Here is a 144,179-nt window from a genome sequence, read left to right as displayed (position 1 = left end):
GACAGCAGTTTAGTGGAAACACATTGTCATGTTCCGATTTCAGATGAGAGGAAGGCCCCCTTGCATTCTAGCTGACCTCAGGCAAGTCTGGGAGGCTAGGGGCAGCTGGACCAACCTCTCACACACCCGAGCGTGATTTTGCTCATATTCTCGGGAAGAGAATTAAGACTCAAAACGGCATCAAGCACCAGGTAACTTTATTTACCTGAGAAAAAGTTTGCAAATGCAAGAGAAAAGAGAGAAAGAAAGGAAAGAGAGAGAAAAGAAAAGAGTTTCAGTTGCAATAGCTACCACCACGGAGCTGCGGCATCCCGACAGTCCAGTTCACTCGGTCGGGGAACGGTCCATCCGATGTTGATTCCGTTGATGTTGATTTCCGTCGATGTGTTGTTTCCTTGATGTTTGTTCCTCTTTTTCATGTTGGTTGTTTTTGTCCTTTTATTGTTCTTTTCATTGCATATTCATTGTATTCCAAGAGCTGGTTTGCCTAGCTGCACCCCTCACCTGGCGGTGATATGTGTGCCCGTTACTGTCTCTGGGCCCCTCTGTTTTTTTCTTCTGGCCTCGGGTTTGGGCTCATGCTGGGGGGTAGGGCTAGATTTCTCAGAATCAGCTCTGCATTCAGGTCCACAGGACAACAGGAGTTGGCTTGCAAGATAACGGGAATTGCCTTGCAAGATAACAGGAGCTGGCTTGCAAGATAACAGGAAGACTCTAGTAACTGAAGTTCCGTTTTTCGGGGGGTGGTTTGATGTTTCAACAGTGTTGAGACGAATTTTTGACACAGTCTTTTACACACATACATCAAAACTGTGAGGTGTCCTGATACTCTGCAAAACTGTTTTTCCGAATATCAATTACCTATAATTTGATGTTATAATCAGATTTTTTTTTTCCGAATTGTTTTTATCCAATCCTTCCAAAATTTGAATGTAGGTAGTCCTAGTAGACACCGTACATCACTGGATAGCATGGGATCTCAATCTTCCTGCAGGCATTTTATCATAGAATGGTTTGAGTTGAAAGGAACCTTAAAGAGCATCTAGTTCCAACCCCTCTGCACTGGGCAAGGACATGTTCCACTAGACCAGGTCACTCAAAGTCTCATCCAGCTGGGATACTTCCAGGGATGGGGCATCCACAACCTCTCTGGGCAGATGTTTGCTTCTGAGAAATGAGGTTTTAAAAAGTGGTAACTGAAAAGGAGAAATATTAAGGAATGCTCAAAAGTACTTTTTGTTTTTCCCCTTGGTTTTATTCTCTGGGTTTTTTTCCGTTTCAAAAGACAACTTAATGAGTGATCCAATCCAAATTTTGAAAATACATGGAAAATAAACACAAACAGTGCAAAGTATCATGGAAACATAAATAAAATATTTCTCAGGTTGTCTAATTCATCCTTCCCTGTCCTTTGCTGTGTGAGAAGTAGCAGCTCTCAAAGTCTTCTCCAATGTACACTGTTATATTCACAATGTTGCTGTGATACAATGCTCTGTATAGACAATGTTGTCTTTTTGATGATTCAAAAGTTAATTATAAAGTAATGTTTTTAGAAAATGTTCATGGCAGCTGGAAGACTTGCATATGAGTCAGATGTATTCTTGCATTTGACGTAGTTTTTCCCTCTCACAGACAACAGAAGGCGCTATTAATTGTGTAACTGCTTATTTACAGAACAGAAGAAAGTTAAAGTTTACCATAACTATGGCAAGTGTAGGAAATTGAACCAGCAGGATCATAATAATGTGGTTGATAAATGATGCAAGTGTTGATGCAAGCAATAAATGTTGATGCAAGTGAAGTCAAGTTTACATAGTGTCCTCTCGAACTATTACCATAGTTATACCATGGCTCAGGATATTGTTTAGCTCAGCTATTTGATATTAAATCTTAAATTTATTAAATTCTGTGACATCAGTAGAAGTGTTGACTAGATGCCAGTAAGTAAGTCATTACATCAAGAGTTGAGCAAAATGGGAAAAGTTTCATCTATCAGCCAAGTGAGTAGACTGAACATTTAATAAAATAGGAGAATACACTGCATTAAGCAGGCATTCAGTGCAATATTTGGAGGGTCATTCAAAAATTCGGGTTTTGAAAGCTAAAAAATAACTCATAGCAAATGTTGACTTGGAGGCCGTATCCATATACTGCTGTAAAACCAAAGCCAAGAGCGAAGTTTTATTTGTGACGGTAAGGTGAGTCTGATTTCCCATATGGCACCTGAAAATAGTAAGTAATTGCAAATTTACTTCCATTCCACCATCAGTGTCAATAGGAATTTTGAGAAAAGGAGATGGTAGAAAATATTAGTAGAGGAAAATTGCAATTAAAGCAAACTCTTTCTAACATTTCCTTGAAGCTGGGAAATGTTCTATTCAACTGTATTTTCAGAAAAAAAAACTTCTTCAGAGGACAGAGGAAAAAATGCACATTTTGCCAGTATTTTTCTCCCAATGTTTCCTAGAGAGAAAATAAAAGATTTTTAAAATCACACTCCACTGGGGTAAAATTGCCAGAGACAAAGGAATGTGGAGTGTAATTCCCTTGATGTCTTTTCTATGTTATCTCTTCTTGACTCTGTCCATTTCCCTGTAGAACTGTTCTAATCTTTTCTTAAATAGTGAATTAAGTTTCCACGGGAATTGGTATAGAAGCTGTCATGCTGAGGCTTTTTCGCAGACATACCTTTTCTAGAAGGTGTTAGTAGTAAATTTACTAGTTGAAGTTATTACTTACTACATCCATTCCTAACCTCCAGTAATTGTGTGTCACATGTTTATCCCCATTTCTACTTAGCTGGAAGAGAAATAAATGTTTTGCAACCTTAGTCTCAGAGTATGAGCTACCAACAAAAAGAAGGAAGTAGTATGAGTGGAAAATGGATGCTAATCTTAAAATTTCTATGCCAAACCATTTAAGGAAGGACATGTGAGAATGTTACACTCCAGCTAGCATCAGCAGATACCTTACACTATTGTATTTGTTTGAATAAAAAAGAACACCAACAACCCAAAGACTTGCTCAAGGTCACAGTGATGAAATTAGTGGTAGAGCTGAGATTAGTCTAATCAGAAATTGATACCTTAGGGTAAAATGATAGGATAATATATGAGCCTGTTTCCAGAAGGCACTTAGGATCAATCAGAAGTATGTGGGTTTTTGTGACATTTCCTTAAATAAAAACTTGACTGTTGAATAATTTAAATGGACATTCTGTAAATTAATGTTCTTTTTGTAGAAATAGTAGTTAGTGACTCTCCATTAGAAAGTCTGAGAGAGCAATAAATTAATAATTTCTGTTATTTTGTGCCAGTTGTACATCTGTGTAAATAACTGGCTCCTTTTGTAGGACCTGATGTGGGACAATAGACTGTAAGTTTATCATTGTTGTAGAAGGTAAGCAGAACGACCTGTTTAGAGGGATTCTGTCTGAAAATTGTTGTTATTCAGTCTGGACAGTAATGTTTTCCTCTTTTTTTTTTTCTTTTTTTTTTTTGTTTGTTTCCCTAAATCTTAATATGTTGTCAGAATTTCTAAAATAATTTTAGGTTGATCTGTTGACAGCATACATATCAAAAGGAAATGCATCCCCATGACCTCTATGCCATCACTTTAACACTCTCTTTCATGCACTTGCTGCTTGTCTCTGTGCTTTCTTAAGTTTTTGTCAAGGTGTGCTATAGAGTGTTTACTGGTGTCTCAGTCAAGGACGTGCCGTGGCTGCTTGTCAGATATCTCTTAATTGATAATCTGTGTATACGTTGCCAGAGTTATTTTAGAATGGCTTCCAGGGAGTGCAGACAACCCATCTCTGTGCTTAAGATAAAGGGAGTGATGTGTGTATTGGGCAGTTGGATGGTCATGTGGAAGGCTTTGTGTGCTCTGGTGAAATGCTGGCAGGTGGAATAGTAGCAGAACAAAATCCCATGGCTACTTCTGCAAAGCAACATCTCTGCTAGAGCATTGCTTCTTGGTTTGACAGTCTATGGTCAACAGCAAGTCAGGAATACAAAAGCAAATATGGAGAAAATTTCAGTCACCGATATAATCGTACTTTCTGACGTATTTGTGCAGTGGTCATCCTGGGATTGCTGTGACAAGATTGGAATGAGATTTCCTCTGGATGTGTTAACAGATAGAAACAGACTCAGAATTCTTGAAAAATTATTTATTCTTCCTAAAACAATAAGCCCCGTCACGTCTCTGCTTAATTTTGTCTTAAAACAATATAAATTTTCCATATAGACCATTTTCTTCTGCAGCGTGAGTAAAAATGAAGATAATCTTCTGTGTAGGTTCTCTTTTTAATGGAAAGTATACTGCAAAATAAATTTACACTGTAATTAATAGGAACACTAAAAGTTAGCTATGCTGATGGAATGATTAGAAATAGTGTCATAAAAGTTTAAGGGTAGGGAAACACTCAATGCATTGACACAGCTGTGACTCAAACCACATTTTTTATCTCTCCTTCTGCATCTGCTGCTGTAACAAATGCACTTGCCATGCAATCAACTTTTTTTTTTTTTTTTAAACTTTGAATTTTAGCATTGGCTGTTTTAGCACCGGTGTTGAGGCTTCTAGGTCAGGCGTATAGTGAAAGATTATGGAAACTTGTATTTCTACTCATGGACTTCAGGAACTTTTAAAAAACTGTCTCTCTTAAGACTCAGTAGTGGGAACTAAATATAAAAACACTCCTTCTCATTGCTTCTTCTGGGGATGCCACTTGCACCGTGGTAGCTTTTACCCAGTTAGGATTCCATATGTTCTCAGTTGTAGTGTCCTTACTGGGAGAGGATTGAAGTGCATGCAGAGGTATAAGAAGTGTTATTGGTTTTAAAGGCAAATGAACACCTGGTATTAGAAAGAGGAAGATGACTTCTGATTAAGATGACCAGAAGCAAAGAGTGGCATGATCAACTCAGTTGTAGAGAATTTAAGTAAGCAAAGATGCTAATGCTAGAATAGAATTATTTTTGTTCCAAAATGGAGTGATTACTTCAGGTTGTCAAACAGTTTATAGCAAATGAATTAATGCATACATATGGATGCAGAGTTAATTGTGCATTAACAGTAAGATTCTTCTATTTTAAAATGCATAATCCAATAAGCTGTAAGGTAGCATGAAATAAAACAGGCTATGATTGTCTACGTCAAAAACTGGTTATTTCTGAAAGGCATATAAAGCAGCTGGTAGACAGGATCATTGCCCTTCTGGCAATAAGGAAACAGACATCTTATAGCTTAGGAGACTTTCTAATGCTAGCAAAAGTACAAATACTCATGAAATGTGAAGATAAGGATCTGTACTCAGTTCTCCTCAGATCAGCACAGTCATGTATGCTAGAGTACAAGTTCTATTAAGAGTGGTCTTAATGCTCAAAGGCATGTTGTTTTCCCTTGTTCTCCAGTTTAGTATGTCACAGCAAGCCACAGCTTCCTATATGTCAGAAAAAGGGACAATGAGAAGCTGTTGGCCACTCTGAGAAGACTGGAGAAGGAAAATAGTGCAGTTTTAACTTTATAGCCAAAGTTGGAATAATGCTTCCTGTATAGGCAGGCCAGAGCTGGAGCAGAGAAAATCAGTCACTAAAATTTAGTGGTGCTTGGTTAAGAGTAGCTTTAGACCTATATCACCCAAAGAAAGGTGCGTCTCTCTTCATGCATAAGAGAAAAACACCAGCGTATTGAACTGAGGGATGGTGCATCTTTAGGTGAAGGACAATGACCTTTCACAATCCCAGAAAATTAATGAGGCTCGTTCCAGATCTAGAAGTTTCATGGCAAAGAAACCTGAATGGAAAATATGCAAGCTTCCAACTTACACTTGTGAGCATACACATCCAATTTAACCTAAAAAGGGGATTGGTCTGCTGTGTATATGGAGTTGCTGTTACAGTTTGCAAAGACTGTGTATGAATTAAGTAATGGAAACTCTTTTTTTTTTTTTCTAGAGCAATAGTAGTTCCAGAGAGGAGACTATCTGGAAAAACACAGGGAGGAAAAAAAAAGTTCAAAATAAAGTCCTTCGGGAATCTCATAAGTATTTTTATAAAACATTTCTGAACTAAGAAGTGGCATAACAGAGAAAATTCCAGGACAGGAGATGTCTCTGAGGTGTCATAAGAAGTTAGACCTGCTAAAGTAACTATCAGGGAAAGGTCTTTGTAGACAGTGTTTCTTTTTGCTCTAAATGGTTTGTTCTAACTGGTTATTATTGGTTTTATTTTTCTTTTCTGAGAAGGAAAATCTATTTTATATTCTTCTAGTGGTTGACTCTCAAAGGAGAAAATTACTTAATTTCACTCATGAGTGTTGAGTGAATGATACCCTATGTAGGGGTGAGAGAAGTGCAAATCTGTATCCTCAAATAGGAAAACCAGAAAGCTGAAAACCTTTTGAGATGTATTGAGGGAAAACAGGAAGATGTTCAGGTTAAGGCTAGGCTGTACTTCAGAAAAAAAAAAAGCAAATAAAAGAAAACAACAGCTAAAGACCGTTTCTTTATGACAAAAGGGTGTTTCTAGTTGACTATTGCAGGTAAAAGGGCTAAGTGATGAGTTCCCTTGGTGTTTTGCAGAATATAAAAGTTCTACTTGTAATTTGAGCAATGAAAGTAAGGAACACTCTGAACAATTAAGAGGATTAGAGATTTCTAGACGCTGCACTGGGAAACTTCTGATGAGAAAATATAGAGACTGGCCTGCGAGTAAACCCTGTTAGTGCTAGGAGGCAGTTGTGTAGAAAGATATGTTGAAATAAGTGTATTTTATCTCAAGAAGCCTGTGTATTGTCTTCTGAAAAGAGTTGCAGAAACACCTTCTCAAATAAATTTTTTTTGGAGTAAAAGTGCATGTGGAAATCTTGTACTTCTGAAGCAGCAGTCTGAACTAGTTCCTGGTTCTGTATTCAGCTTTCTTCTCCCAAGGACCCTCTTCATCTTTCTCTGCACAAAGCAAAGCCAACCCTATGGCGTTTGTAGGATCTGATGTGGGATAGTAAATTTACCATTCATGTAGAAGGTAAGCAGAACAAGCTATTTAGAGAGATTTTGACTGACATAAAGCAGTTGTTATTCAGTCTGGACAGTAATGTTTTCCTGTTTTTCCTTTATTTCCTTTTTTTTTTTTTCTAAAGCTCAATATGTTGTGAGAATCTCTAAAACCTTTTTGATGGACTTTCTGTTGCATCATGGTGATGTTCGATAGAGAATCTCTCTTGCTGTGAATTCCTTGAACTTACCTTGTCATCCCATCTCAATTATGTTTTGGACATAATACACACTATGGGATATACCTTGTTTTAGATGCTCCCCAGAGCTTTACAAATGAAAGGAATCCATTAATTGGGTGCAAAATTGTCTAAAAGGAACTTCACAAGCATCGTTTAATTTTTACAGAAGTCATTCTATGTGATGGTGAAAAATGAAAAATCCTTTGGCTTTGAAGCCATTGTTTGAGAATATCTCATCCTAAACTTCCTTCAAGGGATTTCTTTGTTCAGCCACTCCAAAATTCACTATTTGTTATAGGAGTTACTTAAGGTTAAAGTTGGTATGAGCATTTGAAGGATTTAAAAGCATAGCATCCTGTAGACGAAATAGAACAATAAAAAATTGCATGATTACTGAATCAATATTATACCATTTCCTGCATACTGAATTCCTTCATTTATGGTGAAAAATGCCTGTCTATTTACTTCTTATCTTCTGTAAATATCACGCCTATTTTTTTACCCCTCCTCTTTCCTCCTCCCTTTGTATCTCCTCCCCTGTGATAGAATTGATTGCATCAGTGGATATTATATAAATAAAAGTTTTCAGTGGAGTTTCCAGTTCACCCACCTTAGCCATCATGGGGCTAAGAATTGCCAGCTTTTTAATACTCTGGCTGGCTCTTTCCTGTGCAAATGAAATAAGAAAAGGTAAGCTCTAGAAATGAAATGATAGCAGATTTCTTCCTGGAAAGGGGGGAGAGAATGAAAATACCACTGCAGAGGTAGAAGGAGGCAGTGCATTTAAAAAATGCTTTAGAGTTTTAAGGTACTTTAAATTTCTTAAACTTTCAAATACTGAGGTTACGTGACTCAACCAATACAGGTGGATGCTACTCTCTTTGGAGACATTAGTACCTATATCTGCTGCATTAATATCTAGTTTGATGTGCTTGGAAAATATTTTCAGTGTTAGTCTTCTTTCTATATGTTGAGACTTTCCTAGATATGGCCAGTACTTGGCAGAAAGCAACTGTATGAGTTTGGGAGGTTCATTGTTACAGCAATGAAGAAAGTGGATGATTCTCCCTTCCGTTACTTTGGAATGATACTTTCTTCAGAAGTGAATGTAGTAACATTGGACAACACTCATTTTGTCATTCAGGACATTAATAATCCTTCTATAAAAGCTCTAATTTACTCTATTTGTTATCAACTTTGTTTGAAGTGTTGAAATGGAGCTCTCACACCAAAAAATATTTTTGGAGGAATAGGTGATTAATTTAATTATATTACCTGTGAAGTAATCAAGTTTGGGGTATTGGTCTTGATCTGCTGTGTCTTGAATTCAGCAGTGGGAAGAAGGCATTATCTTGCATTTTATATACCAGCTGTGAGCTCTGGGAGAATCTCTGTGTAGCCTTCCTTCTGGGAAGAAAAGCATGCTAACTTGGCTGGATGTATCTGGTATGGCTGATACCATCAAAGTACAGTAGCTTAGAGGTCCCCTTGGTAGTTTTGCTTCCTCAAATTAAGCACTGCAAGAAAATCTTGTGAAGATCTGTGGCATGTGTGCTCTTGGTACCTTGACAAACTTCCCAAGTGTGTTTGCTTTTGTGTTCACCCCTAATCTACAGTATCTTGACATTTAACAGATACTATGTCAATTTGTTGGTATAGATGGCTGAAAAGAGAACAAATATTATAAACTTCCTCTTTTGCGATAGCGAATTTTTTTTTTTCTCCTGCCATGGTTATTTTCTGACCTATCTTCTGAAGAATTTCTGTTCTGTAGGAACAGAAATTACTACTACTGTTAAGAAAAGAAGGCATTATTTAAAAACTCCTATTGTGCAGTAGTCCTTTCATAACATTTAACCCGTTTGCCTTCCAGAGTAGGAGTGGTACTTCCTTGGTTTCCTAACTCTGCTTCCTTTCTAGTGCATATTGTATCAGGGAAGCAAATAGCTCTTAGAAATATTTAATATCGCTGAAAATAATACTGTGATTCAGAATAAATTCATGTTTTTGTTAAAGCAGCTTCATGGCATTGAAGCACCAGCTTGTTAGTGGTCAGAGGGTTAAGTTTTCCCACCTCGTGCAGACAATTTCCTTCACCTCAGTGAGGATTATAAGATATACTCAGGTCTCAGCAATGTTTGTTAATGTCTTGTTTTCCATTAGAGATTCAAATTTCTTCTGTTTAATAGGCAGATACTTGATCAGACTTGAGGTCTGTGGAATCACTGTACCTGTAATTGCAAATGGTTTCTACTGTATAATACAACACTTACCTTTTCTTGATGCTGGCTAGTTCACTTCACTTTTTTCCATGCCTATTTCTTTTTCATCACTTAACAGGAAGGACAAGAAACCATGGCCACTTTGTCTGCAGCACTTGGGGAAAAAACCATTTCAAAACTTTTGATGGAGACATCTATCAATTCCCTGGCATTTGCGAGTATAATTTTGCTTCTGACTGCCGAGAGTCTTACAAGGAGTTCTCTGTCCACATTCAGCGTGCTCTGAACAGCAATAACCACCCTGAGATCCAGTATATTCTCATAACAATCAAGGACTTCGCGGTGCTCCTCAGACCAAAAGTGGCTGTGGTGGATGGGCGGGTGTAAGTTCCTTTAGTATAATAGTATTTCAGAGAAATGTGCTGGGAAGATAAAAGCAGGATTGATTCTTTACACAGATGTCTGTATACTATTAAGGTAACTGCTACAAGCATTTCCATAAGCAAAAAAAAGGCCCTTTGAAATCCAGCATAGAAATTGCTTTGGGAGGGGGCTTTCGTATTAAGCATCATTTCTACACTAGCATAAGGGATGATTTAAATGCAAGTCAGGAAGAAGTTTGAGTGAAATGTTCTTTTTCTGTTTGTGCAGGAAACAATGCAGCTCATGAGCCAGATCTTCCACTGACATAAAATGATGTAGTTCCATTTGTAGTTTCATTTTGGCATCAGCTTGAGTTTACCTTAGCAGATGGTCTAGTAAATCCTCAAAAATGAAGATTTATTTCTCTAGGGTCTTTTTCTCTCATTTTGTAGCAGAAAATAAGTGTTTTTTTTTTCTGATCTACGTAAATAATTCTTTAAGGTCCTATGGCCATTCTTCAAGGGATTATAACAGATATAATGCAGGTCAGAATTTACACTTACTCGTATGTGGCAATATATATTTTTTTCCCAGTGAGCTGTGGTATTTTTCTCCTCCTGTAGCGTGGTCACACAAGGAACTAGTCTGACACCATTACTGGTGCCAAGTAGTGTCTTAATCTAGCCTTTCCTCTCATCAGCCTATCCTTTCAGTGTGTTTCACTGAAACAAGTGAAGCAACTCATAGGTTAAGACATAGTTCTGCAGGTGGAAGGAACTGACCATTAGTATATCTTAGCGTAATTAAAAAAAAAAATAATTTCTATTGTCATTATAGGACTGTATTTTGTCCAGAACTCAGCTTTTGCTCTGAAGTTTGGAAGCCAGTGCAATGGAAATATGTTCAAAGATGGAAAATAGCATTCAGTTTTCCGGGGATCGTAGCAGAACGCATAACAAAATGACATGACATTATTAAAAATGTCTTCTTGCCCCTAATTGAAAAAGCTCTTTGTTGTATACTCAGGTCTTAAACTGAAATGAATGAAAAACAAGTTTAGAAATCCTTTAAAAATTGTTTTTCTTAAACCAAGCCTCTTTTTGTCTTAGATAGTGTTCATAAAACAATAGGTCCCTTCTGAATAGAAGGCTTGTAGAACAGGTTTTTGCTGCATGGAGAATTTAGTTTTTTGTAGAACTTAATTTCCCATATTGTTCTTTAAATGGCGTATGATCCATTGTCATGTAAAATAGCATTTCACACTACTGAAGTGAAAAGTGTAAAGTAGAAAAATGTACGAATATGCCTTTTGATATCTGATCCACTGATAGATTGAATGTCCTAGTATTAGGAAGAAAGATAAATATTCCATGCAGTGATAACTGAAAGGTGAAAAGCTGCACAATGTTTTATAATCCCTCTCCAAAAACATGATCCCTTAAGGCCTCATTGTCCAGTGGATGAACAATGCAGCCAAACGTAGAAATAATGGCTTCTTAGTTCCTGCCTAGAATTTAGGTGTGTAAGTCATTTGGCCACATTAAAAATAACCTGAGGTAAATATTTGGGAAAATCCCGGTGACAGGAAATTAGGAGATGAAATTCTCCCAGTCAAGAGACCAGTTAAGAGGGGATGTGCATAGACATACATGAATCCTGATAGGTGACAATTTGTAGAAAATGAACTGGTTATTTTGACTGGATTCCAGTTTACACTGCTTCTGTTAGAACAGACTCTAATTCTTTAGATTTTACAGGATGAAGTTGCTTGCCACAATCCCTTTATTGCTGAATGAAATCCAGCAGTGTGACTTGTTACATAGTGCACTGTAAGAAAGATGTGCAAGAACAGGAGAGAGATTTGGTGAACTGATTATCAGACAAAAACTTCTACACTCAGCCTTCTGTGAAATACCTTCTGTTACATTAACATGCCTTACTGTAACCATTGACAAGCTTGGTCCTGTCAAACAAAAACTAATGAACTAACTACTGAAACAAACTCCTGAATTCCCTTTAACGTGCTCCTTTTGTTTCAAACTTTTGCTGGCAGTGCCTGTAACTGCCTGTGCTTTTTGAAATCTGTCTTGAGGAGGAGGGTCCTTGCAAAGGAACATTCATTCTCTGAAATGGTTCTCAGACCTTTTGGTAAAGAAAAGCTTCCATTTATGTTGTTACTTCTTTCATTGGAGTAAATTTTTAGTGAGTGTTTGAATATCCTCTGTTAATACCACAATAGTGATGGCTTTTCCTTTGATTAAGTTGAAGACATCTGATATTTTGGCTTTTTTTCTTAAAGAACCCATACCCTTGGGGAAGGTTTGTGTCTGAAATTGCTTTACCTTTTAAAGGCAGTGAGTTATCACCTCAAGTGTCAGAGAGAGATAATTTTATTCCTCATTAAAACAAGGCTTCCTGTGCATCTAGAGGCTGGTTTCTCTGTTCATTAGAGTATTTGGCTTATTGCAGACGTTCATGTCACCCCTTATGTTTCTGTACTAACGCAAAGTGTCTGATTTTCTTCCTAGTGTGAAGACACCTTACTACAGCTCTGGTGTGCTCATTGAGAGCAATGACATTTACACCAAGGTTTATGCCAAATTAGGCCTAATTCTGATATGGAATCAGAAAGATGCACTGATGGTGTGTATGATCCAAGTCTTTTTTAATGGTGTTTCCTGAGTTTAACAGATTACTGTATAGTGAACAAAAGTAGAATCTCACAAACTGAACAGAGCTAGAGTGTTAGGCTGACTCATCCAACTGGCACTCATAGTACTTTATTTTAAAAACATAAGTTTCCTTTCTCTGCAATGTGATAGAGGGAGCAGTATGGCAAGAAGATGATCTTACTGGTCTCAAGAAAGTGAGAAGGAGCTTTCTGAGAAATAGCTAATGGTTTTGCTATGGCAGCCCCACAATTCAATCTGCTTTTTCCTTCATTTGTCTTTTAAAGGACTGCCAGCAAAACTTAAATTCTATCCCAGTAGGGTGAAAAAAGGAGAAAAAAAGGTCCTGTGATTTTAAGAATGCTTTCCCTTTCATCTTTATCACCATAGTTGATAACTGTCATTGTTGAAATACAGAAGCTTCACTCACTTCTTTCTGTTTTCTGTGTTATTTTTTGGATCTAGCTGTGTGTTTATTAACTACATTACAAATTATTTTGCAGTAGCTACTTCTCTAAGAGTTTTGGGTTCACCATCATTTCTGTCATTTAGCAACTTCCCTTTTGAGTAAATGTATTTACTTTGGAATGTCTTCATGCTCCAGATTATTCTTTTTCTGGTTTTTTTTTTGTTGTTTTTCTTTTCATTACCTAGGTGGAGCTGGACAGCAAATTTAATAACCATACATGTGGTCTCTGTGGGGATTACAATGGAGTTCCAATCTACAATGAGTTTATTAAGGGAGGTGAGTCATCCTATGGTAGCATAGTGACAGTTTTCACAGAAGATAGACTCATAGAATCATAGAATGGTTAGGGTTGGAAGGGACCTTCAAAGGTCATCTAGTCCAACCCCCCTGCAAGAAGCAGGGACACCCCTGACTAGATCAGGTTTCTCAGAGCCTCATCCAACCTGGCCTTGAATGTTTCCAGGGATGGGGCATCCACCACCTCTTCCAGTGTTCTACAACCCTCAGTGTAAAAAACTTTTTCCTAATATCTAATCTAAATCTACCTCCCTCTATTTTAAAACCATTAGCCCTAGTCCTGTTGCAACAGGCCCTACTGAACAGCCTCTCCCCATCTTTCTTGTAGGCCCCCTTGAGGTACTGGAAGACCGCTATAAGGTCTCCCCGGAGCCTCCCCTTGTCCAGGCTGAACAGCCCCAACTCTCTCAGCCTGTCCTCATAGGAGAGGTGTTGCCGCCCTCTCATCATCTTCATGGCCCTCCTCTGGACCTTCTCCAACTGGTCCATGTCCTTCTTGTGTTGGGGGCTCCAGAACTGGACACAGTACTCCAGGTGGGGTCTCACCAGGGCAGAGTAAAGGGGGAGAATCACCTCCCTCGACCTGCTGGCCATGCTCCTCTTGATGCAGCCCAGGATGCGGTTGGCCTTCTGGGCCGCAAGGGTGCATTGCTGGCTCATGTTGAGCTTCTTGTCCACCAGCACTCCCAAGCATTGGCTCATAAGCATTGTGCTTAGGAGCATCACAGGAGAGCAAATTTCACCTGAGAAATTTCTGTCGTTGCCTCAAAATAAACATTATGCATTCCTGGTCTAAGCTTATTGTATTCCAGACTAATCATCTTGTTCTTTTCTTTACTGGCCTTCTATTCTTGTTACTACTTTAAATTATTAAGCGCACTTACACAGACATAATTCAGAGCAGAGACCTATGTCTGACAGACATATTTGATACCATAGTGACTGTTTTCCTTGATCAGTAGAGTCCTAGGAATCAGATGATCCTTGTTGTCAATTTTGGGGGCTCAACAAGTCCTCTTTGTAATTTTTTTTCTCATAGATGCAAGCTACAACTCAATTACATATGGGAATTTACAGAAGATCGGCAAACCCGGTGCCAGATGTGAAGATCCTGATGAAACTCAGGCTCTTCCAAGCTGTAATAGGCATGTGAGTATTCTCAGTGGTGAACTTCGCTTGCATGGGCACATGCACATCCTTGTACTGTGAGGAGTTAGTGTATGAGTAGCTGGGAAGACTTTGTCCCTTCCAGGGCAAATAGTTTCTTCTTCCTTTCTTGAATAGCTATTGCTGTTCAGAAGACCACAGTTTTTATGACAAGACAGGAAGTGTGTAGAAGCTCAGATGCTTATAAATCTCTTAAATATTATTACTCTTCCTCCTTAGCGTGATGAGTGTGAGAGATTGCTGACTTCCTCTGCGTTTGCTGATTGTCGGTTACGTCTTAATTTGGAAACATACATCCAAGCCTGCATGCAGGACAAGTGTGCATGTAATGGAAATGAAGATTCCTTCTGCCTCTGCAGCACCATCTCTGAGTATTCTCGCCAGTGTTCCCATGCGGGTGGCCGGCCGGGTGAATGGAGGACACAGCACTTTTGCCGTAAGCAGCTATATAAATTTTACAAATAAATAAATATTTTGTGGATGTAGCACATCAATGAAACATTTCAATTCGTTCCTTCTTTACGAAACTATAGGCATATATTATAAATTTCATACCAGTAGTGCAATAAACTACATACTATGTTCCTCCTTTCTTCTTCTGTTTCCTTTGTTATTAAGAAATCTTTTTCAGTTAGTAGAAATTCTATTCCCGTTAAAAAACTGTGAGGCCTGATGTTGCAGATGACTGGGATAATTTGCATTATTCAAAATGAAAAGAAAAAAGTACCAAAAGCAAGGAAAGTGGTTCAGAAACAGACAAATATGCTTTGCCAGATGGAGACTGGCTTGGGATACCACTGACTTGAGGGGAGTAGGGGATATGATCTGTAGTTTCTGAGGAATGATGGACTTTACATTCAAATAACTGGTGGTGTCTTTCTCATTCTTTCAGCCAAGACCTGTCCTGATACCATGATCTATAGAGAAAGCGGCTCACCCTGCATGGATACTTGCTCACACTTGGAGGTCAGCAGCCTTTGTGAGGAACACTACATCGATGGTTGTTTCTGCCCTGAAGGCAAGTGTTATTCTAGCTATTGCATATTGAACAGAATCAAGAGCCCTGGCAAAGGAGGTCATAACTGAAATTTAAAATGTAGTCAAATTTATCTTAAAAATTAGTACTGCTGCTCATTATTTTCCCTCCTAAGGTTTTTCAAAAAGGGGGTCATAATTGATTTTATAGTTAAAACATATTAACACAATGACAGGTAATAAATATACTTTTTACTTCTCAACAAATAGACTTCTGCTAATATATAAAAAATCATGCTTTTTACATTGACTAATTCTGAAACAATGGACATTGTTTGCTCAGAGAGTGATAATGAGGGACAATGAGTGAAATTATCAGACTTAGTGTCAACCTTAGGAAAGAAGATTACGATGATAGTCTACAGAGTATGCCAGAAGGACTGAAAATCTAAACATCTAAAAGTCTGAGATTGTTTTGTGTACTTATATTAAACTTTTCATCTATGTATAGTTATATAAATGAATAGACTTAGATTTTCAAAGCTGGATAAAAGTGTTTTCCATGTATCTTATATTACAAAAAGTAGAAACAGTGTTCTTCACTGTTTTGATAGTGTCAGCCTCTGCTTTCTGTGTCAAGTTGAAACCATGCCTCCCCTGAGAGTTGCTCCTTTGTGGAAATGACTTATTTCAGAAAGGGCTGGAATAGTTTACTGTTGTGCTTTACAGGAACTGTGTATGATGATGTTACTGAAAAAGGCTGCATACCTGTTAGCCAGTGCCACTGCAAACTCCATGGAAAGGAGTTTTCACCTGGAGAAAGCATTACCAATGAATGTGAAGAATGGTAAGGATTGTGGCTGTTTGTATATCTTTCTTTGAATAATTGTAAGTGAGTCTCCATTTTTCAGTCTTCCAGTTGGCCATAGGAAACTTCCTGAAAACATTCTGAACTTAACTTTTATGTTGCACATTTATACAGCCAATTTTCTGAAAAGTTTTCTTGTATCTATGGCATATGGCAGAGGAGAAATCTTAAGGAAGTGGTCAAAGATACAGTTTTAAAACACCTGGGTATAATATCTTCCTGTTTTCTAGGTATACAGATACTTTCATTGCTCTCAGCTCCTGTGATATCTACAGGCATTTTTAAAATTATTTTTCTGTTTGTAGCACCTGTGAATCAGGCAGATGGATGTGCAAAGATTTACCCTGTCCAGGCACGTGTCTAGTGGAAGGAGGTTCCCATATTACCACCTTTGATGGGAAGAAATACACCTTCCATGGAGACTGCTACTATGTGTTGGCCAAGGTACTGTGTATTGTAGGGTTTTTCTCTTGCCAAGAAAATACCAGTGTCCGTGCACTGATATGTAACAACTGTGAATTGTTTTTTCATTCCATTTTTATGGGATGAGGGAAGCAGAAATGCTAAAAACTGTACTGGAAAATTCAAGATGGGCTGTGATAGCCCTAGGGGGCAGTTGGGCACTTATCACAATGAGCCAGTGCTGAAATGATGGTCTTACTAGCTAAGTTCTATAGTAATTGTTATTGTAACTTATTACTTTAGTCTTTGTTTTGGAAATCATCTTGCAAGATTTTTGATTGGACTAATGGATATTTATTTCCCTGTGACTGTAGGGTACTGTAAATGACAGTCATGCTCTCCTGGCAGAGCTGGCTCCCTGTGGCTCCACAGACAGGCAGACCTGTTTGAAGACTGTTGTGCTGTTACTAGATAACAAAAAAAATGTAAGTGTTTTGTGGATTCTGCTAGATATGTTGAAAATTAGCATGTTTCCCTTACTGTGGAGCAGTAACTAATTCTTCTGAAGTTGCGATTGTGGATAGAGAAGACACCTCAGACAAGCTGAAAAATTGTGCCTCGAGCACTCAAAATAGGCCTAAACTAAACAAAAGATGAGATTCACGTAAGCTGATGTTTTTCCCTCTTCCCTTCTCTGCTCTGTGTTATGTGATTATTCTCACTGTATTCCAGGCTGGCTGGAATTAAGAGTACCATTCTTCCTCCCCTCACAGTATTTTACTTTATCAGATATAATTTTATAGATCTAATGGAGTCTTTCTCAGAAGAGATCCCATCTTTGAATGTTGATACAATCCAACCTTCTTAAATATTTATATTTTCATTCACTTTAGTATTCCATTTGGTTATGGGAATATCTAGACTATATTTATATATAATTTTACATAGTTGTGCACATCATTTTCCTCATGTGTTTCTGGTCTTCCATGTCCTTGCCAGCATAACTAGAACAAAAGCAAACCAAACCAAATCTGAAACCCATCGTTTTGTGTTTCTGTATGGGCAGACTAGAGTTTTATGAGGAAGTTTAACAAACTGCTTTCTTACCATGCCATAATCATACTAAACCATTACATTGAAGCTGTGGCATATGCTTTCATAGGGAATAGGAAATTGCTATAGTTACTGAAAGCCCAATATTCTCTTACTTGTTGAAACCAAAGTGCCCAATGTAAATGAGCTTTTCATTTCATTACTGCTACAAATTGTTGTAGACAGGTGTAAGTGAAACACCGAATAGCAAAACCAAACCTTACTTTTATGCTATAGGTCTGCTGCCACATTAAATTTTCAGACAGATTCTTCCTTTCGAAGATTTTAAGTTCTAGTCACAGTCTAAATGTGCAAAATGTATCCCCGCTTGATTTTCTTTTTATTAGTTCCTTTTCCTGTCAGTACATGGAAGCTCACTGAGTCTATTTGCTGTTATACAGGTGGTGGTTTTCAGATCAGATGGCAGTGTGTTATTGAATGAGATGGCAGTGAACGTGCCCCATGTGTCAGGTAAAGAACATAGCCTTGTGTGTCATGTGCAACACACCTGACTTGTCATGTGGGGGTGTATTTCTTCAGATGCAAAAGTGGAAGAGAGACGTATGAAATTTGTTCAGATTTTGGAAAAACTTGGGAATAAATGTGATTTAATAGTCCTCACTGAGAATTTCATGGACAAACTGATTGTGTATACAGTGGATGATTGAAAAAATTGTTCCTTCACTTTTTTCATACATCTTGAATATGCTTCAGCATGTGGCTTGGGAAAGAGGAATTGTCATGGCTTAATTTAAAGCAAATAACTTAACCTGCCTATAAAAAGGGGTATTTAGCACTTTCCAAGCCTGGCTACATGGTTTGGGCATGTTCTGGCTCTCAGTCATGGTGAAGCTAAGGCCTGTATACTCCATCCCACTTCCTCCCCATGCTTTTTTTTTTTCTCTTTCCTGTGGGAAGAAAGCCTGGCAGAAGGTAACTGCTGTATTTTCTGGTCAGGAAAGGCAGGAAAGAAGGGCAGGAAACCAGGGCAGGAAAGAAGGATGCACTTTGTAGCACCTTCTCATCTCAGCTCACTTGAGACATCAGCATCTTTTTACATAATCACTTGATTTAGACAGACACTTTCAGAGGCTGACTCAGATCACCTAATTTACAAGCCTAACTTCTGGTGGAAGGTCACAATCAGACAGCAGCTGTGAGCTCTGGGAGTAGCTTTTGAAATAAATGTAGAACGTCTCTTTATCACTCCTTTTTAAATATGTTCAGTACACTGTTTAGATATGTGTCAGTACACTGCCACAGCACGTGTTGCTTCTTATTTAGCGGCTTATCTGCAGATGGCAAGTTACTTGCAAGAAAGTAATTATTTATCTGAAACAACAAGTATTCACGGGATGATACATTCACGGGATGATACATTCATGAATGCTTGTGCAAAAGCAATTACAGTGTGTAGCTGAAAGTTTAGAGAAATTAAAGTGCTCTGGGCATTACATAGACTATCTAATAAGTAGAATAAATAGATAAATAGGGCATACAATAATCGATTTGCTGTAAGAAGTTGGTTAGCCAGTAGATGTTGGTTTTTTGGACTGTAGCAAAGCTTTTGATACTGTCTCTCACAGTGCTAGACAAGTCCATAATATGTTGGGTGAGCAATTAGCTGATGGGTCAGGCTCAAAGAGTAAATGGGACTGCATCAGGCTAGCGGCCAGTCACCAGTGGGTCTCCCCGGGGCTCAGTTTTAGGACCATTGTTCTTTAATGTTTTTATAAATGGTCTGGATGCAGGAGCTGAATGTACATTAAGTTTTACGATGACACTAAATTAGGCAGAGTTGTGGAGTCCCTCAAAGGTAGAGAGATCTGGATAGACTAGAGAGCTGGGCAATCACCAACCGTATGAAATTTAACAAGAACAAGTGCTGAATTTTGCACCTGGGACAGGGTAATCCTGGTTATACGTACAAACTGGGGGATGAGAGGCTGGAGAACAGCCCCATGGAAAGCAATCTGTGAGTCTGAGTTGACAGCAAGTTGAATATGAGTCAACAGTGTGCCCTGGCAGCCAAAAGGGCCATCCTTAGGCACCATGACCTAAGGTGCATCAAGCACAGCATAGCTAGCTGGTCGAGGGAGCTGGTTGTCCCACTCTGCCCTGCACTGGCATGGCCCCACTGCGAGTACTGTGTGCAGTTTTGGGCACCTGAATTTAAGAAGGACATCAAACTATTAGAGTGTGTCCAGAGAAGGGTGACCAACATCATGAAAGGTCTTGAGGGCAAGACATATGAGAAGCAGCTGAGGTCACTTATTTGTTCAGTTTAGAGAAGAGGAGGCTGAGGGGTAACCTCATCACAGTCTACAACTTCTTCAAGAGAAGCAGCAGAGAGGGAGGTACAGATCTCCTCTCTCTAGTGACCAGTGATAGAACATGAGGAAATGGAATGAAGCTGTGTCAGGGGAAGTTCAGACTGGACATTAGGAAAAAGTTCTTCACTGAAGGGGTGATAGGTCACTGGAACAGGGTGCCAAGGGAAGTGGTCGCAGCACAACCCTGTCAGAGTTTAAGGAGCATCTGGATGACGCTCTTAGTTATACAGTTTAGTTTTAGGTAGTTCCACGAGAAGCAAGGATTTGAACTTGATGATCCTTGCAGGTCCCTTCCAACTCAATATATTCTATGATTCTGTGATTCTAATTAGGAAGCCCAGTTCCTCCACTATGCTGATTTTGCATGTCAGTTCTGCTGAGTTTTCTATAACTGCTTGATTAACTTATGTATAAGCATCTAGCATTTTATTAGTAGTAGTATTTAGCTATTTATTGGCTTGTAGAGACATGCCAATTGCTTATTATATGCAACAGTGCTGGGATAACACTTTCTTAGAAAATCCTTTGCTCTTCAGATTGCTCAGCATTAATGAGTTAGCACTAAAGCTGTACTGCAGAAAATCTGAGTTTGGTTCTCATTCCAGGGATGAGTCATTATAGGTAATCAACTTGTTAAGTTAGTGGGGACCAGCATTGTGTCTAGTTGGCCAATGATTTTTAGAGGAAAAAAAAATGATTCATTTGATCCTGATCTCAAAGTTTTCATGGCAGGTGATACCTTAGAATCTAAGAAGTGTTTCTTTCAGCAGCCTATGTATGTGTTTACTGCACAATTCATGTTCTGTTTTTCAGCCAGCTTCTCAGTATTCAAGCCATCTTCCTACTACCTTGTTGTACAAACTTCTTTTGGGCTTCAGCTGCAGATCCAGTTGTTTCCAGTTATGCAACTCTTTGCAACTGTGGATCAATCAGTTAAAGGAAAACTTCAAGGCAAGTCTCTATTCAAATGGAAAGCAAAACCATGATGTTCCACAGCTGAAGAGTCATGTATTCTTTACATGGGTGATAATTCATGCAACTTACTGATTCAAGACGAGGAAACTCATGAAACCAAGCAGAAACCAAAACGTTGGAAGAGAATTGACTCAAGCAAACTAGAAATGTGTTTTTATTATTTCATTTTGAATGACCTATCACTCCAGTGCCAGTACATGAATGCTTCTTAGAATATTCCTTACTTTTGTATTTAGCTTAATTTTTAACTGTCCACAAAACCAAGGTTTTGGTGCATTTTGTGGTTTTAATAACATCAGAAAGCGTAAAAATTATAGGTTGTGGCAGTGATCTCCTGAAGCAGAGATATCTTAATGAAGACTATTCTTCTCAAGAAGTTACAATTTTAAAATGGGGCTCCTGAATCTTCAGTACTTTTAGTATGCATTAATATTGAAGTGGAATAATCAGCTATATGAACTGTTTCTAATGTTTATCATCAGTTGTCCTTTTCCCTTTGACCCTTTAGAATGAGAATGAGTACTAATTAGGTAGAATTTTTACCTTCTTTTTAAATAGGTCTTTGTGGAAACTTTAATGGAAAGGAAGGTGATGACTTTAAAACAACCAGTGGGCTGGTAGAAGCTACAGGATCTGCCTTTGCTAACACATGGAAAGCTCAATCCACCTGTACAGACCAGACAGAAAAGCTGGAAGATCCCTGCAGTCTCAGCATTGAAAGTGGTAAGCACACTAATAAGTTAGATGGTCAGCTTCTGCCACAATGAGCAGCAATTGCAGTGTATTACTGCAAAAGATGTGTAAGAGCTGTAGTGTGGCATTGCATTTTTTTTTAGAGGACTATCAAATTAATAATTAATTTCTGAAAGTACATATACATACAACCACTGATTTCCCATCAAACTGAAGTGAAAGTTTAGGGGGTAATTGTAGAAGAATCTTGAGCTGGAAGATAGGGAAGCAAGGTCAGTAATTTATATTATCTGCAAAGGCAGCTTGTATTTCCTAGTATTATTTATCCTTATGTTTAACTTAGCTTTATGGTCCCCAGATGGAAAGGGCTGTCAGGATTCCATGTAGACAATTTGCAGCAGTAAGATATGATTTTGGATTTTATGATTGTATGTCTACTGCTAGATAACTGAATCAGAGAATAGAAATATATGTACAGTGATTGCATGTAGTTTCTCCACTCCCCAAAGTGCACACAGTTCTCTCATTTGTATTGTTGTGTTGCATTTATGTGACAACAAAACTAGACACAGCACAAGGAAGATAAGTCAATGTAATTAATATAATTATATAATTCAATTTTTCTCCCTTTTGCAGCAAATTATGCTGAGCATTGGTGTTCTTTGCTGAAAAACTCAGAGGGTCCTTTTGCAAGATGTCACTTAGTCATTGATCCTTCAGAATACTATAAGGTATTGTAATCTTGCACTCTTTTTAGTACTGCTTTATTTCAGATGGATGACTGTAAGCATTTATCGTTATTCAAACCTTTGAGACATTATTGAGTGGCTTGACCATAAGAGCTGGTGAAGTTTTTACAGAGATTAACTGAGGCAGCATAGCATGCATCCAAAATATCTCCTATGATGAGATTCTTATGGAGTGCAGCTGAAGAAAAAGTTAAGTTTGTTCTTCTGGTTTCTTATGTTTTGTATTTAATGTACATTTTTATTGCATTGGATATTTGAACTGGAAAGAAGATTCAAGAGATGCAGGTGTGCACAGAAAGTTTAAGCCTATTAAGTCAGGGGAAAAAAAAAGTTTCCTGCATTTGTTGGAATGTAATACCAAATCCTTTCCATGGTGTCTTTTTCCTCTGTGTTCATCACCTGTTGAGTGGTAAGTGAGGCTTACCTGAGCATAAAAGAAGAAATTCCTAAGACTTTGCTCATACCTGGAACTCAGTCTGAGCTCAAATTTTGTGAAGATCTTCATAGGTCTGGTTAATAATTTGGCATTATGATTTTTAATATTTATGAGTCTCTGCATTTCTAAGTTGTAACTCAGAAAGAATGGTATCAAAGTCCTTTAAGAAAGGTGTTGTTAGGAGGCTGGTTAAAGGTTCAAGGCTTAGCTTATGTTAGGATAAGCATCCAAGCATTTTCATTGTGTATGAAATGAAGCAGCACTGTCAGTCTCTGGTCTTTGTCTATTCCTTCCATTGTTCTCTGATCATGGGAATTAATAAAAAAAAAATGTCAGAAAAAGGACAAAGGATATTTCATAGCAACTCGGTTGCAATTGCCCGTTGGTTTCCTGTGGGCTTAGTAACCCTTTCATTCTTTTTTTTTCAGAAATGTAAATATGATGCCTGTCTCTGTGAAGACAGTGAGGAATGCTTATGTGCTGCCTTGTCCTCTTACTCAAGAGCCTGTGCTTTCAAAGGAATCATACTGGGAGGCTGGAGAGAAAGTGTCTGCAGTAAGTAGTGGAATGTTAATCCCCGTGGAATTAATTAGCCAGGAGAAATAAGTGGGTTCTTTCTGAATTTGGTTGTCAGTGATCTCAATGTAAAAGAGACAATGCTTATAATGTTTAGTAATTCACGTTATATTCTTTAGCTGTCATTTGTTCATGACATATTTAATAGTAGAAAACAATATTTTTCACTGTTACCTTCTTTCCGCAGTTTAAATAATAATGCTGTTTATATCTTTGACTAATGGAATGCCACCAGCCATTATAGCTTTTGCATTCTTTTTGCTTATCGATGCCTTTTTTTCTCATTGTCCTTGCTTTTCATCCATAGTAAAGTATCATTGAGATTAGGAGTTTTATTGTTCTCTCTCTCTGATTATAAGTATGTGAAACAAATATAAGTATGAAAGTAGAAACTATTAGTAACAGTTAAAAAGAAATCTTCAACTGGTAACCAATGTTAGGCTAGCATTACTTGTGACTTATGATATTTTTGTACTTCAATAAAATCTAAGGGAGTATTTTTACCATTACATGCTATACAGCCAAAGAAACCAAAACAGAAATGTCAAGTTTAAATTGTTCATCCTACATCCCTGATTTATAATTTTATTTTCACTCCAGCCAGTGAAGTGTCTGCCTGCCCAGGAAATCAAATCTTCCTTTACAATCTTACAATGTGCCAGCAAACCTGTCGTTCCCTTGCTGATAGTGAAAATCATTGCTTGCAAGACTTTGCTCCTCTGGATGGCTGTGGCTGCCCAGATAATACATACTTGGATAACCAAGATACCTGTGTGCCCATCTCCAAGTGTCCATGTTATTACAAGGGATCATACCTGGAACCAGGGGAATATGCCACAAAAGATGGAGAACGTTGGTATGGTTTTTTTGTGGCTTCTTGTTTGTGGGAATGAAAACCCCTTTACAATTTGGTTTTTAGGTGTAAGATGCTTAGCTTTTTTTTGGTGCTTTAATGAGTATTTGTGATAGATTTCACACCATCTTCATGCTGAGCAAAGCATCATCCTGTTGCAATGTAATTTATTAAGAAATGAGAAATGCAGCTTTATTTGGAGGTGTGAGTACTAACCTTCATAGATAAACATTACTGTGAAGCTATGTTGTGGTTTAACCCTAGTCACCACACAGTTTCTCACTCTCCCTCCCCCAACGGGATGGGGGAGAAAATTGGGAAGGAAAGAAAAACCTCATGGGTTGAGATGACGGCAGTTTACCAGAATAGCAAAGGAAAATTACAATAATAACAAAACATTTTCTAAAACATTAGAAGTTATGCAGAACATAAATACTCTCGGATTTATATTAAAAAAAAATCCTTAGGTTTAAATTTAAGACACTGAGCTTTTTTTTTTTTTAATTTCTATTTACTTCACTTTTCTAGTGTTTGCCGAAATGCCAAGGTCCAATGTACTTCAGTGACAGTAAAACCAGAAAGTAAGTGACATTCTCTGAAGTAAAATAAAATGAAAACAGTAACCCAACTTCCAAACCCAAACCTACATTTTCCATTTGAATTCTTTACTAATTTGTTTTGCTTGTTTGTTTTTTCTCTTTCTGTGAAACAGTTATGCACATTCACTTTGTTTTGTCTTCACAAAACCTCTTTTTTTTCATAAGGATAGACATACCCTGAGATTTCTGTCTCAGTAACTGCCACCTTTCTCACGCATTTCTTTTGCCTTTTCTTGATGCGTCTAAACCAACAATGTACCTTTCAGATGCAACAGAATGTTCTCACAACAAGACCTACTTCAACTGCAGTGCGTCCCCAAAGTGGACTTCACAAACGCCTATACAACTTAGCTGTCATACTCCTCGAACTGAGCATGTATGTAATCAATTTTTCTCCATGTTGTGTTTCCTTTATTCTGTATTCTTTATACAACACAGTGCAACACAAAAAATGCAGTTATCATTAACAGTTTATGTCCCTTTGGTTTACTCTTCCTTTCTTTTCTCCCCAGTGATAGTACTCTTTTGCCAATTTTATGATTAGTCACCTTATGGTTTCCCTGTATTTTTTCTTTTTACTGTGTCTTCAGTAAAGTTGTACCTCTTGAGCGAAATATTATTTGGGTTCTTAGACAATCAAAAAAGATAAGAAAACCTTTAGAAACCTAGAAAGACAGACCTTATAAAACTAATCATTAGGCTGTTTGGTTATAAATGCAGTTTTTACCGAAGTGGAGGAAATGTGCAGTGCTTTTTCACACAGTAACAATTTCTCCTTATATTCTTTAGTTCCAGGCAGAGTGTGTCTCAGGCTGTGTGTGTCCTGAAGGTCTATTCGATGATGGGAAAGGGGGCTGTGTTGAGGAGAAGGACTGCCCATGCATTCATAACAACCAGTGGTATTATTCTGGACAGAAAATAACAGTGGACTGCAACACCTGGTAAGTTATAATTTCATATTCTCTTCTAGAATATTTTCTATGCAGTAAATTAATAGTCATGTCTAGGCTTATGTACTACAGTGGCTGAGACGACTGCAAGTATAAACCTTTGTTTTCAGGCATACTTTCCTATCTGAGGAAATACAGTTTTTCCTGAAAATATTAGGGTAATAGCTACCTCTATTTTCAGTAGACATCTCTTATTGGGAAATATAAACACTTTCAGATAAAAAAAAAAATGTAGTTGTCCGGAGTTAAAAATCATGTTACAGGCTTAAAAACAGGCTAAACTATTGAAGTTGAGACTTAGATGCTCTGTAACACTGAAGTTGGTATTGTGCACATTATCACGTTGTATCAGGTAGCTACTTGGTTTGTTCTGCAGTTTTCCGAACAGCACACTCTTGGTGAGATCTGAAAATTCAACTCCTCTGCTCTCTTCTAGTACCTGCCAAAAAGGGTTTTGGAGCTGCACTGAAGATATCTGCTTTGGGACTTGTATGATATATGGAAGTGGCCATTATATCACCTTTGATGGAAAATTCTATGACTTTGATGGGAATTGTGAATATGTGGCTACACAGGTAATGCTTATCAGGAGGGCTGAAATGGCATCCAATTGCCTCAAAGATCTACTTTCCTCTTTGGTTTTGCCATTCCTTATTGCCTGCCATCACTGTTCCTGAGGTGTTCACACATTCTGACAAAATAAATTCTGTATTTGCAGTGCAGGCAAGCTGTATGAGTGAGTTTTTTCTGATACAGTGGTCATAAATTGCATGTAACGAGACTGGTTTATTTTATAGCTAACGGCTCATTTTACATTGTGAAATAAACCAAAATTCAAAGTTTACAAAACAAAGATATTTATATTTAAAGATACATTCCTCATTTTGTTTTATTGTCCCACTTGTTTCCCAGGTTTGCCACACATGAGACTGCATTAACTGTTTATGTGTACGCAGAGATATATGTGTGCATCTTTAAAAACGTATGTTTGTAGGATTTCACATATGAAGCAGCAGTAACTATTTATACATTGTGGAGCTTTAAATTATTGTTATTATTATGAGATTGAACTAAAAATAAGTATTCTACTTAATTTTCTTATGCTTCTTTTTTTCCTTTTTCAATAGGATTTTTGTGGTGACAAAAATTCCAGTGGCTCGTTCAGTATCATCACAGAGAATGTCCCTTGTGGAACTACAGGAGTCACCTGCTCAAAGGCTATTAAAATGTTTCTAGGGGTGAGTAATGATACTCAGTGAGTATACATCAGTATTCAAGTATTTCAAAAAAAGCAATGTGGCTCCAAAACCACATCCCTAAAAGCAGCTAGAACAAATAAAGGTTAGAGGCCCTATCAAATTAATCTGTAAAGATGTAGATTCTTAGGTACTGAAACCTCTCTCAAACAAAGGTGCTACACCACTTTCTGTCATCTTGGAAAGTCATCCTAGACTTTCAGCTATTGGTTTCAGAATGAGCTGTAATATTAAGAGCGTCTAATACTTTATCTTGTCATAAAATTTCTCTTTTTATCTTTCAGAAAACTGAACTGAAATTGGAGAACAAAGATTATAAAGAAATTCAGCGAGATATTGGTGATGATGTGCATTATTGGAACAGGACAGTAGGCCTCTACCTCGTTATCGAGGCTAGCAATGGTGTGATGCTTATCTGGGATAAGAAGACTACTGTTTTCATCAAGCTGACCCCTGGTTACAAAGTTAGGACCTGTCTGTTTTTTTTCCGAAGTAGTAGTATGAATAGATAAATGAGATAAGGAAACAGAAATGTTCTTTTATCCTGACTCCGTGTTTAATTCCTATATCCTCTGCACATTGATGATTGGCTTGCATTACTACTATCACAGCTTGCAGAGGTGCTGTTGGATTTCCTTACAGTCCATCATAATGCGTTGCAGAGGATGCATACCATATGATTGCAATAAAGCTAAATGTCTAAGGCATTCTGAGTTGGTGAATATTAAAAGCTAAACATCAAAAGCAATTTAGGGGATGCAAACTGTCTGTTCATGCACTTGAAAACCTGCATGGAATCTCAGCCCCGAATTAAAACCAAACTCTCTATGCAATGTGTGGAGATGGTTGTGATTTCTGAAAATCAGCATGCTGAGAGTACTGAATTAATTGGGCTGAATGAGAAGGTGCAGGGTTGTATAAACAGGGGAATACTGTTGCTTGAGGGGTGCTGATGTACTTTAAATAGCCCTGCCAAAAATTCACTATTGTGGGGAAGTTGCTAAATTCTTTCTTTTGAGAAAAATGAGTCCCTGTCATGTTTTTTTTTCCCATGGATGAAGAAATGGTGCTCGTTATGTTAGAAGCCTTTAATAAAAACAGTTTTAAGCAGACTGAAATTCCCTCAGGCTTATATTAATAGCTGAGTTTTGATAAATTGAGAAGAATGGAAAATAAATTAATTTTTCTCAGCTGAAAGAGGCTTAACCACTCTTTAGGGTTATAGTCTGAATGAACGGCCACCACAGAGACATGGAAATACACTAGATATAATTGGTTTCAAGGAGAGAAGACATGACAGCTGAATAGTTTGCTGAGTACACAGACAAATAAAAGTTTACTTTTGGTACAAATAATTTGGAAGTAAAGATGAAACTACATCATTTACACAGAGTGTCTTTTTTAATGTCAATGTTCTGCTCTTACTTTACTAGAGTCTACTTCTTACTTCCTTAGCATATTTAAAAGATGTGGATATGTTAATTTTCTTTTCCAGGGCAAAGTGTGTGGTCTGTGTGGCAACTTTGATGACAAGTCTAACAATGACTTTACAACAAGGAGTGGGCTGCAGGAGACTAATGCTCTGAAGTTTGGGAATTCCTGGAAACAGTCTTTCATGTGTCCAGATGTCACACAAGAGATTAAGCCCTGTGATGTGAAACCACATCGGAAGTCCTGGGCAGAGAAAGAATGCAGCATCATCCAGAGTGAAGTCTTTAAAATTTGTCACTCCAAGGTTTGTGGAGGGCAGTAAGTGATGGGACAGCACAGTGCATTTCTGTTACTGCAGATCATCAGAAATGAATGAGGAGATCGTTAAAGAGTGATCTTCATTCAATTAAGTCTTCAGTACAGCTACAGCTGTCAAAATATTTCAGCTAGCCTTAGTCAAATTAGTTTGACTATCTGTGGCAGTGGGGCTGTGTCAGTAATCATACCAGCCCCAGCTGTACAAGCCTGTATTCTTCACCACAGTTTCTCTGCTACTGCTGTGCAAGCCAGCTTCATAAATCTAGCCTGAATAGGTTTGTGTGTGCTGTAGTTGCAATGAGGGTGGTGAAACACTGGAAGAGGTTGCTCAGGGAAGTGGTAGATGCCCCATCACTGGAAACTTTCAAGGTCAGGTTTGATGGAGTTGCTCTGAGCTCTGAGTTGAAGATGTCCCTGCTCATTGCAGGGGGATTTGACTAGATAACCTTTAAAGGTCCCTTCCAACCCAAACTATTCTATGATTCTGTTTCTTGTTGAGGGACTGTCAATACTTTAAGTTCTGAAAGGTCTTGCAATCATCAGACCCATCCTCTCACAGAAATGCATACTATACTTGAAAGGTGGGTATTGAAGACACCGCTGCTCCATGTAATGTACAACCCCGAGAAGGGATCTTCTTGGAAACCACTGACATTGCAGTTTAGACAGGCTTAGTTGCTAGTACTGTGCCTCCAAATTGTCATAGCGTACACTATGCCAGGCCTACAGCTTCCAGAGCACAGTGCACAGAGAATATTCCTCTCTATTTCTTGTCTCTTTCCTGGATTATGGTAATGTTCTTAACTCACAGTGGAAAAGTCACAAGTAATTAGTAATTTAATTAACTTAATATATGTGTCTATGTTGATTCCTTCAGCACCTAAAATTCAGTCTAAGTTTCTCCATTGGCAGTCCCAAGTAAAAAAGTGGAAATGTTTTGCTAACGTGTCATTGGATGAACTCCAAAAACTAGCAAGCATGAAGTTCTCTGCTTCATATTTGCTGTGAAGTTCAGCCTTTCTGATATTGCTCGCCTCTTGGTTGGAAAAGCTTGCTGGAAGATAAGACTTCATTAGCATCAATCCAACTTGTTTTTGAGAGCAATAAAATGGAAGTCTCTTAGAAAATGTGGACACTGCCAAGGACTTTTATTTTATTTTTTCAGTCATAACAAATTATGAAGCTTCTATATTACTTGAACTCTGTTATTATTATCCAAAATATATTAAGCTGATTCAAGCTTATAATGTTTGTTTGTGATTTAGCAATCCTTAGAAACAGTCTCATTGCTGCTCAGGTCAATTCTCGTATCTCAAGAGATGTCTCAAGCTTACCGGTTTGAAAACTAATTTGGAGATGAACTGGGACATAATTTCTTTCCCCAACAGGTGGACCCAATTCCTTTCTATGAAGCATGTGTTCATGATGCCTGCTCTTGTGACAGTGGTGGTGATTGTGAGTGCTTCTGTTCTGCAGTTGCTGCATATGCTCAAGAATGTACCAAGGCTCAGGCCTGTGTTTTCTGGAGAACTCCTGATATATGCCGTGAGTAACAGTTAAACACAACCATATCTTTCTTGCTACTGTCAGAAAGCCTATCAAACAAATCATCAGTACTTTCACTACAAGGTTGTGCTGGCTATGCAATGCAATTTATTTTTGCAGTGTATCAGGCAACAATCAGAACTAGTAAATCTGTATATTTCGGTTGTCTTTTATTCACTTTTTCTTTTTCTTTTTCTTTTCCTTTTCCTTTTCCTTTTTCCTTTCCGTTTTTCCTTTTTCCCTTTCCCTTTCCCTTTCCCTTTTTCCTTTTTCCTTTTATGCCTCTTCTTTTAAAAAAAAATGAAGGCTAGGCTTCAAATCATCCTTCCATTTTGCTAGATAATTGGTGAACAGCAATTCCTGTTATCTTTCTACTCTCTCTTTTTTTCAAAATATTCAGAATTTGGTTTTAGAAATGTACATAAAAGTACTCCTGTGTAGATGAACCTAATCAGTATTGAGTATCTTAAGCAGTGTCCATTAGTGGTGCTAATGCTCATACCAGTATGTAATAAAATCATGTAAAATAATATTTAAATTAATATTTCTGGTAAAAGTGCTCAAAACACAATTTTGAGATTCTAAGTTGCAGAAATGTAAAATTTTTTTATTTTAATAATTCCGTCTGATTTGGAATTAAGGCTAGTTGTCGTTTTTAAGTGTAAGAAGTCAGTGAAACAGAAGTTATAAGTTTCAGTCAATTCTGATATATACGTTTATAAAAGCTCCTTCCTCTGTCCATAGTCATCTAAGCTGAATTCTGTTTTAAGTTGTATCCGTAATGTCTCATACTCTTGATCTTGGCCTGCTGGAGCTGACATTCAGTCCATGTGATACAGCAATGCAGAACAACTTTGAATATATTGCAAGAGTTTTTAGGAGCTTGCTAGTAGCTAGGGAAGAAAAATACTCTCAGAAATGTACCATGAATTTTAAACTAAAATTCACACAAATTCTTTAATTTTTTTTTGCCTTTTTTTTCACCCTGTGGCTTGAGTGTTTAATAAGAAAATCTTGGACCCCAGATTTTTTACCCCAAATTTTGAGGTACCCTGTGTTCAAGTATAGAAGAAGAAAGTCCAGGTTTCATACCTCAAGATAAATTTTGCTGGCTTAACATGTAGATTCATTTAGCTTGTACCTTTAAAGACCTACTCAGGGCTGCATTCCGGCAACCATGTTTTTAATCAGCTTCTCTTTTTTTTCTTATCAGCGATATTTTGTGACTACTACAACCCTCCTAATGAGTGTGAATGGCACTACGAGCCTTGTGGCAGTAATATCACAACCTGCAGGATGATTAATAATGTCAGCACCAACTTTTCAGTACCATACCTGGAAGGTAATAAATTCCTTGCCATTTTTGTATTTTATTTCATATAACTTTGTCCAGGTATCATTTAATGAATATGGAACAGTCAGTCAGCTTGACAAGATGTTCCTAAATCTGTTATGTTGAATTTGTCTCTAGTCTTACATAAATGTTTCCTATAAAGTAATTTATTATTTATTAACATCAGTGTCTGATAGTTACATTGCTGTCAGTCATGAAACTAGGTCTCTGCTTGGGTAGTATCCCGAATCATGCAAGATTATTACACCATTTTTATTCTGCATCTCATCTTAAGGGCATTCCAAAAGAAGAAAAACCTACATGGCAAAGAAGCAAGTTACTGATAGTTGGGGTTTTTTAAGCGTATCATTCTTTATGCATCAGATCCATCTAGACTTGATTAATGTTCAGCATCCTCCTATCTTTACAATGGAAAATATGTTTGATGTCAGGCACACTGATGCTGCTGTATATTGGTTTCTTAATGAAGATCACAAAATATTGTCAGAGGGCTGCTGGGGGGCTACCTCTATTTTTACTATATTTAATTAGTAGTTATTGTTTAGGCTTTAAGACCAAGATATGAGTCTAAACCTGGTTATTCTGCATTCCATGGCACTTAGGGGATGCACAAGCAACTTAAATCCCATTGAACCCCGCAAAGTAGGTAGAGATATGATATTAGTAGGTGAAAGTCCTTGTGCTTGATAACTGAAAAGGAATTTCATGTTATGGGGACTGCAATGATCCAAGGATGTGAATAACTTCACAAATATCTTCTGTTATACCACGTGACAAAGTTGGAGAAAAAAGCCACGTTTTTGGTCAAAAAGTCTTTTTGGTCTGAATTGGAAGTAGTTATCTCCAGTTCAGGGACTCAAAAGAACTGCTCAGAGTTTGACTTTGCTATTTTAATCCTTGAAAAGCTGGTAATAAAAGAAAACAGAACAAAACCCAAAAACCTAACCAAAGTATTAAAAAAAAAAAAAAGTTAACTCTATGTTTTGAAATAGAGAGTCTTAGATTATTAGAAAGATTTAGAAAGTCTAAGCAGGCAGATTATTATATATCAAATTATCTTTCTAAATTATTTTTCTTTTATATCCTCAGTGGAAATATAGACCACACTTACTTTTGTTAGGAAATCTTTAGTAAAGTCTGGCAGTGTGAAGTGACTTTCAAGTATTAGTTAATTACATGCTCATTCAGTTTATAGGCTAGTTAGAACTCACAGTATAAAGAGGACTTTATGTAATTAAGAATTGGATTTTATGAGAGTTTATTTGGAATCAGGACACAATAATTTTTAAAGCTGTATTTACCTGAAAAATGCAATGAGAATTGACAGACAATTAATCCCTTGCAGATGGGGTTTGAGTTTTGACCAAGGGTATGGAAAAATGGAGATAAATTACCTGTTTAGGGTAGAGATACTTGGTGTATTAAAGGCACGTAAATAAGATCTAGTGTTCCAATAAATGTAGTAAAAAACCTGTTTGTTAATGAATCCACTTCCATATTCTTCACAAAAGTATTATTGATATAGTGATCACATTTCAATATCTGTAGAAAAATTGAGATGTTCCTTTGTCTTAAAATTACTAGCTGCAAATAGAAATTAATATAAATTAGGGATTTCTCCAAGATCTTGAACTAGGAAATAACAACTTCCCTAGTTTTCATGACTAAACTCTTATTTAATCCTCCTCAGTCCAGTATTATCAACAATAATTGTTTAAGTCTTTTGAAAATACTAATTGTCCAAAGATTAATTTAAATTTGAAATATTTATTTTTTTTCACTACGCTTGAGTCAGTGAGAATCGTTTACCTTCAGGAGGTATCCTATCATTGAGTTAACTCATTACACTTTTTCTTCATCCTATATACTGTTGTACTTGTCATCAACAGGTTGCTACCCCAGATGTCCTGAGGACAAGCCTGTTTATAATGAAGAGACAAAGGAATGTGTGCCTGAAGATCAATGTTGGTGTTACGTTAATGGAATTCCTATTCTCCCTGGGAGTGAAGTACCCACAGAAGAGAACTGTACTAAATGGTATCTAAAAAATGCAAGAACATTTGCAGTAATTCAGGAAAGAATTTTTGTTTGCTGAGCTCCTCATTTACTTTGCTGGGCTGCAAGCAAATAAGAACGCAACTTCACCTGAAGAGCTGGTATATTCTAGCATTAATCTATGTAGATCAGAGGAACAATGCCATTTATTCCAGTTGAGACTTAAGTTCAAAAAATACTGCACTTACAACATGTATAGACTCTAAAATTTTAATTCATAATTTTCCAAACCCAAACCAATCCAGATTTCAGGTTGATAGTGTCCTTATAGTAAGTGTATTAGCAAATTCATTAAATATACGCTTTGAAGTGTCATAAATGATATAATGGCGTAAAACCTGAGTGTGTCTCTAGAGCAAGAGAGAGGCTAGTCTGCCTTGCATTCTCACTTAAAGTTGGGATTTCAAAATCATTGTAATCTGAAATGATCTGTACTAACCCTGAAAGAGATAGTTGAGTCCTAACTGCTCATTTCTAGAGCCTTACTAATAATAGCACTGACATCTATGACTCCACATGGTGACCAGAGACAAAAACTCCCTAATCTAGCTATAAGTTCACTGCTCCAAAAAACAGTTGTTGTTATTGCACTATTGCAACTTGCACCACAAAGCGGACCATGACAGTTTTAAGATTTTGTACTTAAAAAGTGAATGGTGACTTAGTTTAAATGAGAAAATGATAGGCAATATTGGAAAATATTGCACACAGAAAAATATCCAGTAGTATCAGTGAAGATCAAGTGACAAATTTCTACATTTCTGTGCTCTTAGCTCTGCTAACAGGTGCCATAAGACATCTAAAACTTTTTAATTTTTGAACATTTTGCTTTTAGTGTATGTGGCCCCTCAGGATCCATAGAGTGTACACCAATCCCAGGTAAATAACGTTTAAGTTTTTCTACAAATAAAAAGAAAAAAATGCATAGAACTTCTGTATCTGTCTCTGAAAAAAAAAACCTTAGTACTGATTTGGAATAATTCTTTCCAGTGCAAGTTAAAGTTGTGGACAAAGAAAACTGTGCAGCACTTTTTGTTGAACCTTGCTGTTACTAATTCTTGTTCAACCTTTTTCTCATGTTCCTTTATTCTTTCTTCCCATGTCTCATATACAAACTAATGGATTTCACTACAAGAGTTTGCAGTCCCAGAACATGTAGTGTTACAGAAAGGTGTCAAATAGCAGATTGCAGTTGTTATTTCTCTCAGAATATTTTAAAACCTGGTTTGTAAGTCTGTTCTTCCAAGCGTTTTATACAGGGCTTTATTAGATATGTTTTAATGTTCATCTAACTGTAAACATAAATTAGTGCAATGTATTAGATCTAAGCTCCAGGTATAGCTCTGAAAGGAGGATGCCCGAGTCCTATAAATGGTTACTTGTCCATAAGTATTTTGCCTTTATCTCTTCCTTGGTAGTGGAAAAATTGCACAGTAAAGATTTTTCTTGCAGGATGTCCTTGTGTCATCAATGGAACGAGTTATGACGTGGGTCAAACAGTGGCACAAATACAGAATGGCAGCTTATGTATAATATACGTTTGTGCCGAAAATGGTTCTGTAGTTGTTGAACGTACTTATCCTTGTCCAACATCTACTTCACCTACAACTGCTTCAACCTCCTTTCCTACTAGTACTCTTACCACCACAGGTAAATCTTCAACAAAGATGCACATCTGAAAATTATTTTCTTTAAGGAAAATATTTTAAAGATAGAATGTACAAGTATATGGGCTTATAGTTGACATAGATAGAGCAATACTTATGAATAGTTTTATCGCACTACACGAAGAAGGATTTTTAACTCTTTGAGTTGAGTTACTTCTCATGGAGGAAATTGTAACTATAAATGTACAGGGTGCCTTCCTAATTCTGAAAAACATTTTGCATCTCAATATTCTGCTAGGACAGTAGAGATTTTCTCAGTAGTCTCAGAAAAAAAAATGTAATTAGGATTTTTAAACTACTGTTATTTTTTTTTCTAAAGCTTGCAGATAATGGAGTAATCTTTTTTTTTTTTCTATTTCAGTTACCACTACAAGCTCTTCAGTAATTACAAGTAAGTTTTAAATAGAAAACTAAGTTGTTAAAAAATGTCAAAGGAACATTTAAAAGAAGAGTAAATTAAAGACAACCACTACAGGAAAATATATTTAAACTAAAAATAAATAGTTTTTTTAAACTGCAAAAATGTGGTAAGTATAGACAGAAGAAAGACCTTTAAAGGCTTTAATTTGGTGATTTTATTTTGATGTGAAGCTTCCTGTTGAAAAACCTGGTAATACAGAACCAGGTTCTCTTGGAAAAATAACAAGTTGCAATACATTGCTCTAGTCCTTAATGGAATAGAATACAAAATTAACATTCTCAGAATGTTCTCTGTAAGCTCAGGTGCTGAATATCTGTCTTCTCTTGCAGCTCCGTGCTTTGAATTAATCTGTGATTGGACTGAGTGGTTTGATGTTAGCAATCCTGAAGAAGATGGTGGTGACTATGAAACCTATGATGCAATAAGAAACGAATATGGAAACAAAATATGTGAAGCTCCTGAAAAAATTGAATGCAGGGCTAAAGATAATCCCGGTGTGAGTTTAGAGGAACTTGGCCAGAAAGTAGAGTGTAATGTTACATATGGACTAATCTGTAAAAATGAGGAGCAAGATGCAACTATGTGGCAACTTTGCTATAATTATGAAATCAGAGTAAACTGTTGTGAGTGGCGTGAAATTCCCTGTGAGATTACAAGTACACCAAGTCCAACACCAACTGCAACTTCAACCACCACCAGCACAACAGTACCCATTACCACTACAACCAGGCAGCCAACAACAATTACCACCACGTCCTTACCCACCCCAACCACCACAAGCAAATCCACACCATCAGTCACCACCCCAGTAACTTCAACGTCTCCAGGTATTTAGCAAACCAATACTCTCTGCTCTTGCTTTGCTATGGGAGAAATAAAGGGCTGTTGGCTACTAAAGGCATGTGCTCTCCATAACAGATATTGAGCTGGCAGGAAGTCATACTTATGCTGGTTTGGAGCTTTATCCTTCTGCTGGAGAGAAGATTCCCAGAAGGAACTGTTGTTCGAGATTAGAGTAGGCCTTTAGAGTACCATCATTTTAGGCATTGTCTGAGTGAGACTGCAGAATTCCTTCCCTTTCTCCTCCTGCTTTCCCTCTATCAGTGGTAATGTTTATCAGTGGTTATAGATTTAGGAAGGAGGGACTACCCTGGCAGGCTTTTGGGAACAGTTTCACTCTGCAGGCTGCCGCTTGATGTGAGCTGTGGTCTTTGGCTGCTGAGATGCATTAGTGCTCTGTGAACCCCTTCCTCAGGCTAACATTGTGCAACAGGAAAATTACATGACAACCAGATAGGAACATATTCCTTCCTTCCCAGTCCACAGCTTCCTCACTCAGTTCTTACTCCATGGGATAGCGAGGTGTTCTAAGTAATATGGCAGAGACAGAAAGCCTCACAGAGCCTTATTCCTCCTCATGTCATACTCCTTGGTACACATTTTCAATTTAGTGAGAAGCACATTACAGCAACAAAACTAGTCTTTTTGCTAGGAAAGGATTGTCATGACGCTGTCTCTGCAGCAGAACTCGTCTGCTTTCTGGGGCCAGAAAGGAAAGCCTAGTAATATAGGTCTTTACTGTGGTAAGAGTGGGAAACCACTATAGATTTGTGGTGGCTGCCTAATCCGTAACTTCTGTTCAATGCATATTGTGTCTCAGTTATGCATCTTGCACCTTTCCCTGTTTTCTCTGTCCCTGATGTTTCTAACAGCCACAGCTTCGTCCACAATCAGTACAGTGTCCCCTTCACCCGTATGGACAACTGCTCCCACACCAACGCCATCAGAGTCTCCCAGCAGCACTACCACCACCGCGATGCCGCCCAGCAGCACCACCAGCAGCACCCCGGAGACAGTGACGACTGTTTCTGTCCCATCAACACCCACTCCAACTACTACAAGCACATCCAAGCCCACGCCAACATACACCACCACTCTACCAACTACAACCGGCGGACCTATAGGTATTTGTCTGGTGTGTGCTCTCGCGTGTTGCCTTGCTGTGGGAAGAATGCAGATATGTGAGCACATCAAGTTGTGCCTTCTGAATGGGATCAGGGGTGGGAGTAATTGTGTGTTCCCTGAAACGGCGTGTACCCAGCGCTAGGCCTTGGGCTGGCTGTTTCAGAACTGGGGAAGGTGCAGGGGCCCTGGGTAGAAGGTCTTGTGTTCCCTGACTCAACAGGGCTCCCCGAGGAGGGGAAAGGTTTCAGACTGTGGGTTACCCCTTTCTGTGGGCCAAGGGTGTGGGCAGCCAGGTTCTCCCAGCATTCCCATGAGCATTGTTCTCCAGCTGTCTGTGCGTTGCTGGGAAGCAAGCCGGTGTTCTGGCAGCGGTGTGTGTCCAGTGCCTGCTTCCTTTGTGGCCACAACCCTTTGGTTTCTCCCTGAGATAGTGAGGCGGTGTGAGTGACAAGAGAAGGTGAGAGAGTGGTGGGAGTCCCTGTTTAGCCCTGCTCCCCATCCTGTGTTCTGCTTACGTGAGTGGTTTTTGCACACGAGAAGCCCAACACAGCAACGTGCCCTAGCTATGAGGGGGAGACACACACGTCTCAGCAGTGCCTGTGTCCAGATTTGGTCCTAGTGTGCCTTGCAGGTCCAAGAAAGGGAGGCCTGCCCACCCAAGTGAGCTTTGTGTGGCCAAGGTTGGCTGTCTGGTGGAGCAGAGCCCAAGGGGCACCCCTGTGTGCAGTGGATGCCCAGAGCACCTCCCACAAGTGTGCTGGTGCCTCGGCTTGTTGTCTCTGTTTCTGCTGCTTTGAATTGTTCCTCTTGTTGTTGTTCCCCAGTCTGTAGCTGCGTCTGGACGGAGTGGATTGATGTGAGTTACCCAAATAGTTCGGACAGAAACAGTGGTGACTACGAAACCTTTGAGAATATTCAAAAGCACAACTCCTCCTGGGTCTGCGCAAAAGCTGAGAATATTTCATGCAGAGCAACACGCTTCCCTCACCTTCCCATTGAAGCTTTAGGGCAGACAGTGCACTGTAATGTTAGCACAGGGCTCATCTGTAACAACTGGGAACAGCACATAGGAGGACCGGCAATCATACCGGTCTGCCTCAATTACGAGATCAGTGTCTGCTGCGTCCCCAACATACCAGAATGTATTCCAAGTACCACGGTGAGCACCACGATAGTCGTGCCTTCGTCCACAATCAGTACAGTGTCCCCTTCACCCGTATGGACAACTGCTCCCACACCAACGCCATCAGAGTCTCCCAGCAGCACTACCACCACCGCGATGCCGCCCAGCAGCACCACCAGCAGCACCCCGGAGACAGTGACGACTGTTTCTGTCCCATCAACACCCACTCCAACTACTACAAGCACATCCAAGCCCACGCCAACATACACCACCACTCTACCAACTACAACCGGCGGACCTATAGGTATTTGTCTGGTGTGTGCTCTCGCGTGTTGCCTTGCTGTGGGAAGAATGCAGATATGTGAGCACATCAAGTTGTGCCTTCTGAATGGGATCAGGGGTGGGAGTAATTGTGTGTTCCCTGAAACGGCGTGTACCCAGCGCTAGGCCTTGGGCTGGCTGTTTCAGAACTGGGGAAGGTGCAGGGGCCCTGGGTAGAAGGTCTTGTGTTCCCTGACTCAACAGGGCTCCCCGAGGAGGGGAAAGGTTTCAGACTGTGGGTTACCCCTTTCTGTGGGCCAAGGGTGTGGGCAGCCAGGTTCTCCCAGCATTCCCATGAGCATTGTTCTCCAGCTGTCTGTGCGTTGCTGGGAAGCAAGCCGGTGTTCTGGCAGCGGTGTGTGTCCAGTGCCTGCTTCCTTTGTGGCCACAACCCTTTGGTTTCTCCCTGAGATAGTGAGGCGGTGTGAGTGACAAGAGAAGGTGAGAGAGTGGTGGGAGTCCCTGTTTAGCCCTGCTCCCCATCCTGTGTTCTGCTTACGTGAGTGGTTTTTGCACACGAGAAGCCCAACACAGCAACGTGCCCTAGCTATGAGGGGGAGACACACACGTCTCAGCAGTGCCTGTGTCCAGATTTGGTCCTAGTGTGCCTTGCAGGTCCAAGAAAGGGAGGCCTGCCCACCCAAGTGAGCTTTGTGTGGCCAAGGTTGGCTGTCTGGTGGAGCAGAGCCCAAGGGGCACCCCTGTGTGCAGTGGATGCCCAGAGCACCTCCCACAAGTGTGCTGGTGCCTCGGCTTGTTGTCTCTGTTTCTGCTGCTTTGAATTGTTCCTCTTGTTGTTGTTCCCCAGTCTGTAGCTGCGTCTGGACGGAGTGGATTGATGTGAGTTACCCAAATAGTTCGGACAGAAACAGTGGTGACTACGAAACCTTTGAGAATATTCAAAAGCACAACTCCTCCTGGGTCTGCGCAAAAGCTGAGAATATTTCATGCAGAGCAACGCACTTCCCTCACCTTCCCATTGAAGCTTTAGGGCAGACGGTGCACTGTAATGTTAGCACAGGGCTCATCTGTAACAACTGGGAACAGCACATAGGAGGACCGGCAATCATACCGGTCTGCCTCAATTACGAGATCAGTGTCTGCTGCGTCCCCAACATACCAGAATGTATTCCAAGTACCACGGTGAGCACCACGATAGTCGTGCCTTCGTCCACAATCAGTACAGTGTCCCCTTCACCCGTATGGACAACTGCTCCCACACCAACGCCATCAGAGTCTCCCAGCAGCACTACCACCACCGCGATGCCGCCCAGCAGCACCACCAGCAGCACCCCGGAGACAGTGACGACTGTTCCTGTCCCATCAACACCCACTCTAACTACAGCAAGCACTTCGCCATCACCAATAATCACCAAAACCCCACAGCCTCCGTCTTCAAATCCAATAGGTAGGTCTCTGGATATGTTTTCATTTGTTGCCTTGCTATGGAGAAATCAAGATTTATTGGCAGCAACGCATACAGTTCCTGAACTTGGAGTGCAGTTGATGTATATTTAAAAAAAAATCATAGCATAGTTTGTGTTGGAAGGGAGCTTTTTAAGGATCTTTTTGTCCAGCCCCCCTGCTATGGGCAAGGACATCTTCCACTACATCAGGTTGCTCAGAACCTCATTGAACCCGACTTTGAACACTTCCAATGTGGAGCATCCACAACTTCTCTGGGAAACCTGTTCCAGTGTCTCACCACTCATTTTAAATAATTTCTTCCTTACGTCAAATATAATCCTACCCTCTTTCAGTTTAAAAGTGTTGCCCCTTGTCCTGTAACTACAGGCCTTGGTAAAAAGTCTCTCCCTGTCTTTCTTATAAGCTCCCCTTGTATATTGAAAGGCTGCAATAAGGTCTCCCGAGAGCCTTCTCTTATCCTGCCTGAACAACCCCAACTCTCTCAGTTCTCTTCACGAGGGGAGATGTTCTAGCCCTCTGATCATTTTTGGGGCTTTCCTCTGTACCCGCTCAAATGTTTTCATGTCTGTCTTGTACTGGGTACCCTAGAGCTTGATGTTGTACTCTGGGTGGGCTTTCATGAGAATGGAGTAGAGTGGGTCCTATACTGAACTCTCCTTTTAGAGTTTAGGAGGAAGATTCCATAACATGTTTCTGGTTCTTGGCTCCATTCCTATGATTGTCGGGAACATTAGGTTTTTCATCCTGTTGCCTCTGCTTGGCTTAGACAAATACTGAACTGGCAGGAAGTCTTGCTTTTGCTGCTATTGGACCTCGTCCTTTGGCTGGGGAGAATATACTCAGTGAGACGCATGGTGTGCAGTCAGAGTGGGGCTTGGTTTTGTGGCACTGTCATTCAGGCACTGTTTGGGTGCAGCTGTGCACCTTTCTTATCTTGCATTGCCTCTGTGGCCACTGTTGTCACTCACCTGCAGTTCTGGCTGTAGGAAGGTTCAAAGGTTTTCCCCAGCAGGGTTTAAGGAAAGGTTTCAGACCACAGGTTGACGCTTTCTACAGACCAAGGCTTTGGGCAGTTGTGTTCTCCCAGCGTTTCCACGAGTGTAGTTCTCCAGCTGTCTGTGCATTGCTGGGAAGCAAGCTGACATTTCAGCAGCAATGTGAGACCACCCAAAGTCCCAGTGAATCTGCCTGTGTGACAGTACACTATCTGTTTCTGTATTTCCTTCTGAACATGAAGGAGGTTGCCTGTCCTTACCCAAATTTGAATTGATTTTAATTGAAGAACTGTCCTTGTGGACTTTCTGGGCGGAAGCAGTGTAAATTACATCCTCATATCCTCCAGCATTATGACTGCACTCTTATTATGTACGCAGTGCTTCTCTGTCTACCATGTGTCTCTTACGTCATGCTGTAAAATCACAAACAGTTCTGAGCCTGGCCTCTGAGTATCATGAACAATTGATAAAATGCTAATAAAAATGTTTTAAAGGAGCCTGCTTAGGGCTCATAATGAAAACTGGCTTGGCCAGTACGAGAAAAGTGAATTTGAGGTTTCTAACACGCCAAAACAGCTTGTGAGTAAGCAGTCTTAAAGACCTGAGAGTTCAGTATGGCAAACAGATCGTTTCAGCAACTGCTCAGTTTCAGTAGAATCAAATGACTCTGAGCATAATCAATGCTGGTATGAACATACCACATGAAGTAGGACAAGAAAGAGTGGTCCATCCATAGAATATAACTTGACAGCAATGGAAAATTAACCAGAAAATTCACTGATCAACTCAATGAATTCCCCTGGATTTAGGATTGCTGACATCTTCTCTGCAGTGCAAAATTTTAAACCTACAGACAGCTGCTCCATCTGACATTGATCATTGATAAAGTGTTTACAGCAAGATCTCCCATGCTAGATGTAGGAGATTTTTTTAATAATTTCTTCCTTATGAAAAAGACAGTAATAAAATAGATTCTGTTTATTCCTGTCTAAATACCATGCACTTAAGTTTGTTGAATTTAATTTGCTTATTAGAAAATGAAAAGAAGCAAATAACAACTGCAATTTGCCTACTTAAAATACTGTGTTTTCTCCCTGTCTTAAAGAGGGTACAACAGAAACAGGAACAATGCAAAGATGATTACTCTTTTTGTTTCACTACAGTTTCTCCTTCACCTACCCCACTGCCAACAACTAGAACGACAGAAATAGAAGGTACAGTGTCTACAATAGCCACCACTACTCAACAGGAAACTTCAATTGTATCAACAAGCCCCATGACTGTCACAACCTCTGAAGTCACTGAAACAGAATCAACCACCAGAACCACCACTTCGGGCCCCACACCCTCAAGAACCTCTCCCCACAGCACCACAAGAGTAACAGAAGCGCCTGGCCCCGAGACCACTCCCACCGTGCTTGGGAGCACTCCAACAGGATCACCTAGCACCACCATCAGCACCTCTGGAGTCAGTGAAATAGAATCAACCACCACAACCACCACAACCACCACAACCACCACAACCACCACTTCGGGCCCCACACCCTCAAGAACCTCTCCCCACAGCACCACAAGAGTAACGGAAGCGCCTGGCCCCGAGAGCACTCCCACCATGCATGGGAGCACTCCAACAGGATCACCTAGCACCACCATCAGCACCTCTGAAGTTGCTGAAACAGAATCAACCACCACAACCACCACAACCACCACTTCGGGCCCCACACCCTCAAGAACCTCTCCCCACAGCACCACAAGAGTAACGGAAGCGCCTGGCCCCGAGAGCACTCCCACCATGCATGGGAGCACTCCAACAGGATCACCTAGCACCACCATCAGCACCTCTGAAGTTGCTGAAACAGAATCAACCACCACAACCACCACAACCACCACTTCAGGCCCCACACCCTCAAGAACCTCTCCCCACAGCACCACAAGAGTAACGGAAGCGCCTGGCCCCGAGAGCACTCCCACCATGCATGGGAGCACTCCAACAGGATCACCTAGCACCACCATCAGCACCTCTGGAGTTACTGAAACAGAATCAACCACCACAACCACCACAACCACCACAACCACCACTTCAGGCCCCACACCCTCAAGAACCTCTCCCCACAGCACCACAAGAGTAACGGAAGCGCCTGGCCCTGAGAGCACTCCCACCGTGCATGGGAGCACTCCAACAGGATCACCTAGCACCACCATCAGCACCTCTGGAGTTACTGAAACAGAATCAACCACCACAACCACCACAACCACCACAGCCACCACTTCAGGCCCCACACCCTCAAGAACCTCTCCCCACAGCACCACAAGAGTAACGGAAGCGCCTGGCCCTGAGAGCACTCCCACCGTGCATGGGAGCACTCCAACAGGATCACCTAGCACCACCATCAGCACCTCTGGAGTTACTGAAACAGAATCAACCACCACAACCACCACAACCACCACTTCGGGCACCACACCCTCAAGAACCTCTCCCCACAGCACCACAAGAGTAACGGAAGCGCCTGGCCCCGAGAGCACTCCCACCGTGCATGGGAGCACTCCAACAGGATCACCTAGCACCACCATCAGCACCTCTGGAGTCGCTGAAACAGAATCAACCACCACAACCACCAGAACCACCACTTCGGGCACCACACCCTCAAGAACCTCTCCCCACAGCACCACAAGAGTAACGGAAGCGCCTGGCCCCGAGAGCACTCCCACCGTGCATGGGAGCACTCCAACAGGATCACCTAGCACCACCATCAGCACCTCTGGAGTCGCTGAAACAGAATCAACCACCACAACCACCACAACCACCACAACCACCACAACCACCACAACCACCACTTCGGGCACCACACCCTCAAGAACCTCTCCCCACAGCACCACAAGAGTAACGGAAGCGCCTGGCCCCGAGACCACTCCCACCATGCATGGGAGCACTCCAACAGGATCACCTAGCACCACCATCAGCACCTCTGGAGTTACTGAAACAGAATCAACCACCACAACCACCACAACCACCACTTCAGGCCCCACACCCTCAAGAACCTCTCCCCACAGCACCACAAGAGTAACGGAAGCGCCTGGCCCTGAGAGCACTCCCACCGTGCATGGGAGCACTCCAACAGGATCACCTAGCACCACCATCAGCACCTCTGGAGTTACTGAAACAGAATCAACCACCACAACCACCACAACCACCACTTCGGGCCCCACACCCTCAAGTACCTCTCCCCACAGCACCACAAGAGTAACGGAAGCGCCTGGCCCTGAGAGCACTCCCACCGTGCATGAGAGCACTCCACCAGGATCACCTAGCACCACGATCAGCACCTCTGGAGTCGCTGAAACAGAATCAACCACCACAACCACCACAACCACCACTTCGGGCCCCACACCCTCAAGAACCTCTCCCCACAGCACCACAAGAGTAACGGAAGCGCCTGGCCCCGAGAGCACTCCCACCGTGCATGGGAGCACTCCAACAGGATCACCTAGCACCACCATCAGCACCTCTGGAGTCGCTGAAACAGAATCAACCACCACAACCACCACAACCACCACAACCACCACAACCACCAGAACCACCACTTCGGGTCCCACACCCTCAAGAACCTCTCCCCACAGCACCACAAGAGTAACGGAAGCGCCTGGCCCCGAGACCACTCCCACCATGCATGGGAGCACTCCAACAGGATCACCTAGCACCACCATCAGCACCTCTGGAGTTACTGAAACAGAATCAACCACCACAACCACCACAACCACCACTTCAGGCCCCACACCCTCAAGAACCTCTCCCCACAGCACCACAAGAGTAACGGAAGCGCCTGGCCCTGAGAGCACTCCCACCGTGCATGGGAGCACTCCAACAGGATCACCTAGCACCACCATCAGCACCTCTGGAGTTACTGAAACAGAATCAACCACCACAACCACCACTTCGGGCCCCACACCCTCAAGTACCTCTCCCCACAGCACCACAAGAGTAACGGAAGCGCCTGGCCCTGAGAGCACTCCCACCGTGCATGAGAGCACTCCACCAGGATCACCTAGCACCACCATCAGCACCTCTGGAGTCGCTGAAACAGAATCAACCACCACAACCACCAGAACCACCACTTCGGGCCCCACACCCTCAAGAACCTCTCCCCACAGCACCACAAGAGTAACGGAAGCGCCTGGCCCTGAGACCACTCCCACTGTGCCTGTGAGCACTCCACCAGGTTCACCTACTAGCACTGTGAGCACCACCACCTCAGCAGCACCCTCCCCAGAGTCTACAGCCAGCACTACTACATCGCCACTGGTATCAACAAGCCCCGAGATAGTCACCACTTCTGGTACAACTGCAACAGAATCTTTTACCACCACTTCAGGAACAACCTCTAGGAATTTTACTACAGTCACTGCAACTACCATCACCACCACCTCTGAAATTGTTTCACCTGGCTCAACTAGTACTTTTGGACCAACTGCCACATCAAGTGCTGTCACCATTGCTGGAAGTTCTACGTACAGTTCAGTTACTCCACTCAGTACTTCAAGTTCAGCTACAAGTCTATCACCAACCTCTCCTGGAAGAAATTGTTCTATCTTACCTAATGAATCTTATGCAGTGAGTAGATTTCATGAGGTTTTTTTTTAGCATTCTGGTTTGGGTGCAGACTAGGCATATAATTTCAATGTTAATAACATATAGAGTAGATTTTAATCTGGGTAGAAAACGAAGTATCACTCCATTCTACTTATTTTCTTGGCTATCAACAAGATTTCCAGTGGTATTTGGTTTGATAGTTTATATACTGCTACTGGTTCTTGAAGGATAGTTTTCAAAATACTTTCTTCAAGGAGTTAGATCACAGCTTAGTGTTTACCTTTATTGTAGGACAGCTTTGATGAGGAGGTAACCAAGGGCTAAGTAGTGCTAAACTGTCTTTTCTGTTTCTGCTTTTGTATAGGTCCAGTGTGGGGAAAAGTTTGTGTGTTTACAGTGCAGCCCAATAAGAAACCACAGGGCTGATCTGGTTTGGATGTGGAATGGGTCATACTTGGTCCTAGTCTGGTTTCGTGAGAGGATTGTGAAACAGGCCACCATGTTGAAATGCTGGTGAAATTTGCCTCAGAGTTCTGAGTTTTTTTGAACCCTCCACCTCTGACACAGACAAACTGATGTCTTGTATATTTCTAAAGCCTCCTCACAGCTTAGGTGTCTACAAACTTGCTCAGAGATCTGCAGGGATAAAAATTGTACATGGCTGAAAAACTAGTGGAAGATAGAAAAAATGCATACAATCACAATGGATCACAATGCAAAAAATGTGCACAATCACCTTAAACATTACTCCCCAAATAGCTGATATTCACTGTAGCTTTACCTTTTAATCTGTTCTAGGCATTCATGGAAGGGGATTGATCATATATTGCTCACTGATATTGATCAATGTATTTCACTGTTAGAGAGGGAGTCTAGATGATGAGATTAGATAAGACATCTAATTTTTAGACAGCTGAAACTGAAAAACATAATTTCCAATTCGGGTTACTGGCTTGACTTTTGTAAGTAGTGCTTTTCACTTAGCAGCTGTCAGTAGTGCTAGCTTATCTTGCAGGCCTTGATGGCTCTGACTGCTGCACTTCCTTCCCATTTTCAGACTTCTGGTAGGTAAAAAATTGTCAATAAACATATGATTTTTTAAAACTCTGTAATTATTCAGGCATAACTGTTGTCAATCTGACTGCTTCGTAAGGTTTCTTTTTCTCTTCCCCCTCCCCCTCTCTTTCCAAACACAGCCAGGTGAGTGGTGGTGGATCTGTGAATGCATCAAGGCAATATGTATAGAAGATGATATAGTCCAGGTGGTTCCTGTAATCTGTAATCCACCTCCTAAACCTACATGTGCCAATGGGCTTTCTCCTGTACAAGTCATTGATGAGGATGGATGCTGTTGGCACTGGGAGTGTGATTGTAAGTATATATTTTGTTGAATATTTTATCTCTAAACTAGGAACAATACTCGTGTCTAGAGCAACAATATTTATCAGGGGACAAGTATCATGCAAACCTGTGACCCTCAGGCTTCCAGTGTTGGTCTATTTGGAGAGTTGAATTGATTCTTTTTAGCTAATCAGGGGCTCTTACTTAATTTGATTGCCATCATTTCTACATAACTGTTGTGTTAGTAGAATACATTGGTCTCCCAAGGCAGGATTTAAATGTCCAGATGCAGACATCTATAGGCTAGAAGCCTATACAAGTTACTTGTTCAGACTATCGGTAAAGGTATCTCTAGGGTGGAGTTAATCCTGTCCTCAGCTATCTACCAGAAATGTCAGATGAACTGTGCCCTGAAAGTGCCTGTTTTTCTCTGTTATAGATAAGTTGTAGATAATAAACTCATGCATTAACGTACACACTTTAATAAATTAAATGCTTAAAGTTTGATGAGATTAATCCCATATGTACAGATTTTGTTTGTTGTCTGATCTGATCCTGTATGTTACCATAAGAGGCTAACCTAGCTATATGTTTTTATAGGCTACTGCACTGGCTGGGGAGACCCGCATTACATGACTTTTGATGGACTGTACTACAGCTATCAAGGGAATTGTACATATGTGCTTGTAGAAGAGATTAATAAGAAAGTTGACAACTTTGGAGTCTACATTGATAACTACCATTGTGATACACGGGATGTAGTCTCCTGTCCTCGAACGCTCATTGTGAGACACGAGACTCAGGAAGTGCGCATAGCAACAGTCAAACCAAATACTCTACAAGTAGAGGTATTGAAGAAAGTAACCTTTGATTTCTTGATTAATATATTAATACAGCGTCAACCTGACAATTATATTCAGAATGTTAGGAGAAAAATTTAAAAGGCATTTTTGGTTTAGATTTAACACTAGTTTGGATTATAAAATAGGACTGCTTTGGAGGACTACTTTTAAAACTCTGAATATAGGGAAGAGTTTCTACGACTTCTTCCCTTTTTATCTCAAATATTTGCAGCGCCTTATCTCTTCTAAGTTCACAAACATGGACAAATTGCTAAGAGTTAAGGATATAAAAGAAATTAATCTATAATTAATATTAGTGTAACAAAGGAAAAGAATAAATGTTGAATGGGAGTATACAATGCACACTTAACATAACAATTAAAGTACTGGGCTTAAGTCTATTTAAAAAGTACCATTACTAGCTTTGAATGGTGTCACCTTATCAGAATAGGGGCTCTTATGTGTTTATTTCATTTATGAACATAAGCTTTGGGGCTTCAGAATTGGTTGAGAAGTGTTTGGTTTTAGGCTATTATGAGGGTTGTTTGCTTTATTTTTCTACATTACTGTGTGGGAATATTACAAGTTAGGTTGCACCGTATTGTTGAAAATTTGCAACATTTAGACATGAGGAAATATACTGTTGCTGATTAAGAGTAGTAGTCTTAGTTCCATAGGTGTATCATGGCTACTGTGTTTAAAGAAAACATACAGATTTTGCCTTATTTCTTTCATTTAATTTTCTTACAAGCATATTCCCTTTATGCAAGAAAGTTAAAACTTTGTGCACTAGGAATTTAGGAGAATTTTATATTGCACTTTCACATGTTGTCCTCAATACCATAGTCACTCTAATAAATCTATTGAATGTTAGAATTTAGCTGGTTTAAACTCTGAATTTTAGACAAGTTTATCAGTGGCTGATAGGCCATTTCTTTGGCTCAGAGAAGGCAAGTTCAGCTTTCCAGTTACATAAAAGGAAACACAGGGACACTCATGACAAACTAAAAGCACGTTATTTGCCTTTACATTCTATCTCAAATGCAAAGTAATGAACAATCAATTGTTTTCTAAAGTCAAACTAAATATATGTCTCTTTTGTTTTCTTTTATTTATTAGGTGACAGTGAACAGACAGGCAGTGGCTTTACCTTATAAAAAATTTGGCTTGAACATCTATGAGTCAGGCATAAATCGTGTAGTGGAAATTCCTGAACTAAAAATGAACGTGACCTACAATGGCTTGTCCTTTTCTATCAGAATGCCTCACAGCCTGTTTGGTAACAACACTCAGGGACAGTGTGGTAAGGCCTACTCTTATAATTTTTGTACTCTTAGAAAACCACAAACAGGTGAATTAGAGCCCTGCCACAAAGGTGGATGGAATTTGATAACAAATCTGTGAGTGAATTCTTTCTCCCCTTACCGATTTTAGGTACTTGCAATAACAACACGGCAGATGACTGCATGTTGCCAAATGGAAACATCGCAAAAAGCTGTGAAATCATGGCAGATCATTGGCAAGTTGTTGATCCTTCCAAACCACAGTGCTCTCCAGGCTTAGTTCCTACAAAAGTACCTAGCACAACTCCAATGCAACCTTGCAAAGAATCTTCCCTCTGCGAACTTCTTTGGGGAAGGTAGATATTCCTCTCGGGTTTATAAACCTTTGATCTTCTAATTTGAAGAAGTGGCAATTTCAGGGTTCATTTCTCAATAAAAAGTGTTTCTAACTATTTCTTCATTTCTTGTAGCTTTGTGGGTTGCTTCCATTTCTTACACTGTTTCTAGATGTCATTCTTTGCTGATAGTTTGCTTCCAACCCTCTGACTGCTTCATTAGCCTTTCTTCATGTTCTTACATTCTTTTGTGCTCTCTGCCTTCCACTGACCTATGCTCTTGCCTTTTCCCACACTCAACAGAAAATGGAGACCAACTGAAACGGGGTCTTCATTTTTAGAACATAGTGGCAGATTTAAAACAAAACAAAACAAAATCTCTTCTGAAAAGTAGTTCATGATTACACTCGGTAATATTCATGGAGCTCCTAGATAGAAAATATTGATGCCTGAGTGTTTTGTAGGTAAGGAGAGAATACTTTAAAATATGTTGGAAGTTTCCAATCTAGATAAGTGATCTTAGTGGAAATGTCTCCATAATAATCCTTGTTCACATCTCCTTAAGTGCCACTGTTGCCACATTATAGCATGTTAAGCATATGAAAGAATTCATGGATTATTCAGTTACTAATAATGATATACATTTCTGTTTCTAGTGTGTTTGAACCATGCCATAGCTTTGTCCGGCCTGAAAAGTACTATGCAGCCTGTGTATTTGATAGTTGTGTACTCCCCAACTTAGACCTGGAATGCTCAAGTCTGCAGATCTATGCTGCCACCTGTGCTGATCAAAGTGTATGCATTGACTGGAGAAGTCATACCAATGGTGTTTGCTGTAAGTATTTGGCCATTTATCTTGAACTGTTAGGGAAGATCATACGGTACTGTTTCAGCAATAATGTCTTAACAGTAAGTCATCTGGCTTTCTGAACAATGAAGACACCAATAAATAATGCCAGCTGCTTCCCTTAAGTAATTTTACAGGTAACATTTTTTAGAATGGAAATGATAGATGTGTATTTTTGCAGGCTCGTTTATTGACTGCGCCAGCAACATCTGTATCAGTAGATACTTTTTGTTGTACACAGGCAGTTTTGTGTTTTGCAAGCATCAGCAGATCATTCTGAATTTAGTGACATGTGCATTCATTTTCAGCTATAGTAAGAGGAGGATGGAAGGTAGGGATACACACCCCTTTGAGAACTTGTACGAAAGATACAGAAATTCAGAAAAATTTACTTTTGGCTTTATCTCTTTAATGTAAAATAGGTGCTATATCTCTATATCTAAATTGTATAAAATAATTCCACTCAGAGGCATGAGCCTGATATCTGTCTTTTTTCTCTTTGCTTCTCAAGATTGTCAAAGATACATAGGAAAATGAGTAGTCAGTGTTTAATTTCTTGGCATAAAGTCATGCAGCTTTTATATTATATTGTAACTGAGCTCTTCCTCCTTTTTATTTTCCTATTCCAGCTTATAAATGCCCCTCAGATAAAGAATACAGAGCATGCGGTCCTGTTAAAGAAATAACATGCAAATCAAGGTAAATAATTAATTCACTGTTAGTTATAGCTCATACAACTGTTTAGTCATGTCTAATGCATGGGTGGATAAGAGAAATCAGCTTTCTGTCATGTCTTAAATTGATTGTCAAATTTAGTACCACTGATCTCTTGATCCTAAATCTGGGTGACTGTACTGTTTATGTTGTTTGGCTATACCAAACGTGAACACTAGCAATGCCTAAATTGCAAATGTGCAGATCATTTGCCACTGTATCTTCAGTGAAAGGTTATTTGGCATAATCTTCCTCTGCATGCCAACAATAATGGTGTTTGTCTGAACATTTTGTCTCATACAGTCAACAAAATGAAACTTCAACTAAACAAATGGAAGGCTGTTTCTGTCCTAATGGAACAATGCTGTATGACTCTGGTGTGGATGTCTGTGTGAAAACCTGCGGTGAGTTTACTGCTTCACTTGGATGCATGTTTGTTTCTGCTTTGTTGTTTCCTTCTCATGTATGCAACATAGATCTGACTGTATGCAGTACTCATACAACATATAGTAGATATGTCTACTGTTATATGAGTGGTAATGGAAATTTATTCTGATGTTTTTGCAGGCTGTGTTGGAGTGGATAAGATACCAAGAGAGGTATGCTGCCATATGCTTTTGTATTTCAAGGAGAAGCTGAGGGTGGGGAGAAAGAGTGGTCTCTGCTGGTGCAGTCTTGTTTTGTGATCTTCTGACTTTTCATTCCTGTTTTTACTTTTGTTCTTTTAATCACTCTCTTTATTTTCTTTAATGACAGTTTGGGGAAAAGTTTACAGTAGACTGTCAGGATTGTATTTGCCTGGAGGGTGGAAGTGGCATTGTATGTAAGCCTCATGAATGTGCCAAACAAAATAAGCCTCATTGTGATGGAGAAGGCTTCCATGAGGTCAACGAAGTCAATTCTGAAGATTCCTGCTGCCCCATTGTCACCTGCAGTGAGTTTATACTTTTGTTTCTAGTCTTTCTATACCTTTTAGGAATAGAAAGGAAAAGAGAACTGAACTAGTTTAGCATTAGAGATCTGCAGTAGGGAGTCACAAAATAGTATCTTTCCTCTTGCTTTTTAAAATCAACTTGCCCAGTGTTAAGGAAAATTCATTTTAATATTGCAATCACTCAGCATAACTGAATTTACAATTATGAGACTCAACTGAATAGGTAGTTCTTGAGTTCAGGACCACATTTTATTCAAGTAAAATGCAGAGAGATTATGGAATTCTATGTGGGTTTTCACTTTGCAGCAGTTGCCTACAAGCTTGGAGAGAGTAACCGTTGTTCATTACTTCTCTGCAACGAATTGTGAAACTTTTAAAACTCTTGCTAATTATATAATAGAAACTTTTCCATAAACTAGTACAGTCCCCCAGTCCAGTGCCTGGATTCAGTAGGAAAAATGTATTCTCTTCCTGCAATTTGTTTTCTTGGAGAGGACCTAGACTGTTTCCTAGCAATGGAAAGTCTATCCCAAATGCTTTGATGGATGCCTATTTCTAGTAGCTATTATTTAGTGTATTTTCTGGCTTATTCTTTTTTTTTTTTCAGGATGCAATACAAGCTTATGCACAACTAAAGCCCCTAAGTGTACACTGGGATTTGAAGTTCAATCTCATATTCCCAGCGGTCAGTGCTGTCCTGTGTACCAGTGTGGTAAGTCTCTTGAAAATACATTACAATGATTAGAATCATATATTACATAATTTAGCATCAAACTTGGTAAGACTGTATGCAATAGCCCATTGAAAGAGGTAATAAACACAGTCAGATACTACAACTTGTTTACTATTAACAGTGGTTACTACTGCTATGGTTATGATGAACAACTGTGAAATCAGATTTAGCTCAGGTGGCTCAAGTTCTATTTTTCTGGTTGTAGGTAACATAAGAATAGCTACAGAATTAACTAGGACTGTGATTTCAGCTTAATCTAGCAAAATGTCCCTGTAAGCATCCCTAGTAGAAGATAGCTTTACAAAGTCTGCTTTGCTCTTAGTGACTGAAACACGTAACTATGTGTACCTGTTAAGTGGATGTTCTTGGCTATGAATTGGACTGCCTATATCGGGCCAAGTCTTCTTCCCTTTTTGCACATGCAGCATTTGTTCCTATACTTTATATATGTCATATCTGCTACCAGAAATGGAGAATAACCAGTGTATTTGACCATATACATTGTGATTCATTGTGGAAGAAAATGGTTTGACTAGAGCAGGATGAAGACCTTTTTTTTGTTTCCCCCCTTGTGTAACCACATAACTCCTTGCTTGTTAACAGTTCCCAAGAGGGTTTGTGTACATGAGAATGCAGAGTTCTTGGTAAGTTACTGTTTCAACAGTCTTCTGAAAATGCTTAAAATACCAGTTAGTATACTTCATCAGAAGTGCTATGAGGAGGTTTAGAAATTTTAGAAATTTTCCAATACTTATCAGGAGTTCATCAGTTTCACAAAGCCCAAATCTTTTCTGAAAAGGTTGCTGCGTATCAAAGAGCCTGAAGAGTTGTTTGTCTGTCAGTATCACAGAGAGATTTTGGTTTAGAGTTAAGTGTGTATGCATTTTAAAAAATCAGTCCACATTTACTGTCAACACATTATTGCAGTTTTAAGATTCTGCTTTCAAAAATGAAAAGATGTGTAAATAAGTATTATTCTAAACAGACTTAGATTCCTAATAAATTCTGTTGGGTCTAATAATTGTTTTATTGCAGATATTTGTATCACACCTGCCTTTTTAATATCTGAGTTTATCATTGCTATATAGGACTTCAGTAAAGACACATGTTAAATTAAAGTCAGTATTTAAAATGTTGTCTTAATAAATGACTAGCCAAATAGCTATCCAATAGTGTTTATGATTGTTTCCTTCTCCATTGCGTAGTTCACAGATTTTTTTGAAATTAAGAAATGTCTGTCACACATGTCATATCGCATTAATATATGAACCTTTTTTTCTTAAAATTTATAGCCTAATTCCTCAGTCTTTGTTGATAAGTGTCACAATTGTTTCTGCACTAACGAAGTTAATGTCAGCACTCAACTGAATATCATCTCATGTGAACATATTCCATGCAACCCATACTGTGAACCAGTAAGTGACAAACTTAAAGTAAACCCCCCTCCCCCAATACCTATGTACATGAAAAGCAGTTTGATCAATGAGTGGTATAAGGAAAGGACAAGAAGTAAAAATCCAGAGTCCAACTCCAGCATGGATCCCAACTGTCCTTGAGCAATCTATTGTGTGAAGCTTGACTGGTTAACTTACAGTATTCAGTTCACATTGGGAGGATTAGCCGGGAAATTTCTACAGAGCACTTAATGGAGTGGTATTTAATTATTAGGCATATTTATTATAGTGCTTTAATTTATTCAATCTGTATCCTGCTTTTATTACTTGTCCTCTTTTGCATTGGAATACAAAAAGGCACAAATCTAGAATGCGCTTCAAAGCATAATCAATTAATGGGTTTGTATGTTTTCATTTATTTCTCAAAAATGCATCTATCATAGTGCTTTCATTTTTAATTACTTTTATTATCTAGGGATATGAACGTCAACCAGTGAAAGGTGAATGTTGTGGAATATGTGTGCAGACTAAATGTGTTATACATACAGCAAAGAATTCCAACCTCATACTGAGTGTAAGTATGCTCTACATCTTACATCTCTATCAAATTTGTAAAGTTTCTCCTTTCACAGAGGGAACACCTTCTTGTCAGACATAAGGTTTAGTGTAAGTTTGCACCAAAAAGGTCAGAGACTCACCTAAAGCAAGGCCTATCTGCAATTTTTTGGCCTGGAGGAAGGACTCATTAGATAAAATTGTCTGGAAGGCTCTTCCTGGAATGACAAATCCAGTACCATTGCAAGGTTTTTTCTTGCGATGTATGGAAGCTTGGGCTGTTCTATATTATTTGATTTCTCTGTAACAAAAAACACTAGTAAAGCCTATGTATGAAACAATTTTATTGCCCCTGTAGGGTGAAAATTTAGGATCATTCTTAATTACTATATACCAGTTTAGCTTTCCGTAGGCAAAATCCATTGGCATAGATGATTTTGTTAATAACTCTAATGTACTCTGCATACTTCAGAGACATTTTTCATTTCCAAGGGAAATCTCATGTAAAAGTAAAGATACTCTCCACGTATGGCATACTGTAATACATGTAATAATCTATATCCAAAATGGCTGTTAACCTAAAAATAATTGTCTGGGAAACAAGAGGAAAGTTGTCGTCAGAGGAAAGGAAAATTTCTGTCTGGTCTCCCTTCAACTTTCCTTATTACATTTTGTATTTCACTTGCAGCCTGGAGAGTTTAAAAATGATCCTGACAACAATTGCACCATTTATAGCTGTGTAAAAGTCCGCAATCAGCTTGTTTCTTCCACATCTGAGATTACCTGCCCAGCATTCGATAAGGACAACTGCAAACCTGTAAGTAAATATGGAAAACTTACCCTCTACTCAATGCATAGATTACTTCAGCTTAGTTCAGCCACCTAACTAGCAAAAGTCAAATTAAGCTCTGATGACTTTTCACCAAAGTTTCTCAGTTGCAAGGGCAAATGTTTCTGCTGCATCCATGCACAGACCTATAGACTGTATAAAATAAGATATCTGGGTGAGAGTTCAAGGCTTATAACTGACAGCTGTAAACGCTGGTCAGCACTGAGATAAAAAGTCCTTGCTGACTGCTTTGTGCGGGGTCCTGTCTGAACAAGAACCATGTTTTCTTGAACATTACAGAAACACCAGCTGTTCAGCCAGTAGGCTGCCGGTAACACCATACATACTCCCCATTCAAATATAGAAGTCTGTGAGAAAACTTTTTTTTTAATTGTTTCTGAGGAAAAATTGCATGATGTTAACTGTAGAGTTCCTTCAAAGCAGTATCTTTATTTTCGCAATGCTTTGTAAATTGATAGATAACAAGTCTGGAGGAGACCATTATCTTTGTTTATTCAGATCAATGCTATGCAGTTTTTGCTTGTTATTTCCAGCCATCAGGGAATTGCTCTCCACAGTTACTGGCTTAAAAGGCTCTTTAATATTGGGAAATGAAATAATATTATTTTTCCTGTTTCTTTGTTCTTTTAGGGAACAGTTACATTGTTACCTAACGGTTGTTGCAAAACCTGTAAGTATGACAGTGTACCTGCATCAACAATACAGAGGATGAATTTTCTTCTTAAATCAATCCATTTTCCAGCCATAAAGGCTGATATGTTTGTAGTTAAATAGATACTTTTATATTTATGTTCGTTATTCCAAGCTTTCACTGTCCGATCTCCTTGGGAAAGTTTAAACTGGAGCAGAAAGATCATTTAAAACAATTCTTTGAGTGCACTAGTGAAGCCCAGAGAGTGCTGAACTGCAAGGAACTTGTGGAGTTATTTCACTGAAAATATTTTCTGATCTTTCTTTATAGGTGCACCTCTGGATAGTCCCACACCGTGCTCTGTCCATCAAAGAAAAGACTTTATCGTCCATAAGGGCTGCCGTTCTGTGGACAGAGTTGTCATGACTGAATGTCAAGGAACATGTGGAACCTTCTCTCTGTAAGTAAACTGATTGGACAATGAGATTTGAATTCTGCTGGCACTGAACTTGTTTATATAAAAGGAACAATAAATAGGTAGACTGCAGAATTATAGAAGACCTGAAACTCTCAGCTTCCCAAATCATGGGCACAAAATCACAAAATCTGTGACTGAAGAGTTGATTCGTCTTAATACAAAGCAGAAAAATGTATTAAATTGCCTTGTGATTGAGATAAATATTATAAGGTCTATTCATCCGTTAAGAGCTGGTTTGTCTGTCATTTGTATCAGATCACGTTGGCTAGAAATCCTCACAGAAGAACATGGATTATTTCCTGTAATGAGCCCAGAGAGCAGCCAGATCTGATGCTCATAAGCTGAAAAGCTGCTTCTCAATAATTAACATCTAAAATGAAATACATATAGATCTTTTAAAGGAAGATTCAAAATGCACAATTTTTATACAGTAAAGGAATTAGAAAATGAATGCTTTAGAAGTGGTGTTAGTAGAGTAGTTTCACTATACATTTTTCACTGAAATGAGAAAATCTGCAAGAAAGTGGCTGTAAGAGAGTGGCTAGTAGTACACCAGCTACTGAGCTATTAAAACACTGGGAAAACGTAATTCTGACTCCCCAAAGAAATGGTCATTTGCTACCTATCACCGAGTATGCCACAGGGCACCTTATGTGGGACAAAACTGATCTTTATCTCAGATTAAACCCCAATTGGCCAGTGGGTTTATTAGTATTTTGAAATACCTTATTATCTTAGAGTCTTGCTGTGGTTGCCTCTGCACACAAATACAAGAAAAAGATGGCTCTTGACACTGTTTATAGCCTGATATTGACACATTCTACAAGTTAGAAATGGTCCTTGGAAAGCTGATGAACACAAGGCTGCAAAAATACTTTGCTTTGAGATAGAAACAGAAAGAGCTGCTGCTTCCTCTTCCTACTAACACTGCCTGGTTTGGGATATGCACTTTGATTTGCGTGATGCAATTGTCATCCTTGTAGCCAATCGATTGATGTGATGCCCTTGTAGATGGCATCGTAGCCACTCATCTATGCAGTTTTCTTATTCATGTCAGGGCTTTGTCTGGCCTTAATCGTTGATCTGCTGTTTAACACTCATCAGCCCTGGGATGATGAGAGGAATCTAAGGAAGCTGAGCTCCTAGAACTCACTGGTGATTTTACTAGGACTTCGATACTAAATGTTTTACCAGAAAAAAAATCTCAGCAAATGCAATGAATTTTTAAAGCATATTGTTAAAACCACTGTTCTGACAGATGAGCTTAGCACTTACTTTCAGTAGACACAACTACGGCTCTTCTACCTACTATTCCAAACTCCTCTCATGAGTTCTGTACCTAATTTCACTCTTTCTTCTCTATGCTGGCTTCTGGCACAGAGTAATGTTGCCATTTTCCATGTTAACAGATACTCTGCTGAGGCCAATTCGATGGAGCACAGCTGTTCCTGCTGCAGGGAATCAAGCACTGCTGTGAGGGAAGTGGAACTGAAATGCCCCACTGGGCATTTAATTTCATATAAGTATATATATGTGAAAAGCTGCAGCTGTCAAGGCACTGAATGCAGCAGCTCACAATCCAGTGAGTTGCAGAGCACAGAAGAAAGCGACAATGTGAGCTCTCTCAACCGTATCAAGAGGGCCATCAGCTTAATATCAAAATGAAGTGGAAAAAACCTAGCAGCATTCAACTAAAAGGACTATGCGCCATTCTCATCTTCCTTGACTACTTTTGAACTTTGCTTTCCCCCGTTACTGTGTCCTATTTGTTCTCTGATTATTTTTAAAAGTGCTCTATTTATTTGTGCATAGTATAAGAACACAAATTTGTATTCTTTCAATTGTGCAGCCTTTTGTGTCCTTTTACAATCATCTTATTTTCTCTGAATGATTAAAAGCACATTTCAAAAACCATGAGTTTTGGACTGATTCACATGTTGTCTTGATAAGCCTGAGTTTTAAAAGAGAAGAAAAGTTCTTTTTCAAGTTATAGGAACTAATATTTCCTAAATTTTGAGGGTGTCTATTTCTGGCTCCTTAAAATCTGAAATATCAGAAGGTACTGTCTGGAGAACCCAACATGTAAGGTGGGGCAGAAGTTGATGCTGTCTGCCAGAACAAAGCCAAAGATGAATAATTCATTATGATGTGTTTCAGATGACTCAGAGGAACTTCTAGATAGCCAGCAGATCTCATTTTAGCAGGACTGTGTATGCTAGAACTGTCTCAGTTCATCACAGCTATGTATGTGCACCAAGAAAGTAGTCCTGCAGCTATGAGAATATGAAGTTAATTCACAGTGCTTGAGAGATGCATAGTTAGCTCTATAGTAAGAGTTCTCCAAATTCCAACAGTTGCAAAACTGATAAGCTAGTCTCTGAGCTAGTAATCCTAGGCTTCCTCTACAGGAAATGGAGAGAAATAGCCATTTTTGACATTCATTTGTCTCACAACAAAGGACATATCCAAAGGAGGTTAGCTGAATTGCATTCTAAAGCACCTGTTTGTCTGACCTTACTGTAAGGGGAGCTGAAGGAAGAGATGAGTTGAGAGATGGATATCTCTCTTGAATCATCTGAAGTACAATGAGGGTAATCCACACCTTCTGTCATGTGTGAAAAATGCTGTTGCTATTATTTTGTCTCTGTTGGCAGCACTAATTGTGCTTTATCCTTCTGAGAACTTAAAGTAACTGTTTGAGCCACAGCCAACCTGAATATAAGCATTTTGCTACCTAAAGAATCGGTGGCATGCTTTTGTGATACTACTAGCCCTGCCAAACGTGTTGCGGCTTAGAATGCAGATACTGGTAGGAATGCACAGAAAATGAAACTCCAGAAATTTTGCAGCTTTAGAATACCATGATTAGAGAGCTAATTTCTGTGGAGAGGGAGAGCTAGCTGATCTAAGAAGAAGGAAGTTTTGTCAGTGTACAAAGACAGCTCCAGAACTAATGAAGCCTGGTTTCTGCTTTAGTATGGATTTCTAAGGATTTCTATCTCTATGTTCGTTGTGAGATGTGACTGAGACTTTTCTGCTGGGGCATTTAAAAGGTTACTCTCCTCCGTGGATTCTTTGTTGTCTAACAATTTCTGTGCTGACACTACAGCCAGAAGTTTTCTTGACTTGTTTGCAAAAACATTTTTCTCAAAATCTGTTGACATTTAGCTGTCTTTGTGATCTTCGTTTTTGCAGTTAAATTTGGCTGAAGTCAGCAAATAGCTTCTGGAGACAAATAGATACAAAGTTTCCTATGAAAAAGACAGAAAATATTCCAAGTGAGTAGCAGCATTTTGCTACATACTGTATTTACACTGAAGACTAAAATCTCCCTGGCTTAATTTTTTTTGTTTGTTCCATAGCTTGCACGGGCTCTTTCCACCTTCTAGTGATGAACAAGCTACTTATAAATAAGGAAGTTAAAAGATCCTATGTAAGTCAGTAAGCCTGCATGTTTTGGCTTTGCCACTGCAGGGCAGTCTATGGCTAAGAATGTAAAATTACTTCAGACACAAAAAAGCAAGCTGGCTCCAAAAGGGAGTTTGTACTTCATCGAGTAGATGGTTTTACATCTGAGTAGAATGAGTGCTAGTATTTCCCCACAGACACTTCTGTGCTCTTAATAAGCACAAAAAAAAAAATATATTCTGACAGGAATTTACATGCATGCACAGGATGGTTTTCCTTACAGTGCTCTTGATTATAGCAGTCCCTTCAGATCTGGTGCTGGGTCAGTGCTGCCCATAAGCAGGCTCCCAAGCGGGCGCTGTCAGAGAGTTCTTATTTACAAGTGCTTGGCAGTTCCAGGTCAAACTGTACGTGCCAAACCTCCACACCTTTCTGCACTCTTAGTCACCTTAGAACTTTGCAGTTCAGTTTGCACATGTATTTCCATTGGAACTGCATGAAAAAAACTGAACAGATTAAACTTTTTTCCAGCAGAGAAATCCACAATAGTCTTTTGGAGAGAAAGGAAGGAAAGAAGCTCTAACTGTGTATCCCTAAAAAGAGAGAAGTAGTGACAGTGAGCAGCACTTTTGCTCCTTTCCACAACCCTCTTGGAAGTAAATGTAGACCTGTCCTACCTGATTGCATGGAGCCTTTTTATTTCTTAAGCACGAGCTGTTGGGTCTGCAGATCACAAGCAGAGATCAATTTGGAAAACAAAGAGGACAAACAGAATAAATCTCTCATAAGGCAATATCAGCCCTTTAGGGGCTCAGAGGAGATGGTGGAACATTCTGATCCCATTGTGTCCCAGGCAGGTCCTACTGCAAGGAGCACCAACAGCTTCATAAAAAGCATAGGTGCTGGAAGGGAATGGGCTTGACTCTCTCTGTTCTCCAAGAATGACTCTATTCTCCAGGAATTTCCTTGTCTTCTGGAGTCTAACAAAAAGGGCCCAGTAGCAAGAGCCCCAGCAGAGTTCAGCTGGGTGGCAGAGTGGCTAAAGTACTATCACATTTCCGTGCCTGAGTGCTGTGTTCATCTTCTCTTAGACTTTCTGTCTAGCCTCCTGTTCTCATTGATGGCAAAGAGTTTCTTTTCAGTTTGTTTCTTTTTCTTCATCTCCAGTTACTTAGCAGTTTTCATTTTAGTCACTCAGCCTTCTTGGGAGGCAAGTGGGACTTAGAATCATAGAATCATAGAATGGTCTGGGTTGGAAGGGACCTTCAAAGGTCATGTAGTCCAACCCCCCTGCAAGGAGCAGGGACATCCCCGACTAGATCAGGTTGCTCAGAGCCTCATGCAGCCTGGCCTTGAACGTTTCCAGGGATGGGGCCTCCACCACCTTTCTGGGCAACCTGTTCCAGTGTTCTATAACTTGCATCGTAAAAAATTTTTTCCTAATTTCCAATCTAAATCTACCCCCCTCTATTTTAAAACCATTACCTCTCGTCCTATTGCAACAGGCCCTACTAAACAGCCTTTCCCCATCTTTCTTGTAGGTCCCCTTGAGGTACTGGAAGACCGCTATCTGGTCTCCAGCCGGAGACAGAGCCACATAGCCTTTGAAGGCACCAAAGAGGAGCGTCCTAGCTCTTGCTCTCCAAGAGCTGCTTGGTTTGGCCTCACTTTTTCAGATTCTCCCTAAGCAAGGGATGAGCAGAGTTCCTCTAAGCATGGGGTTTGAACATGCCCCTGAGGCCCTCAAAGAAGTGCTTGAATCTGCTTGGATATTCTGGTGAACAAAAAAAAAAACAAACCAAAACAAAACAAATCATGGCCTTATTGCAGCTTTCCCTAAGGGAAGGAAGGGTAGATGCAGGCAGGCTGAAATTCCCAAGTGCAGGCTGGAGCTGGGATTTACCTGTAGCATAATTATTACCTTGGTTGGCAGAGGCTGTGATTTTGAGTCTTTGCCTCAGGTGCAGGCTCCTTTGAGGCAGCTGGAAACTCAAGCAAATCCTTCCCAGGCAGCTGCAATCTTACAGGCATAGAGCTAGCTGTAGGCGACCACTGCCAGATGCAGGAGCAAACCTGAGTGTGTTTGCTGCAGCACAGGGAGGGTACTGTTGCTTCACAAGTACAGAGCACTGCAGCAGAGGGCCTCCAGTGCGGCTCTTGACACACTTGCCCACTTTAATAAGCAAAAAACCAAAAAGCTCATTGTCCTAGTGCATTGTGGGCCATTTAGAGGGGATATACACAAGTATTCCCTTAGATGCACCCTGAGCCTTCCTTATGGTAGGTTACATGCTTCCCTAGAACCAAGATGATTGTGGCGTGCACCTTATCTGTGGAACTACATGGGTTTCATTCCCAGTTGTATTCTTCTCTAAGGTAGTTTGAAGCTTAGACAATTTCTTCCTAATTACCTGGAGATGCACTGGAAACTCAGTGTTGTTCAGATGACTCTACAGTAATACAGTGAGAACTTTCATCAGAGTTAAAAAGGAGTTCTCAGAAGATTTGCTGATAGAGTGAGCATAGTTCGTTTATGAACTGTTACTGGATAAGTTTTTTGAGAACACCAGGGGCAGGAAGGAAAATGTTTGTTAGTAATACGGAAAAATCACTGTTGCTATCTGAGGTGAGGCAGGTGGGATTCAGAAGAGGGGAAAAAAAGACAGATGCAAACCAAGAAGAACCCTTCCCAAAATAATACAAGGTAGGGATTTCTGATCTAATAACTACTTTTTTTTTAGTAATTTAACTATGTCTTATAACATCATTTTGTGCTGTAGGAGAAGAAGGGTAAGATAAAATTTTCAGTATATTTACTGTTGGACTGTACTTTGCTAAACCACACTTCACCGAACCAAGCACAGGCAACTCTGCACATAAACCCTAATGAAAGGACTTCAGCAATGGCAAAGCCTTAAGTAAATAATCATGCAGTTACTTGTGATACACTGTTTGAATGTGTGCTTGTTATACACTGTTTGAACTTGTGTAGCAAAGCAAACTCAGATAGTGGGAAAAGAGGCAGAAACAGACTTGCGAACTAAGTAAAGATCATAGGAAAGAAAATTCTTGTGAACTTTAGATCCCACAAGAACTGAAATATATGTAAATAACTGTAATATTCATATACAGTTTCTGAAATTTCATCTCCCAGCAGAAGCTTAGAGGGGTAGTGCTATTTTAAAACAGAACAAGTTCTTCAAGTTAAGCAGCCCTCTTCCTAGGCTAAATTTCCTAAATTAACTCAATTTTCTCATGCTGCCACGAAGAACTGTATTCTTAATTGACAGCCTCCCAGACTAACTTCCAACCAGGCTACGTAAGCTATACTCCCATCACTAATGTAGAAAATCCTGTAAGTCTTTTTTTCAGCATCACCCTTTTCAAATCTGATGTGTTCAAACTGGACTTCATTTAATGTTCCAGTTTTCCAGCATTCATATGCAAAATGCTTGAATTCCTTTCACAAACTTGTCTCTAAAACAGTGAAAAACACCGCTGTCATTTTTTCTTTACTCCAAGAATTTAAGGAAACTCACCGAACATAGTAGAACTCATAACGTATTTTTTATATTGCTTCAATGCAACAGCTTCCATATCAGAACATCTTTCTGTTGCAGAATGGTGGAAAGACAGAAAACACTTTGTATGGACTTTTACTATGCTTTTGGCTGACCTCCTTTCCATGTTTGACAAAGAAATGGGTTCTCCCAACTGCCATTGAACTTCCTTAGTTCTAGAATCATCCAGTAAAAAGCAATTACCCCTGCAAAGGGTACCTTCTAAGAAGTAGCTTGGAAATATGTTCCTGGTCATATTATGTGATATATTCAACAGGTGAAAACCTTCTCATTTGCTTTGAAGGCTAAACAGAAGGACTAATCCTGACAGGCTAATTCAGTTAGTCACACAAATGCTGATCATCACACATAGAAGAAGCTACTGCCTGACCATACCAAGGCTGTTAATCTCAGTCTGACCTAATGACAGGAGAAGCCTGACAGATTTCCAAATCATGCAAAGATTAGCATGTGGGCAGCAAGCTAGAAAAGAAACCTCAGACGCTAAGTGAAGAAACAGACATGCAACTACCCTGTTTGGCAGACATATAGTAAAGTATGGGAGAGCTGGAGTTGAGAAGAAGCACCTTTGCTTCATGCAGCTCTCTTTTAGGCAGTAACAAAAGGCAACAGGAACTGTGATCAAGGAACGTGGCTTTACACAGTGCCTGTGACCTGACACAGCAGTGAAATTTCAATAGTCCATTCCTTTGGACTAGTGTAGCCAAGCACTTCTTGCACTTTGTTTGCAGCATCTATGGGAGCTGTATGCTCATTCTTCTCCTTCTCAAAGACACAGGGAGCCTGAATTAAACACAGCACACTAAGGGAAGCTAGCTGTTGGGTGGATAATTCCAGCTTCCGCAACATGCTAAGCAGAGGCCTAGGGAAAGACGGTGGCCCCATTTGTCTTGTTTTTCCTCTCTTTGGGTAGTCATCTGAATTTAAAAGAAAATTAGTATTCAGCCATCTAGAAAACTGCTTTGGTTTTAGTGGCTACAGCATTCGAGGCAAGGAAAGCTCTGAAATTTGGATGACACAGAAAAGTTAGCTGCTTACTGTGAATATCATGGTTCATGTTGGAAACACACAATCTCACGAGTCTAGTAGAAATGCTCTGACAATTTTAGATGAGGTCCTTAATAGGGACATAATATAAACCAAATTTAGGAAAAAAAAAACAGGCCAAAGTTGCTTGGCTGCTCACCTCAAGCTGTTCTCTGTCCCATCTCTCTGCCTTTCTTTTGACTTGCAGTAACTTTCAGCTACTGGGTATGTAATTTCACATAATTTCAGAGTTATACAGACTTTGGTATTAAATATGCAGTGGCCTCTTCTGAATTGTCTTGGCATCCATGAAATAAGAAATTGCTTTTCAAAAAAAAGGGTGGAATCTGCTCTAGCCTGAAACCCATAAAGCTGTAATTCTTCAAGTAGAATGTTCATGTCTTTCCCCACATGAAGCCCAGGGTTCCCTTTGTTCTTCTACTCCATATTTTTCACCAGGAAGATTGTTTAAAGAAAAATCTTTCCAGCAGAAAAAAACTCAAGGGCCCAATCTCCTGACGAGAGGGCTTTCTATGCAGGGAGTCTTTCTTAGGTGAGGAAGTGCCAGTAGGTCAATGAGACCTGTGTGCACAAACACCAATCAGCCGTGTCATTACTCCTTGTATGTGGATTTTGAAAGACCTACATCTTCTTTAAAAAAAAAAAATAGAAAAGAGTATCTGAAGTGGTTCCTTGCAAACAGGAGTAACTAATGCCCTAATGAACTAATCAGTTCAGGAAAAATCAAGGAAGCCTATGGCAAGATGAGAGGTTAAGGGGCTTTGTGTTTGTTCTAGGGCAAAATGTAAGAAAACACCCAACTGTCTCCTATCAAAATTAAAAAACTGAAAGCATTCTTCATGTATTTTAATTGACAATTAATAACAGAGATCCATTCCCTGTTTTTCCTCTGCCTGTTACAGATCACCTCATACATACTGCCAGCCATTTCAAACTGTGTGGTGGATACAAATCAGACGGATCAAATAAAACTTTGACGTGGATTTCCTAAACTCTGTGGGATTATACCAATGATGAAAATACAATCCCTGTTGTTCTTGAATTCTTCTAGCAATTTAGGATGTGCAAAATAGTGTTGTAACCATCAGTTATGTAAAATATTTTGCCAAATTTACTTCCAGTGTTTTTATCATGTGGATTATCGGCACAAGAAGGCTTGACACCAAATCCAAATTAATCATCTTCCTAGCTAACATGGTGACAGCATTTCTCTAGAATTATTATCTAGGCAGTGCTTGTAAAACAGCATTTTATAGTAGATTCACATTTTAAGAAGCAGTAACAGCTTTGCCTGAAATAAACTGGAATGTTAGAGAATTTCCAGACTGAACCCCACCAATGCTTGGGCTGACCCAAGATGGTGTGTTACAAAAGTCTTGGTAGCCTTGACACTTTACAGTACATATGGGATCACCTTTTGACAGAAGGGTATGGTACAAGTGCAACTGCCAGGCTTCAGTATAGTCGCTGGCTATGAATGGTATTAATCTACCAGATGCCCCCATTTTGAGTGCCTCTTTACCAAGTTTGTATAAAAAAAAAAAGAGAGATGTGAGTCACTGGTGTATTACATTAGCTTCGTGACGATTTATCTCCAGTGAGTCAGTGGTGATAAAGAAGCTGAGTTAATATTTACCTATTGTATTTACGAAAATCACATACCCTTTAATGGCAAATGATCCATGAAATGGGCTGTAAAGGGGCCAAGAGGAATTGTTCTTCTTGCTAGTACAGCTGCAGCAGAGTGAAGGTCTCTTATGCTGCAGGGCCCAATAAAGGGAAGAGTTATTAATCCCAGTATGTCACTGCAGGGGTAATAGTTATAACTTGCGTGCCTGCAATAGCAATGACTCAATGGTAAGTGATCAACATGTTCACAAGCTCCCTGACAGTTTGAATTTCCTTCAGAAAAGTGACCATGTTTTTCTTCTGAAACCTCAGTGTTGTCACACTTGAATATAAAAAGTTCATTTGAATGCAAATATCCTTTCCCTGTCAGTAGCCTTGAAATCATTGCAGAGGACTGAAGCATCCAATGATTTCTAAGGAGTGTAGCCAGCACTCTTTGTGAAGAAGCCAAAAGCAGCAGCCCTAATTAGTCACTGACAGGAACTCTACTCCCCAAGAAATGGCAAAGGAATGGCAAAAATGACAGAGCAAAAAAAACAGAGGTAAGAAAATGGCTAGGTACAGAGCAAAAGGACTGGGTTTCCTCTTTCTCTGAGTAGGAAGAGATATGCTCTTGCTTTTGTCAGGGGAGGATCCCAGATGACTGAAATTACTTTCTCTGCTGAGTAGAGCATAAATGGGTGGTGGTTCAATGGATTATTTGTTTTATTCTGTCTGCTCCTTGGACACAGTTATAACATGCGCTGTTCATGTTCTTCCCAGGCCGCTAAGTGCTAAGTGGGGCTTGCAGGGGAAAGTCACGCCTTAGCTCATCCCTCCTGCCCACCCTGGCATGCCCCTGAACCGCCACCCCACACATAGAAGACAAGGTCTGGGAGTTACAGTGGTCAGCCTCACCATATCTTTGTCAACCTGAAGGGTATCTTTGGCAAGTAGTTCATAGCAGGTTCCTCCTGCTTTTGTACTGCCCACTGAGAATAAAGGGATTCTTTTTCTAGGGTCAGGACTCGTACTCCTAGAGTCCTGTTCCACTTTCTACTCTCATAGCAATATGAGTGAAGTAGGTGCCTCATTTGCCTAGGTGGCAATGGGAAAGGAAGAGGACCATGATTAAGAGAAAAAAAGGACTCTATCTCAGCAGAGTTCTGCATTTGGATTTTGATGCTACCTTTGATTTGGGAAAATTAATACATTTCATCTTTCCACCTTTATCCTCAACTAAGCTCTCTTTGTCAAAGTCTGTGGCCTACTGATCTATGTGCTTTTTCTCCTGGGCTCCGCAGCCCTTCCCCACACCTGCTGTTAACACTGTTCTGTGGCCTGAACAATAACTCAATTTGAAAGTTACCATTGGAATCTGCTAAATTTGAGTGTTTCTATTGCACCGTATTTGATTTCAGATCATCCTCATATCTACAATGTTATGTTCTTGTGGTTTGGTTTATCTACCAGATATTCCGGTGGTTTACTTTGTAACTCCTTGGGTGGAGATCAGCAGGGAAGATGCATTGAGATTAAAAGGAAAAACAGCAGAAACCTATTACTTCCATCACTGGTGCCGTAAAGTCTGTTGGTTCTGTATTCCAGCCAAAATGGCAACGCTTCAAGAACAGACTTTACCTTCCAGTAGTGCCCTGCCTCAAGTGTGAGTGACAATGGAATTAATGGGGCACGGACAGTGGGAAAGGGGTAACATGAACTCATGTTTCATGTACTGCACAATGCTCTCGCCTGCTAGCACAGGATTTTCTTGAGAGCAACAGCAGCAGCAAATCTGGCAGACATTTGCACCTGCAATTCTGGAAGCCACTTAGCAAGCAGCTCCTAACTGTGCAGGGGGAGCAGCTGAAAGAAGCAGTGGGCCAGCTTTAAGACGCTTAACTTTGTAAATGCCAGAAAGCTTTGTAAAGCAGTAAGCAAGACACAGTTCTCAAAGACCAGCTTACTCTGTCAACCAGATAAAAGGGCGTGCACATTCCCCAGTGAGTGCATGGACAGACTCGACCTGAGGACTTGCAACAAGGGTGAAACCTAAGTCAAACTGTATTTGTGCCTACCTACTACTGGCAATCATTCTGCTATTAGTGTATTCCCAAAGGGGCATGGAGCAGCTGAAAATGTGGAAAAGTCTGCTTCGCATGTTTGATTTGCTGGGACTAGGTGAGAGCCTTCCTCTGTATCAGAGGCAGTTCACCCACAGCAGGTGAAGCAGCGCTAGGTCAGCTTGTGCCAACAGGGCAAGTAAATCTCTAAAAGAGACCTTAAAATTACTGACATCAAACATCTATGACAGGATGTCTAAGAGTCATCCTACAGTGGAACGTAGATCAGCTCATGACTGAGCCAGCTGGATTGTTTATGGGTATGTGCTAGGGTATTAAAGCACTCCGGTAGAACCAAGAGACCCTTTTGTAGCAGCGTAATTTAGGAGGTGAAGGAATGAATTGTGGTCTACATTTAGTGGGACTTGGGAACTGCTTCCTTATGCTGCTTGGAGAAACCACCACCTCTGTGCACATGAAGAATTAGCTTCCCATGTCTGACTGATGCGATTAAATCCCATTTGTGTGATAGAGGTGAGAAGTTTGCACTTTGTGGACTAATGTCATTCCAGGTCTGTTGAAGCAGTAGATATTTTGGATACACTTCTTAAAGGACATTGCCTTCCTGCCAAAAGTTTTTGCTCTAAATAAACCATACATTACTCCTGACCGTACAATATTTTTTGCTGTAGTGTTAGAAGTCGCCATCAAGCTAGCAGAGACAACAAACACTTTTTCTTGAGCTAGGGGACTGTTCTAATGTGCAAGCCAGAGAAAAGCTCTGAAGGAGGGCAAAAATTGCTTATTACTAATCAGATGTTATGAGAAAGAAAAACTATTGCTGCCAAAGTAAAAGCAACACTGTAGGGGTGGGGAGTGGGAGGAAATAAGAAAAGGACAGCTTTCTGTCTCCATGTAAAGCATAAGAGAACTGGATAGTTGTCTTGTCTGAAAGAAAGGAACTTGCTGGGTGCTAAACATGAACCACTGAAACAAAACTGAATGAAGCTCCACCTTTCAGGGACCCTGCCATCAATGTTTTGTTCTCATGCCAAATTCCTGGACTATAAAAATCTGCCTATAAGCCAAGAAAAAAACACTTCCCTGGAAGGATTTTCAAGTTACTGCTTCACGGCAAGATGGAAATAAAGAAGGGGAAGTCATTTTGGATCTTCTATCTAATTTGGAGTTGTTGTAAGGGCAAAGAACCAGTTCAGATAGGTAAGAAAAAAATCTAATTCTCGGATTTTTTGCTCACATATTGCTCTACATAGTTGACAAATAGAATTGTCAAATGAAAATCTGTAACATATTCACCTAAGAGCTGTAGGCATGCCAGATACTGTTTAACACTGTACGTTTTCATCCTTAATGTCAACCATTTAAGTATTTTGATTGACTGGTATGAAATACTGCATTAGGGGTAATCACATTTTTTGTGGTCTACTGCACTGTTACCCCCTGGTCTAGTTTTGAATGTCTTACACTTTTCCCAGTTGCTTAGTATACAAACAATTGATGTGACAGTTATCACTGTCTTAGTAATTCTAGCAGCTCCCCTTCCAAGAATAGCCAAACTTTCTCATTTCCTCTCACTACTGTAGAAATGTGTGTATAGAAATGTATGTGTAGAAAAGTGCTAAGTTACCCTACTCCACTTTAGTGCTGCAAATAACTATGGCAAATTAGAGTCTCTTTAAAAAGCTGTTTCTATAAGGCGCTTGAGTTTGTGTTGCACATTTCTACACATCTGCGTTTTCATCAAGATCTGAATTTTTCTGTGTTCCCCTGCTAATTCTTAGACAGTAATATCCAATAATATTTTAGATTTCACTGAGTACATTAATGACTTTTTAAAATTTGATCTGTGATGGATGTTGCTATTGATATTCTTAAATGTACTACACAAACATCACAAAGAAATTTGCCCATTTTACTTTTGTCATTCTTTCAGATGGGCCTACAAGAAATACTAAAAGAATTTTTTAGGAAGCATATCTTATTTAATTCAAGGTGATTTATATTGACTTTGTGCAGCTCAGTGGTATGAAAACTACTTTCCGAAGTGATGTCTGATAGGCACTTAAAGTATGTATCAATACCTTCGACAGAGATACAACTCAGAGGTCCAAGAGATGAGTTTTGGTTGAGATGAAAAACAAGTAGCTCTGAGCCGACTGCTGAAGCTGGTGGCACCCTCAACTGCTGAGATCAGCGGCTGCCATTTTGCTGAAGAGTCACGCCACCTGTGATATCTCCTGGAAGGGACTCGATTCAAGACTTTGACCAAAGTCTTGCCTGTATTGAGAAGGAGGATTTCAAAAGTAGAAAAGAGTTTTAGGCAGCTAGGATGAGATTCCCCTGACTTCAGTTTAGATATCTACAGTGTAAATATATCTATGGTGTAAATGCTGAGGAGTGCCTTCTACACAAGCTAGTATCTTCCTTTTCCCTTTGAAAATCTCTCCTTTAATGTTTTTCAACAAAAAAAAAAAAAAAAGCAAAGTATCTCATGTGGAGTGAATTTCTAAGATCTCCTCCTATGACTCTTTCTTCAGTCCAGGTGTCTACTGTCAGTAGGAGTGAATGTGCCACCTGGGGCAATTTCCACTTTCATACATTTGACCATGTTAAGTTCACTTTTCCTGGAACCTGTACATATGTCTTCGCTTCACACTGCAATGACAGCTACCAGGATTTTAACATCCAAATCAGGCGCAGTGACAAGAATAGCTTCCTGATTTACTTCACTGTCACCATTGATGGAGTGATCTTGGAGGTGAAGGAGACAGGTATCACAGTGAACGGGAACCAGTGAGTAAATACCATACTGTTGTTTTCTTCTCCAGCAGTTTTTATTGCTATATATTAGCAACAGGTGATCTGTCTAGAATGTGGTCCTGTTCTGCAGAGATGCAAATGGCTGTGTATGATGTGTTCATCACTACTTTGAACACGGTATCGTGAAGAGTCCACCCCATAGTGGTGGAGGAGGCAAGAAGCACGTAAGCTACATCTCCCAGGGATCAACACCAACACGTGAAGCCAAATCAATGTGTATATCATAAAAACAGAAGGTTTGATTTGGGAGGGAGAGGTGGAGGGAAGGAGATAAAACCAACACTTTATTTATAGAAGGTTTTGGTTCTGTAGAAACTTTGTATTTTTTTTTTCTCAAATATTATTTCTGTGGTACTAACCCTACTATTGCATTTTGCTATTCAGGAACAGATGGTCCTTTTAGAAAAAGTTTTCTGTTTCCAGATAGATTAGCCTAGAAAATTGCACTGCTTTGCAGGTCACAGCTTGCCTTGGAAACTTCCCACACAAAAGAGAGAAGTTTCAGAAGTCAAAATTCACACCTTTAGTTCCAATCTGAAATGAACAAGAAACCAAACTGCAAACAGAAGTGTAAAAATATTCTGTAAGTAAAAAGTCATATGCAACAGTAGCTGAAAGTTAGGAACAATTTTCATGAAAAGTGCAGTGACCTGCTCCCAGCATATAGGTATGAAAGGCCAAGGCAAGCTTTGACTCTGGGAAAAACCCTCACAATCTTGTGGGAGAGAAAATTGCAAGCATATGGGCTGTCTTCTCTCAACAGCCTTTTGGAAACAACCAAATATAGAATAACATCACTCAGTTGTAATTATAGTAGCAAAGCCCAGATTTATCTTCCGAATCAAAGGGGCAAGAAATCTCCTATCTTGTAGCCATTTTCTCATTTTCTAAGTTTTTTAGACCCTGGGAAAATGAACAGTAATTGTCTGGGTGAGATGAAAAAGTAATATAGGTCAGAGTCACATCAGTACCTGAGGAACAGAACAGGCCTCTTTTCACACCTCTGTGGATTCCAAATGTCAAGGAACGCCTGGAGGGATGATGAGAACCTGCAGTATCCTCATGTGGAGGACCATTTTCCCAGTATTGTGATCTTGCTTCTTATAACCTTTAGAGTTAGGTCTTCAGGATGTGTAAACAAGCAGAATTGTATTGGTATCAGTCAAGTGGCTAATGTGGTATTGACACGCTCCTGACCAAAATACATTGTATTGTGGATTAAGGTTGGTAAAAGGTCACGGTGGACAAGGTGATCTTATCTAAATTTAATGCGTTGTGTGGATGAAGACTGACCTTGAAAAGAATGTCTCCATGGCTTATACAGCTCCTTTTGACTCTAGTTTTTCTTCCTCTGCTCTGAGAGGATTTAATCAGTCTTTTGTTCAATGCAATCTGTTTTGTTCCCTCCAATTTCCAGGATCCCGATGCCCTTCAGCTTGAAGAGCATCCTGATTGAGGATACCTGTGCTTACTTCCAAGTCACTTCCAAGCTGGGCCTGACACTCAAGTGGAACTGGGCTGACACTCTCCTAGTATGAACAGCCAGTTAGTCATTTTTCTCTTGGTGAACCTCATGAATGATGAAAAGCAGAGCTGGATGCAGGCACTGTGTTGATATAAAAGATTGTGGGAGGGAGGTGTCACTGTATCCATAAGGTGACAGGGACATACCAAACTAGCTAATAGTTTCACGGGGCAGGGGCATGGAGTCACAACCCTCAGGCATTCCCAACTAATATTACATGAAAACATGTCACTGTTAACCCTGGACATAGCACCTCTGTAGCTATCTGCTTCCTCCACGGGGCACTGGCAGCAGCACAGGTAGTTCCTCCAGCTCTGACTTGTTAGCTACCCTCTGTCTCTGTGCACATCTTGGGTGGGAAACTAGTCTGTGTGGTCAGTTCAGGACTTGGCCTTTCTCATTCCAAAGTCTTGCTATGCAGGAGTTCCCCTCTATACATCCACCCCAAAATATCATCTTCTGCAACAATGTATTTACAGTTTTGACTGTGAACACTTATCCTCCACAATCAGGACTGAGATTACATAAATGAAAGTTGTATGTCATGTTTTGCAGTTCAGAGAGACAGAGAGAGGGTGGAAGGTGAACAGAGAGAAAAAAGTCAGGAAGCAATCAATTGATATTTGCTTCCCTGCTTCCCCACTTCCCCTGTACTAATTAATACATGAAGTAATAGAGGCACCACCTGTAGAGTGCACGCAATTTTAGGGTGACACACTTGTAGAAAAAGCACTGCCGTTTTTTGGTGGACCTGAGTGATACCAGCACTATTCTCCAAGCATTTAGGAGTGATTAGGTGCAATAGTTCTATCTAGCAAGGTAATCATGTACTAACCTGGCTCTTTATTGCCCCTGAATATGGGCAGAACAAGTTACACTGGACAGACCCACTCCTAGAAATGCTATGAAGTTTTCCATTTAGCCTATGGATTAGAAAAAGCTTTAGATATGGCTAAAAACTGACCAGAAGCTGCTGTTTCATGGCATCCAGCATCAGAGCAGTTATCTGACCTACCCAGAGTGGAGTTCTGGTGCCTTGCAAGAAGTACCACATGTCTATATACCAGTGTCTCTACACTGGGAGACATTGGTCCAAGGATTAGTCCAGTATTCAGCATGCTTCAGTTAGCTCTTTAGTAGGTAAGAATGACAATTGCTAGAGGATTATCTTCCCATTTAAATTCAGCCTGTCTGCAGGTAAGTTTTATGGCAGGTTTGTAACAGAAAAGCCACTGCTACAAACTGGTAATGAACATTGCTGCTGCTGTGCTTTTCTGTTGTGAACCACTTTGTAATATGTGCTGCTGTTGTGGGGAAAAGCCTTTAAACTTTGGGTTTCCTCTTTCCTTTTGTTTTGTAGCTGGACCTGGAAGAAACATATAAAGGGAAGATATGTGGCCTATGTGGGAACTACGATGGCAAAGAGAAGAATGATTTGATTTTGGATGGTAGGCCATTGTCCTGGTTTCGGGACATATACAATACAGCATATTCCACATAGAACAGAACGATTAATAGGTGATGCGAAACTTGATACCTGTTTCCCCTAAGTAGTTTCAGATTTCCTGACAGACACTCTGAAATACATCAACATTTCTGTATACAGGAGGTGTATTTTAAGAGGTTCTGGGATGATCTGGGTTCTTCTGCTGTTTGCAGAGTCTCAAACTTCTCTGACCCAAATTAATTGCATGGCTATCATACAGCAACATTGCCAGGTTTTCCTGGAAACTTTAAGAAACTTGTAGTCTCAAATGAGGCACAGTGCATTTTCTGTCCTTCCATTTTCATAATTTTGCAGTTGGGTGTCAAGTGTGATTATTTTTGCCTCTGTAATGAAACGAAAGCATCATCACTGAGCCAGAGAGATTTCACTGAGCATCTTTGCAGAAACCGTGGTGCCATCCACTGACATCTTCAGATATAGCGCTGAACTGGAAAGAGGCCAACACAGCAAACAGCTGAGGCTACAATCCGGTAACAGGTTGTATGAGTGGAAGGAAACCTACATCCTGGGGTGCTAGCTGCGTGACTGAAGCCAAAGTTATAACATAATCCCTTTATGTAATACCTGGACTTTTAAAGTCATCATAAAAATATTGTCATCTACCTCACCCACTCAGAAACAAACCTGAGATTTGATTAAAAATGCCGCTTGTAGTGATAGATTGGGGTTAATTTTCATATTTTGTATTAAGCTTTTTGTATGCATCTTAGTCATGTTTCTGCCCTTTACTTCACAAACACAATCAGTAAAAACTAGAGTTGGATCAAAATTTTCTGAAGAATCAGTTTGCTACTGAGAAACATTGCTCAAAGAAAAACAAGCTCTTCTTTTATGTGTCTGGTTCCACAGAAAACAGGTTCCCACACCTGGGGACCAGATGGCCTCCCACATCCCTCCTTTCTGCTCTGAAAACATCCTTCTTTCTGGGCTGAGCAGGCAGCAGTCAGTCTGCCTGGCCAGGCTAAGATACACTGCATGTAAAGGTCCAAAATGTCTTCTCACTTTCAGACTATTTTCTCTTGAGGAAAAAAAGTTATCAGGAAGAAAAATCCCATTTCTACATGGAACAGCCCTTCTTGAAACATTATTCTTCATATTCTTTAATGTCAGTTGAGATCCCTGGCAAGTCACATGGGTCCAAGAGCTCAGGACTTTAAAAAGGCTTCTGTTTCCAGAAAAGTTGTTAGTAAAGCACCTGAAAACAATGCTTTTGTGGAAGTCATTCTCTCAGGCCTACACTTAGTTAGTATAGGATAATAGACCTGGTCAGAAGTCTGTCTATTAAACCTTTAGAAGAAATAACATCAGTGAATGGCAATTTATGTGTACTCTCCATGAAAGTATATAAATTTCAAAATTTGCCAGAAGGATTTCTCACATCTAGGATGAAGTTTCTGGTAATGCCTAGGGAAAATGCACCCCTCTAGCTAGCGTAATGGTTACATATATGTATTTTGTGCCTGTCTTTCTCCTGCTCCATCTTCCCATCTTCTCTAGCCTGTAAAAAGTAATAAATTTCCAGATTATTACAAACATATGCACCTAAGGCTGTACTTTAGGTTGTGATAGTAGAATGCAAACTAAAATGTACGACCATTACACAGGCATATATCAAACCCTGTAAGATCAAACACACTCACAATAAACAGAAGTCTTTGGAAGTGATGAGGTGCAACAGAAAGGTGAAGAGTCTTGTGATTATAAATGCCCAGCCTGACAGCAGCCCTTGATTCAAGTGTGCCAGATTCCTGGCTCTAGCTCAACAGAAGTTATACCAGGCTGTCATCCTCTATAATATGGATGCTGTGGTTAAATTTGGGCATTTGGTGAAGAGCATACTGCTTTAGAGCCCAAAGATTAAGTGCATTTTCATAACACATTAACTGATCAAAAGAATTGCAGGCAGTTACTCAGAGGCACCTTGGAATTTTGCAGGGTATAAAATGCATCCGAGGCAGTTTGGGAATTTCCACAAAGTAGAAGATCCATCAGAAAAGTGTGCTGATGTGAGACCAGATGACCACACCGGAAGGCATCCTAGGAGGGAAGATGATAGATGCGGTAAATATGTAAGTATGTGTGGCCAAGAAGTATAAACCCTCCTGAACTACAGCCCTGGAGAGACTGTGTTGAAATAAGTGTTAATTATAGAGCGTGCACTGAACTTAATTTTTCAGGAGTCTACACATGAATCTGAACAAAATGTTGATCTTACAGCTGAAAGAATATCCTATTATAGTGTTAAAGAAATAGATAGTGGGAAAATGCACAATTAAACAACAGCTTCCGGTTGAAGAAAAAGGACTTCATGACAGAAAGTTAGATTGGTTAATCTCCTGAGGTCCCTTCCAACTTGAATTATCCTGTGATCCTGGAATTCTGTCATCAAAAATTGAGATGTGCATCCATAAACTTGAAAGTTGGTAAAATGTCAAGTATTGCTTTTCTTTTCCTTCTTTTATTTTTTACAGAAAAAAAAATGCAAGAAAATTATGTCCCGTTTTGGAAACTGCCCCAAAGTGGTTGCATTTGATGACTACGTAGAGACCTGCACTGAGGATATGTGCCACTGTGCAGTTAATTCTTCCCACTCTGATTTTGTTTCCAGCTGCATATGCAGCACTTTAAACCAGTATTCTCGAGACTGTGTCCTCAGGAAGGGAGACCCTGGGGAATGGAGAACCAAAGAACTTTGCTGTAAGTAACTACTGCTCTGTAGATTTCTGATCCCAGCAGAACAAAGCTAGGAGCTCTGTTAACTATTGTGAATCAACCTGTAGAAGTACTTTGACAGAAATATTGTTAATGGAAAAGCTTCTATTCAAATTTAATTTGATTTTGCTCCTTAAATTAGAACTACCTCTTAATATTTCCCCCCTCTTCCTTATGGCTAAGTTTTATCCAGTTTTTTTTTCAATTTTACCACACATAGCTAACTCATAAATAGTCTTGTTTTAAATGTTGTCATCTAGTTAGAAGTCACTGAGAAGTTTAATGTGTTTGTCCTTAGCTTATCCTGTGCTTTTATATTCAGTGGTTGCAGCTACCGAGCAGGAAATCACTGTAAATCTGGGGGAAGGCTACAGGTAGTTCTCCCAAACTTCTGGTGTAGATTGGGATAGAAAATTAACGCCAGAGTGACTGATGCTTCAGGCAAAAATAAACTGTTATCACTCCATAAATGATTACAGTGTCCTTTGCTTGTATCGTGGCTTCAGCCAATCTTGAGCTAGTAAAATAACGTGAAATAACATGCAGTAATGTTTTCTCCAAAAATGAAGTAAAAGTGACCATTAGAAGTTCCTTTAGATATTAAACAAACATGACACATCTGGATGGAAACTTTTGCAAACAAGATATGGGGGAAAGGAGGAAGGAGTTGGGTAGTGATAAAATTATTAAAGAGCTCTTATTAATACGTTATTAACGTATCCCATTTTCATTTGGTCTTGCAGATCAGGAATGCCCAAACAACATGGAGTACATGGAATGTGGAAACTCCTGTGCTGACACATGCGCCGATCCAGAAAGGAGCAAGATTTGTAAAGCCCCATGTACAGATGGCTGCTTCTGTCCTCCTGGTAAGGCTGTTCATTTCTTCCAATGGGTAACAGATATCAAGGGACAAAGAGGGAGGTTGTTCCCTTTCAGTTAGTGGCTTTTTTTTTTCTTTAACATTTTACACTAAAACCAATGACTATACTGTTTCTTCTAGCATAACTTAACAACTTTCTTCTTGGAAGAACCAGATCTCTAAAGATTCAAGATCCTGACACTGGAGAATGGGAGGGAAAGATTTCTAAGGACTAGACAGAAAAAAATGGTACAGATGTGGAAAGAGGAGAGGTGTCCGCTAGATAGTAAGAACGTGAAGACATCTGGTGAGGTGCTTCCCTGTTACAAGGCTAGATCTTCCTGTAGCTTAAGTCACACATAATATAAATGCATTGCCACGTATGTGCATGTGTCAGTTTGCACATGAAGTAGAGGCTAAGATGAGGGCTTCATTTCTGTTAGAAAAGGATGGAAACTGGCTCACAACCTTGCAATCTGGCACTTGATAATCCTGCTTACAGTGATAAATTCCAGTAACATGAAAAGATATTATTTGGATTTTGCGTTGCTTTCATTTGAACTTGTCCTCGTTCTGGCTAGGATAGAGTTAATTTTCACCTGAGCTGGGAGAGGAACTGGAGCTGGTGACAGCTGTGGCTGGGGGACCTAACTGGGATAGTTTACTAATTGGCCAACAGCTGGCACAGTTTACCCAAATTAGGCAGTTGGTTCCATCCCATGTGACATCATGCTCAGTGTATAAATTGGGGACTGTGCTGAGGGAAGGTTCCTGCTGTTTGGGAGAGAACTAGATAATGGGATCTACTATGAGCTATTGTACTGTATATTATGTCTTTAAATATTTTCTGGGGTTGGTTTGTTTGTTTTTCACCTCTGTTTTCTTTTCCTCTGTTGTTCTTTTATACTATTTTTATCTCAACCCAGGAGTTTTGCCTTCTTTTCTTTCCAGATTCTCATCCCCATCCTATTCTGGGTGGCAATGAGGGGGGAGTGAGTGGCTGTGTGCTATTTTAGCTGCTGAGTGGGGCTAAACCATGACAGGGCTGTATTAAGAAAAGTTGCCAACCCATTAACACCTGAAAGGGCCTGGTGTGGTGTTTTCCTTCAAACATATCTCATTCATTCACAGAAATGCTGAATATTCCAGAATTTTTCTCTTACTCTCATCTTCCTTAGTGATATTTCTCAGACTCATCAAAGGAATATTAACTAGCCAATGTTTCTGAACAGGAACTATCCTTGATGACCTTGGTGGCAAAAAATGCATCCCCAGAGACAGCTGCCCCTGTATGTTTCAAGGCAAAGTCTACACATCTGGAGGGACTTACTCCACTCCCTGCCAAAACTGGTACTGTTGTGAGCTTGATTGCACTAACAAGGCAGAGGCATTTATTTCAGTGTTGATGAATTGCATTCTGTTCTTTTCTCTTTTTTTTTTTTCTTTTCCTTATTCCTAACATTTGTCTTAATAATGCAAAACCTGGATCTGAATTCCAACAGTACAGGAAAACTTAGAGGTGTTCCTCAACTTCACATAGTTACCACCCATATTTGGAAAAGACAACAAAAAATGAGCTCAAGATTTCAGAATGCAGAAGAATGAGACCCTTTGCTGGTTAGTTCAGAGGCATTGGCTGCTAAAGTGAGGCAAGGAGTTATAACATATTAATGAGTTACTATTCCAACCACCTCTATATCTACAAAAGGCTGTTTCAAGGCCTGCATCCTCAAAAGTCCTGATCCTTGAGAATGATTTGATTTAGAAAAAACCCTGTAGCTTGAACCCATCTGCACTAGTGAAAGGTGATAAGACCTCAGGTAAATTATTCTCAAAACAGTTTTATTTCTTACTCTAATATTTACCAAGTGAATGAATAGTTATATTTGTTATTTGAGCTTTTGTGACACAGCATTGTTTCTTGACCATAGGCCTAACCTTTAATATAGTGAGGAATGAAATGTGCTGTGGTGCATGGTGGGGTAGGCCAGATGTTCCGCAAACCCCTTTGGATTGAATATTTACTATATTTTCAAGATATATTCCTCAAAACCTACAGTTTTGAGGAACTCAACTTGATGGGCTCTAGATAGTTCCCATCTGGCCACTTACTCCTTGAAAAGCCTGACCTAAGGGTTGCTCTCTTCTGTGCACAGCTCTTAAGAATTTTAACTGGTCATTATCTCAGGTTCTCCACAATTAGTTGCTAAAGTGTTGCATGTACAACTTGCTGAACAGTTGCATCAGCAGCATAAAATGTTGCGAGATCCTGCTTGAAGAGGTTGTTTTTTTTTTCTTTAAAAGCCAAGTAAACAATTTGGGCCCTGGAAAAATATTTCTTGCTTGACCAACTCTGTGTTTCTGAAGGAGCTAGCTTGAAGCCCAGTGCAGTTAACCCTCTAACTGAGAGGCATTAAAACTTCCCACTTCAAACTTCACATTCAAACTTCAGGTCCTACTATAAAGATTTCCTCCCACAGGGATTTAATAAGTAGCCGAATAACCAGCTAAAAAGACAGAGGGCGTCATCTGTACAGATTCAGATGCAGATGCTATCTCACCTTTGCTCCTTTAAAGCTATATTTATTCTAACTTCTCCTTTTTGGGTTTTGTACAGTACTTGCAAAGGAGGCCACTGGAGCTGTATCTCTCTACCCTGTTCTGGAAGTTGCAATATAGATGGAGGATTCCACATAACAACATTCGATAACAAGAGATTCAATTTTCATGGTAACTGCCATTATGTCTTAGCTAAGGTATGAACAATCTCCCATTTCACTCCTAAATCTCTTGAGCAGCATGAGGCATTAAGCTGTGCTAGAGCTTTATATGACTTAATTTGATTAAATGGCACCAATCCAGCAAAGCACTTAAACACATGCTCGGTCTTAAACCACATAAATTTTCCCATTTGCAATGGATTACAAGTCAGTTGCTTGATGCTTAGTTTTGCAGGTTCAACATAGTTTCACGGTTTTTTCCCCCTGTTTAATTAATCTTCTTATTGGATGCATTAGTGTAGATTTAAGCATTTCTTCTGAAGCTTTCTGTCAAAAGGAAGTGGATGAGCAAAAATTCCTGCAAAAAGATTGAATTCCGCATTACTGTCTGCAAAAATGTGATCAATACAAGTTGATAGCAAGGAAACAGAGTGCAGAGGAAAGAGAGTGAACATCATTGATTTTGGCAATGAAATGAAGAAGTTTGCAGTTAGAGATTAAATGCCCCAGTTCTTTTATTATTCCGTGTTAGCCTCTCAGAAACACCTTTTTCCCTTCTAGCTCCCTTCCTGTAACATGCTAACAATGTCTGCCCATCCCTTGTCTCACCTCTTTTCAGAATACTGATGACACATTTGTGGTGATTGGAGAGATCATCCAGTGTGGGACATCAAAGACAATGACTTGCTTAAAGAATATATTAGTCACACTAGGAAGAACTGTAAGTAACTTGCTTTAATTAGTGACACACAATATGTCACTTTCATTTAGGTTCAAAGATGGTTTCTCTAACACGGTGGACTCATTTTCATCTGCTGCAGTCCTGAGACTGCAAGATTAATACCAGTAGATGGTGCAGTGCATGTGTTTACTGGTTTTGTTCTGCAAGAGTTATTTCCTTTCTAGTTGTTTTGGATTCTGGCTTTTCCATGTTCTTTAGAGTTAGATGGCTAAAAACTATCCTTGTCAACTTTCCTTCTCTTTTTTGTTACTTCAAACTTTTAAACTTGATTATTTTTGAAAGACTGAGATTTTTGCAGGGAAAGATCCTGCTCTTTTTACAACAGTTCTGAGTACTGAGGTTTTTTTCCTGATGTGATGAGTGAAGTAGCAGAATTTTCCAAATGAAGGCCAGAGGCTTCGCTTACTGAAGATTATGCTATCATTCAAACTGAATTCAGTGGAAGTTGAGTTTGGGCTGGTATTTACGCACTCCTAAAGTTATATAGATTCATTTTGTTCACCTGGTATTTAGCTGGTGCAGTTCTAACCTTGTTAGGAGATATAATATCCTAACCTCCTTCTATAGTCAATAAAGGAAGATTGGGATCTCCTAAGGACAAGTCAGCCCACCTAAGGTATCAGGTGTTCTTGTGGAGGGGCCTATCTCCCTCCATTGAATGCTGAGGGAGTTTGAGTCAGATAGCTCTCATTTTGAGTGTGTTACATTTCCAGTGAGATAGATCCAAACCGACATGTAAAATCTCACATGCGGTTCTCATGAGGATGGTGAAACACTGGCACAGGTTGCCCACAGAGGTGGTAGATGCCCCATCCCCAGAAACATTCAAGACCAGGTTGGGTGAGGCTCTGAGCAACCTGATCTGTTTTAAGATATCCCTGCTCCGTGCAGGGGGGATTGGACCTTTAAAGGTCCCTTCCAACCCAAACTATTCTATGATTCTCAGAAAGATAACTAACCTCTTAAGTATGTGAGAGTGCTCGATCAAAGCTGTTGCCTGTGGAGAGGTTTTTTCATTTTTTCTTATGGCCTAGAGATTTGCTCTGAGTTGCTGTATGGCACCCAGACACTGAGTTACTTTAACCCCCGAGGTGATAAAGGTTTGAAGACACTACTTCTTAATGCTTAATGAAGCCTATCAGGTTGCTGTTATCTGTATCATGTCATATGCATTCACTACTGCGGGCTTTTTATTTTTTTCCTTTTCCCTGCAGACTATTAAAATATGTTCCTGTGGAAATATCTACATGAACAATTTCATTGTGAAGCTGCCAGTAAGCAAAGGTAAATGTCCTTCTTCACTTCTTCCCCAGACTAGCCTACATCCATTTACAGAGGATTTTCTCTGAAAATAACACGGTCCTGCTCATTGTTAGGTCATTTGGCTTAGACAGATACTAGGGCTGGGACTCCCTGGGAATTCCCGTGCTATGCTGGATGCACTGGTAAACTGAAGTTACTGTTTACTCAGCTTCATGACAATTTGCAGGTACATACTTTTTTTTTTCTTTTTTTTTTTCCTCTTTAGATGGCATCACGATCTTCAGACCCTCTACATTTTTCATCCAAATCTTGAGCTCAACTGGAGTACAAATTCGAGTGCAAATGAAACCTGTAATGCAGCTCTCCATAACAGTCGATCATTCTTATCAGAATCACACATCTGGTAGGACACATCATGCTCTTTCAGTTTGCTCTTGCAAGCAGTAATAGCTGCTTGTCTATCACTTTAAGTGAACAAATTATTTGATTTTGTATTGACTTCAGTATGTTAGAACCCCTGGTTAAATCTGTAGCCTTCCTGAAACAAAGCATTGGCTAAACCCTTCAATTTCCTGAAGTAAATTAGATAATCTTTGTGAGGTTTAGTGTGTTCAGGTCTTTTAGACTCTACCTGTTAAAGCAGGCCTTCATCAGAGACTTACAGGACGCTGACTATGTTCTCGGTTTTGCCACCAGTCTCCTGTTTCTATCCTTTAAGCTTTTTGTGCTTCTGTTTCCTATCAGTGTAATGGCATTACGTCCTGTTTGTCAGACCTGTTTTGTTTGCTTTTGCCATTTCCTTTACTTATAAGCATTTGGGGAAGGCACTTCTCTGTCTGCCAGTGTTTACTGAAGCATATTTAAGCAGCTTCCAATCTCAGTGCTATCACTAAGTGCTACTGTAATGCAGAAAAATAATAATTACATTCTAAAGACAAGTTCCTCTCTGATTTGTGGGAACATAAGGAAGTCTCTGAAGGAAAATGGGCTTCTCTCAGGAAAGGTTCATTATAGAGCTAAGAGTGTTCATCCAGAAGCCAGTCCTTTTTCCATTCATGTGATGATTTCTTCTCCCCCCCGCCACTCACACAAGGTCTTTGTGGCAATTTCAATAACATCCAGACTGATGACTTCAGAACAGTCACTGGAGCTGTGGAAGATTCAGCTTCTGCTTTTGGTAACTCATGGAAAACTAGAGCCAGCTGTTTTGATGTTGAGGACAGCTTTGAAGATCCTTGTTCAAACAGTATGGATAAAGGTAGCGGGTTTTTCATCTCTGGATTATCAGTGCTAAATAATTTTCACATGATGGATAATAAAAAAGCTTTAGAAATCCCATGAACATCAAAAGGTCTTTAAGGTGACAACATTGCTTCTAAAATAAAAAGACTGCACTCCTGGAGAAAGAGCCAACATTATCTTCACTTTTCCTGACTTGAAAAACACACATAGCATCAATAAGAACAATTTAGGTTTAAGGCAGAGCATACATGTTTGTCAACATTTGAGCAACATCTTCGTACAATCCAGGTTGTTACAGCTGTGCTGAAATCAAATAGAGTAAATTATTGACAGTACTGACTTCAGCAAGTATTGTACCATACTAGGTGCTCTGTCTGATTTCTCACTTTGACTGAGTTTGGATATATAGAAGATTCAGACTGTACTCTCCTAGGTATTGCCACATGTAATTTAAGCTGCAGTTCATAGCCACACAGCTCACTGATTATTATATGCTTGATGTTATAGCTTGACCATAAAGAATTGCCTGACTGTAGAGAATTACGAAAGTTTGATGGAAAACGATGAAAATAGGGAGTTTTTGCAGATGTTCCGCAAATCCAGCCACAGGAATAATGTTAGTACTTGGAAGGTTAAACCTTTCTTCTAGGGAGACAGCTGGTCACCCATCCAACTATGCTTATCACCTCGGTATGTTAATACCCCATATTTTCTTCCACTGAACACTTCAGTACATTCTAGTTCTGTGTGATACCTGGTAAGAATATTGATTCGGATCCTAATGTGGACTATGGATAATGATGTTTTTTTCCCACTTCAGAAAAATTTGCTCAGCATTGGTGTAGTCTTCTGTCTAATACAAGCAGTGTGTTTGCTGCCTGTCATGCTGTTGTAGACCCTTCTGTGTACATCAAGGTAAGGCACTGGTCTAAACGGGTGGTTTAATCTAGTGCAGAGACTCATCTGCCATGAAGGTAGTCTGGCCTAGGGGAGTAAAACTGGTTATAGCAATGCCTGTTTGCAAAGAAATTTACTGATGCCAATGAAAAAAATAACAAAATGAGAGTTTATGCAAGGTACAATGGGCCTTTTTAGTTGCAGCCCTGAAAATATTAAGTAATTGCCATCACTGATGGTTCTATTGCATGATCCAGAAGAAAAATAGTAAAAAAATTAGTTTACTCTTTTGAAAACTGTTCACTCTTTGAATAGCCAAATCAATATTTCCACATGGAATTGAACTGACAGTTGTTTCAACACTATGGATTCCCTCTGACTTGGTTTAAAATTCACATCTAGAAGGAGAATATATATTATATTTATGTTATTGATATCCCGTTTATTACTATTGAATCACGTTAGTCTCCTTGTATTTAGAATGCAAGAAGCTGCCCATAAATACTCTTGGTATACAGATCTATAATGCTGTTGAGGAAGTTGGCTGAGCTATAGAGTTGCCACATTTATATGAATAGTAAAGAAGTTTCAGCAAAAATGGAGAAAATTAATGTAGGAGATGGGAGTGTGTGTGATGCAACTTACTGAGAAAATTCCTGAAGCTGAAATTTTGCCTAAAATATAGTGTGTCTTCAGGTACCTTTAAAAATATGATGTATGCTTTACCTCTCTCAGATTTCCCTCAGAATATATGTCTGCTTAAGAATTCATGTTAAACATAAGTAAAATAGGAATTTGCAGTTTTCAATTAAGGAAAAGTAATAACCAGTTTCTTATGGATATGTCTGTTACTCCTGCTAGTCTAATCAGTTTTTATACCATGACTCATGGAAGCATTTTCCACACATCGGTAATGGCAGGATAAGTCACTATCTACGCAGTACGACACTACTGCTCTTGAGTGACTGGCTATATCTGAGTTTTTCTGTCTGGACACTCAATTGAAAAAGCTTGAGCTTTAAATCCCCTTTATACTTACCTAACTAGCTCTTTAGATGTCATTACGTATTATTTCCTATTAAGCCATCCTCTGTTATGCATCTGTCATTTAATTGGATGTATCCTATCTCCGCACTGGATAGGTACACAAGTACCTGTGATCACTGTGCAGTATTTTCGGTTCTGTATATTTTCAGATTACATATTTTGACATGTTTTAGATTGTACATCCTCATAGAAGGCTGGTATAGACATTTCTTAGTGTTTCAATGAACTATAGGTGCCCTTATCATTCTTATTATTCATCTGTTAATGAGTGCTAGACATAACATCATTGCAGTTACATGACTGTAATTGATTTCCTGTTTCTCAGGTCTGTATAGTATTTCATTAGCAAACATTTTCTCTTGGAGATATTACAAATTAAGTTTAATCAGTAATAATACTTCTTCAAAGATATATTGATTGACTATTTTTTTAATTGCCATGTATTTCCCTGTTTCTTCTGTGGGCTGGGCATAACAATACCCATGTCTTTTTGTGTCCCCTAGAAATGTATGTATGACACCTGTAACGCTGAGAAGAGTGAAGTTGCTCTGTGTAGTGTGCTCTCTACTTACTCCAGAGACTGTGCTGCAGCAGGCGTGCTCCTGAAGGGCTGGAGGCAGGGCATCTGTGGTATGGATCCTAAAATACTCTGGGCAGGGATATGGGGGAACAACTTCAGGAGAGCCCAATCTGTGGCAGTCAGTATCTTTTGTGCTTAGTCATCAAGTTAGCAAGTCTTTAAAAAATAGAATAAGAATATACTTCTGCCTGCCAAAATCAGTTCATGTCTACTTCATGTTCTTATGATGCATATTCCTTGTATAAAATATTAGGTGAATTCAGTACTCAGAGAAGCAAAAGCGTATAAGGTGTTTTAATCAAATGACAACAAGGAGCTGCAATTAGGTTAGTTTTGAGCACATAGTCCTCCTTCCCACGTACTTTAATTATGATACCTTTTTTGCAGTTCATCTCAGCCCTCTTGTCTCAGACATTGCCAATACAAATGGTATCACTCATTAACTGCATTTTTCCATGTTACAGTGAAATAGTAATGATTTTAATAACTATATATTGGTGATATCTGAGAAAGTGAAAGTGTTTAAAGGCATTTTCAGCTCTGGACTGCCTAACAAATGATTAAAAGTTTATCGGACATCCTAGGTTCAGAGTCTACATATGTATATTTTTCTTTGACCCTGGTATCAGAGCTGAGAACATTTCCATTTTTCCAGTGACAATCAGATAGTTCAAGTGTGATTTGCCTATATCAACATGAAAATAGATGTATGGGTTTCTTGATTAATAACACATCTGAGTAGGAAACATAACAATTATTTTTATGCAGGTATGATTTATTTAATTGCGTGACTTAAAGGCTACCTAGGATACTTTATTAAATATTAATATTTAAAAAATTAACCGATACGGAACTTTGTCAAAGATATTTAAGATTACAGAAGAACAATTTGACAAACCTGTGCTGAAATAATTCACAGGGAACATAGTGTAGCCCACAGCAAATTATCCTAGAGTCATGCAGGTTTATGTAGTTCCTGTTTATTGAAAGCTTCGTTATCAACAGAGAATTACTGATATCTTTTATGACAAAGTGAGGCTGGTTTGCAGCATGGGTTAGACTGAAATCTGTAGACTCATGGCACCGTATGTAATATTGACTCAAACAGTGCAGTAACCTTGGGAAAAAAATGCTAATTACTTAATCAGCACAATCATTTTAGACCTTATTTAAGAAGAAATAATCTTTCAGGAACATGCCAGTGATAAGATTGAAGGTTGTGCTATTCATGAGTGAAAGAATAAACAGGCCAGAACACCCACTCTCGGTGGTCTGTTCCCTTGCGGGGGCTGGAAAGGCTCTTCCAGCTCCTGCAGCTGTGTCCAGCTGTATGGGGCTGCTGGCAGCATCCAAGGCAGATTATATCCTTAGGGGATGTCCACATTGCAGTCAGTAGAGTGTATGAAATAAGTAAACCCTACTAGCTAGCCGTTGGCAGTGCGTGTATGTGACCCAATCTTTAGTGGAAGCATGAACCATTACTTGGGTTACTGGTTACCCAGAAGATCCTTGGGGTTAGTAGCCTCATGGCACTGTTTTTCTAGTGCTCCTTGTGTAAGCTAGCTTGAAGCTATCTTTGGTATGCTCGTGTTCTCTGCACTCACGCCTCAAGTTTTGATGTTTTTAATCTAAGATTACAAATCTGTGACCATGACTACTATAATCAAATAACCTTTTCCTTACCAGATCTTGCTTTACGGAAATTGATCTTTTTCCTCTATAAAAAATCAAAAGGAGAAAGTAAAAACATTATTTTATTGCATTAATTGCATTAACAGCTAACAATTGAGATACCTGTTCAGGTAAATCTGATGTAAATTCATGTTAAACTTCTTTATTAACAATCTTTCTTATTTGACCTATTTTGATTTACAAGTACCAGTTGCTGCATCTTCATAGTATACCTATAAAGTAGAGGAGTATGGCCTGCCTGATTTATACTTGGGATATTGTATCTGCTCCTGCTAAGATCAGGAAACCAACTGTTTTTTGTTGGTGGACGTGGTGGCCTTGAATGTGTACACAAACCTAGCACACTGACTAATCTAAGAAAACATACTATGGTCATGGACTGGAAAACCATACAGAGCTTTGTTTAAGCATGACACATATTGCCAGTGTGGTGATAACATTGCTGCAAAATTGACTAGCACAATTACCTGTGAACAACTACCTTGTACCTTCTAGTAGATCTGTCTGGACCCGAAAAACAGCTGTGGGGTTAAATCTGTGGATATGAGATAGAAAGAGGTCCAAGGTTACTAGATCCCCTGTTCTCACTGAATTTCAGAGGAATCTGGGTGTCAGGCTTTCTTGAAAACCACAGCCTCAATGCAGGTGATATTTCCTGATAAAATTTCATGCTATCCCTATGAATCACTACGGCAGATTTTATGGCAGAGTTTTGAATGTGTTGTTTCTAGACAGCCTCTGAAAATTAACCAGCTTTTTACTGTCTTAGAGGGTCAGTTGAGCTCTTTAGATTTTGGTATCTATCCGTTTGGTCCACCCAGAAGTTTTAGAAAACATTTCTCATTTCCCCAGAGGATGACAACAAGAGTTTTCCTCAAGACATCTATGAGAATTCAAACACATTTTCTTTGGTAGCATTAAATCATCAGCAGAATGCCTTGGCACTGCCCATTTAACAACAAAATGTCTCTCTTACAAAATATAGTCATTTCTTAAATTATTCCCAGCCAAAGAAATCATTAGTACTGGACAGAAAATTAGTTTTTAGCTACAAGGACAAGTCAGAAGTTATTGTTTTCAGTTTTTGACATAAGACAGAAATGTGAATTGTACAAATTACAAAACTATACTGATTCCCTTATTTAGTCAAGACATCATCTGCTGAGTATTTCAGTATTCAACGTCTTGTGACGTCTATGTGAGCAGACTTCCCCAGACCACTGGGAGACAAGATCTTCTAGTTTGAAAAAAGCACATTTATGGCTGCTACCATGCAAAAAGCTGCATTAACAGCCTGAGTGATGATTGCACAGAGAAGGACATACATCCATTTTATTTCTTTTGCAAAGATCCCTCTGAGGAGTGTCCTGAGACTATGGTTTATAACTATAGCGTGAAGTACTGTAACCAGTCTTGCCGCTCGCTGGATGAACCTGATCCACTGTGTAAAGTCCAAATTGCTCCTATGGAGGGCTGTGGTTGCCCTGAAGACACATACCTCAATGACGAGGAGGAATGTGTAACTCCAGATGACTGTCCCTGCTACTACAAAGGCAAGATTGTTCAGCCTGGCAACTCCTTCCAAGAGGACAAATTGATGTGGTAAGTTGCTCTGATGATGCAAAGACTGCATAGCCGGAGGATGTCAGGGCTCACTGGGGAAGTCCCTGCTCTAATCATAGAATCATAGAACAGTTTGGATTGGAAGGGACCTTTAAAGGTCATCTAGTCCAACCCCCCCTGCAAGGAGCATACATCTTCAACTAGATCAGATTGCTCAGACCCCCAACCAACCTGGCCATGAATGTTTCCAGGGATGGAATGGTGTTATTTTACCATAAAGAACAATGACAAATTTCTCCTGGATTGCACCAAAGCAAATATTCTCCTGGGAGGAAGTGCAGCCATAGCAAGGGTTAAGACCCTATATTGCTGCTAGCAAACCTGAAAACATGTTAAGTAGAGTCATGTTTGCAATCTATCTTTATGCCAAGTTCATTGTTGTGTAAAAAATATCCATATACAGTGGCAGCAAGTTTTCTAGAAGACAAAGAGCTTGGGGGAGTTTCTGGTTTGAAATTAAAAAGCAAAGTGAAAAACACTCCCAACACACTATCCTGCGGACTCTTTAAAAAATAAAAATTGTCCAGGAAAAAGTCCCAAAATCTCAGTTTTTAAACTGAGTGTTTTAAAAAGAGAGAGAGAGAAATTTTGGGGAAAATACTAGAAATAACATAATTGATTTGTGTCTGCAGTGAAAAACAATTGTCATTTTCTCATTTTCAAACAGTTCAGGGCAGCAATGCAAAAAATATACTAGGGGAAGGATATTTTATTCAAAGAATCTATTTGTATCTTTAGATGTCTACACATTCTCTCTCTCTAACTCTTCCAAATACTGTATTTTTTCTCTGAAGATTTTAGACTATGCTGTAAACACAGATTCATTTAGTAATTTAAGAGGTCTCTAATGTAAGAAGGTATTAGTTTTATCTCATGGAGTTGAAATAGGTGCTTAGGAAACACATGATTTAGGGAAAACACACAGTAAACTAGTGGCAGATGAAGGAAGAGTATTTAAGAGCTGAGTGTCTACACCTTCCTTCTGGGGATGGTAATTAATGTCTGTGAACCTGATAGCTGATAAAAATATGTATTTTTATAGTAATTTGTTATTTGTGTGACTAGTGAAGCTTTGCAATGCCTTTCTAATGAAAGACACGTGCAAAGACCTGATGTGTTTCATTTTATGGAATCTCTTTAGCAAATGCATTCAAGGAAGATTAGACTGCATTGGAGAAACTGTCCTGGTAAAAGGTGAGATTTTGTTAAATAATGGCATTGTCATGTCAGCTAGTATTGATAATGTTTTTCTGTGTTATCTTTCATTTTCTGTAACATTTTAGTATGCTGCATATTTTTGTCTTCTCCCTGAAATGTGCTGGTTATTGATAATAGTTGTTTTTTTAAAAATGTCCCCAGACTTGCTGAGTTCTTTAAAAGACGAAGATATTTCCCAAAGCTTAGAAATTATCTGGCTCCTTCCCTCTGCCCTGTTGGCGGGCAGAAGCAAAAGCTAATAGAAACTCTAAATGAGAGACACATGCTGCCCTCTGAGATGCTCCCCTCTGTTTTACAATTGCTAACGACATCTTTAGTACTTTCACTAAGTTACCTTCCTAAAATGTTCTCTTCCTCCTGTAGATTGCCCAGCTCCTATGTATTACTTCAACTGCAGCTCTGCGGGTCCTGGTGCGATTGGATCAGAGTGTCAGAAAAGTTGTAAGACACAGGACATGCACTGTGTAAGGACTTCACCTCCTAGCAGGACCACGGGACAACATGATTGTGCATGTATGATTGTCCCTAACAAACGCTGGTCGTAACATGTTGCGCTGTTCAGAGACCAACTACTTTACTGATAACACAGAAGCTATAGCTACCCACATAGCTGTGATGCTCGTAGTTTGATTGTCATTAACTTACAGTTTTGAGATTTTAAAAAAAAAGAAATCCAAAAGCTAGCACCTTTGCAGGTTCCCAGTACTTTCTGTGCATTAACAAGTTGCCTTGTGCTGTATCCTTCTGTACACAGTATGTCACAGAATGTGTTTCTGGCTGCATGTGTCCTGATGGGTTGGTATTGGATGGCAGTGGAGGATGTATTCCCAAAGATCAATGCCCATGTGTCCATGGAGGACACTTTTATAAACCTGGGGAAACCATCAAAGTGGACTGCAACACATGGTATGTTATTCTAGGGAGCCCTGTTTTATAGCAAAGGCTGTTAAAACTGCCAGGGCAGCCTGCACTTGGGGAGAACAGGTACCAGGATCTTCTGTCAAACAATTTCCATTCTTTTCGGCAAACTGCTTCCACCCCAGCTTTAGAAGTACCAGCCTCATCCAGGTTGGTCTGTGGCTGGTCATTCTACAAGAGGGAATTGAGTCTGTTGGGCACAGCTAAACCCCAGAAAATGAGTGAATTAAGAGGAGGGAGGAATCCCAATGATCTTCCAGTGACTTGCAGTGCTTCTGGGTGAATAGTTCTCAAATAAGATAAATGAATGCTCTAGGTGCTCTACTTGCTGGTATAGCTCTGTCATAGACTTCATTGTTATTACTGATCATGGTGGGTAAAATGCTTTGAATCCTTACCCATTATTTAGTGAGGATGAGACTGTACAGTCCTGCTGAAAGGATGCACAGAAACTAAGAGTCAGAAACACTTTGGTGTGATCACCACTGGTACAAGCAGTCAAGTTTAACATGTGAAGCCAAATCCTGATAAGCAATTGTTGATATTACAGAGGCCATTTAGAGGTTTTATTGTAGTGAGGGCTTTGTTTTCTCATGAGAACAGGACACACATGAGAAAAAAATTGTGGTCTCTGTCAAGGGATATAACAACTAAAATTTTCTGTCTGTGGTCCCCCTGAACTAAAGATAAATTTGTCAAGGGAAGACAGGGATAATATTGGTTCTCACCACTGTAGTCAGACACAGAACTGAACAAAGATTAATATTCAGAAATGGTTGAAATGTTCAGTTCTTCACCTTGTATTTACCCAAGTCCCTAGTGCCTGCTGCCAGGACTTAATGATTTAAAAGGTATTTGAAGGAAAAAATAGAATAAAAATAGGCAGACTTCAAACATGTTTTGGTAGTAAGCATGAACTTACTTGGTAGTAAGCACAATTAGCAAGTAATCTCATGGCATGGTCTCAGAACAGTTGAAAGAGTAAACCTAGAAGAGTGAGAGATGATTACTTTCTTTGAATTACTGCAAAAGACAAACTTTTGAATTACTCTGCCCCTGTTTGGAGTTAAGGAAAAAACATGCTTCATACAAAGATTGTAATTCTTTGCATTTCTCCTCCCAGCACCTGTAACAAAAGGCAGTGGAACTGCACAGACAATCCCTGCAAGGGAACCTGCACTGTGTATGGAAATGGGCATTACATGAGCTTTGATGGGGAGAAGTTTGATTTCCTGGGAGACTGTGACTATATTCTAGCTCAGGTATCATTTTTTTTCATTTTCCTATCCATATGCTTTTCACAGCTTACACTGTAGGGTTCAGTCTGAGTAATTAAAGAGCTATCCCAATGCAAAATATTCAACACTGATGAGTAGAGCCTACCCCCTCTTCTTGTACCTAGAGCAGATAGCGTGAGATTTTCCATATAAAAGCAAAGAAATTAACCCTCATAAGTAACACAAGAGGGCACTGTGTGACCCTAAACTATTAACTCCTGGGCGGGACAGCCCTTTCCTGATGTAATTCCAGCATCTGCAAGGGAAAGGAATTGGTGTGGTGTTGAAAAGACAGGTGTTTCTCTCAGCCATCCAAGACTGACAGTCATTTTATTGTGACAGAAGCACGCAGAGCATGTGTGAGCCTTATGTATAATAGTTGCATGTATTGAGACATTTTGTCATCCCCAAATTACAGTTGGTTTTGCTAATTTTAAGAAAAAAAAATATTTGTGCCTTTTCGGCTGTGCAGGACTGGTGCTATGAAAAGCTTAGTTTTTTCCCTTAGCTTTTCTCTTTGAAATTCCTGGTCAACTATGAACCTGCTATCAGGTCAGCTGCCAACATATTCTTCTGAAATGCCCAGAGTTTTGGCGAACAAAAACCTGACAAAATGGCAGAAGTCAGATTGGAATATCATTCATTTAGAGCTCCTGAAAATGTTTAAGACTAGTCTAATTGCCTGAAAAGATCTAATACAACATTATCTATTTTTTTCTAAGGATTTTTGCCCCAATAATATGGATGCTGGCACCTTCCGAATTGTAATTCAGAACAATGCCTGTGGGAAGTCACTCTCCATCTGCTCCCTAAAGATCACACTGATTTTTGAGGTTTGTCTAGAATTGGTTATAACTAAGGAGCTGTAATCTTGATTTTGTAGCAGTTAGTGTAGTATCCTTTTATATTCCAACTCAGTTGCCGCTAGAGAGTACCTATGGGAATCAAACAGCCAGAAAGCAGAGGCAGACAAGCTGGGAAAGGTTTAGGTGTTTGATGTTAACAGGGCTGGCTGGGCACTTCTGCAGGTGAGGGGATAGATGCAGGGAGTCAACAGCACTCCACGTTTGTGCATACGTGTGTGTGTATCTGCATCTGTGACATTAGTGGTGTAGGAGTAACAGTAAAGTTTTCAGAGAAGCATGTATATGTACCATGGTTTGAGCACAGGGCAGATGTAACTGCAGAGGGAAGAGTTTCTTTCCTCCAGCTCAGGCTTAGGATTTCCCCAAAGTGGACACAAAAGAGATTTCTCCCATAGTTAGGGGTGAGGGAATGGTGAAACAAAGCAGCGTGACAAGGGATGTTCTAGCATGCCCAATTGCCCATGCACTCAGGAGCTGCTGTGCCGGAAGAACAGATTTCATCTAGAATAAGAACAATTTCTGTGGCTGTGAGGTAAGTCTTATCATGCAAGAGTAGACATTTCCCATGGAACTCAGTGGGTCTTGTCTGTGGCTCACATGTCTGGCAATAGACCAAGATGTAAAGATTACAGAAAAATGAGATGAAGGACAAGAGGCAGAATACCAGTGCTGTTACAGTAAGTTTTCTATTCAAATTCCGTCCATGCAATGTATTTGCTCCTTGTAGAGCAGTGAAATCAGGCTCTTGGAAGGAAGAATTCAGGAAATAGCCACTGATCCAGGAGCTAAGAAGAATTATAAAGTGGATCTCAGAGGAGGTTATATTGTGATTGAAACAAATCAAGGAATGAACTTCATGTGGGACCAGAAGACTACTGTTGTTGTTCACGTGGCACCATCTTTCCAGGTAGGTATGGGATGGACTGAGAGTTATGATTTCAAACTCGAAGTTATGCATCTAGAACTGCAGCCCAAGTTTGAAAAGCAGGGCTTTGAAAAGTGTTCACTTCATTGAACAAGAAGCAGCAAGCAGGCCATGTCTTTTGTTTTATTTCATTGTTCAGCCAGCACGAATTACTCCAGAATATTTGGAGATACAAGCAAAGCCAAACACTTTGCAGTATTGCAGGGCTGACAGTGATCTTGTCACTTAAGTTCAGCTTTTTCTAAGCTGTATTTCTATGACTGTTTATAAATTTATCTAGTTTACCTTGGCCTGTTCTATAGTTTATTTCTGTCAAACAGTGGGCTGCACTCAAAATAACCAAACCATTTACTGCACCTACGCAAATTTCCCAGGGAAAAGTCTGTGGCCTTTGTGGGGACTTTGATGGCCGCTCAAGGAATGACTTCACAACCAGAGGGCAGTCCGTGGAGATGAGCATCCAGGAGTTTGGAAACAGCTGGAAAATAACAAGCACCTGCTCAAATATAAACATGACAGACCTGTGTGCTGATCAGCCTTTCAAGTCTGTCCTGGGACAGAAGCACTGCAGCATCATTAAGAGTAACATCTTTGAAGCCTGTCACAGTAAGGTAATCCTGTTCTCTCATCCCCAGTAGTTTCACACTAGGTATTTGTTGCTGTTATGCAGCACATTCGCACACAAGCTTTTAGTATTAAAGGCTATTACACAGCACCCTCGAGTGCAAGAGCTACCTCTCTCAAAACCTCACTTTGCAGCCCTGCCAGTTGAATCCTGTTGCACGGTATTGAGAAAACAGCAGTGCTTGTTTTGAGCAACTGATAAAGCAGTCCTCTTGAGCAAAGAGGATAAGAGTTGGGCAGCAGAAGTAAAAAGTTAGATATCCATTTGTAAAATCTAGAGATGTTAGTGTAGGATGGCTTGTATGGGGATCCCTGGGAAAGTTTATTCAAATTACCTAAAGAGATTAATTATCTGATTTATTTAAGACACAAATTGAATTAATCTGAACAGAAACAAGGCTACTAATTCTTAATGAGAATGTCTACACAAAGCTTCAGTGCAGTTTAATAAGTCATTTTAAAAGCAAACTTGTCTTGATTTCCTTAGTTAGCTCATGTTGGCCCAGGTTAAAACACAAGAAACATAAGTTCAGTGGTAATAGGATTTCCTTTTATACTCACTTAGTCACTATCTCTGAGTTAGGGAGTGTACACACTGTATAGTTCTGCCAACCCAAAGCAGGTTAGTTCAGTCCTCCAGAAATTACATTGCGAAGACATTTGGAGTGTAAATGCAAGTATTACTCACATGAAAATGAGAAGATTTAGAGTCCAATTCTACCAGGCAGGTGAAAATAGTAAACTACCTGTCATAAAATGTCATAGCTCCTTCCTGACTATCCCAGTCTGTCAGACTCAGCCTGGTTCTGCCAAAGAAACTGCCAGTGGATGGCAGAAATTCAGAGCCCTTTCTCTCATTGAAACACAGTGCAGCAGGTACGTCTATGGTAACAGATCTGTTGGTATTTTGATAGGTGAACCCAATACCATATTATGAATCTTGTATTTCTGACTTCTGTGGCTGTGACAGTGTGGGAGACTGTGAGTGCTTTTGTACCTCAGTTGCTGCTTATTCAAGAAGCTGTAGCAGAGCTGGTGTCTGTATTGACTGGAGAACACCTGCCATTTGCCGTAAGTATTTACTGAAAATGCACAGTGCAGTGCTCCATGTGCTCAGGCACATGGGAGATCAAAGAAGAGCAGAACTCTGACATCACTGTGCATGTGTGACTTAACAAGCTCTTGTTTACAACATTTAGAAAGTAACCCCTGCCCAGTGTCTGAGACTTGGAGGGTTTTTTTTTATTCTTCTGTTCCAGCTGTGTTCTGTGATTATTACAATCCACCTGACAAACATGAGTGGTTCTATAAACCCTGTGGAGCCCCTTGTCTGAAGACCTGCAGGAACCCACAAGGGAAATGTGGGAACTTGCTGTACAGTTTAGAAGGTAATTTTTGCCTGACTTGGATGTAGTTTATGGGAGTTGAAGCTATTAGTCTGGTCTTAAAGGTCTCAAGTATCAAGACTGTTGAAAGGCTATCCAATTTGCCTCAGAGACTCATTGACCGTGCCTCACCTGGGCTAATTCCCTGTATGATGGTGCTGCTCATAGCACAACTAGCCTTTAAATCTGGGGAGAGATGAAAGTCTAAATTTGTGAAGAATCATTACCTGTTGACAAGCAGAGGGAGGGAAAAGAGGACATGGAAAAATAATTGGTAGTATAAAGAACATTCATACTGGGATCACATTAATTCTGGGATCAAATCTGCAACTGAGAGAGATGTTTGTGTGTTTTCCCTGCGTCTATGTAAAGCAGACTAAGAATGCTTTGTTTACTTTAACTTTTCAGGCTGTTACCCGGAATGTAGTCCTGACAAGCCATATTTTGATGAGGAGAGCAGGGAGTGTGTCTCCCTCCCCAGTTGCACTTCATGGTAGGTCAGTCGATGGTGAGAGAGGTAGAATAGGACTGGAAAGGACAAGCTAGGCCACGTTTGATTTATATCCATAGACAGTGGCAATTATCATTAAATCCTCCAGGAGTAGGTTTTTATGTAAGAGCAGGTGCCATTGCAGACTTTGTTTTTTTCCACATACTGATTCAAGTCAATGAAAGAAATCTCCTCCTTTTCTCTTTATCTTCAGCGATCCTGAAGAGAAACTATGTACTGAAGACTCCAAAGGTAACTTTTCACCATCCTTACCATCCACTGAGTGATGATAGGGCTGAAACAAACCTACATCACATGTTGCTGCAGGCATAGTAATAGGACTCCAGCTAGCTAGTTCGATAGATGGATGCACAGAAGGACAGATGCACTTTGATAAGCTAAATGCAGCCTTTGACCTGAAGAATTGTCTAAAGGATAATGATAAAGAGGAAGGAGAGAGGTGTGAAATGCGAGATTAATCTCATCCAGGTAAATACTGCTTCTGCACATTTATACTTCCCTGGTAGTCAGTGAAGGCAAAGTAGTCTGTAGCAGACCACTCATGGTACCTGTTTTAATGAGCACTTTCAGAACAGAGCAAATCTTATAGAGTTGCTATTTCCTGTCCACTAATTTCATAAAAAGCCTAGACAGCTAGCTTGAGAGACATTTTTTGTGTGCCATAAAGACACACTTGTTTAAGGTATGGTATCTGTTCATTACCACATCTGGGAGAAACCACATTCCAAAATGCCAGATGACCCAGTAGACAACACATCTTCAGTTTTGCTGGTTTTGTTACAGTAATAGATATATTCCCTTGTATTCCTGGATGCACATTCTCCAAAACCTGGAGAGCTTCTCTTATATTTAAAGGAAATTGTTTATCCCTGCACGTTTCTCATCAGTGGATGGAAATGGCTGTGCAACACCTTCTGAGACAGTGTTTTATCACTCAGCAAAGCAGTAATCCCAGTCACATACCCTGCCAAGAGGGAATGCACTTGCGCTCCATGCTGGGTGAGGAGAGTGCCAGTTCTGATGCTTTCACCAGCCAGTAATTCCTCTATGCCAGCTGACTCTAAGAAACAGCAGCAGCAACCAAAATCCAACCTACTTGAAATAAATGAGGTCTACTCACAGTGCAACTTTTCAAGTAGAAACTGAGAAAGTGTTTCAGCCAGGCAGTTTGTGTTTGATGACATGAGCTACAGAAGGGTAAATCCAGATTTTGGTTTTCCCTTAATTTGTATTTATATTACAAGTGTCCCCCGTTACCATGGTATTTGCTCTTTTGATGCCTCAGATTGCCTTTGCTGCTACAATGGAAAGACCTACACTTTAAATGAAACTATATACAGCCAAGTATATAAGACTGAGTGCAGCGATGCTGTCTGCGGCCCTAATGGAGAGATCATTAAAACACTCATCCCTTGCAGAACACCATCCACACCAGCACAAGGTAGTAGATTTGTAAGAGACTTGATGGTGGTTTTATGAAAGTCTGTAATGGTAATAAGATTCCTCCATCTTGGAAAAAGACTCCTACTGCTTGTCTAGGATAAGCACAGAATTTAAGGCAGTTGAAGGTTCAGGAATGAGGGGTCCAAGCTTGCGGGTCTCGTGGAGGGGACCAAAAGTATGATTCTTATAGATTCTTACTATCAATGGGGTAAAGAGAGAAAAGAGAGATTCAGCCATTTTTCCGTACAGCTTTTATCGTAACCTTGGGCATACCACAGCTGACACTCTGGTGTTGTTAGTCTCAATATTTCATACTTCTAAATCTTGTTTTTCTCCTTCTCATTACCTGTATCACACTATGGTTTCCTATTCCAATATTTTCTGCATTGGAATAACTCCTCTCAAATGGATCACTACAGCAAGAAAATAAAGCTGCCTGATGGTTTACTCTTTTCCCAAAAGAGAAGTTGCAGGGTGAAGGGGATGTCAATGAACAGAAACTAGGAAGTAAAAAGCAATAAAGAGAAGGCAGAATTTTACCACAGGATAATAGCAAAGAAAAATAAGTAGCTAAAAAAATTGTGTTTAATTCTGGTAGCAAATTATACAAAGCAGACCAGGAAAATTAAAAGTTATCCTATCTACTAAAGTGAGTGGAAGAGCTAAAGACCAGATGATGAGCCCATGTGTTTGGTATTTACTAAATGTGTTAAAAGTGGAATAAGAAGTATAATGGAGTAATAGCTAGGAAAGGAAGGACTGTTGAAAGCAGAGTGTAGATGGCTTAGTAAAATATCTCAATGATCTGTCTGTATTTAAACCAACAGATTCTTTGCAACAAGAAATTACAAGGCAAAATGGAGCGCCAATGGAAATCACTTTTCCAAAGTCAGGTGAAGTCCTGCAGTATTAGAAAATTCAAATAAACCTTAAGTTGAAAAGAATAAGTGACAGTAGAAGGGTGGTGGTTTACTGTATTCTATGTTGGAAAAAACTGACTACAAGGGAGAATGTGTGTATATTATTCTAGTAGCAAACAGTGTAATAGAGGAACGTATATTCTCTACATCCTCAATACAGAGAGGATGCTTTTAGTGTGTACCGGGACAGAACATGGTGGGGGTATAAAAATTATTATTTTTAAATTCTATTTGGAATTGTAGAGAATGTAATAGATGGCATAGGGCTTGAAAGTAGAGTAGCAGAGGATTTGAATATTAATTGATTTCATTTCCTGCAGAACCACATATGCAACCTGTAACATCTGCACCTCCATTGTCAATGGTAGCCACTCCCTGCTTCTGCAATGACAATGGACAATTGATACAAATGGGTGAGAAACCAAGTAAATATTTTTTTTCTGTACCATTGATGTGGGAAGATGTACTGTTAGATAAAGCTGCTTCAGCAAGTGCTCATTCAGCCTGCTGCAGTTACACATTACCACAAGTTGTTTCATCTTTAAACTGTAACTAATACTTTCGGAACTACAGCTCTCCCATACCCTGAAACTTTGTCGTGGTCTGGATATCCCTGGTGTAAGGAAGCTTATACCAGATGCTAACTTCAGTGGACTCCAGCACAAAACCTGAATCCCAAACTGCTGAACATGGGCTTGTAATCTACAGTCATATTTCAAAAACAGAGGAGGGAAGACTCTTCTTCATCTCCTAGTAGCTCCTGAACCACCTATCTCCTGGTCTTTGTGAAGACCAGAAGCACTCACTGATATATTCAGTATTCTCCCCTCTTGTACTCATTTTCAGTTACCGCTAAAGTACTTAAGAGCAGAATTTCAAACTATTCACCTGTGGCTCTCCCTCAGCCTTTACCATTTGGATGAACTGAGCTCTGGTTCAGTTATTGAATTCAAGGAGTTACAAACAGACAGTCACACTTGAACATGGTTGTTGGGTACAGGCAGACCCAGCTAGTTAAATGCAGGGCTGAGTATGTGGCCAATCTGTGATGCATAGGCCTTGAGGGTTACCAGTTTCATTCAAACCAGAGCTAACAGTTGGGTTTTGGCCTTGCAGGAGAAAATGTCTCTCTGTCAGTGAACATATCAGGTCATTGTGCTTACTCCATTTGCAATGCATCGTGTCAGATTGAATTAATCTGGGCAGAGTGTAAAACTGGTCGTACTGAGGCCTTCAAGACCTGTGATCCAGACTCCAAAGCCTGTCCATCAACATCTGCTCCCAGTGCAACAAGCCAAGTTCCTGTTTCCACAGGGACTCCTGTAAGCGATTGTCTCGGGCTCATTCCTCCCAGAAAGGTGAGAGACTTGAAAGAAGATGATGTATTTCTTCAGCTACAGCATTGCCTGCAGCCAGGATTTGGTGTTCTCTGATGCTGGTAGCCACCACTACAGCTGGAATGTAGATGTGACTGAATTAGATGATTCAGAAGTATAAAAGAAGCCCCCGAATAACTGAGGGAATAAGTTGAAGATTATTCTGTTTGCCTGAAACATCTAAATGATTGTGCATGGGCAGAGCTACTCAACTGAACAGAGGCTAGGAAACAACATCTGGCAGTTTCCCATCATTAGAAGTGGTCAGGACATTAATATTTTGTGCTATACAAAATGTTGTAGAACAGAAGTAGATATCAAGGCTCTGTTGATTGCTGTATGTTTCATATTGCCTGGTTTTCAGAGAAAGAGTAGATAGCAAATAATGCCATGCTAGATGATTAACTGAATGGAACATAGCTGCTGTGCATGATTTAAAAAAATTTTGTTACATTACTTTATTATGTGCCCCTCCTCTTCTTTTTCAATCCATCAATAGTTTAATGAATCATGGAACTTTGGAAACTGCCAGATTGCCACTTGCCTGGGAGAAGGAAACAATATTAAACTGTCCAGCATGACTTGCCCTCCTCAGCACCTGAAACTCTGTGTCAATGGTTTCCCATTCACAAAACACTACGATGAAACTGGCTGCTGTGAGGTCTTTGAGTGTCAGTGTAAGTACTGTGGCAGGAGAACTCCTGAATTTATGTTATGTTTAGCTGGACCTCAAGAAAGATAAGTCTATGTGGTTAACATCTATACTGTGTTCATATTAATTCAGTAGGATGTAATGGAACAGAAGGCCCATCTAAAACATCGGCTGTTAAGAGCAGATAAGAATGTCCTTGCTAGGCTAATTTTTCTTTATTGAACTGGTTATTTCAGCTCTCGCTGAAAGTGAGTAAAAGAATTAAAACTAGCTTGTACTTACAGGAAGCTCAGAAGCCAAACTTGAAATCTGTCACTTTTTCTTCCAGGTATTTGCAGTGGGTGGGGAAATGAACATTATGTGACTTTTGACGGTACATATTATCATTTTCAAGAAAACTGCACCTATGTCCTTGTGAAGTCAATTCAACCTGCCTTGCACAACTTCTGGATTCACATAGACAACTACTACTGTGGTGCCATTGATGGAGCAATTTGTTCAATGTCCCTTCTCATTTTTCACTCCAACTCTGTTGTTATTCTGACACAAGCAATGGAACATGGAAAAGAAACAAACTTGGTAAAGTATTGCATTAAAATGAATTCTCAATATTATTTTTTAGTAGTTATATTACTGTACTTACTGCTAAATGTCCTGTCACAACAAAGGATGAAGCTTGTAAAAAAGAGAATGGGTAGGAAATACAATTACATTGCTTTCCTCTTTCTTTTTTTTTTTTCCTTTGTATCAACAAAAAAATAATATATTCTAAAAACTTGGGAAATTATCACATTATTCAAAGTTGTATTTTTCTTCCTGATATGAGTATTCAAATATAAATTACAATGTATTAAAAAAGGAATCATAGAGAACTACTTAAATGACTGCCTTTGACAGGCTTCATTTGTTGCGCTTGAGGTCTGAATATGTGCTGCTCTACTTTCAGTTGCACAGTTTACCTTACTCAACAGAAAGATGTCCATAGAGACCTTTTGTTTATCTTCTTTTTAGATTTTGTTTAATGACAATAAAGTTGTTCAGGACATTTACAAGAATGGTATCAGGATAACCAGTTCTGGCCTTTACGTCATAGTTGAAATACCTGAATTAGAAGTTTATGTTTCCTACAGTCAACTTGCATTTTACATAAAACTCCCTTTCAGCAAGTTTTATAACAATACCATGGGACTGTGTGGTGAGTATCCTCGTCAGCTGACAGTAATGAATGCAATGAATTTCCTCCTTCTTTCTCTCATCTTCTTGTAAACATCTCTAAACACTTGCAATTCCACTGATTTCTATTTCTCACAAATTTAAACAAATTTATCTCTATTTGTTGGAAAGACACTGTCAGGCAACAGAGTTTAAAGTATTTTCCTTTCATTCTGTTCACAGTCTATTGAGGGATGCAGGTAAGCTCTTTCTAAGCCCTCTACCACATCCTCTCTATCATATCTACTCAATATGGGAATGCATGAAATCTGGAGAGTCCTGTGTTAGACAGTGTCGTCTTAGTTCCTTTAGCCACCAGGCGAAATGCATCAACCAACACGTCTGATTTTCATGAGTAACTGGCAAACTATTTCTCCTACCCTTCTCTTCCTACAAACAATTCTTGTGAACACATCCAGGACCCATGTGTTGCTACCTTCCCACAAGGAGGAGAACTTCCCTCCAGCTTTTCTCTAAAAGCATCTTTATCAGCATCCCCTGTCCTCAAACTGTCACTTTGCTTTTATATTGCTACCAGGTACTTGCACCAACCAGAAGTCTGATGATGCCATGAAGAGGAATGGTGAGGTTATCGAGTCCTTCAAAGAGATGGCATTAGATTGGAAAGTACCAGATCCTACCAACAGATACTGTAATCCAGGTGTCACAGAACCAGCTAAGATTGAATATCATCAGCACTGTGAGCCTTCCAATCTGTGTAAAATCATCTGGTAAGACAACTCCCAAAAGTGCCAGAAAAGTAACTCCACAAGATAATTTTGTGCTTCACTATACATGACTTGGGTGAACTGCTTATAGGACATGATGAGAATATGAAGTCTAGCATACCTTGAAAAACTGAGCAGTGAACTGATCATAAAATGATATGTGAGTGTTCCTGAGTTTGGCAGATATTTTTCAGCTGCATCATCAAAACTAGTACTTCCTTAGTAGTGTCTGCTGCTTGGCACTCCCTCTGCCTGTCAGTTCTGGAGAAGCCAACTAGGAACTAGCTATAATTCAGTATCTGAAAGCTCTGGATGAAAAAAAACCACAGTCAGACTATAGTAAGCAAATGTGTGTGTCTGCTTTTAAAATAATTTTGTGGTTTAGAACAGGATTGTCAAACGTGCTGACATAAAAATGACAGCATATAGAATTATAACTGTGAGCTGTGCAGAAGACTTTTGTTTGCAGGTGTCAGTCTGACATAAAACTGCTTCCTTTTAAAGCATTGTAAAGAACGGGAGGTAAAGCTCATTCTTAATTAAGCTCTGTGGGCATATTGCCTATCAGAACAATCTGTAGTTGTATCTTTACCTTGAGGCTTTCTCTGGACGGGGATGGGTTTGGTTCTGAGTTGAATTCTTCCTCGGAAGTACCACAAGGAAGTGAAATGCCGTGTCTGTCTCCTTGCTTTGTGAAGGAACCTGACAGAGTGCCACAGCATGGTCGCCCCACAACCCTACTATGAGGCATGTGTGGCCAGCGGGTGCTCAGAACAGCACCCAAGCACCCAGTGCCAGAGCATGCAGACGTACGCAGCCTTATGCGGGCTTCATGGGGTCTGCGTGGACTGGAGGAGGCAGGCGAATGGGCAGTGTGGTAAGCCTGGGAAAGACCAACCGGTGGTGAAGCATGTCCTGTCTGTTCTTTCCTCACCTACATGCCTGTTTGTGTTCTTCCACATCATCAGGCTTCAATCTTTCCTGAGCTGCTCTGGACCTGAGAAAAGGCAGGAACAAATCCAAGAGATTGTTCCAGTCCAGAACTGGTGCAAAACAAGTGGGCAACAGAGCCATAGTATCTCTTGAGCAGCTCAGCTGAGGAGCCCTGTGTGTTACCTAGATCTTCATCACTAGATGGCAACACACAGCTGCTCTCCTTGTGCTTTGCCCTGCTCAGGGGGACCCAGGGATTCAGTGGTAAACACTGTTAGTCCTGTCACAAGAACCTTGCTGAATCTGTTAATCTCCTCTTGCTGAAGATGCAGGGACCCCCTCACTGAGCAGGAGCCTGGGCTGTGCAGACCCGTGGGGCGGGACCTATGTTAGCATGCACAGTTCACCTATTGTTCACCAAAGGGTATACGTGGGTCTGGGCTTTCTAATCTGTTCTTGTGATGCTCCACAGAGGCCAGCTGTGCTCAGGATCAGGTATACAAGCCATGCGGGGAAGTGAAAAGAAACACTTGCTTCAGCAGGTGGGTCATTTCCTAAGGCACTTTTCAAGTCCGTAACCTGAAAATTGCCAAGGAAGGCTGGAAGTACATATTTCCCTGGGGTTTAGGTGTCTGATAACTATGGGGCAAACTTCTGCCTCTCATTTGTTCCTGTTTGTATTCTAATTGTGCAGAGAAGTCGTTACGGACACCCTCCGCTTCCAAAATAACACACCTGTGTTTGTTGAGGGATGCTACTGTCCTGATGGAAAAATTCTGCTGAATGATCATGATGGCATTTGTGTTTCTGTCTGCGGTAAGAAATAATGTAAATGGCAGTTGGGGAAGCAGTGATAAGACCCTGACTAGACTTGCACATTAAGGGTGATGTTCTGGGTATACAGGAAACAGGGGAGTCCTCGATACTGACCCTTTCTAGTTAGGCTGGAAACGTTTTAGGTTGGCAGTTTCTGCCTGCTCTTAAGCAGAAAGTGCAACTTTGAAAAGAACAAAGAGGAGAATCTTTACGATGTTTTAGGTACACAACCTGTGACTTTACATTCTGGATCTCTCTTTCTCTTTGTGGCCCTTTCTCAGATTTCAATATCTTCCTTCTGTTCCTGTACTCCTGCTTCTGGTTTGTTTTTTTTTTTAACTCTGGTTCTGTTATCATTAAAGGAATCTATAATTCATTTTATAGGTTGCACTGCACAAGATGGGTCAGTGAAACAGGTAAGAAAAAGGAAAATACTCTCTTTACACCATAGCTGAGTGCTATGACCTCCTGTAAAAATGCCTGCATAAGTTTCTTTTAATTTTAAGCTTAAATACTAGTGACAGTGATAAAGAAAATAACAGATTTTATTAATTCCAGAACTTTATTAATCACTTGAGGTACAGAAGCAGAAATAGCAGTTTGTGGGAATCACTGTTTCCTGGTAGATCTACCAGGCTTCCCTTCTGGAAACACATAAACCTGCAAAGGAATGTGGCAGATAATAGCATTTTTTCTTACTGTTCACTTCTCCTACATCTGAGACTTGAACTCAAATTTTCCTACATAATAAATTAGGGCAACCCAGCCCTGTACTGTCTTGCCACAGGCATTCATTAATATAACGCTTCTAGTTTTTGTTCTCTGTACTACTATCTCAACTGTTTTTACAGCCTAAAGAGGCTTGGGAGCATGACTGTCAATACTGTGCTTGTGATGAAGAGACCTTGAATATCTCTTGCTTCCCCCGCCCTTGTCCTAAATCTCCACCTATCAACTGCACTAAAGAGGGCTTTGTACGCAAAATAAAAGCACGTCTGGATGACCCATGCTGCACAGAGACAGTTTGTGGTGAGTATATAGCTTAGATGACATAATGTGGCATAATTTGCCTTTGGTAGCAATCCTCACATAAGATCTGCTATCCCGCAGGTACCAGATTCAAATAAACACACTAGAGTGGTTGTTTCTTCCATCTACATGCCAGGAGCTCTTGCTATCAGAAGAGACCTCCTCTGGTCCAGTTTGTGTTCTAAACTAGTGCCATGATCTGCCAGATACTTATATTGGAAAATCCTCCATGGACCACTGGGACCACCAGGTGCTTCACAGGATCCTCTGACTCTCGTCCCTTCTGAGATGAGAGGGTGACCCTTGCAGAGATCCATCCAGGAAAGGAGGCTGTGCTCAACCTCCAGGCTCCCCCAAGGCCTCCTGTGGAAGTTCTTGATATGTTTTCCCTCACTTCTCCATTAGCATCTTTTCAGTCCCAAATGCCCACCACAGCACAGGACCTCCTCATAGACCTGCTCCTAACCCTGGCCATTCCCAGCACCTACAGGAAGACGCAGGACAGGGGATCCTGGCAATGGTGGTGGGATGTTTTTCTGTTTCTCATCCTTTTATGCTGCCAGACAGAGGTCCATTGGCTCTTTGGATGCCTTCAGGGAGCAGTGGGCACTGTCAGGGTGCTTTGCCTTGCATGTCCTAACCTTCAAAACTTCGACTGTGATCCACTGCGTCTTCATTTTTTTTCTTTTTTTTTTTTTTTTTCACACTCTGACTCATTTACCGTTACCCCAACTTGTTCCTCTGTAACTTCTTTTTGTCTCTGAGATAAAGGTGTTCAGGTTTTTTTTAGAGATGAGAGCTGGTGGAGAAAGAGAAGCAGGAACTAAGGCCAGAAGTATATGACCATGGAAGAGCTTTACAGTAGAGCAAGCTTAGAGAGACTTCACCTGAACATGTCCTAAACCCAAAAATGTGTGATTCACAAATCACCTATTTCTACCCAATTTCTTGGATATTCAAGCTTTGGTCTGCAAGTAACAGTGCTGGACAGGATACTTTGTCTTAGTTTATCTCTGTTGTCTGTTGTAGAATGCGATATAAAAACCTGCATTATCAACAAAACAGCTTGTGACATAGGCTTCCAACCGGTGGTTGCTATATCTGAGGATGGTTGTTGTCCTATCTTCTCCTGTAGTAAGTACCGTGTTTCCTTAAGGTGTTTTGTTTATTCTTTGAACTATTTCTTTTTTTTTCTAAATCAGTCAAAGTCACAAGAAGTAGCCTTTCCCATTCCCTTTCAGCCTTTGCAATCAGTGCTTTTTATTTTTGAAGGTGGAGTAACTAGTGCAGGTTCTCTGTAGCTAGTGTTCTGTGAGTGTAAGTTATTGATCAGATACTGAATGTCAGTTACATTGAACTGACATCCAGAAGCTCTGCTGACAAATTGTATTTCTAGACTGACATATCTGACCCAGCTTCCCATTGGCTCTGTTACCAGCAAGATGGTTAACAATAAAGAAAAGCTCAACTAATTTCAAGTATGGGTGAAAAAACATAAGGCAAATAGATTTTCCATATGGAAAATACCAGGATAGAAAATTACCCCCAACTTGATGCATAACATCTGAAACAGATGTTACATGCAAGCTTCCAAATAGCAATTAGCACCACGTACTAGTTACTTTTTCCCCCTTTTGTGCAGGCTATTAAGGCTAGTGAATAAGTTCAGTTCTACTCTGTCTCCTCCACATCACTCACAATTCAGAGATGAGTACAGTAACTGTTTATGTCATTCCTAGCACATCCTCTTCATCTTATTTTTCCTTACAGTACCAAAAGGTGTATGTGTTTCTGAAGGAGTTGAATTTAAGGTAGGTCATCTTCTAGACACTTCTTTCCACAGATTAATGCTGTCTGAGTCAGAATTTTCTGAAATTGTTATTGCCAACAGTTACATAAAGAGCAGGATTACAATGGCCTGTAATTTTTCCCTGCCAGTAGTCTTAAGTAGTACTGGAAATGTTACTAAATAGGTAACACTAGAGATGAGTAGCTAGCTTACTAAACAAGATCTTACCTATGTTTTAGAGTCAAGAAGTCAGAATTGTGATTGAATACAAATTTTAAATCTCGTTGGATATGATAAGATTAATTACTAGGTCAGACTGAGCGAATATTGATGCATGGGATTTATGAGATGATGTAATAACTTATTTAATGTGATTGATGCACTTGGGAGTGTCAGCCTTGTGTTCATTTTGTGATACTGACAGTGTGAGGTTTTAGAGATCTGGAGGTATTAATTTCAGGAAGTTCTTCCAGCAATAAACCCCAAGTATAAGCATTCATTTTTGATAGTCCAAGGGATGTAGGTTTATTCTGGAACCCACTGAATTCTTGCCATGAACTGTCTTCTCTCTCATCTATATTTCCAGCCTGGGGCAATGGTGCCTAAAAGCTCCTGTGAGGACTGTGTGTGCACAGATGAGCAGGATGTTGTGACACAGACCAACCGCATCCAGTGTGCTCCAGTGAAATGCCAAACCACCTGCCAGCAGGTCAGCGCTGCATATTCAGCCTCCTCAACCGCGAACAATGGCTGTTGAGGGGATGTACTGTAAAACTGAGATAGTATAACTGCTTCCTCACTGAAAGATAGGAGGATATAATCTTCTGTTAAATTATTTGGAAAGTCCTTTTCAGGGTGCTTGTTATTTTTGCTTTAGCAAATTTAAGAGGTCAGTCTTGGAAAGAAGCCCTGAGAAAGAATGATTTTAAACCCGTGTAAAGGTAAGTCCAACTGCTGAGAGATAACGTTTGTGCCATTCTATTCATGTTGCCCATTTTCAGCTCAAAAATTAAGATCGTAAAAACTGTACAGTGATCTATATGTTTCCAGACACTTCTCAGTACTCTTGAGCTGAGAGTCTGAACACAAACTCTTCAGTCTTTTAATGAACGTAAGCAAAGAGTGATTTCTTTTCCATTCTTGCCCAGATAAGGCCAGACCTACCACCAACCCTAAAAACGGGTAAAACAATTATCCTTTATCCTGAAGCCAGCCACACCCACACACACCAAAAGACCGATGGATACCTAAAACACAGAAGAGGAAATACCAATGCATGATTTTCACATGTCTGACAGCAGCAGTTCTTGTGGGTAATGATATCAGACCAAGCACTGGTGGTAGATTATGCAAGTAATTGTATACTGAATTCATTTATTTGGTCTGACTTGTGTGTTAGCCTGAAGAAGAATAGCCAATGATAGGGTCTTCATGGTAACTGAAGTGCCCAGAAGTCACTATTCAATAAGGGAAATAAATGGTCAGCTTTGACTGCTAGGCTTAAAGTGGTTCCAACAGGTTTCTAAAGACAACAGAAGCGAAACCAGAAAGCTGTCTTATTTCCTCTGCCATCTCCAGTGCAGCTTTGATCCAAAGGTTGTTCATGAACAAGACACCAGGTAACACGACTAAATGGAGACTTTATTCCAGCAGGGTTTCCGCTATGTGGAAGAGGAGGGTCAGTGCTGCAGCCAGTGCCAGCAGGTGGCATGTGTGGCAAATTTTCCATTTGGCAATGTGACCATTGAGGTAAGAACTCCCTTGCTCTGCACACAGGACTGAATTATCAAAAAAGACCTTAGCATTTTTTGAACCAGTGTAATACATTTTGAGGCTGAAAAGACCTCTAGGAGATTTAAAAATGTCTGTCTTTCCAAAGTAAATGTAGATCTTCATACAGCTGCTCTCTGCTGTGTGTATCTCACAGACACCACTGAGTTGAAAATTATGCATCACTGGCAGGAATGGAAATCATGTCACTGTCCTTCCTCCTGCCATGCAACAGAGAGAAGAATTCGCAGGGGACGATGATGTTGTGTTATACTGCTCTTGTAGAGATACGTGAGCTGGCTTTACCTCATACTGCTTCGATCTGGAAACAGTGTCGTTGTCTTGCCCTAGAGATACTCGGCTAAACAGTGTGAGCGAGTGGTATAGCTGTACTACCACTAGTTCTGAATTTGCTGAGGCAGAAATCAAAAGTGGCATAGTTGCTGTAGTGTAGTGTGACTTGGTAACACACTCGGGTAATACAGAATGTCTTGTGAGCATGTAGTGTTGTGCAGTTTTATTACAGACTGCTGCTCCTGTGAACGGTTAATGATGCTGTCTCAGCCAGTGACTATATTGTCTTGCATGCTGTTGCGTCTCTGGTAGCTCTTGTATTCTGCATCTCTTCTATTTCATCCTTATCATATTCCTTGATAATTTCTCTTGCAAGCTAGCTTCTCCTGTGCCAATATACAAGTTTTATGTTTCCATGAGGAGGCTTTGCATTTATCCATTGACTTCTACTATGAAGAATTTTCTCCTCTTTCACACTTTTTGCTTTTCTTCCATCTATTAAAAAAGAAAATTGTTGAAATCCTTTGAAGGAATTATTTTTATTTTGTGTTTATTTTATTCCACATACATTAACACACCTACCTTCTGGCATTTCTATTCATACGTTTATGCTGATTCGGCCACGAGCTTTTGTTTCTTTCCACTTAGGTGGCCACAGAAGAGATTTTGTGTAGGCTGGTAGTGGATGAGCTTGGTACATAATTTGCAGAAGTGAGTTCCAGACATCTCAGCATTTGGAGTGATATAGAATCATAGAATCTTTAGGGATGGAAAAGACCTCTAAGATCATCAAGTCCAGCCATCAACCTAACACCACCATGTCCACTAAACCATGTCCTGAAGCGTCACATCTAAATGATTTTTGAACACCTCCAGTGATCGTGACTACACCACTTCCTTGGGCAGCCTGTTCCAGTGCCTGACCACTCTTTCAGTAAAGATTTTTTTCCTAATATCCAATCTAAACCTTCTCTGCCACACCTTAAGGCCATTTCCTGTCTTCCTATCACTAGTTACTTGGAAGAAGAGACCAACACCCGCCTTCCTACAACCTCCTTTCAGGTAGTTGTAGGGAATGATGAGGTCTCCCCTCAGCCTCCTGTTCTCTAGACTAATGAACACTCCTCTTCTCTAGACTAATGACAAATACAAACAAGCCAGTTCCTCTGCTAGTTAATTGACCACATTACTGTCACATTATTCTGTTTTTATTGCTATACTCTATCGGGTTGGGTTTTTTTTTCTTGTTTTTATTCAGGTTGGAAAGAGTTATAAAACTCCATACGATAATTGTACTCAATACACATGCACCGAATCGGCGGGCCATTTTTCCTTGACTAGTACAGTAAAGGTCTGTCTACCATTTGAAGAATCAAACTGTGTTCCAGTAAGTATTATAGAGCCAGAAAAAAAAGCCTTCTGGAATGAGCACTGCTGCTGGTCTGGGAGTTTACTGTTTCAAATGAGCCACTTCAGTATTTCTTGAACTTTCTGAACTGATCATCCTTGTTTGAAGGAAATGTGCTTTTTCAGCCCTGAATGGAGTGTCCCATGGAAGTAAACCACAATTTTTTGCAAACAACCCACACATCTTACTCGTTGTGTGATAAGCATTAGAACTTGAAAGAGAACAGTATTGGGGCAACAGCAAGATGGGATTTTTCATCACTTGAAAAATGCCAATGTTATGAAATGCAATGGAGCAAATGTTAACTCACCACAGACTCCTGGGGAAACCAATGAACAGAGTGTCTTTTGATATGTGGTGCATCACTAAGCAAAGAAGTGGTACATGAATGAGAAAGGGCTATTACTCATGCCTTGGCTTTCAGCAATTAATAGTTTCCAGTAACTTTCAGAAGTGTTGTTGGGCTTCGTTCTGTGGGGCAGATCTGAAAACCAAAGCAGAAAACCAGAAAGCTGTTGACTTGAATTAGCTTTAGGGTAGATTCTGCTCAGGTCAGGCTGTTCAATTCCAGGAGGAGTTGTCATTCTCTGGGGCTGGGTTTATTGTGCTGGCTTCAATAGGAGCTACATAAGGTCAAGCAGGTGTTACAGGACATCTTACCTGGCTTGTGGGAGGATATATAGTTTTAAGAAGATTTACTCCCTTCCTTGCTGGATTTTTTTTGAGGAGTTTTATATATAACTGGTACACAAATAGGTCTGATGAGGAATCTGTGTTAGTTAGAGATGGGGGAATATATCTGAACTCTCATCATTGCTACTAGCTGCTTAGTAATATGTGCGTCTGAACTGTTCTGGTTATGTTTACTTTTGATACAGGGGACAGTTGATGTGACTTCAGATGGCTGTTGTAAGACATGTGAGTGCATTAAATCACTGATTACCTATTCCAGTACTGGTGGGTTCTCCCTTGCTTGTAGAACTGTTTCTGCACGCATGGAGAGTCTGCAGCTTCCACAGACTGGAAGACTGTTTGTACAGCAGCAGAGCCATTCTGTACCTCACAGCTGAGGCTAAAAATCTGTCTTGTTCTCCCAATGGGGACACTAAAATTATTTTATCTCCTTTGCTATGTTTTTAATAACTGAAATAGTGTTAGTTTGAACCATACTCCTGATAAAATCTGTAGAAAATCTACTCTGTATTCCTCCATCTGGAAACCGCATAGAAAAAAAGGGTCTTTTTTCCCTGTAGCATCCACCCATAAATCATAGGTTGTTATAGAGTCACGAATGTCACTTATAGCAGTTTTTAAAAAACCAAACACTTCATGTCTCCTTTAGGTCTTGATTCAACAGTATATTTACATAAATTTATACATAAGTCTTCATTTAAGCTAGTCCACAAACAGAAAAGTGTCTTGACCAGCAAGAAATTGCTCTGCTGAATTAGTGCCTCTTTGCATTCTCATTTGGTTTTTTTTGTTTTTTTTTTTTTTATGCAGCAGAACTGTAAAAAATTTTACTAGGATGATCTGCCCTTGGTTTTCTAGTAGATACTTTTCAAAACATTTACTCCCTAGTCTGAAGAAGTCTAACAGAAGCGTTCCCCTACACAGGTATTGACCTGCCACATAAATGCAAACGCAATGTGAAGGAGCAGTACATCATACATGGCAACTGTAAGTCAGCTGCTCCGGTCCCAGTGCCCTTTTGTGAAGGAACGTGTAGTACCTATTCTGTGTAAGTAGGAAACCTTTCTCTGTCCTCCTCCATATCTGGTCTTCCTGAGTTCTTGTCACCAATGGGCTGCAGCTGTCTGTCCCCTTCCTGCTGCTTAAGAGGACCTGGTTGGGAAACGGGGTGTGCAGAACAACAGTCATTAGCGATGTGACTAAATGTCTTTAGTGTGACAGGAATGCCTTATCTTAGTTAGGAAAATAGGTCCCTTTGAAAATACATCAGCTAAATTTATTAACTCCCTGTTCTTAAACATATCCTTACGTGGTTTTTTTAACAGCTCTGGTATTTAGGGTTGTTTTTTTTTTTCCTGCTCTATAGTGTCTGCGTGAATTGTTCCTTTCTGTCTTGCCAGAATGGGCTTAATCCAAAATCCACTGAAGTTACTGGGATTTTCCCCATTGATGTCAGAAGTTCTGGCCCTGCATGGCTAGTAGCATTCTGAGGAAAGACTGTAATGAATAAACAGAAAAATAGATAGGAAATTTTGCTCCTCTATTCCTTAGAAGTGCCTTTATCTGGAGCAGTAAATACAGATCAGTTTCGGAAGACAATAGGCAGCAGACTGATGTGCAAATATAATTTCTACAGGTATTCCTTTGAGGCCAGTGAAATGGAACACAAATGCATTTGCTGCCATGAAAAAAGAAGTCATGAAGTGAAGGTGGAACTAATTTGCTCTAAGCATAAGACAGTCCGATTCACATACGTGCATGTAGATGAATGTGGATGTGTGGAAACAAAATGCCCAAAGAGGAGATCATGAGCATAAACTAAAGGGAACATTTCAGCTCCCATTTAAAGCTTCCCTAGCAAGTGTGTATTTTAGAAAACAGCTGTGAGTAATCTTCAAATGACTGTACTTCTCTCTTGTGCTTTTTTCTTCTGGTATTATATGCAGCTACGGAAAATAGCTAAAGATTTTACTCCAGATGTTTGTAGAATAAACTGCATTTCAAAGAGGACTTGTTCTCCTGTTTCGGTGATGCTGCCAATGGGGCAAGGTGACTAATGTCTTTAATCCCATAGTGGTGTATAAACCAAGGTTATTACAAGACACTAGAGATAGCTGATGCCTTTCAAAAGTCGTAGAATCATAGAATGGTTAGAGTTGGAAGGGACCTTCAAAGGTCATCTAATCCAACCCCCCTGCAAGAGGCAGGGACATCCCCGACTAGATCAGGTTGCTCAGAGCCTCATCCAGCCTGGCCTTGAACGTTTCCAGGGATGGGGCTTCCACCACCTCTCTGGGCAACCTGCTCCAGTATTCTACAACTCACATAGTAAAAAAGTATTTCTAATATCCAATCTAAATCTACCTCCCTCTATTTTAAAACCATTACCCCTCGTCCTATCACAACAGGCCCTACTGAACAGCCTCTCCCCATCTTTCTTGTAGGCCCCCTTCAGGTACTGGAAGTCCTGCCTGATGAAAGTGCACATTGTAAAACCATAACCACATGCATCACTTAATTTCCCTTACAAGGGAAACAGCAGTCACTTCCACAGCTGCAGTTCAATCAGAGAAGCAGGACTCAGCTCAAGGGCACATTTTCTTTCTTCCCCTCAGTGGTCCTGAACCTACTTTGTCTGTGGCTCTGGGTCACTGGAGGAAAGTAAGGTGCCTTTTTTCCTTCTGTACAGTGAGCACTACATCAGGAGTGTGAAAACATGCTTTACATACACACTACAAAATTACTATATTTGCACCCTTATTGTGAGTCCTTATCTCTCTGGTGTTTTTTATTATTTGACAACATTAAACTCTGAGCTGTGTGTCAGGTGGGAGACTGATGTTCAGTCTCACTGCTGGTTACATTACTACAATTTGTATTATAAATGATTGACTCCCAGCTAGCATGTCCAATGGTACTGGTGACAGTATCTTATGTGGACAGGGATCAAAATGGTCCAACAATACCTTCAGAGGATGCAAGGAAGGGCAGATGCTTCTGCTACTTGAGCAATTTGCTTTTTTTTTGTGATGTGAAAGAGAGATGAGGACTCTGACTATTTTCAGAGTGCAGTATTCTGCAGCCTGCTGTATGTGGGCTTTTGGGAATTGTTTTGAAGCGAATGCTTTTGAACAGACCAAGTAGATATGAAGCGCATTAAACTTGAGCTTTCCATTTAAAAATACTGCAGCTATTGAGCCCCGAGTAATCTTTAATTTAATTTTTTTTCATAATAAATAATTTCAGCTGATATCAGGTTACTGCCATGTATATGGTTTCAATGGTGTTACTGATCTTAAAATTGTGGGAATCCTTGACTTTGAATCAGCACAGGAGTTGAATGGTACATGTTTTTCTCTGCTTTCACCTGAGAGTCCTGTGCTTATTGGGTTATCACTGTGATGCAATAGGGCAGTCCATGTTATGCCTCTGCAGGATTCAGCTCAGATTTTTTTAATTAACCCATTCTATATCCCCTTTCTGGTATGATTTGTCTCAGTCTAAGCTGAGTGTAAGAGCCCTTGGGAAGCTATCAGTTTCTCAGCTCTGGATATTTTGAGAGTCAGGATAGCCAGCTTAGCTGAAGTCAGAGGAGATGAATTTCATTCTTTGTGTTTATTCTGTTTCCTCACAAAAAAATGAAAGAGATGCTGAATGTACTTAACCATCATACTGGGAATAGATGCACTGCAGGTATCTTTGGGAAACATGGACACCAAAATGCAACAGGTTGTTTGTGCTGGGGTAACGAATTACAGAGTCATAGAACATCTCATGTTGGAAGGGACCCATAAGGATCATCGAATTTAACGTACCTCTTCCATTATCAGCCTCTGCACTAGTCAATGGACCAGTACACTTGATTATATATTACAGGAACATCCAAATAATTTGCTAACTGTCAGTGCAATGCAACTCCCTTGGAAGGTATGCGTTGCATTTGCTTGACAGTGAGGCTCGTGTATAAACTTCACACTAGCCTAGGAAACATTCTTACTAATAGAAAATCAAGTGCATGTGTGCTTTTACAATGCAAAGAACAGCAGCAAAAAAAAAAAAAAGGACATTCCTTTCTTTCCTCCTTGCCTTTCCCTGAGGGGGAAGAAATCATTCTTGAGTGCTTTTGTCATCTGGAGAGTAAGCAGACTCTGTAAGTAGTCAGATACACACTCATGTAAACCCTGCAAATCAGTCATTCTCAGCAGGATGGCTCAGCAAGAGCACAATCAGAAACTTTTCCCATGTCTGCATTATCTTCAAGTGGGAGAAGGGCATAAAACACAATCTAATCTTACCAGGTGTACTTAGATTTCTGTTCTCCTGTGTGTTTTAGTGATGATGAGTCTTTATACAGAAGCTGAGAATGGCATTGATTTAAAAGTATACTTTCCCGTTCATTTTTGGCATGCCTTTTTGCTTTTCATGCAAATGACATGCTGGAACCAAAGGCATATTCCCATCTCCAGAGTGCTTCTGAACAGAGGATCACGTGAAACCTCACATGTTCCTTCTCCATTCAGAGTTACACCTGGGACTTCATTCACTCACTCAGTCCAGTATCTAACTGGCCTAACACTATTTACAGCTCCAATGGCCAGGTATTAAAGGGAACTCATTGGTCCTCGGTTCACAGGTAGATTTCTGTTTAGCTGAGATGCAGTCAGCAAGGCAAAGCCTTTCCAATGAGAACATGCAGCTTTCTCAGGTCAGAGACAGTCAATGGGTCAAACACCTCCCCCCACACACATACACACAAATGCACAGAAATAAAAACCAGTCTGAATGCTGCTTGATCTTGGGAAAGCATTACACTGAAAGTAAATAGATACAATGACCCACTTGCAAGCTGGCCTTTCTTGCTGAGGGGTTCTGCCTCTGCACGCAGCAGTATTACTGCTTGCACAGAGCAAGCTGCATTGCAGCTGAAGTCTACGTGTGCTTCTTTAGGCTGTTGTCACAAGCCCCCCACCAGAACTGGCAAAACTGAACATAGACAGCTCTTCCAGGAAAAGCTTCCCTGTGAATGCTTCACTTGACCATGATCCTGCTGATACTGCTGTCTGGCTGCTTCTCACGTGTGCACGGTCAAGGCTTCAGCTGTAGCCCCAGGCCACCTCTTCCAGTTCGTGACTAGTCTGCGCAAGTCAAGCGTTTCCCCAGAATAACTCAAGAAAAATCAGTGGCGTTGCTCCAAGTACTGTTTCTTCCTTTTGCGTGAATTCTTTACACCAGCATCCACTTAAATAAGGTAACTCCAGGAGAACCAGCGTTCCGCTGAGCCAGTTGGGCCGGGGCTCAGCTGGTTTTAGCCTGTAGCCATTCTTTTCTTATCATGCAAGGATGGTACTCCCACTCACTGAACAGTTCTGAGGCAACACACCAGGAAGTACTGTCCCATATTGCTAAAATAAATATTTGCCAGAGAAACTGCCTTGTGTCAGGGGAACAAGTCCTGAGACACTTTATCATGTCACTGGTGTGCTCTCAGCCTTGATTGCCATAATGAGATGAACTCTGACTTGCCTGTTGGTTTGTGGCTTGGAAAGGTCAGTTCCAAACACTACTTTGACGTAGTTTAGGCTAAATTTTTGTTTGCCTTTTGTTACCAATTATTGATGTTTGCAAGGAGGAAAAGAAAATTAAAGAGGTGCTCTGGATTTTTGTTTGGGGAGAGGCACTGTTCTTTTACAAACTTTTCTACTGACTGGATCCCCGGGCTGTGGAATTGGACCTCTACTGCTGTCTACAGAGTGCTGCACCGATACCAATCTATTCTGGTATCTAGAATCTCCAGCTGAAAACAAAGACTGTGAACTGTAAATGCCCTCTAATACAGAAGGGATTGTTTAAAAAAATGCTGCACCGATTTTGTTTCAGCGTACTAGCTTAACAATTAGAATGAGAAAGTTGCAATGGAAACATGAAAAAAATTTATCTAAATATCACTCAGGAAAGTTATCTGATTAGTAATGAACCAGAAAATAAAATCATCTGTCAAATTCGATGGATCATCTTGCAAGTAAGGGGGAGACCCAGCACTGGGTGGTCTCAGAGCTGTGCCTGACTGTTCTACAGATTCATGTGCTCAAATACATGTTCTTGGCCTTGTTTATATTTCCTTTCTGATCTAAGGTAAGGATAAAGGTAGGCCTTTGTTTCTTTTATATGACTGTAACATTTAAGTTCATAAAGCCTTTTTACAGTAGTATATAATTGGCTATTTGCAAACCTGAGGTGGCTACACTCCTTTTCGTCAGGCATCCTAAACATCCTTAAGGAGAAAGAGCTGTGACAATTTTCCAATGATACCAAGACAAAGGTATCGGTTGTGAAAATCTTTTTGGTTTTTACACTTCAAAGAATCTGATTATTCAGTGTCTTTCAGGTAACAATGGAGTCTCAGTTTACCTTGTACAAGGCCATTCTCACATTTATTTAATTCTTTGACAACAGCAATCCCTCTCTCAGGAAAGCAACCCCGTGGGCTGAGTGCCCAGGCAATTGGCTTTGTGTCAGAAGTAGCCCGGGGTTTGGTCATGAAGCTACAGAGAGGTTGTAGTTTCTTACGCACTTTACTTTTCTCTCGGTGTGAAGACTCATTTTTCATCATTAGTCTCCAAGGCAGTTTAATTGATACTGGCTGGCTTTAATGTAATGATTTTTTTTTTAATTCAAAGGGAATCTGTCCCGTGGCTTCCTGTAACTGTAGATGAGCACCTCTGTTTATAGATATGCCTGTTTCACTTGAGCTTGCTTTCTGTGAAGGCCTGTTTTCAAAATATCTTCCTTGTTGGAAAGAAAATTATTTTACTACTGATTCTCCAGAGGATCCAGTCCAGTGAGGTCTCCCATTGATATAAGTGAAGAAATCAGAGACGACTGGGTGGGTAGGCTCTGGTTTATCGCATCTACTTAAAAAACCATATGTATAAATTAAGACTTGAGGCACTAATCTTTCTGTGTATTTATTGAAAATTGCTATCTATCTTATCTGAGAGCTCATCTGTCTTCTGGAAATGTCCCCACCTCTCCCTCTTTTGACTTCATAGGCAGTCTAAGGTAAGTACAGCCCCATCTCATCTAAATCCTTTAAAGCAATTTAAGAAGTTGATCCCAAATGCCAATTTTACGTATTTGTAATGGGAAGTGCCAGATAGTAACTGCAAATTCTGCCAACCCTATGTCCTTCCTTGAACATCTCAAACATCCTCAGGACTTTCAGTGAAAGAGCTTTTCACTCTGATTTCTAATAAGAATGATGCTGAGCACAGTTTCATTATTTTTGATAGGTTCTTCGGCAAGAGTTTCATCTCACTTACTTTTGATATTTGTAGTGGTCTTGTGAATTTTCCCTTTGCTCCCATTTGGTTTTTTAAATGTAGTGCTTAGTAACCGGTCTCATTCTCAGCCTCGGCAGAGTAAGTCATATTTTGACCTACACCACTGTCCCTTAGCATGACTTCAGCAAATCAAAGGGAACTTAAAACTGGGCTAACTTAGTAGACAGGGAGTTTGCTGCCATGCCTATGTTTTTTGTATGTAAGTTAGATTCAGCTTGAATTTCTGAAGGCCACTGAAGTGGTGAATAAACTCTTCTGTGTTCCAGCTCGGAAATGTTTTTTTCCATGTCACCACCTGTCCCTACACTGCTATTCAAAAATAGTCCTGAGTTAAGTTCGTTGCCACTCCTTTCCAGCATCTTGCCTTTACTTCTTTACATATCCAGGCATTTTTCTATATTGTCTGATCCATTTCTTGTGATTCCATAAAAACCTGGCTTAAAACCAGAGTTTCATCTGACCTTCAGTGAGTATTGTTCTATAAACAAAAGGTTACCAAAATGCAATGTAGCCATACCAGCTGCTACTTTATGGCCTGGAGTTGGCTTTTCCCCCAGGGCTATTTCTCTCAAAGACCACAGCAGATACCTTTACATCTCCAAGCACCCCAATTTACTTCTTGCCCACTTACACTTTCTGTTTGCTCTTGATGGTGTTCTCTGGCTTTTTCAGATGCAGTCATTTCAGGTTAGGCATGGAAAAGATTTACTGGATATGTGTTATAGGCTATAAATCCATCTTTCTTTACTGTTAGCTGAGGAAAATTTTCAGGAACTGCTACAATTCCTAAATAACGAGTTTGGGAAATCCTTCAAAGAATTTTTATAGTCTGCAGTGCTTGCTCTGTATGATAAAGTGCCTGTCTGGAGGCTGTTGGCTGAGAACCAGAATAGCCCCTGTAGCACCAGTGTGGATGCTTGTTCTTCTTAATCACCAAATAAATTGGACTGCACATCTTCCTGAAGACATTTGTGTCTTTCCAGCAGCAAGTAGTTGATTGGGTGACTTATTTGTATCCTAGGTTATAATAATGACCCTTACAGCTTTTCAAAAAGGAAAAGCAGTTTCACGCACATCCTCACCCTACATCCACACTTTCAGGAGAGGATAATTAGGTATTTACTACTGGTCATGCAAAGATTTCTGGCAGAAATTGAAGCTATGCCTATTAATTCACCTTTCCCTCAAGCTCAATGCCTTGAAAAACATCTGAAAAAAACACCCAACCCACCCACATTAAAAAACAGTATTTTTTCCAGCAGTCTCATATTTTGCTCTCTTGAGAGTGTGCTCAACTTCCTTGACATGTTTTTTTTTTTTTTTCAAACTAATGAATTAAGCTGCTCGCTTTTGATGTTGATTTTTCATTGCAGAGTAAGACTCATTGAAAAGAGTTTCTTTGCATCCTGGACATAAGTGTTACTGCTGTGTCTTAGGTCTACCAGACTGATATTTGTCCTGGGATAGCATGACACTTCTGAAGACAAAACTGACTGTTCTATAAAAATCCTAAAGAAATTACTCATTATTTTATTTGACGAACCGGTCTGCATCACTGCATAGTATCACATTATCTCGTAGATACTGGGGATTCCATAATATAGTTAAATTTCACTGGTATGGAATCACTTTGAATTATCTGGTTTCTAACAGCTTTGGGCCTGAATATCTTCTAGTTTCTAGTTTATAAAAGTTTATAAATGGGATAATTCAGGTATATATTTTTTTAATCACAGTTTTTTATTACAGCTTTAAAACTTAACTACTTTTTTAGTTTTTCTTTCCCTCATAAGGTGGGCTGCCTTGCCTGAGAAAGATTCTCCTAACAAAAAATAACTAACAAAATTTTTCACTATCATCAGCAAATATGAATGCTTTGCACATGTAGCTTGTAAAGGTCTCCAACTACTTTAATAAACTAGTCTGTTAATAATGCATGCAAGGGATTATTAGTAATTAAGAACTGTTTCTCCTTGTTCCCACAGTCAAAACAGCGGAGCAAACATTGAAATATGTAATCTTTGTTGCTACTGGACTAGCAGGTCCTGCTTCGTCTACACAGCTTTCTTTAAAGGAACTACAAATTAGTTATGTGTTCAGTCTGCACTACAGCTGGAGACATGAGATGGGTCAGTACTGCCCTTTAGAGGGAAATACATGCTTACACCAGCAGAATCTGAAAGTGGGAAAAGCCCTTGCTGTCTGTGAAAAACCCAACCTGTCACTCGATACAAGCCGACATGGAAAGCGGTGTTATATGATGTGACAGAAACTTGGTGTGACAGGATCTCTAGCCTACCAGCTCACTGAAGTGGAATGTTTTTAAAGTTAAAAGGGCTCTCCCATGCCAAAAATATACCAGATACTTCCAGTCAGTCTCTACAGCTGTATTTTACTAGAGTACAAAATAATAATCTGCAACAGGGTGACTCTCAGCAAAGGAACTACAGAGCTGTTGAGGAAATCTGATTTTAAAAGGTTTGATTAAATCAGTCCCTGGTCAGCTGTGATCATGAAGGCTGGGTTCTTTTCCCCAGTCCACCTCCTTCAAGGACCACTGGGGTTGCCAGGTCTCTTCAAGGGTCCCTGCGAAGCCTCCTTCTCTCCCTTGCCTCTGAAGTTTGGCTTTGAGACTGCTCTCAGCTGCAGAAAGCCCCTGCTCCTTCTCCTTTTCTGCACTCCTGTTGCAAGCTCATCCCGTAACTTTCACACCCCCTCCCAAATCTTCTCCCAGCTAAGCCTGTGCAGTTACTCTCAGGAAAGGAGCCATCTCACTTTTCTTGAGAGGGTCTACTTTAGGCTGCAATAAGTGTTGTGCAGCCCCCAGTATCAGTGTAGACCGAGTGATGACAGACTGAGAGCAGTGCTGCAGAGAAGGACTGGAGGATACTGGTAGATGTAAAATTGGACGTGAACTGGCAATGTGCACTTGCAGCCCAGAAAGCCAACCACATCCTGGGCTGCATCAAAAGAAGCATGGCCAGCAGGTCGAGGAAGGTGATTCTGCCTCTCTCTCTGCTCTGGTGTGACCTCACCTGGAGTACTGTATCCAGCTCTGGAGCCCCCAGCATAAGAAGATCACGGACCTGTTGGAGTGAGTCCAGAGGAGGGCCATGAAGATGATCAGAGGGCTGGAGCACCTCTTCTGTGAGGACAGGCTGACAGTTGGGGTTGTTCAGCCTGGAGAAGAGAAGGCTCCAGGGAGATCTTATAGCAGCCTTTCTATATAAATATATAAAGAGGGCTTATAAGAAAGATATAGAAAGGGCCTGTGGTGACATTGGAACAACAATTTTAAACTGAAAGAGTGTAGGTTTAAATTTGATCTAAGGAATATTTTTTTTTTTTAATTACAACAGTGGTACGACACTGGAACAGGTTGCTCAGAGTTGTGGATGTCCTGTTATTGCCAGTATTCAAAGTCAGGTTGGCTGGGGCTTTGAGCAACCTGATCTACTGTTGGACTAGACAATCTTTGAAGGTCCCTTCCAACTCAATCCACTCTATGAATCAATGATTCGATGTTTTCTTCTCTACAGAGACAGACCATTTAACAGATTGTGCAACAAATAGCAGTTACTTTCACCAAACGGAAAGTTTGTAATGGTTATTCTGGGGGCTTTTATTTTAAACAAACACAAAGACCAGTGGAAAGCATGGCAGTGCTCTGCATCCCTCTTAGGCAGAGGAAACCACTCTAGTACCTCCCACCACCACCAAAAATCCCTCCTTGCTTGTTCTCTGGGCCTCTGTTTCTAACCTGGCAAGGCACACCAGCTGGCTTTCTAGTTGTTTAACTTGCAGCTGGCGTCAGCCTTTTTGCAGGCTTTTGTCTCACAAAAATATTAGCAAAGTAACTGCAAGTTGTAGCAATTTCTGCTGTTAAAAAATTTCATGTATAATTGCATCACTGGAACAGAAACCTCTTGCAAATCTGTCTTTCCCCTTCAATGACATTATTACTCCTGTGTTCACTATAAATACTCAGCATGACATCTTATTTATTTTATATAAATGCTGGTTTTCTTTGAGCAAAGATTTGCAATACTGGGTCAGAAAATAACCTTGGTCTGAACCTTTTGCAGTATTTTAAAATGTGACAGATTGCCAAGGTGAAAAAAATCCAGAAGTGATTTTTCAAAAAACTATTTGACTTAGATTAGATTACTGTACTGCTATATTCATAATATTTGTGCTCTGACTTTTAAATTATACCAGGGGTATTGTAGGCCTTCCAGAAATGAAAATTTATAAAGTGCCAGTTCACTCTGGCAGGCCTTGATCCTTTCTTCACAATATCTAGAGAGCACATTTAATACAATGAAGCTATTAATAGAACAAATTAAAAGCCAAAAGTCTATGTTACACCTGAAAGTACTGAGATGCTCTCTCATGTATTGATAAAGGTTTTAGCTGAACTGCATCCACAAAGGCGAAATTTTAAGGAAAAAAAGCCACAGTTTGACCATGTGTCAATCCTAGGTAAACATCTTCTTGATTTACTGGAAAATATTTTTGGATTTAAGGGAAACATGAAGAAAAAAAATATTTTTAAACCAGTTCTGGAGATAAATTACTTGATGGTCTTCCATTTCATTAAATGTCAGAATATTTAGCATGATGAGAATTTTATTCATACTACTTATGACTAAACTATTCTTAAATGGTTTTTCATTTTTTTTTAGATATAATTTATGATTTCATGCTGTGTATTTTGACAGCCTTTTATTTTTCTTCTGCTTGCACCAGGGTCTAATGCAGTCATATTACTAACAACATTCTTTCAATACATTTATTTCATCAGTTTTGTAACATCTTATTGTGGGTGACTTAACATCAGTTTTAGCATAGCATATGCGTGCATAAAGAAAATGTCAAGTACTGCTGATTGCATTACCCCTTAAGTTCACTAGAAACAAGTGGACTATGTTGCTATTGCAGCTGTTACTGTTTTTACTTATGCCAGTACAAACCAGAACAAAATTCACTGAAGTCAACAAATCTTTAGTGAGACAATTAAGAAATTATGTGAAGAGTTATTCCTATATTTACAGTAAAGCATTTGATTTGCTAGTATTACATCCATTTGGTTGTATACCAATCCTACTATTTCATATATCCTGTAATAAAGTTCTCCTAATTCCTACCTACAACCATAGTCCTTCTGTCTGTAAATATGAATGTTTGTTGAGAACCGAAAAAGATCTGATGCTATCAGAGCTTTTTCAGTTGAAGGATAAGGAGCCAATTTGCATATTTTGGTGCACACACCATCTGCACCCAGAAAGTCAATACAAGAAGGGTGGAATAATCAACAGGTTTTACAGAGGTATTTGCTTTTTCTTCCTTAATCTGAAATCTGATATAGTTTGTAAGCCATCAAAAGTAAGAGGTCCTATAACAATTTTTCTTTTGCAAAGGCAAAAAAACCTACTTGGTTTGAGGTAGAGATCAATACATTTATGAAAGATTACCTGATATTATTCCTTCTAGATACCAGAAGTGAATCTGCTGACCTGAGAACTCTCTTCCACTTTGAGGTTCTTAACAAATTTCACGGATAGACCAGGGACATGGGTTTTAGTGGTATAAGTCAGGATGGCCATGTTGATGCATTGGTGCACTTTAAAGTCCATACTGCCTGTTTGAACATGTTCCTAACCGTTGGTGTATTTCTGTACAGACAGCCAAGTTAAACTTCATCCTCTTGCTTCCAGCATGATTTGACATAAATCATGGCTGCAATGGCAGGTCCAAGACCTTTGCCAGACTGAGCATTTAACATAGCTTACCTTACCCACACCGTTTTTTTTAGCACTAGCTTTATGATTTCTGTTATAATTGCAGTGATGTCTCCAAGTGTCACCTTATCTTATCTGTGACCCTTTTGTCACTGTGAATGTGCCAATCTCAAAGCCTGAAATTAAATCAAGTAGCTTGGCTTTTTTTTTGCTGTGCCTGACAGCGAGATGTGAAGGCTTTGTAAGACTGTCTTCAAACAACACGTGTTGTTTGAAATTCACTGTCACAAATTCAGATTCTCTTGGGTGTTCATATTGGAAAAAAAAGGTGACTTCATCCTAGCTCAGTCATAATTTCTTTTTAGGATACCGTATCCTGTGGGACCAAGCGTTACTCCAGTGGTATTCTCCCAGTGTTTTAGGAGGTCCCAAAGTAAAACACTAGCGAAGCAACCTGCTGTGTGTCACTAGTGGTGTTCTTGCACCGGACAGTGTTTGCTTTTCAAAACCCGTGTTCAATAGAGGCAATAAATCATTTAATTGCTTTCCACATGTCTGCTGCAGTACAGCTAACCTCCTGCTTAACTGGCCAGGCGGATTTCAGCAAATACTGTACACAGGAGAGGTGAAAAGGGGCCCAAACACAATGGCAGGAGAAAATTTGTTTCTGTGTTGGCAAAAACAACTATTTCTCCCTAAATCAAATGCCAGCACAATGGAATCACCCCCAAATACAGTATATTGTGCTGCTCTTGGGTTTTAGCATGGGAGTCTGTGCCCTCATTGTTCTTTCCAGTATACCAGCAAGCAGTAGTGTTTATTGTACAATTTCCATGGGTTCAGCTTTTGTGCTTAGTTAATTACAAGGAAGCAGCCACGATTTAAAGTCATTGCATTTTTCAAAACAGGACAAAGGGCTACCAGGCAAAAGTTTTATGTTCCGTAACTTACAAAGCACTTTTGAACCTATTTTAAGGCACTATGGACTTCATTCTTCCTATCCATGTTCAGCCCTGAATCTTTTTCACCACATACGAGTGAGCTCCATGTCAACAGTGAACAAATTTACATGTTTAGTAAATTTGCAATGTCAGCTTAAGTCACAGGAGCTACCTTGGGAGCAGCAGATGGTCTGGAGTAGTCCTGTGGCCTGTCACTCAAAACATGTACAGTGGAAGATGACAAGGGCCAACCCTGCAAAAAGGTATTGATGCAAAAGGCTTTTGTGTTCATTGGAGATGTTAAGAAAGCAGTAAGTTTGTCTAGCAGACAAACCCAGGTCTGCTAGATCAGGACCACTGTTTTCGTGTAAAAATTACCCAGACTTAAAGAAGCAACTTAGCTGCAAAGATGGTAGACCTATCTCCTCCATTTTAAATTGTACCTCAGGTTCACGGTCTGGATATGCTCTGTCCAACAAACTTCCTAAGAAATGGGCTAAACCTAACTGCATTCACATTTTCTCCCAGGAATGTGGGAGATTCCTTATTTTTGGAGAAAAATTCAGTTTCTTTTGGTGACCCACCAAAGGAGAGTCTCTGCAGAGCCAAATGTTAGAATAGTCACTGGAGGATTTAACTCTAAGCTTGTCAGATGTATTGCATATCACCCAGTGTCCTGAATGGTTCCCATATACAGTAAAACACTCCTAGTGACACCTGTGGCTTTGGAAAAGCTGCTGCCTAGTAGGGTTCCTCACTTTTTTTTTTTCCTTTCCTTTATATTCAACCTGTCATTTTCAATGTTTTTTTTTATAATTTGGCAACCATTTTATGTCTTGGTTTTCAGTTTATTTTTTCAACTGAGTTTATCAGCAAATGCTGGCTTGTTAAAAAAAGAAACTTTTCTGATGGAAACTAGTATGGGAGCACTTCTTTCATTTTACCTTTGACTTAAATTAAATGTAAATCCTAGAAAATAAACTAAGTAGTGAAGCCACACCTCCCGTCCTGCTTTCTCCACTTACACTGGTTGATCAGTGAACTTACTGAAAGCTTATCTCCTTACGGAAGTGAATTTGGACTAAGGGTGTGTGTACGAATTTAAACTGTGCTCCTTGTCATTGATTGGCTTCCTGGGTGATTGCTCTTATCTAGGAATTGAGTGGTCTGTCCACAAAGCCAATTCAAAATAAGACACACTTTACAGCTTCAGAAAGCTTTTGTTTCCGAATTATGTTCGTCTGCAAGGTACACCTATTCTGGGATAACAGGGCCACACAGGGAGTGAGTGTCAGTCCTAGCACCAGATGTTCCAAAGAGGCAGGAAGAGTTGGAAGACAAGAGCTATGCTATTGGCCATATAGAGCATCAAGCGTGAACCCATCACCTTTTTCATAACCCACAAGAGCTGATAACAGTTGAGACAAAAGACATGTATTTGCTGCTGTTTGTTAATTCTCCGTATGACTTCTGTGAATAATTTGGAATCTTGGACAACATTTACAGTTCTTCCTTATTCATGGGCAATACAGTATTTATAGTATTTTTCATAGAGATAGAAGTGTTAACAACCTGGCATCCCGGATATATTCCAGCACACATACTTCCATTTTGCTTACTCGTGTTAGCCTTGTAGTTTCAGCTCCTATAGCCAAAGCATTTACTTCTTCTTGTTCTAAACAGGCAAATAATAGCCATGTTGTCAATTTGTTGACTCACAGGGTGCGGCATTCCTAGGGCTTGCACTGTTACTACATCTGTCTGGTAAAGACACCCATGCACAAAATATTTTCACTAACACCATCTTTACCTTGTTCTCTTAATTATTAAAACATTTACGTAAAGAATAGGCATTTTCCATGCATAGTCAACAAGATATTGGGGTTTTGGTTTGGTTTTATTGGAGAAATAGTTTCCAGTCTTTGTTTTTCAGAAATGCAGTTTGACTTCTTCCTCTGACATTGTTTTCATCACGAGTGATTGCCGTTTTTTCTCTTTTCCTTATTTTTCTGATCTTTAGATATGATTAAAAGGGCCAATAGCTACAATTAGCCTACTAACTCCAAGAACACAAATGAAAATCTACACCAAGAATAACAGAGATTGATTAAACCTAGACAACAGGATTGTAAGCAGTGCCAATATGGACTACTTTTACTATCTACATTGCCTAATAATATACTCACAGATCCTAACAGGAAAAAATAATAATAATTTCTCAGCATTCTCAGAGAGTAGCACAGATTCTGTGCTCTTATCCCCGTTGCTCAGGTAGTGAAGGCAGTGATGGGATACACTCTATTTACAATGGCTATGTGCCATATATGGCGAAAAGGATTTCACTGTCCAGTTCTTGACAAATTGAGTCAAGAATTAAGAAGACTTTTTTTTAGCTCATCTACATAAAGACGCAGGGATTGTTTCTTTATTTTTGAGACACCTAGCCTAAACTGCCAAGATGTATAGTCTAATGATATTAACCAGCATGAACTACTTTTAACAGTTTCTCCCAGGGTTGACCTCACACACCTGTCTTGAGTAAAAACAGCATGCACCTTCCTGCTTCACTCAAGACTGGGCAATGAGGGCTTACCTCATATTTTCCACACACCCAGAGTGTCAACAGTAATGGCTGAATGGAACCATTGAAATACTAATATGGTTGATTAAGGAGTCTTTTTTTCCCACTACTGATTCTTGTCTTGTTTTTTTTTTAACAAATCAAGGGAAATTAAACTTAACTGGAACAGCTGCATCACTGAAAAGAAACTAAGAGTTCCTCTAGGAAGATTGCCTAATGCTGCAGATTTCTTATACACTTATTTTGGTGGAAAATGTTTTATAAACTCTATGGAGGAACAAGTAAAGGCATATTTAACAATATAAAAGGCATTGAAAAAGCAATGGATACATAGGAAAGTTAACCGTATATTTTAAAGCATGATTTACAGCCCAAGCTGTGATATCGAGTATGTTTTCAGTTAAGATAGCATACACACAGCACAATCACTTTAATTCATAAGAGCATTAGGATTCTTGGTGAAGAAAGATGCTATTATAGTGCAATACATGATTATAATTATTAATATGTTAACAATTGTAAGAATTATTGCAAAGGAAGTGAGCTATTTGTTCAAACAATATCATTTTGTCATCAATTCCTATCTATGTACAATATAAATGGGATTGAATCCAGTCCACAATAATGTTGAAGTCCAACTGAATTTCATTTACAGTGCATTAAGCAGGAAAGAAAGATAATTTGGGAAGTGTGGGATGTTTGGACTTTGCTTACTTTGGCAAAAATCTGTTCCTGTATAATACATTCCTGGCTCTCCCACTTTTGCAGTCAACATCTATTCTTTTTCAGTGTCAGATCAGTGTGCTTCTTACAAGACAAGGTTACATAATGCTCCTAGCACATGTGAGCCGAGGGGGAAACCCCTCTATTCCTTATCCTACAGCCTTTTAAAGCCAGTGTTGGCATTTTTTTCTCTCTGCTGTATGTGGTTAATTTTTTTTTTAACTTGTTGCAAGTAGAAAAAAGCAGCCCAGTGTTTTGAATGAGTGCATCTACCACAGAACTAGATAATCCCCAGCCTGATGCATTTGGGCCCTACACTGAGCCCATTTGCCTCTAAGCTTCCCCAGGTAGATGGGGATTTTACTGCTTTTCCTTTTGTCCCTTAACTACATGTTCTTGGCACAGCTTCCCTCCCAGAAGGAGTGAAAGAACTTCAGCGCTGCTTTTTCATCACCACCTCCAGTGTCACCATCTGCTCTGCAAGATCTCCAGCCCAAGGGATGCTCTGGATTTACAGCAATCTCAGTCAGACTTTCCTAAGACTTGTCAACACATTTCCTCTTTAAATAGCACAAAAAGCTACATGCCTGGGGGAGAGGGGGAGAGGGGGTGCATCCTAAGTGATATTGCAAAAGCCTGCATGGATTGCCCCATCTCCTTTCCCTCATCAGCTGGGAGCACTCTCTGAGAATGATTCCTGCATCCAGGGTGCCTTGTTTGCATGTGGTAGTGTTTGGTGGGGTGGGAGAGGGAATCCAAGATTATCCTAGGACCTTCTTCCTGGCCATGGATTAATTTCTGTCAGCTCCACATGTAAGCAATACAAGCCACTACCTGCAGTCCTGTAGGCCATCTCTACACCTTCACAGTATGCACCTGCATGGAGACTTCCCCTCACCCCACCTTTTTTTTTTTTTTTTTTTTTTTGGCATTTCATATGTTCCCCAGCCTAGGTAGCTGCAGGTAGAAATTGCTGTGGAACAGCTAAAGCCACAACTATGGACTCGCTGCCTGCACACTGGCTCACATCTTGTGGGATTCCTAGTCACTGGGAAATTAGGGAAATTACTCCTTTGTAAACTTACGTCCTCTTCCCTAGGTAGGTAGGTCAGGCAACATAAGGAGGGAGGAGTAGGAAGAGTGGAGAGGCAGAGAGTCGCTCCTCCAGTTTGAGAAAGCATATGTGTGGTGGGATGCTCTGGGCCTTGTGTAGCCAGTCCTACTGGAGGGGGTCATCAAAGTTCGGCTTGCTAGGGAACTAAAGTTCGAGCCTCTCCACTGCAGCATGTACAGGATCTGCAGCTGATCTCTTAATAATTGACTCACTGACCTCCAAATAAATTTTATTTGACCTTAGTTGGGTTTGTACTCAGAAACAGGCTTCTGCATGGCTAAAATTTGGTTCCTCTTGCTCCCCTTGCTGTCCTCAGACATTCAGTGTTACAAAACTTCTCACACACACACATCTCACGATTTTTGTTCTGCTTTGGGAAAATTCCACTGCTCCAAACTCTAGCCATTTTCAGGAAAGTAAGTGAAAACTGATTACCTTTACATTTTAGTCATTGTTTAGTCTGCTCTTGGACCAGTCACTAATTGATAGCTCTTTATGCCAGTCTCTTTCGAAACCAGAGTTGTAGCTGCCACTCCTTTGCTGCTTAGCACAAGAAACAGGAGATAGGAGGAGGAGGTAGAGACAGTTTTAAGACCAAAAAAAAAAAAAAACCAAAAAAACCCCAAACAAACCCTGTTACATTTACAGAGAAATTTCTCTGTTGCTTAAAGGGTATTTTTTTCTGTTGCTTAAAGGGTCACATCATGGAGTTCTGGGACTTCGAAACACACACAGTACCAGGAAGTTAATTACATTTTTGCTGATACCATATTCAGTGTTTGATGGACCATGTCTGTTCTAATAATGAAAAATTCTTAGTTTGCCAACCTATTGCCTTTATAGATCCTAAAGCTGTGTATATTTCTGGAAAAAAAAACAGGACATTTTTCTTTAAAAAGTTAATTACTGAGCTTCAAGCCCATCCCCTCTTGATTGAGGTACATTCAAGAGTCATGGAGGGCTGGTCTTAAACAAATATTCCAATGAATTTATTACGTCAAAGTCATTTTTGCTCTATTGTGTCTAATGCCAAAGGTATTGAGGAAATTCCATCAACAAAACTGTTTTTCAGTCTCCCTGTATTCATTGCCAAAACAGCATCAGCACAGCTGATAACAGAGCTGCTATTGGTCTGTAGCATTCTTTTAAAAGGAAAATCATAGTAAAAAGAACAGAGCCACTGAAATACAATCTACATCGAGAAAAAAATGAGCTTAAAATATCACTTTTTTGGTCCTCAGTTGAACGAGACTTTATGGGAAGTCAGTGGAACTTAGCCCTAAAGTCAAACAGATGCTAAAATTTTCTTCTTGAATAAAAACCCTGACCTGAGTGGGACCTGCCCATCTTTGGTGTAAATAGACCAGGCCAAGGATGTTCAAAACAATGCTTTAAGTGAGAGGCTCCTCAGGGTGCAGTGCCGTTCCCAACTCATTTCACACATGGTCATTACCTTTATGTGATATGAGAACCCCACACACCCCATACAATTCTGTTCTCCAGTTGCCATTCCTGTTGTTTTGGTCACTTCCATCTTTGCAGATGAATAAGAAGGCTGGAGTGAGATAGATAATATTCCTGTATATCAGCTGGGATTTCTCTCTAGGAAAGTGAAAGAGAAGATTTAAGACTCGTAAAATTCTAAGTGAGAGCAATTAGGATAGCTTTCACTACTCACCGTCTTCAGTTACTAAACAAACAGAGGCCCTGTGTGTACACACACTGTTCCTTATGTCTAAGGTCAGAACGCGTTCTCTCCCTCAAGCAAACAGACAGACTTCAGGTATCTGTCAAACCAGACCCTGGAACCAAAACCAACCAAACTTTAAGGTGTTCAAATTCTAATTCTGATCTTCCATATGGGACCTTTCCCTATTTCACAACTCCCCTAAAAGAGAAATGGCTTTGCATTGCAGATGCTAAGCACCTTTTGAATTGCCTCTCCCACTGCTTATCTTCATTCCTCTGCTCATTCTTTCCCATATCATGTGCTTGTGATGCAATTGCAGGAACAGCACATGGCCTCACAGCCCATGCTCACAGCAGAAATATTATAGCCCCAAGATTCCTGCATTTGTAGAGCTGGAAGAGTTAACGAAGAGTAAACGGCAACAGGCAACTTGAGAGGAGGGAGAGCTGTTAAGAATTGAGGCATTGTTTTCTGGATTAATGATTTGTAAATGGAGAGGAAAGCCAAAACTTTTCCTGTTAAAGGCAGTCCGGATTGGTAGAGTCTGGTCACACCTGCAGGAAAAAAAAAATCTTAGCAATTTATTCCAAACAATTCCAAGTAAAACAAAACTTTCGAGATTGTTAGTTGTCCTCCTGATAGATCACTGGGTGAAGATTTAACATCTGTGATTGGAGTTGTCGCAGTGGAAAGCGAGAAGTGTGCTGGATGGTAATATGTAAGCTTGAGTCTTCCTGCTCTGCTGACCATGGAGGATGGCAGGAGGTGACTGGCCAAAGCTGAAAGAATTGAGTGTTTCGAAGAGTAACCAAAACACCTTGAGTTACACATAGAAAACCCAGTCTTAACAGTGAATAACTAAAAATACTATCCACTGTTTTAAAATCCTCTTAAATTACTCTTCTAAGAAAGATGTTATCCAGTTGGTCAATACAACATTAGCTGCTGTGCAGAACTATCTGGAAAAAGAAATTTATCTCCAGAAAAAGAAATGAGTGTAACTAGGAGAAGTAACTCCAGAAAAAGTGTTATGCAGATTCCCCAGTACCAAAAAACACATCAGTGTCTTCACTTACTTCTTGACCAGTAAATTTCATTTTCATTTTTTTATCTTTTCTCTCCTACACCATACCTTGTCTTTCCTAGATGACTACTTCTTCCCAAGGTAACTAAGATGATTTATAAGTACTTGTGTTCTTCATTAAGGTAGTCAGTAGTTCAGTTCCATAGGAACACTAGTTTAAGCTCATTTAATGAGAAAAAACAACCTGCTGCATAGAATCAGATTCATAGAATGGTGCCTCACCAACCTCACAGTAAAGAATTTCTTCCTTATAGGTAATCTAAATCTACCATCTTTCAATTTAAAACTGTTACCCATCATCGTATCACTAGTCTCAGTGATAAAGAGTCCTTCCCTATTTTTCCTGTAGGCCTCCTTTAGGTACTGGAAAACAGCTATAAGGTCTCCCTGGAGCCTTCTCTTTGCCAGGCTGAACAACCCCAACACTGGCAGCTTGTTTTCACAGGAGAGGTGCTCCAGCCCTCTGGGTCATCTTCGTGGCCCTCCTCTGGACTCTCTCCAATGAGTCCATGTCTTTCTTATGCTGGAAGACCCAAGGCTGAACACAATTCTCCAGATGACAGAGTGGGAAAATCACCTCCCTTGACCTCCTAGCCATGCTTCTTTTGATATAGCCCAGGATATGGTTGGCTTTTTGGGCTGCAAGTGTACATTCCTGGGTTATGTTGAGCTTCTCATCAACAAATGCCCCCAAGTCCTTCTCCTTAGGTCTGCTATCAATCCATTCTCTGGGATTGTCCCGACCCATGTACAGGACCTTGCACTTGGCCTTGTTGAACTTCAGGAGGTTCGTAGGGCCCCAGCTCTCAAGCCTGTCAAGGTCCCTCTGGCTAGCATCCCTTCCCTCCCATATGTTGACCACAGGACACATTTTGGTGTTGTTGGCAAACTTGCTGAGCGTGCACTTAATCCCACTGTCCATGTCACTGACAAAGATGTTAAACAGTGCTGGTTTCAATACTGACCCCTCAAGAACACCATTTGTCACTGGTTCCCACTTGGTCATTAAGCCATTGACCGCAACTCTTTGAGTGTGACCATCCAGCCAATTCCTTATCCATTGAGTGGTCCATCTGTCAAATCCATGTCTCTTCAATTTAGAGACAAGGATGTTGAGCAGGACAGTGTCAAATGCTTTGTATGATTCCAGGCAGATTATGTCAGTTGCTCTTCCCTTATCCACCAACACTGTAACCCCATCATAGAAAGGCACCTAGTGAAGCCATGTTGGCTGTCACGAATCACCTCCTTAATTTCTGTGTGCCTTAGCATAGTTTCCACGAGGATCTGCTCCATGACCTTGCCAGGCACAGAAATGAGACTGACTGCCCTGCAGTTCCCTGGATTTTCCTTTTTTTCCCTATTTAAAAATTGAGATTATGTTTCCCCTTTTCCAGTCAGTGGGAACTTTACTGGACTGCCACAACTTCTCAAATACAATGGATACTAGCTTAGCAACTTCATCCTCCACTACCCTCAGGACCCGGGGATGCATCTCGTCGGGTCCCATGGACTTGTGCACCTTCAGGTTCCTTAGATGGTCTTCAACCTGCTCTTCAGCTACAGTGGACAGTTCTTCATTCTCCCAGTCCCTGCCTTTGCCTTCTGTGACTTGGGCGATGTGACTAGAAAGCTTGCTGGTGAAGACTGTGGCAAAAAAGTCATTGAGTACCTCAGACTTCTCCATGTCCCAGGTAACCATCTCCCATTTCCTTCCAGAGAGGGTCCACATTTTCCCTGGTCTTCCTTTTATCACAGACATACCTATGAGTCTTCTTTTGTTTTCCTTGACATCCCTGGCCAGATTTAATTCTATCAGGGCTTTTGCTTTCCTCACCTGATCCCTGGCTGCTCAATCTCTCTGTAATCCTCCCAAGCTACCTGTCTTACTTCCACCCTCTATAGGCTTCCTTTTTGTGTTTGAGTTTGTCCAGGAGCTCCTTGTTCATCCATGCAGGTCTCCTGGCATTTTTACCTGACCTTCTCTTTGTTGGGATGCATTGCTCCTGAGCTTGGAGGAGGTGATCCTTGAATATTAACCAGCTTTCTTGGGCCCTTCTTCCCTCCAGGGCTTTGTTCCATGGTACCCTACCAAGCAGATTCTTGAAGATGCCAGTCTGCTCTCCTGAAGTCCAGGGTAGAGAGCTTGCTGCATGCCTTCCTCACTGTCCTAAGGATCTTGAACTCCAGCATTTCATGGTCACTGCAGCCAAGGCTGACCTTGAGCTTCACATTCCCCACCAGCCCCTCCTTTTTGGTGAGAACAAGGTCCAGCATAGCACCTTTCCTTGTTGGCTCCTCTATCAGTTGGAAAAGGAAGTTATCATCCATGCATCCCAGGAAACTCCTGGATTGCTTCTGCCCTGCTGTGTTGTCCTTCCAACAGATATCGGGGTGGCTGAAGTCCTCCATGAGGACCAGGGCTTGTGAACATGAGGCTGCTCCTATCTGTTCATAGAGGGCCTCATCCACTCAGTCCTCCTGGTCGGATGGCATGTAGAAGACACCCACTATAATGTCACTTGTCCCTGCCCTCCCTGTAGTCCTGACCTATTAGCTGTCAGTTAGCTCCTCATCCATCCCCAGGCAGAGCTCCATGCACTCCAGCTGGTCATTGGCATAGACAGTGACACCCTCTCCTTGTCTCCCCTGCCCGTCCTTCCTAAAGAAGGACATATGTCCTTCCATAATCACAGGATGGCGTAATACCAAAATTGGTCACAGATTTTGTGCAGTCTGATAAGCAGTGACATACAGATCCTTGCTCCATCTGTTCCTATGCTTACATGAGCCAGGTGCCTAAGAAGAGCTGGAGCACAAGTTTGCTTGGTGAAGAAGCTTGCCGTAACTTAGCATGATGGAAATGCACGCTATATCATAGGTCTGTGAAACAAGAGGCAGCATCTATTACATGTATTATAACAAAGCTTAGACATGAAAGAAACTCCTAGCAGCTCAACTGTCAGGTCTTAGACAGTAGTTCACAGCTACAGACCTCAAGGAGACATCCCTAGTTCAATGGGACTTCACATAAATACAAGTTTTTTGAATGTCAGAGGTTCATCAAGTCAGATCTTGGTTTCTATGATCCTCTTCGAGTTTTAGTCTGTATAGATGAGGTCAGCTCCTGAATACCCCAAATCTCACTTTGGGTTTATACTACCTAATTTCATTCGTTTAAGTGTGTTAGTGAATTAAGACCCTTAGTTGCCCACCAAGTCAATACCCCACCAAGGTAATTCAGCCCATTAGAGATACCAAACTCCTTATGTTACTCTCTGTTGACTCAGATCCTAATTTAAGTGCCTCAGTTAAGTGCTCATGTAAGAATAACTGTATTTAAGGCCCTCATTTTATTGGCAGGTAAGCTTTTGGCATCCATTAGAACTAGAATTTGCTGTGAGTAACCATTTAAAGATGCTCAGTAGGGCACCAGCCTTGACTTATCAAGCACGAAGTGTTTCTCAGTCTCTCTGCCTGTTACCCCTCAAATGACTGTGGTCTGATATGGAGAAAGATGTCATCAGGAAAAGGTCCTAGATTTGACCTTCCATTCTTTATCCTGCAATTTATTGCCCAGATAATAATTGCAACTTTTTCTGTGTGCTCCTTGGAGGAACTGAATGCTTTGTAAATCCTCCTGTCCACAGAGCTCACATTCTAACCTGCATTTACATTCAGTCGTACAACAATAGAAAGAACAAATTCTGAAATGGATCTGCTTGGAGATCACAGACTCTAGGTGGAGACTGGAAAGACAACATAAAAATGGCAGTAACTTCATGATCAAGGAGATTTTCCATAACTTTGGGGAAGCAGAGTTCAGTTGTGCTGCCAACAAATATGAGGTTATATATTACTTTGATTTCCAAAGGCAGTCACTGATTCCATCTTTTAGTCCTGCAAAGCTGCCCAGTCCTAGCATCACCCTTGTCATACATGCTTTTGTGATCAGGGGCATTTCATGGAAGTCAGTTCAAGCCAGTAGACATGTGAGCTTCCAGAAAGGACCATATTTCAGCATCCTGAATGAAGCAGTCCATTTAATATGAAGTGTCAAATCTCAAGGGCAGGGAAGTCAAGGGAAAGATCCTCACTGACTACAGCTGGGTATGGATCCCATCTGTCATCTTCATTTCACTACCTCTGGTGATTTTGTGTATCAGCTAACAAAAAGGGAAAGCACTCCAAAATAAGGTAGCTACGTGTAATATAGGGTGCCAGGAGGGAAGCCCTGCACAGGAGCTACAGGAAATCAAAGGATCTTCTTCAGCGAAACAGCAGGAACAACTCTGCAACAAAGAGGGCCACCCATTAGTCAATATGGAAAGGCCTTATGACTCCATGTCTGCACTTAATATCTACTGCTAGTGAACAGTGATAGCAATTATAAAAATGTAAGAACTTCCTAAAACATGGTTAAAATTAATTATAAAGAATATTTATTTTAGCAAAATGTCAGAGGTCTCCACCTTTATTAGCATCATTTCATCCAGCTTCTTTGTATCCCATGAAGAACTTTGCATTGTGAATTTCCCTCCAAGCTCTCTCTCTTCATCCCATCCATCACAGCAAGCTTACACTTACTCTGTTGATGTTGTCAGGACACTGAGGATCTTCGTACTATATTTCATGTTGCTCTATGAAGCGTCACTTAATGAAGGCTGATCATTTTTTAAAATATAGGACCTACCTACTAATTCAACTGCTGGAATTTCATCCTGCTTTTGGCCTCTACCTGTTTACCAACCTTCCACAAAGACTTTAAGTAAAATAGCAGGGACAGTCAATACTACAAGACCTAGGAAAATGAAATAATTCTTTATGGATTAGGTTTTCCTATCAACTCTGGGAAATAATACTGTAGGGTACTGTTAAATTGTTGGACTTATAAAACAATATTATTAACCCACCATCTTTACATGTTAGGATTTTGTTGGTTCTTCACCCACAGTTTCAGAAGAACACTTCTTTCTTCGACTGTTTCTTAGATTAAAACCATCCTGATTAAGTAGAACTTAAGAAAATATTCCTATAGTTTTACGTCATCACTGAATTGTTATGCAAAACTAAATGTGGATTGATTAATGTTAATCACTTTCCTTTGGAGGAAGATGAATAAATAAGTAAATAAAGGGGAATAGTTAGGTAACTTTTCCACAGTAATCAAACAACGGCTGCATGTTTGCATAGCTGTACTCATATTGGAAGATCTCCTTTGTTGGAATGCTGTTACTTGTTTAAAAAAACACTTGTTCAAGTCTATGCTAAACAGTCTGCTTTGACTGACTGAGAGCAGAGCCAGAGGTAACCCCAAAGGGGTGATCTGGGTTGCTCAATTTAGACCTAATCAGTTCTTATAACTGGCCAGGGAGGTGGAGGTTTAGTGAGGTTTGCTCTACCACTTTGAGTGCCTTCCCTATCTTACTTCCCCTGATGCTCGTGAGGATACATACATCCCTCCTATCCTCCATCCTGCTTTTATATAGGGATTGGTGAGGAACAGAGATTACTGTGCTCTAAGTATCAGGTTTCTCTTAACAGTGATTTTTCTCTATATAGAATTATTTTCCTAGCAGGTGTCTCCTTAATTTTTAAGCTCACACTTGTGCTGCCAATGAGGAGCACAGCAATGTTCGCTGGACAGGACCTTTGCAGCCATGGGTCAAGGTTGGGAATTCTTTCAATACCTACGGAAGGGATTGAAAAGGGTTGAGTAGTATCAGCAAAGAGGAATATGGAGCTCACTGTGGGACAGTTCTGCCAGGAAGAAATCCTTGGCTTCTACTGCAGGAATGACTTTAGAGTAGGCAGGCTGGAGATGAATAAGAGTAGGGACAGTGGTCAGCTGTTACGCTAAAATCCGTCAGACACCTGTCCCAGAAAATCAGAAGTGAAGGAAACGTGATCTATTGTAGGTTAAGGAGGTTACTTTTTCCCCCAGGGAAGCTTTCACCATAGCCTAAGTAGTTAAAATGCACAGCATATTGTTTGCTTCATAGGGCCTACTTACGTGACAGCTCTCAGGGTTCAAGTACCATAAATCATCAAGTTTTTTTTTTGGTCAGGATGCTTACAAATCTGATATAAACAGGTTCCTGACAAAAATGTTACATCACTGGAAAGGCCACGACTCATTGATTTTATACGTTTACAGCTTCTCTCCCCCATATTCAAAACAAAACAGTTTACAGCTAAATGCAAGTTATCATGGGAGCTGTTTCAAACTTTGAAAGCCAATTATATCAATGGCTTAACAGATTAGCTAGCTAAAGGGAACTGGGGTGCTTATTCCTCATGATAATTTCCGATGATCAGAGGGCTGGAGCACCTCTCCTCTGAGGACAGGCTGAGAGAGTTGGGGTTGTTCAGCCTGGAGAAGAGGAGGCTCCCGGGAGACCTTATAGTGGTCTCCCAGTACCTCAAGGGGGCTTATAAGAAAGATGGGGAGAGACTGTTCAGTAGGTCCTGTTGTGACAGGACTAGGGGTAATGGTTTCAAAGTAGAGGGAGGCAGATTTAGATTAGATAGATAGTAGGAAAAAATTTTTTATAATGAGGACAGTAGAACACTGGAAGGGGTTGCCCAGAGAGGTGGTGGATGCCCCATCCCTGGAAACATTCAAGGCTGGGTTGGATGAGGCTCTGAGCAACCTGATTTGGTTGGAGATGGCCCTGATTTTTGCAGGGGGGTCAGACTAGACGACCTTTGAATGTCCCTTCCAATCCTAACCATTCTATGATTCTATAATATTACCCATTTCATTCCAAACTATTTTTCCAAATATTTATATAAAACCATTAACCAAAAGGGTAAGCTTCCCCCTTACCTCAAAGCAGTCTCAATTTATCCTGGAGCTGTCATAACACCACTGTGGAGCAGGACTAGCAAGTCCACAAGGAGATGGGAGAAGTAAACCAGCAAAATCCTGATTACAGAGCAGCCGAAAATTTTACCCAAAAGATCTCCTTTTTTCTTGATCTAAGAGGCAGGATCCTATTTTCTATTAAGCTTAATAGGAGGTAGCAGTCCAAAAGAAAAAGTACCCCAAAATCTGCTGGAACAGGTGCACTAAGGCTATGTTAGATGAATGGGTTAATTCTACATGTGAAAGTCCTAGTCCTGCAGATGCTAAGGAGTGCATGGAATTGAACAAAATCTTAAAAAGTTAAAATTCAGTATGATCAGAGCTATTTTGTAGATTTTCTTCAGCAACATGAAGGGGGAGGGGGAGCACAGTTCAGCCCACTGCTGTCAGCATGGTGCCAGTGCCAGCACTGAGGGTCCAGAAGCTGAGGAAGGATCACAGATAAGTGCAAAAGAACCTAAACTGCGATCCAATAGCACCCCCATCGCTCCAGCCAGCAAGCCGGCTTTGTCGGGGGCCCAGCTGAAGTGTCTCTATACCAATGCACACAGCATGGGAAATAAACAGGAAGAGCTGGAGATGCGTGCACACGAGCAGGGCTACGACCTTGTTGGCGTCACGGAGACGTGGTGGGATGACACATACGACTGGAGAGTCAACATGGAGGGGTATAGGCTTTTTAGAAAAGACAGGAAGGGGAGACGAGGAGGGGGTGTTGCTCTCTACGTCAGCAACCGGCTGGAGTGCGTGGAGCTCCGCCTGGGGATGGAGGAGGAGCTGACAGAGAGCTTATGGGTCAAGATTAGAGGATGGGGACGGACAGGGGACGTTATGGTGGGGGTCTGTTACAGGCCGCCTGGCCAGGAAGACAGAGCAGATGAAGCGCTCTATAGGCAGATAGGAGCAGCCTCGCGGTCACAGGCCCTGGTCCTCATGGGGGACTTCAGCCACCCTGATATCTGTTGGAGAGACAACACGGCAGGGCACAGGCAGTCCAGGAGGTTCCTGGAATGCGTGGACGACAACTTCCTCCTGCAGGAGACAGAGCAGCCGACAAGGAGGGGTGCCATGCTCAACCTTGTGCTCACCAACAGGGAGGGGCTGGTGGGGGATGTGAAACTGAAGGACAGCCTTGGCTGCAGCGACCATGACATGGTGGAGTTCAAGATTCACGGGGCAGCAAGGAAAATACATGGCAAGCTCTCTGCCCTAGACTTCAGGAAGGCGGACTTCGGCCTCTTCAGGGACCTGATGGGCCAAGTCCCATGGGAGGCGGCCCTGGAGGGAAGAGGGGCCCAGGAAAGTTGGTCTATATTCAAGAAGCACCTCCTCCAAGCTCAGCAGAGGTGCATCCCGATGAAAAACAAGTCGGGCAAAAAGGCCAGGAGGCCGGCGTGGATGAGCAAGGAGCTCCAGGACCAACTGAAAGTAAAAAGGAGGCCTATAGAGGGTGGAAATGGAGACAGGTAGCCTGGGAGGTCTACAGAGAGGCTGCGCAAGTGGCCAGGGATAAGGTAAGGAAGGCCAAAGCCCTGGCAGAACTGAATCTGGCCAAGGATATAAAATGCAACAAGAAGAGCTTTTATAGGTACGTAGGGGACAAAAGAAAGTCCAGGGAAAATGTAGGTCCCCTCCGGAAGGGAACTGGTATCCTGGTTACCCAGGACATGGAGAAGGCTGAGGTTCTCAATGACTTTTTTGCCTCAGTCTTCACCGACAAGAGCTCTTGTCCCACCACCCAAGCTGTAGAAGGTGCAAGCAGGGACTGCGAGGATGAAGAACCGCCCATTGTACTTGAAGAGCAGGTTCGGGATCATCTGAGGAACACAAGTCCATGGGACCTGATGAGATCCATCTGTGGGTCCTGAGGGAACTGGTGGATGAAGTTGCCAAGCCACTGGCTATCGTATTTGAGAAATCGTGGCGGTCTGGTGAGGTCCCCGATGACTGGAAGAGAGGGAACATAACCCCAGTTTTTAAAAAGGGGAATAAGGAAGACCCAGGCAACTACAGGCCGGTCAGCCTCACCTCTGTGCCTGGCAAGGGCATGGAGCAGATTCTCCTGGAAACCATGCTAAGGCACATGGAGAGCAAGGAGGTGGCTGGTGACAGCCAACATGGCTTCAACAAGGGCAGATTGTGCTTGACCAATTTGGTGGCCTTCTATGACGGGGTGACGGCATCGGTGGACAAGGGACAAGCAACTGACATCATCTACCTGGACTTGTACAAAGCTTTTGACGCTGTCCCGCACGGCATCCTTCTCTCTAAACTACAGACATGGGTTTGATGGACGGACCACTCGGTGGATAAGGAGTTGGCTGGATGGCCACACTCAGAGAGTGGTGGTCAATGGCTCAATGTCCATGTGGAGACTGGTCACGAGTGGCGTCCCTCAGGGGTCCATGCTGGGCCCGGCCCTGTTCAACATCTTTGTCGGCGACATGGACAGTGGGATAGAGTGCACCCTCAGCAAGTTCGCCGATGACACCAAGCTGTATGGTGCTGTCGACACGCTGGAAGGGAGGAATGCCACCCAGAGGGACCTTGACAGGCTGGAGAGGTGGGCCCGTGTCAACCTCATGAAGTTCAACCAGGCCAAGTGCAAGGTCCTGCACCTGGGTCGTGGCAATCCCAGGCACAAATACAGGCTGGGCGGAGAATGGATTGAGAGCAGCCCTGAGGAGAAGGAGTTGGGTGTGTTGGTGGATGAGAAGCTTAACATGAGCAGGCAATGCGCCCTCGCGGCCCAGAAGGCCAACCGCATCCTGGGCTGCATCAAAAGAAGCGTGGCCAGCAGGTCGAGGGAGGTGATTCTACCCCTCTACTCTGCCCTGGTGAGACCCCACCTGGAGTACTGTGTCCAGTTCTGGAGCACCCAACACAAGAAGGACATGGACCAGTTGGAGAAGGTCCAGAGGAGGGCCATGAAGATGATAAAAGGGCTGGAGCACCTCTCCTATGAGGACAGGCTGAGAGAGTTGGGGCTGTTCAGCCTGGAGAAGAGGAGGCTCCGGGG

The 144,179-nt window shown here is 40.4% G+C and overlaps 2 protein-coding genes across 3 annotated transcripts; both read left to right on the top strand.

The window, feature by feature from the left end:
* Positions 1 to 7,859: 7,859 nt before the first annotated feature.
* On the top strand, positions 7,860 to 58,996 carry MUC2 (mucin 2, oligomeric mucus/gel-forming). The gene is made up of 52 exons (XM_086749623.1): positions 7,860 to 7,929; positions 9,580 to 9,844; positions 12,353 to 12,467; positions 13,148 to 13,238; positions 14,299 to 14,408; positions 14,646 to 14,862; positions 15,319 to 15,444; positions 16,131 to 16,248; positions 16,575 to 16,713; positions 17,046 to 17,156; positions 18,165 to 18,234; positions 20,910 to 21,047; positions 21,630 to 21,794; positions 22,401 to 22,495; positions 23,378 to 23,508; positions 24,130 to 24,381; positions 24,907 to 24,959; positions 25,244 to 25,353; positions 25,767 to 25,918; positions 26,364 to 26,502; positions 27,055 to 27,165; positions 27,468 to 27,647; positions 28,679 to 28,918; positions 30,321 to 30,477; positions 31,691 to 31,819; positions 33,721 to 33,868; positions 34,722 to 34,765; positions 35,339 to 35,536; positions 35,915 to 35,944; positions 36,304 to 36,801; positions 37,687 to 37,938; positions 38,764 to 39,366; positions 40,192 to 40,791; positions 42,970 to 46,415; positions 47,591 to 47,765; positions 48,336 to 48,583; positions 49,697 to 49,880; positions 50,012 to 50,216; positions 50,852 to 51,030; positions 51,284 to 51,286; positions 51,672 to 51,741; positions 52,060 to 52,160; positions 52,324 to 52,355; positions 52,513 to 52,690; positions 53,298 to 53,402; positions 54,027 to 54,067; positions 54,716 to 54,838; positions 55,293 to 55,391; positions 56,061 to 56,189; positions 56,853 to 56,892; positions 57,184 to 57,313; positions 58,741 to 58,996. The coding sequence occupies exons 1-52, from the start codon at positions 7,860 to 7,862 to the stop codon at positions 58,994 to 58,996; spliced, it is 11,601 nt and encodes a 3,866-aa protein (XP_086605749.1).
* An 11,181-nt stretch (positions 58,997 to 70,177) lies between these two features.
* On the top strand, positions 70,178 to 114,889 carry LOC104478441 (mucin-5B). 2 transcript variants are annotated; one of them, XM_086749050.1, is made up of 48 exons: positions 70,178 to 70,259; positions 71,597 to 71,852; positions 73,297 to 73,411; positions 74,765 to 74,852; positions 76,847 to 76,980; positions 77,383 to 77,608; positions 78,367 to 78,492; positions 79,718 to 79,835; positions 81,103 to 81,241; positions 81,825 to 81,926; positions 83,162 to 83,231; positions 83,476 to 83,613; positions 84,304 to 84,468; positions 85,273 to 85,367; positions 86,900 to 87,026; positions 90,018 to 90,270; positions 91,433 to 91,485; positions 91,873 to 91,973; positions 92,264 to 92,415; positions 93,551 to 93,689; positions 94,427 to 94,537; positions 95,298 to 95,477; positions 95,870 to 96,106; positions 97,034 to 97,190; positions 97,379 to 97,507; positions 97,913 to 97,997; positions 98,209 to 98,246; positions 99,301 to 99,456; positions 100,286 to 100,351; positions 100,699 to 100,791; positions 101,495 to 101,736; positions 102,254 to 102,431; positions 102,735 to 102,985; positions 103,418 to 103,601; positions 104,157 to 104,349; positions 105,045 to 105,223; positions 105,752 to 105,821; positions 105,974 to 106,095; positions 106,480 to 106,511; positions 106,947 to 107,124; positions 108,154 to 108,258; positions 108,895 to 108,935; positions 109,500 to 109,622; positions 110,567 to 110,662; positions 112,236 to 112,364; positions 113,264 to 113,303; positions 114,003 to 114,126; positions 114,715 to 114,889. In XM_086749050.1, the coding sequence occupies exons 1-48, from the start codon at positions 70,178 to 70,180 to the stop codon at positions 114,887 to 114,889; spliced, it is 6,393 nt and encodes a 2,130-aa protein (XP_086605176.1). The 2 variants fall into 2 exon arrangements, with proteins under 2 accessions (XP_086605176.1, XP_010117084.2); XM_010118782.2 differs by lacking the exon at positions 100,286 to 100,351.
* Positions 114,890 to 144,179: the final 29,290 nt, after the last annotated feature.

Source organism: Chlamydotis macqueenii, chromosome 5 (assembly GCF_036417535.1).
Source record: "Chlamydotis macqueenii isolate bChlMac1 chromosome 5, bChlMac1.mat, whole genome shotgun sequence".
Lineage (NCBI taxonomy): Eukaryota > Metazoa > Chordata > Aves > Otidiformes > Otididae > Chlamydotis > Chlamydotis macqueenii.
Note: the sequence above shows the minus strand (reverse complement) of the source record. Positions and strands in the feature narration are given on the sequence as shown.

What these genes read in the sequence shown, in the direction of transcription:
- MUC2 (XM_086749623.1), top strand. Translation starts at nt 7,860, where the DNA reads ATGGGGCTAAGAATTGCCAGCTTTTTAATACTCTGGCTGGCTCTTTCC. An exon ending in ATACTCCTCGAACTGAGCAT is followed by an intron (nt 25,354 to 25,766) that starts GTATGTAATCAA and finishes TATATTCTTTAG; the next exon opens with TTCCAGGCAGAGTGTGTCTC. An exon ending in TCCGTCTTCAAATCCAATAG is followed by an intron (nt 40,792 to 42,969) that starts GTAGGTCTCTGG and finishes GTTTCACTACAG; the next exon opens with TTTCTCCTTCACCTACCCCA.
- LOC104478441 (XM_086749050.1), top strand. Translation starts at nt 70,178, where the DNA reads ATGGAAATAAAGAAGGGGAAGTCATTTTGGATCTTCTATCTAATTTGG. An exon ending in AATCTGTGTAAAATCATCTG is followed by an intron (nt 104,350 to 105,044) that starts GTAAGACAACTC and finishes TGCTTTGTGAAG; the next exon opens with GAACCTGACAGAGTGCCACA. An exon ending in GCCAAACCACCTGCCAGCAG is followed by an intron (nt 109,623 to 110,566) that starts GTCAGCGCTGCA and finishes TTATTCCAGCAG; the next exon opens with GGTTTCCGCTATGTGGAAGA.